Source organism: Taudactylus pleione, unplaced genomic scaffold (assembly GCF_031769625.1).
Source record: "Taudactylus pleione unplaced genomic scaffold, aTauple2 ptg000007l, whole genome shotgun sequence".
NCBI lineage: Eukaryota > Metazoa > Chordata > Amphibia > Anura > Myobatrachidae > Taudactylus > Taudactylus pleione.
Genome location: NW_028284410.1, coordinates 10,893,474 through 11,037,652, shown reverse-complemented (window position 1 = coordinate 11,037,652; position 144,179 = coordinate 10,893,474). Strand labels below are relative to the sequence as shown.

The 144,179-nt window shown below is 42.5% G+C and overlaps 1 protein-coding gene across 1 annotated transcript; it reads left to right on the top strand.

Moving 5' to 3' along the window:
• Positions 1-32,750: 32,750 nt before the first annotated feature.
• LOC148542885 (uncharacterized) lies at positions 32,751-143,176 on the top strand. The gene is made up of 9 exons (XM_088460235.1): positions 32,751-32,825; positions 35,007-35,063; positions 37,367-37,454; positions 60,803-60,978; positions 61,213-61,217; positions 65,170-65,297; positions 96,200-96,326; positions 142,507-142,646; positions 143,082-143,176. Exons 1-9 carry the CDS (start codon positions 32,751-32,753, stop codon positions 143,174-143,176), a joined length of 891 nt encoding a protein of 296 aa, XP_088316361.1.
• The last annotated feature ends 1,003 nt before the right edge of the window (positions 143,177-144,179 follow it).

The following is a 144,179-nucleotide window of genomic DNA, read 5'->3' as shown; positions in this document are numbered from 1 at the left end:
TTTTAACTTAGTTGGCTCCGCTATTCAGCAAAATACTTCACAGGGACAGCGATTACATTAACACGCTGTCGCTGTGAATTCCCCACAGGCAGTCTGTTCGGTTGTCTGAAAAAACACCTGCACTGCGCATGCCTCATTTCTGCGCAGTGCAGGTGGGTTTTTATATCTATATATAGTGTATATTTATATGTTCACAATATATATTTGAAAAAATGGGGTGCACTCACCAGTCTTCTGAATAAAACTCCTTTATTAAATTGTGACATAGCAGGTTTCACATCAAATCAACGTTTCGGTCCCAAGTTTGGACCTTTGTCAAGATATATGACTGAGTGCTACAAACCTCTATAAATACCCTGAGAGCACCTACAGACACCACCCACTCTAATTAATAAATTATTATTAATGTGATGTGAAACCTGCTATGTCATGATTTAATAAAGGAGTTTTATTCAGAAGACTGGTGAGTGCACCCCATTTTTTAAAATTTTTGTCTTTTAAGGGTGGTTCTGTGACTCCCTTTTGGGTAAGCTACCCCAGCAAAATGTTTGTGAAGACGTGAGTGTGGACCTATTTGGAATTATATATATATATATATATATATATTCACCTCTACATGATTTAAGCAAAGTTTTTCTTGTCAAATAGACCACAAAATTAGATAGGATAGGAGGGAGGTCAGAGGACCCTGTGTACAATTGTAATAATTAAAATGTTTTGCTTTTTAAAAAAAAAAAAAACCTATTTAAAAATTGTAAATTCTAGATATTCAGGGCCTAATTTAGACCCACTCGTGAGCGCTCGCAAGCGGGTTGATGGTGCCCTAATGCGCATGCGCACGATGGAGGGAGCTCCATCGTGCGCATGCGCGAGACCCGCATAGCGACAGCCAAACTGTCGCTATGGGTCTCGCACCAAAGGGGGCGTGCTGTCGATGGTGAGTGACAGCATGCCCCCTTTGGTGGGCGTGCCGGAGGCGTTGCTGCCCAGACGGAGGCGTTCCCATGGGAACGCCTACCGTCTGGGTCCGGCCCCACTGACATCACTAGTGATGTCAGTGGGAGTGCTTTTAGCTCTGATAGAGCCAAAAGCACTCCTGGGCTTGATGGTCATGACCATCGTGACCATCTTTTTTGCCGCTCACATAAGCTGTGGGTGGTCACCCACAGCTATGCAAGCGGCCAGGAGGCCGCTACATTTTTAGGTAGGAGGACCCTGATTCAGAGCGAGCGCTCTGGTCAGAGCGTCCGGCTCTGAATCAGGCCCTCAGTTCGATATGTATAATCCAAGGGGCCCCTTAGATAGCAGCAAGTGGGAACACCCTTCAGTGTATTGATCCCATTGTTGCTAAAGATTTAATCACCCCTGTGCTAAGGCCATTTTTTTGGCCTTTTTACTCATCACACTCCAACATCACTATTAATATCCAAAATCAATATCAGTGATGAGCACACAATAATTGTTTTTTGGGGGTTTCTTTTAGCAAAAGACTAAGGTGAAGCATTTTTTTTTCCATAAAATTATGTAGAAACTGTAGTTTCTGTATAATTTTATAAATTGTTGCTATGTACAGTAATAATAGCTTACTGCAGGATATTTGACATAATTCTACTGCAGAAGGCTAATTAGTATTGTAGATATCAGTCCCTATTATTATCAATGGGGACTATGATCTGATACCTATGTACCAAACTCTGAAAAAGAAAAGTTTTTCGGAGTTTGGCCAAGTTAGTTTACACCATCTTCAGAGAGTGTAAACTACAATAAGCCTATGGAGGTTTTACTAGCAGTAGTGAAATCTTCTGATCCCTTTCCTGCAACCTTGGCCAGTTCTAGACACTGACGCTGTGCACATGCACAGTGTCAGATTCCCCCGAAGGAGTCGTGCACAAACTGGAAAGACTCCTTCAAAATACCAGGTAATGACAATGGTTGTCGCTACTGCTGTCCCTGCAGGTTCAGCTTAGTAATAAGTGGAGTTATTTTCATTCGAAATAAAGATATTCGCCACCAGAGCCGGTGCTAGGGTGTTTGGTGCCCTCTGCACACTATAAATATGCGCCCTTCCAGCTTTCTACAAAGGGACAGTGCGCTCCATAGGCACACGGTGCGCAATGGGGCGTGGTCTCGCTAAAAATGGGCGTGATCACAATAGTATCCCCAATTCAAATTACGCCACACAGTAGCACAATCTTATTCACCACACTCAGGGGCATATTCAATTGGGCGTGAGGTTTAGCGAGGAAAAAACCTCGCACCCGATTTTGGATTATCGCGGGTATGCTATCTCCCGATACTCGCGGTATCCAATTTTTAAAAAATTGGTTGCCGGGCTGAAAATCCCGTGCCGCGTAAAACAATATAGGGGCTGCAGGGAAGCACAAGAGCTGCTGGGAGATGTAACTCTCCCAGCGCCCATTACGGGGGGCATACTTATATTGGACACACACACCGGAGGTCACACACATACACACTCATGCACACACTCACTCATAAACACACACACACACACTGACATACTCACTGCTGCTGCAGGAGACCGGGTCCCGACGTTGGATGCAGAAGGCTGCAGGGAAGCACAAGAGCTGCTGGGAGATGTAGCTCTCCCAGTGCCCATTACAGGGGGGGGAATACTTATACTGGACACACACACCGGGGGTCACATACACACACACACTCACTCATAAACACACACACTGACATACCGCTGCTGCAGGAGGTATGCAGTCGGGAAGCCAGCAGACCTAATCCCGATAGCCGGCTTCCCGACTGCTTTATCCCGGCGAGGGTTAAATGACAGGCGTCTAAATCTAGACGCAAGTCATTTTACCGATGCCGGGAGACCGGCGCCCAGCATAACGATCGAAGTGATGCTGGGCGCCCAGCGCGGACAGCCGCAGGGGGGAGGGTTAGGTTTCGGGCTCCCGGGGGGGGGACTTAGGCACCCCCCCGGGAGGTTAGGGTTGGGCTAGGGGGAGGGAGGGTTAGGGTTAGGCACCCCCGGGGGGGACTAGGGGTTAGGCGGCGGGGAAGGGGGGATTAGGCTTAGGCACTTAGAGGGGGGATTAGGGTTAGGCACTGGGTGGAAGGTTAGGGTTAGGCACCCCTAAGGAGGGTTAGGGGAGGGAAATAGATTAGTGAATAATTACCTTAGGGACGATCAGGATTTTCACCCATGTCGGGCAGCCGCTGTCGGGTTTCCAACCGCCGGACTTGCATCCGGCGGTAAATCATACCGATTCCCTGCAGGAGACCGGGTCCCAACGCTGGATGCAGAAGGCAGCACTACGGAAGGTATTACTGACTAAGCTAATTGGAAACTTTCAATTGCTTAATTAGTAATTAGCAGGGCTGCTGCTGGGGTCCCAGAACATTTCCTGACCATTTTTCCTATAATTGTGGATTCTAGGAAAAATTGGTCATGCTCTGGAGGTGCGAAAAAAATCAAAAACCTTGCTTCTAATTGAATAGCACAAATCCTGCACCTGCATGAAAACCCCACGGGTGCGGAATTTTTGCTATTCTCGCCCCCAATTGAATATGCCCATAGTTGCCCTGTTTCACATTACATGTCCCTTATTCCCGCTACAACTCACAGTAGTGTTCCTTATACACAATGGCCACAGTAGTGCCCCTTATACATAATGGCCACAGTAGTAATGGCCCTTATACACATAATGCCCCTAGTAGTAGTGCCATTATACAGTGCCCCCAGCCAGTAGTAGTGCCCCTTACACATAAAGACACACAACACAATGCTACACTTAGCTGAAGCCACGCTACTGCACCCGCTGCTGTCCAACTGCTCGGTCCTTGCACTTAGCATCTCCCTTCACCCACTGCAGGAGCTGGAAGGCGGAGCTCAGGAGTGAGCTCTAGGTTGTGGTTGTCGCTGTAGTGAAGGAGCTGATGGGCGCCCGCTGGTAACTAAATCTCAGCGGGCACCCGGCAAATGGCGTAGGCAACGGCAGCGCCTTTCCAGCTTGGAGCTACCGCAGGGCCGGCTGAACATGTTGCACCATCTCTGCCCCTAATCCTCCCCGCAGCCTAAATTTAACCTCCAGTGCCTAAACCTAACCAGGGGCTGGCTGGCAACTTTCAGGCTGGGGGGCAAACCCAAGTGAGTGGCCCCAGGTTTTCTCTCAAAAAGAAACAAAGTGACAGAAAATTATAGTGGAGCAGCCATAACTTATTTACGAACAACACCTGGCAAGGGCTAATATATATATGTATATTGGGACATTGACAGAATTTTCATATTTTGGCCTCCTTTCACGACCGCAATGGCTTTGAAATTAAACAAACAAGATGTGCTTTAACTGCAGACTTTCAGATTTACGGCCTGATTCAGAGCCGTTCGTTAGAGGCAGTACGCTCGTTGCGTTCCGATGTTGAGTAACCGCGCATGCGTCGGTGTTACACTGCGCATGTGCGTACGGCAGATTGCGAGTTTTTTCGTCTCGTTCGTCAAATAGCGTACAGGAAGTGACATGTCAAATGTGATTGACAGAACAGGCCGTTTTTGGGCGTTGACGGGGGTGGAGATGGAAAAACGCAGGCGTGGCAAGGCGTTTTTGGGGCGTACATACATTAACAAATGCAAACGTCAAATGTGTTTGTACAAACTCATACGTCACTGGATGATCCTCTTTCCCTTCAAAATGCTTGCACAGCTTAGGGGCTGGATAACTCGACCACAGTGGCGTTGGCCTTCTCCTCCGTCCCGGCACTCCACGATGTTGCATCGATTAATCACGGCTTGTCAGAAACTCAATTAGTGTTGGATTGAAAACCGGCTTGGTATGTGTTTGGAAAGCAGTTTTTTTGGATAGCACAAAACCGAACGCAGGTGGAAATCATAGCTGCTAATGTCAGGATTACACAATCAATTAGCGTACATTTGAGGTGGTGTATTTTGCCTGCAATGTGTTCGTTTTTGGACTATTGTAACAATAATGTTATCATGTTTAGGTTTGGTCCCTCATTTTGTGTTTGCAAGGTGTTTTTTACTCCTTAGGTAATGTTTTAAACGTTCCTTAACGAGCACTTTTTTTACAATGTGTAATTTTTTTTTTTGAACGTTGTTGGCTTGTGGGCCCGGATTAAAAGTAACCCATTTTGTCAATAATGTCAGAATACAAAGTCGTACATTTCTGGTAAATTTATTTGTATCCACCCATAAAAAAAACACATATTGAACTACAACATTTTGGGCAGTCTTCCACAATATTTATTAATTGTGCAAACAATAATTTTTGAATAAACGTAAATGTAAAAATTAAAAACAAAAGAAAGGAGAGGGAAGTTTTGGCCAGAAAGGAATATGAGGCAAGCACAGAAGGAGTGTGGGAAAAGTAGCCAATGGTGTCACCGTTTTTTCGCCCGTTTGGCTGGGGGAGGGAGGGCGCCAGACCGGGTCCGGGATGTCATCGGGCTGGCCTGTCCAGAGGCAGATGTTGTGGCCTCTGGACTAGGCACATTTGGAGGATTGGCTAATGTTGTGCCAGAGGTGGAGGATCCTGATGTTCCGGCAGGAAGGGAGGTCGGCTCCACCATGTGCTGGCGAACGAGCTGCTCCAGGGCAGTGGCGATGCGGATGTTGGCCCTGGTATTTTCCGCCAGGGCCTGACCAATGGTCACGTTGGCCGCAGCATTTTGCTCCAGGGCCTCAGCCACCCATACCAGACTGGCGTCCATCCTCTGCAGAATCTCCGTATGGAAATCCGATTTTAAATTGAGTTCTGTGAGGAGGGACACTGCCTGCGAGGGGGATTGCCCTTGACTGGCTTCTGCAGGGTCCTCAGCCGGATGTACTGGTTCCTCCCCTGCAGAGCCAGCAGAAATTCTGCGGCCAAGGCTCCCCTCTGGAGCAGACTCATCCGCCGTTGTCTCTGTTGGAAAAATGAGAAAAGACTCACATTAGAATCTACATATTGGCACAATAACATTTCACAGTTGGTGACATCACAACATTTACCTGGGACAACATGAGGAGCCGCAAAGTCTGGCATGTCCGTATCCATGTTGGACACGCCAAACACCTCCACAGGCTGCACACACCCCTGTGCCAGCTCTTCTAAATCAGTAAACTCCAATGACACAGGGGTGGGACCTCCACCTGTCCCCCTTGCATGCCTAGCCCTGTGTGCCATTTTTTGTTTCCGGCGATATTTGAAGTCTTGCCATCTGTGGGTTAAATTGGAACCATTACTTTTTATTTGATTTGGTTTTAGGGTGGTCAAGTGTTTACTTACCGCCGTTTGACATCCCGGGCTAGACGGACATAATCACCCACCCTATTGACATCCACGGCTACCTCTTCCCACATTCTCCACTTCTGGCTTGCACTCATATTCCTGTCTGCCTGTGGCAGGATGTCCACACACTTCTGAATCAAAACCTCCATCTCCTTTCTTGTGAATTGTGGCTGCCTTTTCTTTTTGGCAGCTTTGCCTGGAATACTGGGCCCAGCAGCCTCTTCCATGTCATCCTCCTCACCTATTTGGGGTAATTTGAAGAAATCTCAACTTCCCAACTTGCACAATAATATGTTTATAATTAATCATTGAGTCAAAATGCATGAAATACTTACCGCGTGACTGTTGTCCATTGTTTTCCTGGTCTGTATCCATGTGTGTTGTTCAAACTAGAAATACACCAGAATTGTGTTTTTGTCTCGTGACGTATTTATACATGCGTCCTTATTTTGCGGCCGCATCATTGATTGTGCGTTCCTCTGATCCTTCCTTAATTTGGGCGGGAAACGAAACACTATTTATGGGTTGTGGCGTCTCGACTCGAGGTGGCGTTTATTGAATGTTGGAGGTTACGTTGGTTGGAGTTGATTGTTGGCTGGTTTAGGAGATTGCGTTTCTTGTGGGTTTTTTTTTTGGTTAGCGGTTTTTCTTGGTTTTCCGTTCCTTTTTTTTTCACTTTTGGTTTTTTGGCTCGTTTCCAGTTTTGGTAAGTTTGGGGAAGTATAACTTCGGGTCATTTTGTCTCTCATTGTGGTGTCGATTTTTCTAATAAGTTTTTTCCGTCATTTCATCTCTCTTAGGTTTTTTTTTGGCTCTGCCCCAAAGACATTTTGGTCCGGTTTCTTAGATATTAGCTCTTGGTAAGTTCATGTGTTAAATTGTTTAGGAAATGTTCTTGTTTGTCTTTGGTTGGCCTTCCACATGTAACGTTGTTTTTTGCCAAATCGAACTGTGTTTTTTGATCTTTTTTTTTGCGGCGTTATTGTGCCCTGTATTTGCGAACTAATTAGCGCATTTTTACTACTTGCTATTGTGCCCTGTATTTGCGAACTAATTAGCGCATTTTTACTACTTGCTATTGTGCCCTGTATTTGCGAACTAATTAGCGCATTTTTACTACTTGCTATTGTGCCTATTTGCGAACTAATTAGCGCATTTTTACTACTTGCTATTGTGCCCTGTATTTGCGAACTAATTAGCGCATTGTGAAATGTGTATTCATCCCTTAATAATGTTTTTTTTCGCCTGGAGCATTGGTTGATTACATTTGGACTCTATTTGACGTAGTGTGCGTAACGTCGTTTTGCTCTTGGGCCAAATGTGTGTGTGTGTCCCCTTTTATGTTTTGTGTTGCTTAAATTTGTGATAATGACATGGCCAGCATAAAATTATGTATATTTTTGATGTTATTATTTGCATTTACAACATATCATGACAATACCCCGGCATGTAAGCATCAATGGATGGTATTTGAAAGCAAAGTTACATGTATTTTTATTGGGTGTTGTAAAAAGGCAGACCTTCCAATGTTGTCATTTCAGGTTGATGTGGGTCGGATTGTTCTGGCCCTGCTCCCGGAAGCCGACCAACCTCAATCTCGTCCCAGGCGTATGCATCGTAGGCGTGCAAGGCCCCAGATATTTCGAACACGTGTCACCCTTTTTGGAATGCCAGATGATGAGGTTTTAAGACGATACCGTCTTCCTCCAAAAATCATCATAGACACTCTCTCATTAATAGAGAGTGATCTTGAGCGGCAAATTGACAGTCCTACAGCAATTCCACCACTTACGCAATTAATGGCGGTGTTACATTTCTGTGCCTCAGGATCGTTCCAAACAACGGTGGGAATAGTGGCGGGCATCTCACAATCCTCCTTTTCCCGGATCCTGAGGGCAGTGATGGAGGCACTTTTCAAGCACCTCCATCATTTTATTCAAATGCCTTTGGATATGGGTGCCCTTAGTGTGGCCAAGGCCAATTTTTACCAAATAGCTGGCTTCCCACACATCATAGGGGTTGTGGATGGTACTCACATACCACTTCAGCCTCCAGCACGGCTGGAGGCAATATTTAGAAACCGTAAACACTATCACTCCCTCAATGTAATGGTGGTATGTGATGCCTCCCTCCAGATCCTGTCCCTGAATGCAAAATTACCAGGAAGTGCACATGACTCCTTCGTCATCCGGCAATCAGGGATATGGCACAAATTAACCAACCTACAAGCTGGTGATGCGTGGCTTCTGGGTAAGTGGAGACCTTTAGTACATAACAATGTTAAGCTTCATACAGAGTGAGCCTGATGTTGTCTTTTCGTTTTCACAGGAGACAGTGGCTACCCTTGCACGCCCTGGCTGCTCACTCCTTATTTGGCTCCCACACCAGGGCCACAAAGTGAGTATAATTCCGCACTTACAGCCACCAGGCAAGTGGTGGAGCGCTGTATCGGCCTTTTAAAAGGCCGATTCAGATGCCTCCACCGCTCTGGTGGCGAACTCATGTATTTGCCGGATATGGTATCGAAAATTGTGGTCCTGTGTGGGATATTTCACAACATCGCCATAAGGAGTGGTGTCCCAATGCAGCCAGAGGATGCCTTACCTGAGGATGGCCCCCCCGAGGTTGGTCGGAGGTCAGTATGTGGGGGGGCCATACGCGATGATGTGGTGGCCAGATTTTTTAGGTAATTTTTTGCAAAAAACCAGTGTTGATACCTAATGTGGTTGGGTTTGTTTGAGAGCATCTAATTTTTTGCTAATTTTTTTCTCCCTCTTCTGTTTTTTGACATAATCTTTTTTCACTCCAACGATGACTACTTCCTGCTACCCTTACAAAACCTGTATGTGGATATTTTGTGGCTATATTCTGGAACACTTATTGCCACGCCATATATGTGGAATCATGTTGGCATGCTCCTTCGTCAACCAGTTCTTGATTGTTTTTTTTTTTATGTTTGTTTTTTGGTATGTGTTGTATTTGAGATTATCACTGTGTGTTTTGTTTGTGAGTGACCACTTTGATTTTTCAGTTATGTTGCTAATAAATGTTTTTAGAGTGAAATGTTGTCCCTTTTTTGTAACGTTACCACCAAGTGTAACCAGGTTCACACACGTAACATTTGACTAAGGGGTAATCCAGTACTGACGCCATTTGAGCAAAAATGATTCCTTTGTTCAGGGTCCAAACCAACACCAAAAGGAAGCCTGTACAATCCTTTTGCTTCGTAATATTGCCCTAAGCTGCTTGCACACCAACTAGGAACCTGGAAAATGTAGAAATATCTAATTGTGACTACACCAAAAAAGGGAAATCAGATTTGTACTGTTAGGTGTTTCTTGTGGCTGTTTGACCAAAAAATACAACACACACTCTTATAGGCCCAAATTTGAAATCCTTGCAGGAACACTCTACTTATGTCAGGGTAAACAATATGTGGTTGGGACAAAACGAATGAGCCAGAACGTAACTTCAAACAAAACAATTTATTTACAGAATGGTGAAAAAAAAAAAACTACTCCCTAAGGAGGACCGACATACGGTCAAGGACCACCAGCACCCCGATGATAGTGCTGTGCATCTGGGCCACACATCCGGCTAAATTTGCCCGAAGCCTCTGTTCCTCTGTGGGTGAGAAAAATTTGGGGATTAATACAACAATAGTGAAACCACATTAAAAAACAATAAAAAATAAAAAAACAAAAAACATTTTAACAAAACTGCATTAAAAATCATCACACTAAAATGGTGTAGGGCAAAAATACAAGGCCTATGTCCAAATTCCGACAGGTGTGCTATGTGTATGTTGAAAACAGCAGTAACAGGTTACGGCAATCGGCCAAAGCCACTTATTTTTTGAAAAAAAACACAAAAAACAAAAAAAACCAAACAAACAGTTTGTGTCGATAAAAAACAGCAAAATAAAACATACCGGAAGACCCAACGCCAGCTACAGAAGGCCCTCCATCGTCCTCCTCGGAGGTGGGTCCATTCCCCAAAGATCGGGGCGGTGTAATGACCGACTCCGGGGAGGGGGTCATTCGAAGAGGGGTGGTTGGCGGAGAGGGGGAATTGGGACGGAGGGGAAGGAGTCCAGAAAAATCTGGCTGAGGGTGTAGGAAGGCTGGGGAGGAGGGGGGAATAGGGGAAGGAGTGGAGTTGGAGTGTTGGCTGGGGGTGGGGGAGAGTGGCCGTGCTCGCCATCTGGCGGGACGCTGATGGCGTAGTCTTCGCTGGGCCCCTAAAAGATGGGAAACAAATTGGGGTTAGTTCCAACACAAATCCGCAAACAAAATCAATTTCAAATGCACCCCCAAAAACAAAAAACAAACAAAATTGAGGAGAATGAATACATCTGAAAGACAGGGAAAACATGGCCATGCAGATAGGAGGAGAATGAATAAATATGAAAGACACGGAAAACATGGCCATGCAGATAGGAGAATGAATAAATCTGAAATACACAGAAAACATGGCCATGCAGATAGGAGGAGAATGAATAAATCTGAAAGACAGGGAAAACATGGCCATGCAGATAGGAGGAGATTGAATAAATATGAAAGACACGGAAAACATGGCCATGCAGATAGGAGGAGAATGAATAAATATGAAAGACACGGAAAACATGGCCATGCAGATAGGAGGAGAATTAATAAATCTGAAAGACACGGAAAACATGGCCATGCAGATAGGAGGAGAATGAATAAATCTGAAAGACAGGGAAAACATGGCCATGCAGATAGGAGGAGAATGAATAAATATGAAAGACACGGAAAACATGGCCATGCAGATAGGAGGAGAATGAATAAATATGAAAGACAGGGAAAACTTGGCCATGCAGATAGGAGGAGAATGAATAAATATGAAAGACACGGAAAACATGGCCATGCAGAAAGGAGGAGAATGAATAAATCTGAAAGACAGGGAAAACATGGCCATGCAGATAGGAGGAGAATGAATAAATATGAAAGACAGGGAAAACATGGCCATGCAGATAGGAGGAGAATGAATAAATATGAAAGACAGGGAAAACATGGCCATGCAGATAGGAGGAGAATGAATAAATATGAAAGACAGGGAAAACATGGCCATGCAGATAGGAGGAGAATTAATAAATCTGAAAGACAGGGAAAACATGGCTATGCAGATAGGAGGAGAATGAATAAATCTGAAAGACAGGGAAAACATGGCCATGCAGATAGGAGGAGAATGAATAAATATGAAAGACACGGAAAACATGGCCATGCAAATAGGAGGAGAATGAATAAATATGAAAGACAGGGAAAACATGGCCATGCAGATAGGAGGAGAATGAATAAATATGAAAGACAGGGAAAACATGGCCATGCAGATAGGAGGAGAATGAATAAATATGAAAGACAGGGAAAACATGGCCATGCAGTTAGGGCCACAAAGACAAACATGAAAACCACAATCCATTAAACTTACTCGCAGCGATCTGCATGCGAAAGCATGCCAGCAAGCGGGGCGTCCGCCGTTGCAGGTCCGACCACCTGTGCTCCAGCTGACCGATATGGCGGCGTGAGCCGAAGGAGCGCAGGCGGGCCCGAACCTCCGCATATGCGGATCGCTTCTCGCGGTTGGTGATGGGTGGAGGCTGGCTGGTTATCCGCCGATCCATCACCTCCGTAAGCACCAGCAGCTCGCGCCTGGTGAATGCGGAGGCTCTCATGATGGCAATGGAGTTTTTCATAAAAATCATTTTTGATAAAGTGCTCAAAAATGTTATGATTGGCTAATGTATTTAGGAAATTAACAGGAGCAATTCTATTGGTTAGTGTATGAGTCATGTGTTCGACAGGGCCAGAAATCTGTGGAGACTTATGATAGGCTTAATGCAGTGACATGCGTAAGCAAATTTACATAAAGAAATGAACTCCATGAAATATGCGGGGCTAAAAACAAATAGACCAATTATTTAATAGGGGTTAACATGTATTTTGACAAATAAAAGCGAATGTTTAAGCCGTACGTATTCTGCGGGTAAACACAAACACGGACATAAATAAAGTTTATTGCATTGTGTAAAAAAAACAATTAAGCTAATTGATATATTGATTGGCATGTTACGATTGAGGGAGGTAGGCAGAATAAACGAGCAGTTAATCGAAATGTCTCAGTCCAACTTCCGGGTAGTACTAGTGCGTGCGTTCCCTTCAAACCACTTCGGGGATGTACGCTCGCTATTTGGCACGCTCGTTAGTTAGAGGAGGGGTCGCCTGAGTTTGGGGAGGATGTTTTGATGCGAACGAAAATACGAGCGTGTGCCTGAATTTAAATATTTTTTTACGTTCGCCCAACGTACGAACGGCCACTTGCGTCCGGGTCTGAATGAGGGCCTTAATTTGAGGATAATTACATCCAAATCAGGTGAACGGTGTAGGAATTACAACGGTTTCTATTACAATATTTATGCACCTAACTGTATATATATTTATATATATATATATATATAATATAATATATACAGTACAATAGAATTTAGATTGCTGATCTCTAACCTGAGAGGTGACACACACAGGGTAATCACTCTACCAGCAGCCTTCTCCGTCCCTAGTTTGTCTCTGCAGCTGCATGCATTCTAATTGGTGGAAATCCCCACCACTGTGACTGGTGGATGAAAGAGCCTACCACCAATCAGCAGCCTATCAGCATGGCCAGACGGAATCATCATGTACATGCTGTGGCCGGAAGAGACAGCAGAAGATGGTGATCAGTTGCTAAAATTGGAGCTGTTTTATGTTTTGGGGGGTCCAGGGCACTTAAGCTGGGTGGGCCCTAGATGGCAACATATGGGACACGGGGATCAAGTCCTTGTGTGCCAGCTTTGGGCACATTAATTTAAAAGCATGTCCCCATTTCATTTCATGCTTGGGGCATGCACATCACTTCCCTATAGGCTAGGCTGCACTCTCTACCTTTCCTCCAGCCTACAGGTGTGACAGCACCCAAAAAACAGGACTGTTGCACCTCAGTCATGATGGTTGGGGGGTATGCACACATGCACTGTATATGTACTGTTTTACACATACGCAGGCATGCACATATACATTTACATACGTACTGTAGTACACATATACACACATATAGTCACATACATTTACATATGTACACACACATATAGTCACATACATTTACATACGTACTGTAGTACACATAGCCACACATATACATATACACATAGGGCCTGATTCAGAGCCGTTCGCTATTTGCGGTCGTTCGTTCAAAAACAAGGGGTGGCTATTCAAATGATCCGTTCGCAAATTGCAGTCTGTTCACACCTCTAAGTCTGAACGAGCGAGCAAAACATACGCTCGTTTATTTGTTACAAACGCCCCCTGGCCGCTCGCACCATACGTCATGTCCGCTATTTATTAGATTAATCGAGAACATCGACCAGCGTATGAACTGCTCGCTATTCTTGTGGTTGGTTTTTGCTACCACAATCTTGCGAGCAGTTCTGGCTATAAAATAACCCAGTGACGTGGTCAATGACGCTGCTGTATTAATTATGCACACCCATAAAACGCCCGTTTTGACCTTTAAGCACGCCTGCGTTCTGATCTCCACTCCCCGTTTTCAAGCACCTTCCCCTGTTACCACCCACATACGCCTCATTCTGTCACTCAAAATAGCAGGCATTCGCTATATTGCGAGCACATGAAATTCGGCCGCACTGACTGGTTCGCGCATGCGTATAACGATCCGTACGCATGCGCAGATGTGCGAACATCGCTCGGAACGAGCGTACTGCCGCTAGCGAGTGGCTCTGAATGAGGGCCTTAGTCACATACATTTACATACATACTTTTGTACACATAGCCACACATACATCAGGCTTGCCGACATTTAGCTCCCTCCTTCAGGGAGGGTGCTTTCGGGCTTACACAGCGGGAGGCATGATGCTGTCAAAGGGGGCGGGGCCCACAACTGACGCATCATTGGAGCAGAGCATGGGGGTGTGACAGCGTGTTCGTGTCATCACGGCTCCGCCCCCTCTTCACAATGCAGACATTGATGGCATTGTGCAGCAGGGGATGGAGCCACAATGACGCGATTCACTGCCTCCCTGCTGCTGGGGTTTACACTTTCAGCTGCGGAGGGAGGGGAGGGTGCAGACACGTCACCGGGGGCCAGGAGGCTTGCCAGCCTTCCCAGGGGGCTGGGAGCGGCACCAGATTTTCGGGAGGCTCCTGGCCAAATTGGGAGGGTAGACAAGTATGAATACATAGGGTGGTATTCAATTGTTTTAGCAGTCCGGATCTCCCATCTAAAGTGCCGGGTGATCGCGGGGCGCTATTCAACTGTTACTACTTTTCGTGCTGATCGCGCTCAAAGTGGTCAGGTTTAGTCGTGTAAATCGGCTTCCCCCGATCAAAGTGCTGGGTGTGATCGCGAAAAGTGCCGTTTGGGTGCCCAAACAGGACACTTTTTGCCCATTTCAGCTGGCACACCCTTGGGGCTGCGAGCTGAAATGGCGCACTGGCAGCTGATCGCTCCCGACAGGAGCAACAATTGAATAGCTCCGTCGGGCACGAAGGGGGCTGGAATCAATTGAATTATGCCCATACTGTCACACACATAAGCAGTAACACACTTATACACATGCATACTGTCACACACATATATGTATACAGTCACATTTATACATACAAAATTATCACACACATATACACATACAAACACATAGTCACACACATGCATAGTCATCACATACATACTGTCATCACTGTCACACACACATACAAACAGGCATCACAGTCACACACACATACAGTCACATATACAGTCAGGTCCATAAATATTGGGACATTGACAGAATTTTCAGATTTTGGCCTCTATTCACCACCACAATGGTTTTGAAATGAAACAAAGATGTGCTTTAACTGCAGACTATCAGATTTAATTTGAGGGTAATTACATCCAAATCGGGTGAACGGTGTAGGAATTATCAGTGAAGCAAGCCATCATTAGGCTGAAAAATCAAAACAAACCCATCAGAGAGATAGCAAAAACATTAGGTGTGGCCAAATCAACTGTTTGGAACATTCTTAAAAAGAAAGAACGCATCAGAGAGCTCAGCAACACCAAAAGACCCGGAAGACCACGGAAAACAACCGTGGTGGATGGCAAAAGAATTATTTCCCTGGTGAAGAAAAACCCCTTCACAACAGTTGGCCAAATCGAGAACACTCTCCAGGAGGTAGATGTATATGTGTCAAAGTCAACAATCAAGGGAAGACTTCACAAGAGTGAATATAGAGGGTTCACCACAAGATGCAAACCATTGGTGAGCCACAAAAACAGGAAGACCAGATTAGAGTTTGCCAAACAACATCTAAAAAAGCCATTACAGTTCTGGAACAACATCCTATTGACAGATGAGACAAAGATCAACTTGTACCAGAGTGATGGGAAGAGAAGGAAAGGAACTGCTCATGATCCAAAACATACCACCTCATCAGTGAAGCATGGTGGTGGTAGTGTCATGGCGTGGGCATGTATGGCTGCCAATGGAACTGGTTCCCTTGTATTTATTGATGATGTGACTGCTGACAAATGCAGCAGAATGAATTCTGAAGTGTTTCGGGCAATATATGCTCATATTCAGTCAAATGCTTCAGAACTCATTGGACGGCGCTTCACAGTGCAGATGGACAATGACCCGAAGCATACTGCAAAAGCAACCAAAGAGTTTTTTAAGGCTAAAAAGTGGAATGTTATGCAATGGCCAAGTCTATCTCCTGACCTGAATCCGATTGAGCATGTATTTCATTTGATGAAGACAAAACTGAAGGGAAAATGCCCCAAGAACAAGCAGGAACTGAAGACATTTGCAGTAGAGGCCTGGCAGAGCATCACCAGGGATGAAACCTAACGTCTGGTGATGTCTATGCGTTCCAGACTTCAGGCTGTAATTGCCTGCAAAGGATTTGCAACAAAGTATTAAAAAGTGAAAGTTAGATTTAGGATTGTTTAGTTTGTCCCATTACTTTTGGCCCCTTAAAAAGTGGGAGGCACATATAGAAACCGTTGTAATTCCTACACCGTTCACCTGATTTGGATGTAATTACCCTCAAATTAAATCTGAAAGTCTGCAGTTAAATCACATCTTGTTTGTTTCATTTCAAAGCCATTGTGGTGGTGAATAGAGGACAAAATATGAAAATTCTGTCAATGTCCCAATATTTATGGACCTGACTGTACATACATACAAACAAGCAGGCATCACATAGTCACATGTATCTACATACATAGTCATACACATACATACATACAGTCATCACATACACATATATGTATAAATACAGGCATCACATAGTCACACATACAAACAGGCATCACAGTCACACACACATACAGTCACATATACATGCATACATACCAACAAGCAGGCATCACATAGTCACACGTAGCTACATACATAGTCACATACACATACATGCATACACGCATACATACAGTCATCACATAGTCACACATACATACAGTCACATACACATATATGCATACATACAGGCATCACATAGTCACACATACACTTACATACAGGCATCACATAGTCACATATACTTGCATAGTTGTATACATACATACATACAGTCATCACATAGTCACATATACATGCATAGATGTATACATACATTCACATACATACAGTCATCACATAGTCACATACATACAGGCATCACATAGTCACATATACATGCATAGATGTATACATACATTCACATACATACAGTCATCACATAGCCACATACATACAGGCATCACATAGTCACATACTGGCATCACATAGTCACATACACATACATGCATACATACAGGCATCATGTAGTCACAAATACATACAGGCATCACATAGTCACATACATGCATACATACAGGCATCACATAGTCACATATACATACAGGCATCATGTAGTCACAAATACATACAATTACACACTTGTCATATATATATATATATATATATACATATAGACATTAGTGTTATCCCTCCCACTTACATTAAACAGACTTTACTGGCTGCAGCTCCTCCATGCTCTCTCCCATCATGCTGCTCCTGGCCCTGCTCCAGTACCGTGTAGCTCTGCCCCCTACTAGGACTCCGCCTCCAGCATTCATTTCTTCAGTTTACCTCAGAATCAGATGATCACTGCGCTTAGCTTTAGTTTAGCTGCGATCAAGGGGGGCTTCTGAGAAAGGCATTGCACGGGGGTGTCACACGCCGGCCTGGAGACCCCAGAATCAGACCCCGTCGCTTACCTGTGCGGGCGCTGACCCGCGCTGTCTTCCAGCTCCCACGCTGTATGCTCCTTCCTCTTCTCCCAAGGCAGTCTCCGCTGTTGTCCTCTGGAGGGTCCCGCTGCTGTGCTGCTCCCACGCCGGCTCCTGCTGACCGCTGGTCCCCGCTGACTACCTCCAGGAAGCGCTGTCCTCCGGTCCATGGGCGTGGCCATCTTGGATTGCCCATGTGACCCCACTACCGCCAATGAGGAGCCTTCTCCTTCTCTCTCAGCCTGTCAGCTCCCAGTGTCCACTATAAAAGGATCCCCAATGCTCACACAAGTTGCCAGTGCAACTAGTTTCTTAGTTTAGCTAAGCAAGCCTTCCCACTGCGCTCCAGCTGCTCCACGTAGCCACTCAGCTACCAACATCTACCCACGGCTATCCAGCCGCTCCACGTAGCCACTCAACTACCAACGTCTACCCACGGCTATCCAGCCACTCCACGTAGCCACTCAGCTACCAACGTCTACCCACGGCTATCCAGCCGCTCCACGTAGCCACTCAGCTACCAACGTCTACCCACGGCTATCCAGCCGCTCCACGTAGCCACTCAGCTACCAACGTCTACCCACGGCTATCCAGCCGCTCCACGTAGCCACTCAGCTACCAACGTCTACCCACGGCTATCCAGCCGCTCCACGTAGCCACTCAGCTACCAACGTCTACCCACGGCTATCCAGCCGCTCCACGTAGCCACTCAGCTACCAGCGTCTACCCACGGCTATCCAGCCGCTCCACGTAGCCACTCAGCTACCAACGTCTACCCACGGCTATCCAGCCGCTCCACGTAGCCACTCAGCTACCAACTTCTACCCACGGATATCCAGCCGCTCCACGTAGCCACTCAGCTACCAACGTCTACCCTCGGCTATCCAGCCGCTCCACGTAGCCACTCAGCTACCAACGTCTACCCACGGCTATCCAGCCGCTCCACGTAGCTTCCTAGCTACCACGTTACTGCCGCATTCCTCAAACTCCTGTCAGTTCGCTGCACCCTCTCATGCAGAGAAACTTCATTAAGCCAAGTCTCCTCCAGCGAGCGTCTGCGCCAAGTAATACAGATCCAAGGCCCAGTCCGGGAACACAGCTCCTAAATTCCACGTTTGTGACAGTTTGCACTGGCCAGATGGACTCGGCAAGTGGTCAAGGATCTGGGGTAGAAGCCTCGCAGGATGTACTATCCCGTCTGGAAAGACAGGAGACCTCTCAGGCTCAGCTGATCCAATTTATCCAAGATATGTCGTCACGCCTGGACAACATTCAGTCCTTACTGGCTCATCCCGCTCCCGCTGGCTCCCAAGCTGCCTCTCCTCCTATGGTGTCACCTGCTCCTCCGGTTCTACCTCTTGCTCGTCTTCAGCTTTCCCCTCCGAGCAAGTTCGATGGCAACCCCAAATTATGCAGGGGTTTTTTAAACCAATGCGAAATCCAATTCGAGCCACAATCCGCCAACTTTCCGACGGCCAGAACCAGGGTGGCATATGTCATCTCTCTACTCTCTGGCCAAGCACTCGATTGGGTCTCGCCCCTTTGGGAGAAGTCGGATCCCCTGCTCTCCAACTACCCCAAATTTGTTGCTACATTTCGCAAAATCTTTGATGAACCCGGAAGAACCACTTCCGCATCAGCTGATATTCTACGCCTCCGTCAGGGCAGCAGGACCGTCGGCCAATACGTAGTCCAGTTCCAGACTCTGGCTTCAGAACTCAATTGGAACGAGGATGCCCTCATCGCTGCCTTCTGGAGTGGCCTTTCTGAAAGGCTCAAAGATGACCTAGCTTCCCGTGACCTTCCAACCAGTTTGGATGGGTTAATCTCTCTCTGCAACAAGGTGGATCTCCGTCTCAGGGAGCGCGCCTTGGAAAGAGGCAGATTTGATCGTGGAAGGCCACGTCCAGTTTCCCGCTTACCCTCTCTTCCTCTGGGTGAAGAACCCATGCAGGTCAACCGCTCTCATTTATCGGCTGAGGAGCGGCAGAAAAGGCAGAGGCAGAACCTCTGTATGTACTGCGGATCTCCTCAACATTTAGTTAAAACTTGTCCCATTTGTCCGGGAAATGCCTCCTCCTAACTTATGAAAGAGAGGTTAAGTTAGGAGTTGCCATTGAATCACAAAGGAAGTCTGATTCCACCATCCAGGCTCATTTAAAGTGTCCTCGAGGTTCCAAAGCTGTATTAGATCTCCTGGATTCCGGAGCTGCAGAGAACTTTGTCACTACTGACTTTGTCCAGAAGCATCAAATCCCCATGGAAGCGTTGCCTCGAGTCATCACTTTAACCGCCATCGATGGTAGTCGCATTTCTAGTGGAACCATCACCCATCGTACAACACCACTTAAACTTACCATTGGGGTGCTCCATTCCGAACAACTATCCTTCCTAGTGATTCCCAAAGCCTCTCATTCTTTAGTCCTCGGATTACCCTGGCTACAGAGACATTCACCACAAATCGATTGGACCACCATGCAAATAACCTCCTGGGGTTCCAATTGCTTCAAAGGCTGCCTTCAGCGGGTAATACCTATCAGATCTTCCATTGTACAGGATTCTACAGACCTGCCCAAAGCCTACGATGGGTTTCAAGACGTCTTTAGCAAACAGAGCGCAGACCTGTTACCTCCCCATCGTGATTGGGACTGTCCCATAGATCTGATTCCCGGGAAGAATCCTCCTAGAGGCCGAACCTACCCTCTATCTCTCCCTGAGACTCAGGCCATGTCGGAGTACATTACGGAAAACTTAAGTAAAGGCTTCATTCGACCTTCCACGTCTCCAGCAGGGGCTGGATTTTTCTTCGTAAAAAAGAAAGATGGTGGCTTGCGCCCATGTATTGACTACCGGGGTCTTAATAAAATAACTATTAAGAATCGCTACCCTCTTCCTCTCATTACAGAGTTATTTGATAGAGTCAAGGGAGCCACAGTTTTTTCCAAACTCGACCTAAGAGGAGCCTATAATTTAATTCGTATCCGTCAAGGCGATGAATGGAAAACGGCCTTCAACACCAGGGATGGGCACTACGAGTATCTCATTATGCCCTTCGGCCTCTGTAATGCTCCGGCCGTCTTCCAGTTTTTCGTCAATGAAATCTTCCGGGACCTCTTGTACAAGTGTGTGGTCGTTTACTTAGACGACATTTTGATTTTTTCTCAAGACCTCCAAACTCATCGAGACCAGGTCAAACAAGTCCTTCTGAGTTTGCGGTCCAATCAACTGTTTTGCAAATTAGAGAAGTGTCTGTTTGAGGTCTCAAGTGTACCATTCCTGGGATACATCATCTCCGGAACAGGCCTTCAAATGGATTCGTCAAAACTACAAGCCATTCTCGATTGGTCTCTTCCTTCTTCCTTAAAATCCATACAAAGATTCCTAGGATTTGCCAACTATTATCGCAAGTTTGTAAAAGGTTTCTCGACTCTGGTAGCTCCGATTACAGCCCTCACCCGCAAGGGAGCAGATCCAACTATATGGCCTGTCGAAGCTACCTCTGCATTTCAACTTAAGCAAGCCTTCATCTCCGCTCCCATCTTAAAGCAACCAGACTCCACCCGGCCCTTTATCCTGGAGGTGGACGCATCCTCTGAAGATGTCGGTGCAGTGCTCTCCCAGCGATTTAAAGATGAAAAACATCATCCCTGTGGTTTCTTTTCCCGGAAGTTTTTGCCTGCAGAAAAGAACTACACCATTGGAGATCAAGAATTACTCGCCATGAAACTAGCCCTCGAAGAATGGCGATATCTTCTAGAAGGAGATCATTACCCCATTACCATTTTTACTGACCATAAGAACCTCCTTTATCTTAAATCTTAAATTAACAGTTGCACACTGGAAAATCTCTAGGTCACTTTTGTCAATCTTAACTAATATTTTAAAACTATGCACTATTTCCTGCATTTTCATATATGAAAAAGGTCAGATTGTTAGCACCTCAAGTAAAATGAAGGAAATTGTATCACTGTGAGGCTAATTTCTAGTGGTATATTTACTAAAGTGCAGGTTTTTAGAAGTGGAGATGTTGCCCATAGCAACCAATCAGATTCTACTTAACATTTATATACATACTTGCCAACTCTCCCTCATTGTCAAGGAGACTAACTGAAATAGCAGTAATCTCCCTGTCTCCCTGAAGAGTCTGTCAATCTCCCTGATTGCACATTACCTCTATTATGAAGCTGTTATATATTTTTTTAATAAACAGAGATATATATACATTCAAATGTGATCATTTACATTAATGTAATTTCCCTGCATTGGTTATAAGGCACAATGATCCATATGGCTACATGCATTTTCTAAAAAGTATTTGGACCAAATGTAATAGGTTGCAAATTTGTAAAAATTGCGAATTTAGCGCTAAACTTGCATTTTTTATTCACTTGCAAATGTAATAGGGTGCGACTATAGTAAAACTCGCATTTTTCGGGTTTTACTATAACTCTCAAAAAAACATCTCGCATCCAGATGTTTTCCCATTCTCTAGGTAGAACTTGGACAATGTAAAAGAGTGCGAGTGCTTCACATGCACATACAGTCAGGTGCATAAATATTGGGACATTGACAGAATTTTCATATTTTGGCCTCTATTCACCACCACAATGGCTTTGAAATGAAACAAACAAGATGTGCTTTAACTGCAGACTTTCAGATTTAATTTGAGGGTAATTACATCCAAATCAGATGAACGGTGTAGGAATTACAATGGTTTCTATATGTGCCTCCCACTTTTTAAGGGGCCAAAAGTAATGGGACTATCAATTCAAAAGCTATTTCATGGACAGGTGTGGGCTATTCCCTCGTTATTTAATTATCAATTAAGCAGGTAAAAGGTCTGGAGTTGATTCTAGGTGTGACATTTGCATTTGGAATCAGTTGCTGTCGACTCTCAATATGAGATCCAAAGAAATCAAAACAAACCCATCAGAGAGATAGCAAAAACATTAGGTGTGGCCAAATCAACTGTTTGGAACATTCTTAAAAAGAAAGAATGCACCGGAGAGCTCAACAACAACAAAAGACCCAGAAGACCACGGAAAACAACTGTGGTGGATGACAGAAGAATTATTTCCCTGGTGAAGAAAAACCCCTTCACAACAGTTGGTCAAATCAAGAACACTCTCCAGGAGGTAGGTGTATATGTGTCAAAGTCAACAATCAAGAGAAGACTTCACAAGAGTGAATATAGAGGGTTCACCACAAGATGTAAACCATTGGTGAGCCACAAAAACAGGAAGACCAGATTAGAGTTTGCCAAACAACATCTAAAAAAGCCATTACAGTTCTGGAACAACATCCTATAGACAGATGAGACAAATATCAACTTGTACCAGAGTGATGGGAAGAGAAGAGTATGGAGAAGGAAAGGAACTGCTCATGATCCAAAATATACCACCTCATCAGTGAAGCATGGTGGTGGTAGTGCCATGGCGTGGGCATGTATGGCTGCCAATGGAACTGTTCCCTTGTATTTATTGATAATGTGACTGCTGACAAAAGCAGCAGAATGAATTCTGAAGTGTTTCGGGCAATATTATATGCTCATATTCAGTCAAATGCTTCAGAACTCATTGGACGGCGCTTCACAGTGCAGATGGACAATGACCCGAAGCATACTGCAAAAGCAACCAAAGAGTTTTTGAAGGCTAAAAAGTGGAATGTTATGCAATGGCCAAGTCAATCCCCTGACCTGAATCTGATTGAGCATGCATTTCACTTGATGAAGACAAAACTGAAGGGAAAATGCCCCAAGAACAAGCAGGAACTGAAGACAGTGCGGTAGAGGCCTGGCAGAGCATCACCAGGGATGAAACCCAGCGTCTGGTGATGTCTATGCGTTCCAGACTTCAGGCAGTAATGGCCTGCAAAGGATTTGCAACAAAGTATTAAAAAGTGAAAGTTAGATTTAGGATTTAGTTTGTCCCATTACTTTTGGCCCCTTAAAAAGTGGGAGGCACATATAGAAACCGCTGTAATTCCTACACTGTTCACCTGATTTGGATGTAATTACCCTCAAATTAAATCTGAAAGTCTGCAGTTAAAGCACATCTTGTTTGTTTCATTTCAAAGCAGTTGTGGTGGTGAATAGAGGCCAAAATATGAAAATTCTGTCAATGTCCCAATATTTATGCACCTGACTGTATTACTGCCTGAGAACTCGCAAAAACAATAGACCAGCTTCAGGATAGCGAGTTTTTCCAGAGCAGGTCAGAGTAACACAGAAACATGCACATATCCATGAGATATGTGCATGTTTCTGTGTGTACATATGAAAATACTTAAAAAAAAGATGTGCACCCTTCCCCAGAAGCATAACCAGCCCCAGGCTCTGTACAGCCTGTAGCTGGTTGTGGAAATACAGGGGACAAAATGAGTAGGGGTCCCCTGTAATTTCCATAACCAGCACCGGACTCTTTCTAGCTGGGGGTGGTAATGCCACAGCCAGGGAAATCCTTTTACCGGTTTCCCCAGCCAAAGCATTACCCCTGACCTCTCCATGGCACCCCAAGCCTAGGCTAGCCGGTGTGTGTCGGGTTGACAGTGTAGTGTGGTGTAAAAATTAGATGTAAAAATATTATCTTTAGCTGGGGAACTACAGGTCCCAGCAAGCCACCCCCACATGCTGGTACTTGGAGAACCACAAGTACCAGCATGCGGGGCATTACGGGCCCGCTGGTACCTGTAGTTCCACAGCAAAATAAATACTTAAAAAAACCACAGAACACACACAACGTGACAGTAAAAGTTTATTATAACATACATGCACACTCACTATCATACATACTCACCTAGAATGCAAAATCCCAAAACCATACCGGACAGGAGGAAGGGTATGTGTTCACACATATTCTTCCTCCACACGAATGACTGGGGCACTCGTGTGCCCAGTCATTGCAGAAGCCGCCAGGCAAACAGCCTGCTGATTGGCTGTGCGCGGTCAGCCTCTCTCCTCCATAGACTTCAGTGGTGTGAATTCTCCATTGAAGTCTATGGTGGGAACCGCTACATTGTATCCAATGATGTACCCGCAAGGTTCACCTCAAGTAACCTTACGGTTACAGCATTGGATACAATGTGGCGGTTCCCACCATAGACTTCAATGGAGAATTCACCAGCACAGGTTGTACAGAGCCCGGGGCTGGTTATGCTTCTAGGGAGGGGGTGCACGTCTTTTTTATTTAAAACACACAGATCTCACTGATCTGTGAAGGCTTCTGTATAACTTGCACCTTTTAATGCTAGTCGCATTCACAGGTGTGAGTTTAGAGAGGGAAATACTCTCACAGATTCGCTTAGTGTAGTAGCCTCGAACTCAAAAGTTCGCAGGCTATTACATTTGCAAGTCCCGGCACCAACTCGCACCTTCAAAAAATGCAAGAAGGTGCGAGTTGGATTTTCACTTTAACTCGAACCCTCTTACATTTGGCCCTTAGTGTGTTTTCATCAACTAGTAAATCTTACTAACTGCTTTTGGGCACATTTACATTTGGATGTAAAGCCGCATACACACTAGACGATTTTTATGAATGATATGGACGATAACGATATCGTTCAACGATATATCGTTCGGTATGTATGCAGTGAACGACCAACGTTGCGCGCTGAAGTAGGTCGTTAACAATGTCTTTTGTCGTTCATACATGCAGGCCATTCTGATGATATTATGAGAAATGGGGAAGGGAGATGGGGGGAGGTGTAGGCACCGCACTGACTCTAGGTGGAACTATATTAGGTTTTAATGAAAAAAGTATCATGGGCAGTGGCCACTGTGGTACTGAATAAAGTGTTATAATCACACTAGTGGTTCAAAGTGGTGGTGCTACTCAGAGTTAAATGTAGAGATATGCAAAAAGGAGGGTATCAGTTCTGTAAAGAAACTGTAACCTAAGAACTCTATAGGAGTGCACTCCTATAGAGTTCTTAGATTACAGTTTCTTTACAGAACTGATACCCTCCTTTTTGCAATCTGATGATATTGTCAATAATTTCCTGTTCAGAGATGTGGCAGGATGGCTTCACTGAAAGATATCTTTCAGTGTGTACACCCAACATCATTTGTCCTGCACTACAGAAAGTTCAAGGGAAATCTTTCACCAATATCATTCAAACAGCACATCGTCTAGTGTGTATAAATCTTGGATGTAGCATTACACGCCCAGTTTACCGCCGCGCTCATAGGTGTTTCTTTCATAATCTCCCTGAAATTCTTTTTAAAAAATAGGCAAGTATGTTTATATAGCCCTTTCTAAAAGATAATAGCTAGAATCTGGTTGCTATGGGCAACATCTCCACTAAAAACCTGCACTTTAGTAAATATACCCCTGAATCAGTGTGACTTCCTTGTAATAACTGTATTTGGTCATTCAGGGCATTGTTCATATGGAGGCAATGGTATGAAAGCTCTCAGTCAAACAGTGCCAATATAGAGATCGATTAGATTGTCAAATAAAATAATTTGAGTCCGTGGTTGAACCACTATGAAATACTGTAACTGTTTTACCTGCAGTTAACCAATGATCTTTATGGTCAGCTGGCTCCTAATTAAAACACTTTTAGACAAACTGTGAGATAAATGTATGTAAAAAGACATTACATTAAGGGACCTCACCTTTGTGCTTTGATACTTTTCTGAAAGATTAGCATTTTGCATTTAATACAAAAAGCTGCAGAGAAAGTGATTTGACATTTTTGGTTTTTAATGCTTCCTCTTGTACCTTTCAAAAATGCTTTGTTTCGTACAAGAGATTATTTAGGACTATTTTTCATAGTACATTTTTCATATTCATGCTGTGAAATGGTAGTTATGTTGTTGTGTTTGTAGTGTGTGGATTAGCTAACAGGGTCATCCTAGCAACAGTGACCAGGCTTGTAAACAGAGTGTAGACTGGAAATAATAGAGAAATTGTCTATACACATTCATACTTTCTCCCAGATAAGATCAGTTTCATGCTACTTCTAAAAACATTGCAACATACTGTAAATGAATAATAATTGGACTGCAAAGAAATTGTCAAAGGTTAGTCACCCTGACACGTGCTGATATGGGATATGATAAGATCTGTCTTATGTCTTAACAAATTTCAGATGGATATTGCAGTACAAATATATAAGAAGAACTTTTTTTATCTATAAGCTATTTTAATCATTCCTTCTGATGATATGCATGCTCTTAAACATCCACTCGTTACCAAGAATCATTGTGCTTTTGGTTTAGCATTTAACCAATGTTCACAGCAAATACTTTTTCCATAATGTAGGTCTCATTAGGAATTCAGTGCAAATCCAACTAAAGGGTACATACGAGGCTGCAATGGAAATGGTGCAATGGAAACTTACAGTGGCAGAACTTACCTAGAGGTTGCGATGCTGCAGCCCCCCAGCAGAGCTGGCGCTACCACTAGGCAGCTGCCTAGGGTGCCGGCTCCTGAGGGGGGGCACTGCTGGGTTTGCCTACAACCAAAATGAAGGGGACATCCTTCATCTACATGAAAATGGATCTTACCAGCCGCAGCCGCGCTGGCCCTGCACTTTGCACCTGCTTCCTGCTCAGGGGAAGGTGGACCACAGCAGTAGCACTGACTGTCACATGACTGACATACCATGTGATGTACTGAAGTCAGCACTGCACTGGCATCCGGACCCTGCTCCCTTTTCTCCTTTCTCGACTGCTGCAGTCCATCGCTGCCCATTTAAACTTTCCCTGACCCTGTCAATTAGATGGACTGCAGGGACACCAGAATGAAGATGCAAAGGGGAACCTCGAGTTGGCTGCTCTGCAGGCTGCACTCAACTAAAGTAAGTCTGGAACTGAGAGAGGGCTAGGGTGCTGTGGTCCTCACTGCTGGGAGAGTGGTGCTCTGCTTTGATAGGGGTGCTGGATGATGGTGGTTGCTGACACCATGCTGGGAGAGGGGGTGTTGTGCTGGGTGAGGGGTGTTGTGCTGGGTGAGGGGGGGTGCTGTGCTGGGATAGGAGTGCTGGGTTAGGTGAAGGGTGCTGACACCATGTTGTGCTGAGAGAGGGGTGATGGGTGCTGTGATCTGTGCTGTACTGGGAGAGTGGTGATGGGTGCTGTGCAGGGAGAGGGGTGTTGTGCTGGGAGAGGGGAGAAGGGTGCTGTGCTTGGAGAGGGGTGCTGTGACCAGGGCTGGGAGAGGCTTACTGTGCTGAGTGAGGGGTGCTGGGATCTGTGTTGTGAGAGGTGCTGGGAGCACAGCACAATGGGTTAAGGGGCCACAGTACAGTGAGACCATGCCTCTTCTGTGAGGCCACCCCCCTTTTCAGGATCCCACCAGGGTGGGGGGGGGCACCACCCAAGATCTTGCCTAGGGCACTAATTTGGCTAGGGCCGGCTCTGCTGCCTAGGCTAGCAGCAGTGGTGGTGACTTCTCATTGGAAGTACTCCCTGCTGGTCACAGCCAGACCCAGGGGGAGGTGTTTTCTCCCCCTGGGGCTGTCAGTCCAGACTGGAGTAGCAGAGAGAAGGCTTCCCATGGGAAGCCACTCCCCTGCTATAATGGCAGCCCTATCTGGCTCATAGCGGCTGCAGCTAATGCAGTCCCTAAAGCTAGCCTAGCAGCAACTGCAGGATTAAGCCACGCCCTGTGATTTAGACTATGCCCCCATGACTTCTGGACTTAAGCCACGCCTCCCGTGACATCAGCTGTCAATCACCGGGATGGCCGGTGCGTGCGTTCTCTCATGTGCGTTCCTTGCTGAATCAAGCCCTAAATGCCAATTAGCAACACTAATTCTGCTTCTAAATATTACAAAATAATACCTGAGGACAGACCCAACCATCGGAGCAAACCATTAGATTTGCGCACATTTCTGAATCGGGCACAGTGTGTATACACAATGTGCCTGATTCAGATTTGGGAAGAGAGTAAAGCTGGGTACACATTAAAGAATATGTGTATCCAGCATTGTGACGGATGACACCCCCCAGCGATGGGCGACATATCAGGCGGCTGGTACACATTAGACGATCCGGTGCTAGACTGCCCAATATGTTGGCCCCTGCTTCATTCCGCTGCATGGGGTCGTCAGCTGCATCGTCATTGCGGCTGACGACTCCATGGGAGTGTGCAATGGCCGACATAGTGGGTACACATTAGACGATTTTGATCGGTCCAAAAATCGACTGAGTACCCAGCTTAAGATAGAGCAAGTAACGGTGCACCTGGACAAACCATGCTGCCATGCAAGGGGTGCAAATACATGCATTTTTTACATGTGGAGTTAATATTGGCTGCTTTGGATGCAGACCACAAATGCTGGACAGATTTATATTTACACTGCAATTTGGCTTTCAGTTTGGACACACCCCTCCCAAAATTAAATTTATCTGCACATTTTAAATCTGCCCCATCTGCAGTGCAACATGCACAGTTGCTTGTTCTTTCTTAAGCTGGGTAAACACTGGGCGATTCGATTGAACGGACTATATATTGCAAGCGCGTCGACGAGTGTGTACCCCCTTTATATGCGATATGTCTGTGAACTACGTCGTTCACAGACATATCGCATCGGCTGTGCAGCCCTGGAGATGGCCGAACTATCTGCAGATCGCACATACACAGGCTGCAGGGACCTGGCGGTGAGTTACAGCTCAACAGGGTGGGCAAATTTAAATGCCCGTTCAGTTATGATATCAGGCCCGACACATCGAGCGCACGATTGGGAAGTGTATATGCACTTACCAATCGTCAAATAGGTTGGCGGGTCGGCCTTGTGTCGACCTAGTGTGTACACAGTATTACTCTATTCCCAAATCTGTTAAAGACATCTTTCAAAGACATATTGCCTGGTCCGTGCTGAACGGCAGATGCAATATATCTAAAAGATATATCAGTAACTTCTGCTTGTGTGTACACATAACCAATTGACCAACCCAAATGCTGGCCACAGGAACCAGGGGTAATGAGATCACAGCTGGTTCTACTGGTGAGACATATCAGGTGGCCAATTGGTAAATGTGCATGCATTCGTTTGTGTGTAAACTTGCCAAATCTTTAGATCTGTTGGCGGGTCAGCCAATCTACCCATTTGTCATTCAAGCATGTACCCAATATAAGACTTGCATACCACTGTTTATTTAGTAATGCCCAAATTGTTCAGTAAAATTATATATTTTTTATTTTTAAAGACTAGGGTCTAAAACATTGATAAAAAGGGAAATTAATAATGTGTCAATGTAGAGTGCCAATGTTCAATGGATCTCCTTTTGCAGCCTGTCTGCATGAAGTCAGGGCCAGTTAAAGGGTTAGGTGAAAAAGGAAGTTGTTTTGCCTAGTAATGCCCCTGGAGCTGTTTATACCTTTTTATTAACCTACACCAAGGGGGGAGGGGATCATGGTATTCCACACTTTTTTTTTCCAATACAATTTTTATTGACAAAAAGAAGAAAATACACATACAGGATATTGTGCCATTCCTCTCAGCATTAACAAATGTATCAAGTTGAGATGAGCAACTTGCAGAAATAACATTATATGATACATCTCATTACAAATATTAATTCACTGAGTTCCGCAAAAAGACAATCAGTGGCACAAAGAAATAAATGTGAAGAAATACTGTAGATATAGATATGAAGTTTGTAAAATAACCACAAGAGAAAGAAAAATAGGGAGAAAGAAAACAAAAGAAAGGGGGGGGGATAAATACATATACTAAAAGATAATCTGGACCCCAGTGCGGCTAGGCCATCCAAATGGAGGCCAGGTTGGTTAGTAATTAAGGTTTTCAAAATATTTTCTGTTATTGAGCTATTTTTGAAGTAGGGTTTTACTTGTCTGATACGTTACTGACTGACTGTGCCTCAATTTGATTAGGTGAAACACTGTACCCCATTTCCAACACAGCCTCACATTGCCGAGCCCATAGAGTCAATTTTAACAGAGCTTTACATATGTGGAGTATATATGTTCTGCTCATGTTTCAATAGATTTCCTCCAGGTGCTCTGGTCAGCCCACAATCCAAAAACATAATGGTATGTTTATTGACTTCTGAAAAAATAAATCCATGTGCTCTGCTGTATTTTCACACTCTATGTACTTCAACTATAACATATCTGAGCCATTAGTTGAAGTGTTGTCCTTCATTTGGAGCTGTAGCACAGCTTAATGTATTCTGGTAGTGGCTTTTTTGTTATCTAGACAGCACACAGGCAACCCAGTTGAACAAGCTAGAACACAGGAGGCCAGCAAACAGGATAATTGTATTCTTCAATGGAATAACGTAATTTGTTGTCATAAAGCTAAAGTTTGTCTGCTGGAATTTTACTTGGGCCAAATTTGGTAAATGTTATACATGCAAGAGACTTGAGCTGTGAGGGACACAGGAGAATGAGAAGCTTCTAGGGCTTAATGAACAGAAGCAGAGGTGTGCTCACAAGCTTTGTATATGTTTGTATTAATTTTTTTTTACAATTGGATAATAAGGGAAAAGAGAAAATGCTTTCCCCTCATGAAGATATAAAGAAAAAAAAAGAAGATTAATAGATCAAAGCCAACTATGGGCCTAATTCAGAGATGTACAGAACGCTGATGTTCAGGTACATCTCTGATGAGTTGAGATCTTCCGACGCAGATTTACTGTCCTCAGCAGCAGGGATGAAGCAGCCATTCTGAGCAGCCTTACAGCCATGGCCAAAAGTTTTGAGAATGACACAAGTATTGGTCTTCACAAATTTTGCTGCTTCAGTATTTCTAGACCTTTTTGTCAAATATTACTATTTGCAATTCGCCCTGGCATGCTGTCAATTAACTTCTGGGCCACATACTGACTGATGGCTACCCATTCTTGCTTAATCAATGCTTGGAGTTTGTCAGAATTTGTGGGGTTTTTTTTGTCCACCTGCCTCTTGAGGATTGACCACAAGTTCTCAATGGGATTAAGGTCTGGCGTTTTTTTTTTCGGAGCGGCCTCCTGGCCGCTCGCATAGCTGTGCGTGACCACCCACAGCTATTGCGAGTGGCCAGGATGATGGTCGCGATGGTCAAGACCATCGTGACCATCGGGCTTGCGATGAGACCCTTGTGGTAGGGTCTCGTGGCCGCAAGCCCCAGAGAGCTTCTGGCTCTAATAGAGCCGGAAGCTCTCCCATTGAGATCACTAGGGATGTCAGTGGGGTCGCCCACAAATGGCAGGCGTTCGCATGGGAACGCCTCCGTTTGTGAAGCCACCCCCACACCACGCCTCCAAAATGGTGCGAGCTGTCGATCAAAATCGACAGCCGCCCCCTTTTGGTGCGAGACCCGGAGCGACGGAGCGTCTGTCACTAGCCGGATCTCACGCATGCGCACGTCGGAGCCGGCTCCAGCGTGCGCATGCGCAGTGGCCTAACATCGACCCGCTCGCGAGTGCTTAGCGCTCGCGAGCGGGACTGAATCAGGCCCACTAAGTACATCCCTTTGTACCATGGAGTAAATTGTGTTTATAATCAACTTAGTACTGTTAGGAAACATATAGTTCTTTTATAGGTATTAAGCTCTATGTTTCTCATTTGCACTAGGGTCCACATTTTATTGAGCCAGTCCTACATTTAGTTTTCATAAATGGTTGCTGTGGAGAGAGCAAAAGACTTTATTGAAACCTATTTGCACAACCCAGCACTGCTTGTGCTGCCACTTTAAGACTTGGGAAACACATTTCCTCATAATTAAAGGTTTCAAAGGATTTGCTGGTGACAGCTTGAGAAGTATTAACAAGACGTACAACATAGACAGGAAAGACCAGTGTGCCAATAATACACAGGTTGGTATGTATATAATTAATGTAACCCATGCTTATATAGTATAAGTCTTGTAACACCTGAATTTAAGCAGTTACTGTACACTACTGTAGGATGTTCTATACTGAAAAATACTTTGTTTATTATGCACTGTAGGTCAAGTGCCATTGTCAAAGATATGTATTTACATGTTGTATCTATGTGCATTTCAAATAGTGATGCACATAAGTACTGTATACTGTATATGGATTGATTGCTTGAAGGTTTCGCCTTCTTTTCTGTAATTCAGCCATGCTAATTTGTTTGGATTTATTTACAACCTGTTGACATTATTTTACTGATTTTTATGTACAGCTCTTACAGACATTATTATGTCATGCAGCACCATGATGAAAAGTAATTGTTGGTTGACTAATGCTCTTATGAAAAACTGATCATTTTTTTTAAGATGGGCATAATTCACTTCCTATTTATTATAAAGGCATCTCTCTTCAAGATCTTCAGTCTGTGTAGCTTGCCATGGGTAATTATTATTATTATTATTATTATTATTATTATTATTATTATTATTATTATGCTTGTATAACTACTCTAACATTACTTGAATCACTATATATTAAAAAAGAATAACTAAGAATGTGGTTTTTATAGACACAGTATATAGCATACTTGCCAACTCTCCCTGATTGTCAGGGAGACTCCCTGAAATAGTACCAATCTACCTGACTCCCTGAAGAGGCTAGCAATCTGCTAAAACTGCTTTGGGGCTCATTTACTTTTGGATGTTAATCAATTTATGGCACGCCTCTCAGATGTAGCATTACATGTCCACTTTACCGCCACGCTCATCGGTGTTGCTTTCACAATCTCCATGAAATGCCTTTTCAAAAGTAGGCAAGTATGGTGTATAGAGAACAATAGGATATAGAGCATACTATCAAAATGTTTCTTCTTCTTTCTAGACGTTCTTGGAGAAGATATTTCTGGGAGCCAGTTTGGGGGGTGGGGCCAGTGGCATTACTAGGGGGGGTGCGGACTGCACTGAGCGTCATCCTCCAATGGGGTGACACCAAAATGCTGCCTCCTCCTCAGTGACAGGGAACCTGGTGCCTGGAGAATCCCTGGGGGCAGCTCTGCATATCCTGGAGTGCTGGGCATGCCCCCAGAGTGATAATGCCAGGGGGAGTGTGCCGCAAGGCCACGCCCCCTCCCCAATGAGGCCACACACCATTTTCGGGTGCCCTTTCACTGGCACATGGAGTTTATTTGCCACACTGGTTGTCACCGACTCCAGTGCCACCACTGGGTAGGGCTAATTGTTGCATTGCACTACAAGGGACCACAGTGATGTTATTTGGTGAGAATCACATCATAACTAATCTCTTGAGAGTCTGTGAGGATTCCCTGAATAAGTCAGACTTATTAAGTAAAATATAAATACATACTGTCATCTATAGCATTACCCAAGCACTTGCAGTGACTTTGTTTTTATCATCTACTGCTATTTCTAGGCAGAACAAATATATAATTCTTATCAAATATATGTAACATTGATAGACAATATACACACAGAGAATAATTACATTTTGATAAAAAACAGATTTGGAATTACCTTCTAAACTCATGTGTTTTCCCTGGCCAAAATACAGACCCTTTCCCTTTTTCACAATATTATGGGTAGCTGAACATGGATTCTCTGAAGATATTTAGCTGCTGGAGCCTTTATTGTTAGGTGGAGTAGCCACCTGTTAGTTTGGCCATATCACAGTACTACCTGTCACTGTCTTCTCTAGCACCCTGTATTAGTTTAATATTCTGCGGCCACCTGGTTCCTGGACATTGAAGTACAGCTAGCAATGACGTTTTCAATCTACAGTTACAAGAGACAGGAACATGTAAAAGTGGAGCTCATGTAAAACATTTTTGTAGTTTACTAAATAAGCAAAATTATTAAAAAAGTAATGAAATACAAACCAGTATTACATTTATTATTTATTTACTTTGAAAACCAATTCAGCATATATTTGTCAAGGTATAGATTTGGGGTATCTTCTTATATTGTCCCATTACATAATAAGCTCAATGTAATAGAGTCCGAGAACATGCATGTTTTTAGACTAAAAAAACTCACGATTTAAACTCTCATCCAGATGATTTCCCATTTTGAAGATAAAACTCGACCAATATGAGAGTTTACTGCTAAACTCTCACATTTTCTAAACTCTCATCCTATTACATTTGGCCCTTTGTGTTCATGTCTGTATTTATTTGGGCTGCCTTGTCCCAGTTTTATACATGCTCTGTTTACCATTCTGTCCGTCACTGTAAAGAACTGTAATAATAATAAGAATCAGTTGGTAATTCCAAAAAACTCTTATAGTTCCCAAGCTGAGGTGAAAGAAAAGTAATCTAAACAATGTTTGAAAATAATAAAAATAGTTCTTACCCTAAGTCTAGATTGATAGTATGATTCTTCATTTTAATGCTTCTCCTGTTCATACTCCGGATGAACAGTCAAATAACAATTTAATTTCACATCTTCCAGAAACCAATGTATGCCATCACCTCTCTTTTGGCTGCAGCTCCACATTATTTTTCACACATTCTAACTTATTTCCTCTCTTTGATCATAACGTGCATATATCTCTATGTTACTTTCCTTTTGTCTTCATTTTTTGTTCTTTATCTTTCACTTGTTTTCTAGAATCCATTCTTTTTGTACAAAATCATCTGTCGTATCTTACTGCAGTTTTTTAAAGAGGTAATAGTTTAATATCTCGCTATTATGTGTCTATGTATATGTATGTGTTTTATATATACTTACAATCAGCATTCAGGAACTTGTAATTTACTATTCAATATATAAATGGATGACGGTGTCTGTATTTAAAGTAAGACTTTGTTATATTTTGTATTCCCTAAAAAAAAAAGTTTTCTATCAAATGGAAATGTTGCAAAATAGGTTGTGATTTTTTTAAATTGAATTGAATAATTCAAGTCCACGAGTGCCACCTACAGACTAGGTTTATGTCTTACATTTTTATGAGGAAGAGACCTGTACACTTTACATGCATCTATTGGAATGACGATTATTTAATCCATGTTTATTTATAAATATATAAGCTCACTGATCCAAAGGAGAAACCAGCATGTGCATCTATTGAAAAGGTTAGATTTATTAGAACTTGGTACATATGCACAAAAAAAACAACATTCCAGTTATGTGAAAAGAAAATAACACATACATGAAATGTGCTCTAAAATATAGTAGCTATATTAACTGATATTTAAACTATCAACAGTATCATTATGCAACTTTAGAGTTATGTCTAATATGTCACCCATTTCTGTGATTTCCCTCTTTACCATATCTGCCTACCCTCCCGATTTGTCCAGGAGCCTCCCGAAAATCGGGTGCTGCTCCCAGCCCCCCGGAAAGGCAGACAAGCCTTTCAGCAGCCGCCGTCCCCTCCCATGATTGTAAGAGAATCCCCCGCAGCGGAGGGGGGGGGGGGCGGTGACGTGATTCAAGCCGAATCACATCATTTTTTTCCCCGCCCCTGCTGCGCAATGCCGGAAATCTCAGCATTGTGTAGCAGGGTTAGGGCAAAATTGACGCGATCACGTGGCCACGCCCCCGCTCTGCCCAAAAATGCCTGGCCACGTCCCCGATTTTTGCCGATTTGGCTGCCCCCTCCCGGAAGGGGCAGCCAGAATGTCGGCATCTATGCTCTGTACATGTTACTCGTATAGAGCAAGGACCAGCTTGTGTAACCCATGAAAAAGCATGGGAAAGCAAGAAAGAACATGTGGAAGAGATACTGTATGAAGAAAATTGCATTTCCTTTTTTATTTGGACCAATTACACTGTCCAAATTAAACAGTAGTGCTGCATAAATGAATTTGCTCAACAGTGGTCATTATATTGCCAACCACAAAATGTAACTCAAATTCCTCCTCAGATCTCTATGAGCCATACATGCTCCTTTCTTATACTCTGATCCTTTTGCTGAACTCTGATATCTCTAATTCTGCTCCCAGTCTTGGAACATCAAACACAATTATGCCACAAACAGCTGTCACACATGCCAGAAACATCCCAAAGCACCAATACATTACACAAAATATTGATTTTTTTTAAAATATTTAAATTACTATTGTTTACCTTACCCAAGCTTCTAGTCACAGTGGTATATATACAGACTGTAACCGAGTTACGATTGTGATGTATAATATTAAACTGCTTTTCATATGATATACCTTCTGTAATCCTGGATATAACAGTCAGCATAACACACTGACATACTGTAAAAGGAGCAGAACAACCAACAGCAATGCTAAGTGATATGAAGCTTCTCATACTGAAGTGGGAAGCTTGTGGTGTCAAACATTCCTCTATATGAAACAAAGGCCCTCATTCAGAGCCATACGATCTGAGCAGAGCGCACGCTCTGAATGAGGGCCGCCCTCCTAAAAAATGGAGCGTCCTCCTGGACGCTCGTATAGTTGTGGGTCACCACCCACAGCCTATACGAGCGTGCAGTTTGATGGTCGCGATGGTCTTGACCATCACGACCATCGAAACTGCGAGCCGGAGCCTGCGGTTGAGGTTTTCAACCGCAAGCTCCGGAGTGATTTTGGCTCTATCAGAGCCAAAATCACTCCCACTGACATCACTAGTGATGTCAGTGGGCCGGCTTCTGACCGGAGGCGTTCCCGTGGGAACGCCCCCATCAGGGAGGCACGCCCCCGGCACGCCCACCAAAGGGGGCGTGCTGTCAGTCAACATCGACAGCATGCCCCCTTTGAAGAGACACTACGAGCGAAGGAAAATCCTTCGCTCGTCGCGTCTGGCGCATGAGCTCCGTCGTGCGCATGCTTAGTGCAGAACATCGACCCACTTGCGAGTGGACAGCCGCTCGTGAGTGGGTCTGAATCAGGCTCAAAGTTCAGACATCCAATTCACTAAAATTATCTTTTCAAATTTTTGCAGACATTTTTTTTTCGTTGTTTGTTTTCACAGTTACATACTTTTTAACTAAGATGTCTATATATTGCTATTAGATAATGTCAGCTATATCATTTGGAAAAGACTCATCTACAGAAGAAAAGAAGCAAAGACCATCTATCAAGCAGGAAAACCTGAATTCTGGTGTGTATCCCGTGATGAGCAACATGTACTTAACATTGGAAACGAAACCTTAGAATTATCTCTTTGATGTGAGCATTGTAGACTTTAACTGAAGCTACCATACAGTAGCTTTATCCAGGGCCACATTAAGGGCCACATGGGCCTGGGCCTGAAAATGTTCAAAGGCCTATGCTAAGAAGGGGAGGAGCTGTGACCAGTGCTGTGTGGGTGTGTCTAGAGCCACATGTACAACTCCTACACTATCAGCCCCAATTTCTCTCTAAACACATAAAAATAAAAAAATGATATCATGTTGTGTAAAAAGTAGAGATACAATTTTAATACTTATGATTCATAGCCGACTGTGTGGCCAGCTGGGCGGCTGTCATGATGATAGGCCTATTTTTATGTGGAGGCCTTGAGTTCCATCCGCCCAATTACTAATCTGGCACTGCCTTTAGCCACTTGGATATGCTATTTTTGCACATTAGCTGCGTATACATTCTTCTGTTTTTCAGTGTTTGGGTGCAAACTGCTGATTGTCATTTGCTCCCATACATTAATTTTTTTTTTTTGATTTTTGTTCCAATCAGACAGATTGGACAGATATATCTGTAAGTGTGTACCCAACTTAATAATTATTGTACCAACAATCTAAATAAATTCTGGTATGAATTTACCGTATGGACGGAATGTCCTTTAATGGTGTTGGTGGTGCTCCCACGAGTACTATGTGTCAGTATTGTATGTATACAAATTTATTTCCCAGGAGAGCATAGAAAAAGAGACAGGGACTCTTTGTGGGGCACACTTTAAATATCTTGTATATTATTGTTTAAAATATAACTTTTATTATACTACCTTAATACAATTGTGCCTAGTCAATGTTACGATCTGTTTTTTATTTGACAATTCATGACACAACAAACAAACAGAAAAGACTCTAAAAGCCTCTATACATGGAATGATATGGCACACGATCCAACGCATTGGAATGATAAAACAGCAATATCGTTCCATGTGTATGCATGATATCGTGCATTGCGCACTCCCATGGGGGCGTCTGTTGCTTCACCTGATCTTTCTGCATGTAGAACAGATCAGGCAAAGTGAATGACGATCCCATGCAGTGCTATGCAGGGGGAGGGGGGCCACCATATCGGGCTGGCAACAGGACCGGTGCTTCCATTAAGCAGCTTTAGGCAGCTGCCTATGCACATCGGGACCTGACAGGCGGCCCACTGAGGCTGCCTTGGAGAGGAGACATGGCCTTGCCTCTCTCCTGGAAGCCACTCCTGCAGGCTAACACCTTTGAAAGCCTGCCTAACCTGGCATCGGGCGCCTCTCTACATCCGCTTCCACGCCCAATGTACACAACACCATGACCGGATACTGGGCTAAGAGCAGAGAAGAGAGGGAGGAACATCAGTGGGTGGAGCCAATAGCTGAGTGCCGGCGCTTCGCTCTCTCCGCCCCGCAGGTGATGTCATCCATTAATACGTCCAAGTTTCAAAGCTACCTGTCCCAGAGAGTTGCCCGTTACCATGGTGAGCGGACTGTGGTATGGTATACGCTGACAGCGCTCCACCTTGCCTGTCCTCCTGGTCACTTTCATACCACAGCTGGATGCGCACCCTACTTCCAGCCCTGCGCAGTGTGCACCGCCCTCAGGCTGCTGCTCCAGGCCATGGCTGGGGTGATGAGCCTGTGTGCAGGGCTGAGCACTGCCCCAGAACCTGTCCCGCTGCTGGCAGTGGCCAGGGTTGAGCCCAGCATGTGTAAGTACTTGTTGCTGTGCCCGGCGTGGGAGAGATGGCAGCGGCTGCACCACGTGGTCTACTGTCTACTTACCAGAAGACGTTCAAGCAAGTGCGAACTCTGGGCGTATTACCAACACTGCCCATACTGTATAGGTGTGTGTGTAAACCAGTATGTACTGTATAATCACCACAGTCTTGCTATCTCCCTTTGTCAGCTGTACACAGTATACACACCTGCTGCAGTACCCTCAAATGTTGCATTTAGATGCAGGCAAACGTTTTGCCTATGGTACCTAGAAGCCTTGCACAGATTATGGCTGGCAGGCACCAGATCATCCCGTGTGTAGAGGCCGCCCGATATGTTGATCCTCAGATCGTCGGTCAAATCGGTGGGTATACATCGTACCATGTTTACCCACCTTAAAACTCTCCGGTCAATTACTTTCTATTCAGTCGACTCTGGCCACTATACTTCCTGTTCCCTCTGGATCTGCTCCAGTACCTCCTCCAGTAGCAGTAACTCAAAGGTCTTGTCTACAGTTGGCCTGAGCACTTTGGTGGAAACCCCAGATGCTGCCAGGGCTTCATCAATCAGTGCGAGATACAGTTCGAGTGCGTACCCCAGAATTACCCCACTCCAAGGTCAAAGGTGGCTTGCACCATCTCCTTACTATCTGAAACTGCTTTTAATTGGGTCTCTTCACTACGGGAGCAAGTTGATCCCCTCAGTCTCCAATTACGAAAATTTTATTTGTTCTTTCAAAAGATTCTTCGATGAGCCAGGCCAGATTACCTCGGCTTCCTCTGATCTCCTACAAGTTCGACAAGGGACACGTACAGTGGGCCAGTACATGTATCAATTCCAGATGATCACTTGCGAATTAAAGTGGAATGATGAGGCGCTTAGGGCAGCATTTCTTCATGGATTGTCCGAGAGAAAGTAGGATGAGTTAGCTTCTCGAGATGTTCCTGAGATGTTATCTGATGTAATATCTTTATGTATTAAGATCGACTTGTGCCACAGAGAATGGCAAGCTAGTAAAGAACATGAAGATTGTTTCAAAAATCGATTTTTGCCAACTGCACCAATTAAAGAGGAACCTATGCAGGTCAACAGGTCTCATTTGACTTTACCTGAGCGAACCCGCCAATTCCAGAACAAGCTTTGCCTCTACTGTGCAGCCCCTGAACATATTCTTAAAGTTTGTCCTCTCCTCTCGGAAAATGAGAGACCCTAACTGGCTCCGGGAGCATCCGGTTGAGGGTGTTAACTAAGCCTTCCCATTCATTGGATAGTCTTCTACCGGTGTCTATTAGTTTCAAGACTTGAATCAAAAATATTAAAGTCTTGATGGACTCAGGAGGTGCCGGAAATTTTATTTCTGAATCTCTGACACATGAACTAGGAATCCCGGTTTTTCCTCTTCCAAGCAAGATGGCACTTTCTGGAGTAGATGGCAATGTTATCCTAGGAGACATCTTCACTAACTATCCGTTTCAATTCGGGTAGAATGCCTACATCAAGAGGAGTTAGAATTCTTGGTTCTACCTAAAACTCCCTATGCTCTACTTCTAGGTCTAACTTAACTTAAACCTCACAATCCCACACTGAACTGGTCCACCATGCATGTACTGGCTTGGGGATCTAATTGTTTTCACCAGTGTCTTTTTCATATTGTTCCAGTATGAACCCAATAAATCTTTACTGAATCTTCCCTGAAGATTCCTACTGCTGACCAATGGACTTTTAAACCAGATCCTCGTCTGTCAAAACCATATCAAGATTTCTCTGATGTTTTTTTGTGAAAATGGTGCAGACAAATTGCCTCCCCATCCATCGCCCTTGGGACTGCAGCATACCCTCTCTTGGTTCCGGAAACATCTGCTATGTCCAACTACATCATAGAAAAAATAAAAACCAGATGCAAAATGCAACCATTAATAATTAATATAATAATAATATGCAATGTTTTGGCATAAATTTGGCCAATGTTATGAGCTTACCCACCATCGTCAAGGTAACCTCATTGGGTAACACTATGGGGGTTCATGTCTGGGGCGTGGGGCACCCCCAAACCACCCCAGCCAAACCACCTCAGGATACCACACACAATAAAATAAAATAGCATTAAAGTGTTAGGTAAGTGAGAGTGGCTTAGTGTTGAAAGTGTTAGATAAAAAAATTTAAATAAATGTGTGAAAATGTAACATAAACAAATAGAGTGATAAAAATTGTTAAAAATAAGTGTTAAGTGGTGATGCCCCAAAGAGGTCCAGCCAGAGCAGTTCAAGGGGCCCCACACCCCAAAATTCAACCCATAACTGACTAGCTCAATAGTACTAAATGCATGTTGGTCTTACCTGTGGCTTTGTTATAAGGAATCTATATTTGAACCTCTATACACTCCTGCCTATACCTTCTAATATCCTGCCTATAAACCTATAAGAATGACACTAATTTTGCGTACATAGTCATACAGTAAATAAAGACTCCAGACCTAGAACCTGTGGTTCCAAAGCACAAAGTATTATTTAAGTAAAAGTACAGTCAGTTACACGCTATGATCTAAGTACAATTTAATGCAAAGAAATTATACAGACCCAAGTACAGTTATACATACGCAGCGCTCTGGACCAGATGTAGGCATCAGCAAGAAACCCCTCATCAATCAGCATTCAGCACGAAGACTCCCAATCCAGGGTCAGAGCACACATATTTATATCCCCCAGAAATAAACAACACAATAGAGAAGTTTGTTGCAAATACCATTGGTCCTAAAGGAGAGGGCATATGTTACAAGGCATTTAACAGGTTGGTTCAAATAGACACAGTCCAGCCTCTAACAACTGGTGGTCTCTGGTTTCCCGCCTCATGCAAATCCTAACAGTTGTTCGTATAATGTACATTTTGTTGCTTGAAGTCTCTGCGGTCCATAAGTTGAGAATGCATGTTGCGATCTCTCCATTGATATTACCGGAATACTGTTGAGAGAGTACGCATCAGTACAATACCAAAAATGGCTTACTTATCACGTATAAAACCTTAGTTACGAAATAATCTTTATTTCATAGCAATTATAATAAATGTGCATACTTGAATCTTATACCTTAAAGCTTATGGAACCTTGTATGTAAATATGTAATGTGTGAGTATGTGGGTTTTGATGTAAAGATGCTAGTTAACTTGGGGCAGATGCGTGTGCATGAAGCTAATATTCAGCATTTTCATACAGGATCTTATGCATTTGCTAATATGCGACTAGTTAACAGCGCAATTGTGCGTATTAATGTATGTATGAGAAATAGTGAAAGATGCAATCGCATGATGCTAATAGTAATATCTCCGCATGTACTAAACTGTGAGTTTATCTAAAATGGCGCTTGGGCGGCCATTCGCAAAGTGGCGTCTTGCGATCTCATTTCCAAGATGGCGTCTTGCGGCCAGTCGCAAGATGGCGTCGCTGCGATCCAATTTTAAACTGATCTTGTCTCAGCCAATTATCCAGCTTCGGCAGTCCACCCTTTGATAGTGAACAACATGCTATCACAATCTGATTTTAAAATTTAATTTATGCTTACATTTATATATTATTTAGTGTTATTATGGGATGGCACAAGGTGGTTCTTAATCCATCAATAATGTGTCTCTGAGTGGGGACATAAAACTACTATTATACACACACCACGGACCTTGGAAGATCATGTGAAAGGTGTGGGGATGCACCAGTCTTATAAAGGCAGTCTTGAAGGGAAATTGAGACATTACATTATCTGAGGTGTTTTAAAAATAACATTTCAATAATACATTTTATGCAGGTCTAAACATAATACATTAAATGATGGTATTTCCTAGTTCAGGGTTGTAATGCAGTTCTATATTTACCTCGGTATTCATATTGTCATTACTGACCACCATCATAATTTCGTTCTTTCGTTTTACTTTATTTTTACATTTTACACACTTCAACACAATAGTAACACACCGGACACATATGCCAATTATTATGATGACAATCAGTATAAGGATTAGGAATTTGCCTATGCTGGCGATCACTTCCTGGACCCATTCCCTAGACCTGAGAACCATTTCACTGGGTTCAGCCATGAAACCCATCCTTCTATCTTCTCCCCTACTTCAGCCACTGAAGCATTATGGTTCTTACAAAATTCCCATTTTAGCTGCAGAATTTCATCCATCTTCCATTCTATCACCTCCTTGGGGTCGCTGGTATCATTGGTGACATAGGTGCAACATTTTACTCCAAATTGGGTGGCCAACGTTACGCAATATCGTCCAGTAACACCAGTTAAATAATTCAACACTAGCCTGTGTTGCACCAGTTCTTTCTTGTACACTTGCAATTCTCTCCCTGTATACCTGAATGTGTCATCGTACATCTCGGTGATATTATCTATCAATTTAGTAAGTTCCTGAATATATCTAAAATTTAATGTACCCCGAGCGATCCTGGCGGGATCCAGTGCGACTAAAACTTGAAAGCCAGTTGTCTCACTAATTAACTGAGTGGCTTTATGCACGTCACCAGGTATCATATTTCGTTTGCCTCTGTGTTCATATTGCGTGTGAAGATATGGTGATGGTGTGTTTTTATGGATACCAAGCATTTCAACATGTGTGAGGGTCATAACTTCTGGGACTACTCTTCCCAGGTAACACAAACTTTCAGAAATCGGGGAGAGCCACTTATACGCTTTTCTTCCACATATAAAATATACATTATCAGGGAGAACATAAGGAATGGTATGCATCATTATCAATAAGCACATTTCCCTTGCAAACAATCCTATTTCTGGGTCTTCCATCTGGTACATGCAAGTTTCTGGCTGTATTATTTTAGCACAATAACCATCTGGCACCTTACCAATAATTTCTTTGGTGGAACTCAATGCATACCGGTGCCTTAAATGTCTCCTACTAGATTTAATTGAGCATAACAGATCATAGTTTATGGTCTCATTATCAGCTCTTTGTGAGAAGGTCATCGTCTGATTATTCCCTGTCACTTCCCAACTCCCGGGTTTATTGGGGTTGGTTATGTTTAAACACAAAAGTGATCTATCTACTTGGAATTGATAGAGTTTGAAATGAGGTGGTTTGGATGAGAGGAATTTTCCATCCAATGTTTTCCCTCTTTGTAATTCTAAAATTTCCATGATATTCAGCGGAAATGGCACCAACCCTACATTATGCTGTCCCTGTGGCACATGTGAACACACCCAGCAATCAGTTTGATTTAACACTTTACCTACCATGCTATGATAATCCTCTAAAGGATACCCACCCCAGTACGGGTTATATTTAGGTTGGCACTGTTGGATACAGTTCTCATCAACTAGGGACCCACAAAGCTCATAAATACAGGAATCTTCAGACGATAAACTTTCACACTGTCCCCAAGTATACGGAATAACAGCTCTCTTAACAATAACAGTACTAAGATTGGTCAGACACTCTCCTGATTGGCATAGCACTCCTCCTGACTCCACTCCATCAGCACTGCCATCAGCTCCCATCTCCTCTATCGGTCCTCCATCACAGAAACTGGGTATCCCCAAACAGATCATCACGACAGAAACTCTGGAAGAAAGAACTAGGATGACCACAGCAGACCACTCCATTGCTGGAAGCACTGATCTACACATTTCTTTAGCTCAGGTATCTCACCGTCACCTTTTTAATCCTTCCGGCACAAGCTCGCAATTGACAGGTCCACATTATTGGCCTCGTCTTCGCCTTGTATCTCCACCGGTTGGTTAACCTCCCTATAGTGAGTGGAATGGACCCACGTATCTTCCCCAGCCACCCTTTGAGGATGTGGTACTTTGTCAACAATCGTCAGATACGGACCTTTCCACCGATCAGTCAAACAACCTGAGCTAAAAAAATTTGGATCATAACAAATTCCCCAGGTTTGACATCATGACAGTTTGCATTAGACATGTTAGTTAATAACACTTTCAATTTCTGTTATTCTTATTCATCTTCGTGGGACCCTGCACAATAACCTCATTATCGTTTTTTTTTTTTTTTTTTCACATGAGGCTGTCTGTTTAAACAGTATCTCAAAGGGGGGACAGATAAAAGAAATGACAGTCTGGAATGATCTTGGTTTTATTACCCATCACCTTACACATGTTCTGGGAAACGTCACCTGTAAAATGAGTCCCCCCTATCACTTTTAATAATTCTAGGGATATAGTATCTGCATACAGGTTCCTGCAATTAAATCTTGTTATTAATAGCTACTGCTCTAAATAATGTCTGGGCCCCTGGGTTGGATAGTATTCCGACTATTTGACCTTAGCCTGGCATGGCTGCCGTTTATCCTTAGCAACCTTGTGTCCTGTGTGTGAGAGATAAAGCACAACAGTTTAATATCATTTAAACATGACCTAAATACAACAATAAATCATACACATTTTACATTAAAACAGATCCATTTGCAAGATGAAAAGATTGTAAACAGTCATATAAGGCCTGGGAGAAGATACTGGGGTTGCTTATGAACCCATGGGAAACCAGTGTTCATGTGTGGTGTTTTTCATTTTGCAGTACTTACTTATGTGTCCCACTTGGTGACAGTTAAAACATCTTTTTGAATGGGGTGAATGAAAGGATTGTTGTGGGAGTTGAGCAAGAGGGAAAGATGGTGGGTATGGGTAGGAATATGGAGGATAAGGGTATGGTGGGAGGTATGAAGTTTGTGGGTAGCATGGGACCTGTGGTTGTGTATGATATGTTGGGTAAGGATGTGTTTGCTGTGGTGTGGGATTGGTGAGGACGTGTAACTGTTCAGGTGCAAGTGTGTGTATAGGTGCAGGTGTGTCTACTGACTGTGATGTTACAGTCATTCCTTCCAGAGCTTGGATACTGACAGCCATTACTTTTTCACTCTGGGTCTCTCTCTTCTTTGAGATGTTTTTATCATGTTCTATGGCAGATTCTATGAGGGTATCTATTGTGACTCCCCTCCAGCCAGGCTGTGAGGTCTGAACCTGGGTCTTTAAGTCTACTTTAACACCATCCATGAGTATGGTGACAATCATTCCCCTGTGGTGAGTGCTATCTTTAATATCTTCTAACCCAGTGTACTGGGTGATAGTCTGCAGAGTCCGGTCGCAATAATCTTCTGCAGATTCACTCTCCTTTTACTTTATGGTGAAAATTTTGTTCCAGTTAACTACTACTGGAAAATATATACCCAATTGAGTTATGATGCAGGAAATATTATCTTGGTTTACTTGGTCTGTTAAGGGAACGTCACCATCCAATACACAATCCGTGATAAATTGTGTCACGTCGGTATTGTGTGGTAGACAGGCCCTTAACACCACACACCAATCTTTATTAGTTGGCTCATGAGAACTACCCAAATTCCTCAAAAATCTTTGACATTTGGCTAGTTCCTTTTTGGGATCGGGGAAATCATTTATGATGGAATTTAGTTCTGCTCATGTCCAAGGACAATGCATTACCACTTCCCTCGTGGGCACTACACTGTTCGCATCTGCATTTCCATTCGGAACAGTTATAGTCCGAATGGGATGCAGACTGGCAGTGCTGCTACCTTTGACCTTGTTACCTGGCTGGGGGTTTAGTCTGCTGCTGCTACATATGATATTAACAACTTCATCTACGGGTGCAGAGGGGGCTAGCACTTCCCTTACTGTTACTGATGGAGATGATGGCACCACTCGTGATTGTTGTGGTGCAGCATCTATCATCTGTACAGCATAGGAAATGGCAGACATTACAATGGGCTCATCATCCACATCATGAACATTTTCTTTATGGTTGCTTAAGAGAGGGTATAAATTGCTTGTTACATTTTTATGGGTATTTTTGATAACTGTACTTGCACCTCCATCCACATAAGGTGGAGGTGGTGTGCGTGAACTGCTGGCAATACCTTCTACAATGCTACCTTGTCACATGTGCGCGCCATTTTGCAGCTCGCTCGTATTGCAATTTAGCATCGCGGATGCATTCTCTGGCAATACGCTCACAATGCTAGTTTGCGTCGCTTGCGTATTTTTAAGCCACGCATCCCCTTCATGCTGCCACAACTTTAAACATTCATAATATTTTACCTTTTTACCTCGAGAGCGCATCAGACTGATGTGGTCTCGGACATTATTCAATACATCTTTATCAAAACTACCAATTCTAGGAAACGGTTTACCACTCTTCCTCGTCATATTAAACCATAAATCACAATACCTGGTTGCATTGGCACCATACTTAATATGCATAATATGCCGTGCCGACCCAAGTGGCGCTTGTAACAGCAGCAAATCATTTAACATCTCTACCGATCGCTTGGCCCTCATCCTGGGAGAAGCCTAAGTTTTTCAATAAAGATTTAAATTGGTGAAAGACAGTCTAGATACTCTCACTTACCTACAGAAGAAATTTCCAGATGCCCCCGCTCACCTACAGAAGAAATTTCTAGATGCCCCCGCTCACCTACGGAAGAAATTTCTAGATTCCCCCGCTCACCTATTATCTCTCAGCTCACAATAACAAGTTTCCTAGTGTGGCTCAACTACAATGCTCAAATAACCCAACCTAATTATTGAACACTGCAATCACACTGAGAGACGGTCCCTACAACCAAGACAACATGTACACCTGCTGATGTGTATAGAACGGTAAGCTACTTACCGAGCTACTAGGCCAACTCCTGGGCCTAGTACTTAAGGGTCATACAATACCCTTAACCTTTAGGTCCCGTATTACACCCTAAACAAATACTCACAATACAACACTCTTTTCCTGCGCAGAAAGCTACACGTTAGCCCAATTATTGGCAACAATTGAAAAGAATGTAAACCTCAATGGCTTTGTTTAAACATGTGGCAGCACAACCAGAAGTACGTATACATTATTGTGCAACCAGTCGCATACACAATAATGCGACTACCACACAACCGTATGACAACCTTTAGCTGCGTACACAAAAGTGCGTCTTTACTGTGCGCAAAACTGCGACTCAGCTGCGTGTTCAATTCTGTGGCACCCCTTTAAACGTAAGGTTCTATCAACAAAGGAAAACAAACTTTTTCCTCTCTTGTCCCTGGATTCTAGTCAGCGTCCTTGGCTCACACGAAAACGGGTAGTGATCTCTCAGCACCGAGCTGTTGCAGGTAAACCCTGCATGTGGCCACTCTACCCTTTGGTGAGATATCGATAACTGTATGTGCCGTGTGAGTAGGTAAGTGACTTCACTACGAGCCCCCAACTAAGGAATCTATATTTGAGCCTCTATACACTCCTGCCTATACCTTCTAATGTGCTGCCTATACCTTCTAATATCCTGCCTATAAAACTCTAAGGATGACGCTAATTTTGCGTATGCAGTTATACAGTAAATAAAGACTCCAGACCTAGAACCTGTGGTTCCAAAGCACAAAGTATTATTCAAGTAAAAGTACAGTCAGTTACACGCTATGATCTAAGTACAATTTAACGCAAAGAAATTATACAGACCCAAGTACAGTATACATATGCAGCGTTCTGGACCAGATGTAGGCATCAGCAAGAAACCCCTCGTCAATCAGCATTCAGCATGAAGACTCCCAACCCAGGGTCAGAGCACACCTATTTATACCCCCACAAATAAACAACACAATAGAGAAGTTTGTTGCTAATACCATTGGTCCTAAAGGAGAGGGCATATGTTACAAGGCATTTAACAGGTTGGTTCAAATAGACACAGTCAAGCCTCTAACAACTGTGGTCTCTGGTTTCCCGCCTCATGCAAATCCTAACAGTTGGTCATATAATGTACATTTTGTTGCTTGAAGTCTCTGCGGTCCATAAGTTGAGAATGCATGTTGCGATCTCTCCATCGATATTACCGGAATACTGTTGAGAGAGTACGCATCAGTACAATACCAAAAATGGCTTACTTATCACGTATAAAACCTTAGTTACGAAATAATCTTTATTTCATAGCAATTATAATAAATGTGCATACTTGAATCTTATACCTTAAAGCTTATGGAACCTTGTATGTAAATATGTAATGTGTGAGTATGTGGGGTTTGATGTAAAGACGCTAGTTAACTTGGGGCAGATGCGTGTGCATGAAGCTAATATTCAGCGTTTTCATACAGGATCTTATGCATTCGCTAATATGCGACTAGTTAACAGCGCAACTGTGCATATTAATGTGTGTATGAGAAATGGTGAAATATGCAATCGCATGATGCTCATAGTAATATCGCCACATGTACTAAACTGTGAGTTTATCTAAGATGGCGCTTGGCGGCCATTCGCAAAATGGCATCTTGCAATCTCATTTCCAAGATGGCGTCTTGCGGCCAGTCACAAGATGGCGTCGCTGTGATCCAATTTTAAACTGATCTTGTCTCAGCCAATTATCCAGCTTCGACAGTTATATAGACTGTGCAGTCAGTAAATGATGGGTCCCTAATTGAAAACATCAGAGGCAGGTGGGCAGGGTGCTAGTCCAGATTGAAGGAGTCTCGGCCTTTATGCATGTGTGTGTGTATGTGTATGTGTATATATATATATATATATATATATATGTGTGTATATATATATATATATATATATACACAATATATTAAATATTTTGGGGAAAGGGGGCCTGGACTGCACACCCTAGCTCTTTCTAATGGGACATGCTACCTAGCTGAGACTTAATATTAAAATTTATAAAAAAGAAGAACCAGATGCAGCATACAACCATTAATAATTATGCATAATATGCAAGGTTTTTGGCATAAATTTGGCCAAAGTTAAGAGCTTACCCACCATCGTCAAGGTAACCTCATTGGGTAAGTCCCTAACACTATGGGAGTTCATGTCTGGGGCGTTGGCCAAGGGTTTTATAAGATCATCTTTCTCTCCTGCTGGGGCCGGATTCTTTTTTGTCAAGAAGAAAGATGGGGGTCTCAGACCCTACATAAACTGCCAAGGGCTGAATAAAATCACCATAAAGAATAGATATCCTTTGCCATCTTATCGGAGCTTTTTGATAAAGTTTGTTGAGCATCCCTTTTCACTAAATTGGATCTCCGTGGAGCCTATAACCGAACACCTTGAAAGCCATCCAATGGTTTCTTGGCTTCTCAAATTATTATAGGAGATTAATGTTAAACTTTTTTACTATTGTTGCCCCCATCACATCTCTCACTAAGAAGGGTGCTAATCCATCTTGTTGGCCTCCTGCAATGGTGGCTGCCTTCCAAGCACTCTAAACAACCTTTTCCACAGCTCCAATTCTTTGTCAACCACAACTTGAGAAACTCTTCACATTAGAAGTCGATGCCTCTTCAGTAGGAGTGGGAGCTGTACTGTCTCAAGTGGCTGAAGATGGGAAGAATCATCCTTAAGGTTTCTTTTCTCATAAATTTTCCTCAGTTGAGAAGAATTATGCCATAGGGGATAAAGAATTGTTGGCTATGAAATTGGCACTGGAGGAATGGAGACACCTTTTGGAAGGTGCTAAATTCCCTATTACATCATCACCGATCATAATAAAGCCATGACAGCCTGTTTTCACCTGACTAACCCTTTACCCAATGGTAGCATTGGTTGTGGTCAGCTGACAATGCCCTCCAATGGACTGCTACCTTATATAACCAGGCTCTGGACAACAGGAAGTTGCCTGTACAACATTGTTAATTCCAACGTCATTAGTGTTGCAGCGTTCCAGGTTCCAAGCTCTATTCCTTCTAGTGACTTGTTCCTAGTGTTTTCTATGCTGTGTGTACAATCTATTAATAGTCATCTTCTGTGCCAGCTCTGCGGATAAATCCTCAGCATGTGTACTGAGTTCATTATTCAAGTACCATCTCATGATACCATTCTCCTGTGCTGTGTCTAAAACCACAGTGTGTACTTAGTACAACATCCTAGTACCCGCTCATTATACCATCACATGTGCCAGCTTTGCGACTGAAACCACTAAGTGTGTTCTCTGTACATCACTTCAGTACAATCCTCCAATATCTTTCTACTGTGCTTGCCCTGTGGTAGTGTTCTTCCATTTTTTCCCACTTGTGCTGGATAACTGACCAAAGGGTCCCGACCTGCCTACTGGGTGCAGCTATAGCCCAAATATCACTTGGAGGGGTCACTGGTGACCACCTCCCAGTAGGTTAGACTTCGCGAATTTGGTCAGGTCTCACCAACATCCAGTACTGGTGGATGAGGAAGACACTAATCCAGACCCCTCGCCTCCTGTTCCACCCTCAACCTGGGTCCATGTCTTCTAATCTCGTGGTGGAGAATCATCTTAGCCAGAGCATGACAGTTTGTACAGGACCTATGGAAGCCGTTGTATTGCAGGGGTGTTGCAAGATCTAGTCTCTCACATCGAGAATCAGGAGGCAGCACAACACCAGGTGGCTCAATATGTCCAGAAACTCTCTGGTCAATTACTCACCATTCAATTGATTCTGGCCAATATACTTTCTCCCCTTTTGGATCTGCTCCTGTAAACCCTCCTGTAGCAGTTTCTCCAAAATCTCATCTGCAGTTGGCCTCTCCTGATGGAAACCCCTTTGATGGAAACCCCTGACGATGCCGGGCTTTCAGCAAGTGTGAGATATAGTTTGAGTGTCTACCCTAGAGCTTTCCCACTCCAATGTCAAAAGTGGCGTACATTATTTCTCTACTATCTGGTATTGTCTTGGACTGGGTCTCTCCATTATGGGAGTGAGCTGATCCTCTCATCTCTAATTATGAAAATTTTATTTGCTCTTTCAAGAGAATTTTCGATGAGCCAGGCTGGACTGCCTCAGTTTCCTCTGATCTCCTTCAATTTTGACAAGGGACACATACAATGGGGCAGAATGTGGTTCAATTCCAGACAATTGCTTCTGAATTAAAGTGGAATGATGAGGCGCTTAAGGCAGCATTTCTTCATGGATTATCTGAAAGAATGAAGGATGAATTGGCCTCTCGAGATGTTCCTGACTCTTTGCAAAAAATATGGTAGTTGCTCAATCAGCTTAATAATATACTACAGGTGCTTGTAAAGGGCGGGGTTTACACTGAACACAGAAAAAAGAAAACTGCCCCCCAGCACACTGCAGATAAATCGAAAATACTTGAATCCTACATGATAATAGAAATTCAGAGGTATTGGTTTACATACATTTGCTAATATATGAATAAGCGCTGGGCCGACGTCAAGGCTCCTCTATACCAGCGTCCCTAACATTAGGGGGTTCACTTCCGAGAAGCAAGGTACCCCAAAAAATTCCAGCCAAGGACCATCCCCAGTGCATCACACGAAAAGGGGAAAAAATGTGATAGTGAAGTGTAAAAGGATAGATGTGTAAAGATAAATCAATAAGTGTTAATGAAATGTAAAAGAATTAAAATGACCTAAATAATATACAAATGAATAGAGAAGTGAAAAAATATTCTATGTGAATTAAGTGGTGATGCCATGAGAAAGGTCCAGCCTGAACAAGCCCGGGGGCCTCACTCCCAAACGCTCACCCCAAAATAATTAATTTTCTTTTTTCTGTGTTCCTGACTCTTTGTCAGAAGTGATATCATTATGTATCAAGATAAACTTGTGCCACAGAGAACAGTAAGTTAGTAAAGGGCGTGAAGATTATTTCAAGGGTTGATTTCTGTCAGCTGTACATTCTTTTCCTGCACCAGCTAAAGAAGAACCTATGCAGATCTACAGGTCTCGGTTAACTTCAGCTAAACAGACCCTCTGATTCCAGAACAAGCTTTGCCTCCACTGTGTAGCCCCTGGTCATCTTCTTAAACTTTGCCCTCTCCACTCGGGAAACGGGAGACCCTAACTGACTCTGGGAGTGTCTTGTTGGGGGTGTTAACCAAGTCTTCCCATTTGATGGATAGTCTTCTACCAGTGTCTATTTGTTTCAAGACTCGGGCAAAAAATATTAAAGCCTTGGTGGACTCAGGAGCTACTGGAAATTTTATTTCTGAAACTCTGACACATGAACAAGGAATCCCAGTTCTCCCTCTTCCAACAAGTTGGTTCTTTTTGGGGTGGATGGCAATGTTATCTTAGGAGATGTTATATTGTCAGTTACTCTACCTGTTTCACTTTGAATAGGTTGCCTCCATCAAGAGGAGTTAGAATTCCTAGTCTAGTTTTAGGTCTGCCTTGGTTGAAAACCCACAACCCTATGCTGGACTGGTCCACCATGTATGTTCTGGCCTGGGGTTCCAATTGTTTTCACAAGTGTCTTCCTCATGTTGTTCCAGTATGAACCCAACAAGTCTCTACTGAATCCTTCTTGTAGCTTTCTACATCTGACCAATTAAATTCTAAACCAGATTCTCATCTACCCAAACCATATCAAGATTTTGCTGACTTTTTTGTGAACAAGCTGCGACAAATTGCCTCCCTATTGCCGTTGGGACTGTGGCATCGATATTATCCCTGGGAAGATGCCACATCATGGCCATATCCTCTTTCAGTTCCTGAAACAGCATCTGTGTCTGACTACATAAAAGAAAACCTAGCCAAGGGTTTCATAAGACTATTTTCCTCTCCTGCTGGGGCTGGATTTTTCTTTGTCAACAAAAATGACAGAGGTCGCATACCCTGCATAGGCTACCATGGGCTGAATCAAATCACCGTAAAGAATAAGTATCCTTTGCCACTTATCTTGGAACTTTTTGACAAGGTTCATGTTATAGAGATAATGACTTTGTCTCAAGTCATTATCTCTATGGGAAAATTTCTAAATTCCTTTTTGAACAGTACCCCGTGCCATGTTTGGGGCACAATACATCAGGGAATTCACTTCAAATGGATGCAGGCAAGCTAAGAGCCATCCAAGACTGTCTTTAACTGCACTCCTTGAAAGCCATTCAATGATTTCTTGGCTTCTCAAATTATTATAGGAGGTTCATTTTAAACTTTGCTCCCATCATGGCTCTCACCAAGACGGGTGATAACACATCCCGTTGGTCTCCTTCAGCAGTGGCGGCTTTCCAAGCCCTCAAAACAGCTTTTTCTTCTGCTTCAATTCTTTGTCAACCACAACTAGAAAACCCTTCAAGTTAGAAGTTGATGTTTCTTCGGTAGGAGTGGGAGCTGTACTGTATCAAGTGCCTGAAGATGGAAAGAATCATCCTTGTGGTTTATTTTCTCGCAAATTCTCTCCAGCTGAAAAGAATTATGCCATAGCGGATCAAGAATTGCTGGCTATAAGATTGGCACTAGAGGAGTGGAGACACCTTTTAGAAGGTACTAAATTTTGTATTACAATCATCACGGATCACAAGAATTGTCTTCAGCTCATCGTTTGAATGCCAGACAGGCTCGCTGGTCTCTTTTCTTTTCCAGGTTTGATTTTAAAGTACAATTTCGGCCTGGCATACAAAATAAAAAGACTGATGCAAACTCCCAGTCCTTTTTCCCTCCATAGGAAGAAGAAGAACAATCTCAAGTTCATCCTATTTTAGATCCTCTTGTCTTCACTCACACCCAGTTGCTTCCTCCTCCTTCTCCTGGCAAGATCTTTGTGGCACCTCAGTTGCATAAGAACCTATTAACTTGCATAAGAACCTATTAACTTGTCTCCTGTGCCAATTGTACCCAGCATAAATTCATTTGCAATAAAGTGGTTGGCCCTTTGCATCCTTTGCCTATTCCTGATGTTCCTTGAACTCACCTGTCGATGGATTTTATCTCTGAGTTACCACCCTCCAAGGGACATAATACCATTTAGGTGGTAGTGGACCGATTTTGAAAATGGCCCATTTTATTCACTTGGTGGGACTTTCTTCTGCTCCACAGTTGGCCAAATGTTTATTCGTGACATCTTCCATCTTCATGAACTACCCAAGGAGATAGTGTCAGACTGAGGTGTGCAATTTGTGGCCAAATTCTGAAGGGCTTTATGTGCCTCTTGTGGAATTAAACAGAAATTTTCCTCCACCCATCACCCGCAGACAAATGGCCAAACTGAGAGGGTGAATCTGGAATTGGAGACATTCCTGAGACTTTTCGTTTCTTCTTCTCAAGATGACCAGGTAGATTTATTGCCTTGGGCAGAGTTTGCCCACAATTTTAGGTACCACTCCTTCAAATTCTACTCCATTCTTTGCAGTATATGGAAGACATCCGCGTGTTCCAGATTTCCAAGATTTATCTCCCATGGAAGTACCTGCCATCACGAATCTTGTGGAATAATTTTCTGATATATGGAAAAACATTCACTCCTCCTTGAATAAAACTTCTAGTAATTACAAGAAGTTCTAATAGAGACGCAGGGGGGTGAGAGTCGCAGCAGACTAGTATTAAAGACCTACACCTGGATCCCCTGGACCGAGGTAGGTACAAATTTGCTTAAACCAACTAAACTAATTTATATACCACTCTGTGGGCTGAAATATTGTATGTTGGTGGTGCTCCCCAGAGTCAGGAAAAGACTCACTGTGAACCAATAAAGATAAAGAAGACTTCTTTTTTGGGGGCACTGCTTCATATGATTAATGATTATTTTAAAAATTAACTTTTAATAAATTGCTTCTAAATAAGAAGACAGACTTTACATACAAACATACATGAAACACATATTCAACCCTTACAATTAAGGGAAAATGCATATAGGAAAAAACAACCTATATGAAATCAATACCCTGATTTGGCATCATAATATTTGCAAAATAATCTCTCTGTGCGAATTAAATGACAGCAAGCATAATAGCAATGATATGTCTGATAAATTTAACACCACACAAAAGACAGCAGACTGTAATAAATAAATAAATAATATCTTGCTCTTATGTCTATTAAATTGGTGGTAATCACCTGTCATAAATCAATTAATCAGCAAAGGATACATATAAATCAATGCATTAACCATATATGTCAAAAAATGTAGCTATCTCAAATCAATCTTTTAGTTATTAATTGGAAAACAGTCTCCTATATAATTGGTAGTAGTCTCCTGCCATTGATACATTGCTGAGCAAAAAATACACATAAATTAACACATGTGTTTTATACATATGAGAAGTAACCCATTCAATCATAGGACAATAAATGTCTCAAATATATCTCTTAATAGCTGATTAGGGAAAACACTCTCTTTATATAACCCAATATGTGATCGGTATATTACCAAATTAACACATATGTTGTAATATTAGTAATAATCTAGGCAATAAGAGTGCCAATTCATAAGCATAGTGTTTAAGGCATATATATATATATATATATATATATATATACACATCACCATACTTGTATGTCTGGGATATTAGAGAGGAGTATATCTAGTTCAAACATATATAGGCTGCTTCTCATCAGAGACTCAGCAACAGCAGTATACTACAAGTGAAGGGCAGGCATACACAGTTATATGTTTCAGACCAAAGGTGTAACTTAGCTTATGCTGAATTCATAACGATATCCCATAGACATGCTGCTGTTTCCTATAGGGAAGTGTGGGTATGTGTGCAAGAAGTTCATGGATCGTAAATGTCTTGCCATTCATGTCTTGCCATTGATCATCTGAAGATTGGAGATAGGGTGTGGCTGTCAACTAAAAACATTCGACTAAAGGTTCCAAGCATGAAATTTGCTTCACACTTCATTGGACCGTATCGTATTTTTAAAGTCATTAATCTGGTGGTGTATAAACTGGTGCTACCTCCTCAGTTGAAGATCTCCAACACATTTCATGTTTTTCTTCTACGATCATTAATTCTTAATCAATTGCAGCGTTCTCCACCCAAGACACCTCAAGTTCATACTCAATTGGGAGTTGAATTTGAGATTGAGAAGATCCTTCATTCTCTACACCAGTTGAATCAGCTTCAGTATCATTGATTGGAAGGGGTACAGACGTGAAGAATGAGCATGGATCAAAACATCTGATGTCTACGCTCCACAGCTTGTTCGAGCTTTTCATAAAAAAATTCCTGACAAGCCTTGTGGGTGCCCGGAGTCCACCCTGAAAGGGGGGGGGTTACTGTCAGGATGCGGCCTAGATTCGGTCGCTACTCACCTCAGCACCAGCTTCCCCTGACTTCTTGAGCTCCCTCCGTTAGTTGGTTTCTGCGGTTACCATCATGGACGCTCCATGACAGTCTACATCACCTGATTGGCCCTTTACCCAAAGGTAGCATTGGTTGCTGTCAACTGACACTATCCTCCAATGGACTGCTACCTTAGGGTATTTAGCCTGGCTCCAGACAACAGGAAGTTGCCTGTACAATGTCATTACTTCCAGTGTATACTAGCTGTTGCAGCATTCCAGGTTCCAAGCTCCTTTCTTCCAGCGATACTCTCTTAGTATTTACCCATGGTGTGGGTGTATACCTAGTACGTTACCCGAGTACAATCTCCTAGTGTCATCCTCTTGTGCCAGTTCTGTGTCTGGGACCACAGTGTATGTACTCAGTACATCATCTGAGCACAATCTCCAAGTGTTATCCTCATGTGCCAGTTCTGCATTTGAAGCTACAGTGTGTGTACTTAGTACATCATCCAAGTACAATCTCCTAGTGCCATTCTCCTGTGCCAGCCCTGCATCTGGATCAACAGGGTGTGTACCCAGTACACCACCCAAATACAAAACTTACAGTATCATTCTCCTGTGCTTTCCCTGTGATAGTGTTATTCCATTTCCCACTTGTGCCGGATACCTGACCAAAGGGCCACCACCATGCTTCCTGGGTGCAGCTTAAACCCAAATCCTGCTTGTAGGGGTCACTGGTGAACATCTCCCAGTAAGTTAGACTCCACGCCTTTGGTCAGGTCTAGCCAACATTTGGTACTTGTGGATGAGGAAGGCATATATCCAGGCCCCTTGCCTCTGATTTTTTTTCTTAACCTGGGTCTACATCTTCCAATACTTTTACAGAGGACCATCATGGCCCGAAAGTGACAGTATGCAAGTTCCGGTTCCTGTCCGGCTCAACTACTGTTACTCTCACCGGTCTCACTCCAGTCCAAACCATGGTCCAATCCAGCTGATTATTGCTATTTTTGTTTCAAACTTGCAGTTCCATTTTGGCTTGCTGCTACTCCCTCTGGTCCCACTCTGGTTCAAGTCTCGGTTCCGCTCCGGCTGGCTGTTGCTCTTTCCGGCTACTCTGTAGTTACCTCCTGTTCTAGCCTGGTTCAAGTCTCCAGTTCCATTCTGGCTACTTTTCAGTCACCTCTTGTACCAGTCTGGTTCAAGCCTCTGTTCCATTCTGGCTACTCTACAGTTGTCTCCTGCCCCAGCCTGATTCAAACATATAGTTCTACTCTGGCTGGCTGCTGCTCCCTCCTTCTTCTGACACAGTGATCTAATCTACTAGAAGTTCTCTGCTCATTGCAGGTTCAAGTGGACTTTAACCTCACTGTACTTCAGTTTACTCCTGACCTGCATTATAATGCTTTTACTCAACATTGCAGCTCCTGACCTATTCTGGAACTCACTACTCACCATACCATCGGTACCTCTACTGATGGTGGTTGATGCCCTGTGGTTCCTCTCTTAGAGAGTTTCTGCTACAGCGTTCATTCTGGTATACTGAGTTCTGGATCTAGGTACCTCTTTGAGGATTTAGGGGCATAATCAATTAAGTTTGAATTTCACAAACCTGCAGGTTTTTTCCCACAGGTGCAAGATTTTTGGTATTCATTTGGATACAGGGTTTGATTTTTTTTTTTTTGCGGTTAAGATTTTTTTTAGCAATTCCAGAGCAGATCCAATTTTCCTACAATCCAGATTTCAAGAAAAAAATATCTGGAACCCTTTGGACACCCCACTAATGACTAATTAAGCAGCTCCCGATCCCCCCTACACAGACTCGGCGACCAAGTGGAAACAAATTTCCCTCCCGCTGAATTTTCCCCACAAAAAACCCTGCAACCAATCTTTTTAAATTGGATACCACGGGTATTGGTAGCACACATAGACACGGTAAATCAAAATTGGTTGTGAGGTCTGCATATTTTTTTGTGGCCAAAACTTTGCAGCCAATTTAATATGCCTTTTAAGCTCCAGTGACTCAATTGGCCTGCAGCAACCCCTCATCCTTATAACCAGGGTAAGGCGTTGAGTTCCACTGAAATGGTTCCAGGGGCAAACTGGGAGCCTTGCAGGTATCACTAACCTCTCTGAAGGCCCCAGGCATTTACCACATGGGTCTCACCCATGAGTAGTCCATTGGTCCTAACTCGGATCTAAAAACCCAAAACGGCAAAGGCCAGTCCTTCTCTGTCTTCTTTCACTTTTCTCCTGCTGCTTTGGTCTTCTGAGGATCTTCACAGCCTATAATCATGTTGCACATGCACAGTTTGAAAACAGCTGTGAAGAGTCTACGAAGATCGAAGCAGCAGGAGAAAAGTCTCTCACCTCTGAAAAGCTGACTCCACAGAAAGAGCAGCTTTTCAGAAGGGATTAGGTAATGAGGCATGATGAATGCCTCAGAAAGATACTATGAACTTGCACCGAGTTCAAAACATATTTAACACTATTGATAATTATGTAATAATGAAAAGTGGTTGTGATTTTGAAAAACTCTATTTTGGGGCACAATTTTATGTACAATATGATGATTAAATTAACACATAACTTTTAAACGTATCCTCTAAAAATAGTATAGGGTCTGCATCACAAGAGAATGAACAAAGTAGTTTGAAATATAATATTGTAAATGCCACTATTAATAACATGCTATTACTATCCCTACTTTTTTTGAAAATGAATACTTTTTGAATAAATGTGTAATTTAGTTGTTAAATATATACGAGCAGCAATTATTTTAATATCCCCTTCCCTGTTCTGGAACAGATCTCCTATTACTAATTATTAAATAATTGAATTATATAATATAATCCCTATTCTACTGAGATCTAATGATTTTAACCATAGACTGCACTGCAGTCTTTTCGAAACCTTCTCACAACGGAGCAGCAAATAGTGTGACTGCTCATTACAGTGAGTTACCTTTACTCAGAGCATTACCTCTTATTTATGGATTTAGCAAAATTTTATTTCAAATTGCTAAGTTCACTCTTATGACACTGCCCCTATGCTATTTATGATTCAAACTTATGTGTTTAGGTCAATCATCATATTGTATATAAAACCAAGGGAGCAGTTGTGTGTGCTGGGTGAGGGCACAAATGTGGCAATGCCCTGGCTGATGAAGGGAGGGGCATTGGCAGTATAGCTGGCCCTGCTGGTAATTTGATTAGTGGTTGCTGCTGTCTACACCAGAACCAGCTGGCAGTTCTTGGCAAAGTGATCCCTGCCCCTACTCCTTCCCCCAAGTCCACTCCTCCTCTACCCTATCTGGCTATTCCTCTCCTCCCAAATAGTTGGCTGGTTTGAACGAAAACCTGGTAATGCATGGAAGCAAATGACAATCGGCAGTTTGCTCCCAAATATCAGAAAATGGACAAAAACAGTCATTTAGACAAGTTGGCTAAATCAAACAGATTTTTTTCTAATGTTTGGGAGCCAATTGTCATTTGATTCCATGCAATTGGTTGGTTGTAATGATAACATTTAGATGTGTGGCTAGTCTTCCTAGGTACTCAAATGAGGAAGTTAAAAATGATCTTATAAATGTGTTGATTTAATTTTTACCTTTTATACCAATAGATGGTGAAGAGCTGTGGAAAGAATTGAGACGGATAAAGGATAGCACCACTTCCTCCCTTAGCAGGAAATATAGATATGAGGAGAAAGTAGAGATACTTGAGTCTGACCTTTTTGGTGAGAAAGAACTGTGGAGAAAAAGATACCAAGAGCTCCTTCTGGATCAGCAAGCACTTAAAGTGCAGGTGATCACAACAGAATTGCATGTGGAAGCTTGATAGTAGAATATACTATCATACATTTCCTTTTGTAGTACTATTTTTAACCAGTCAAAAACTATACAACAGACTGTTCAATCGTCTGCTAATGGATAATTACTGACAGAAATATAATAGAATGAGATCTGGAATTACCCATCACAGGCCAATCTAGTAAGCTACACATTAACCCATCTTTTTTCTTACCTAATACAGGATGAGTCTCCCATATCCAATATGCTTGGGACAAGTGGTATTTTGGATATCGGAATATGCTGTATTTTGGAATATTTGCATACCATAATGAGATATCTTGGGAATTTGACCCAGATCTCAGTCATGCTAAAAAAAATCCATATTTCGAAATACTTGGATATGGAAGACTCAACCTGTTTGACTGTTTTAACTAGAATTTAAGCAGCTCCATAGCAAATATTTTAGTTCCTAGGGAGGGACATCATTGCTCTCCCTTCTTCTCCACTCATTTATCTGAATGGCCGGCAACTTGCTCTTCTTTTGCTGCACACAACTGTTTATGTCACTTACTGCTCAAATAGGAAGAGAACATCAGATATTCCTTCCACTCTTGCAGAATAGAATCCTTAACCAACAGATCGCCAACAGAGATGTCCTCATTTGCTTTCACTGGCTGCATCCTGCACTGTGCGCATGCGGGACGGTGTGTGGCTGCATGACCTGTGAAGTTACAACATTGCATTGCTGACTATAGGTCAAGCCTAGGCTGAGACTGAACCATCTGGAAGAGGACGCAGTGGGTGTAGCGCCCACCAGATCGGTCACAGCCACACTCCATTTGCTCCCATTCGGCTATCTGAGCCTGCCCTGGGGAGCAGGACCACAGTGCAGCAGAAAATTTGGTTTACTTGCTATTGTAAATTCCTGGTACTGTACTGTAACTTAAGGTAACACCTCTGTGCATTCTTAAATAAAGGGTTTATCTTAGATATCTGTATGCACTCTAAAATTAGGAGAATAAGAATATTCTTCTTAGACAATACTTGTAGAGTTCTGTTTGAGATTTCAGTTTCACGCTGAAAATTAATTCTAATTCTTAAGAGTGATCACTGGAGAACTGAGCAGCTAAATGTGCTTCAAGATTGTTAGCTCATAAGGAAAGAGTGTGTGTAAGTACACTTTGGGTTTGGGTAGGCACTCATTGTCAAATCTCTCACAGGTGGGTCCCATAGCATAAAATGTAGCTTTTTTTTTGTAAAATCTAGCTTTCCTTTGGTTTCACTGCTCTAAAATTAACCTGCAGTCTGTAAAAGTAACTGTTAATTTGAGCAAGCATAACCATTTGTGTGCGGCCCTGGTTGTGTGACAAATGTTTAGTTTTTTACATTTATTTTATTTTATTACTAAGTTTGGAGAATGTATAAATATAACTTCTGCAATTTTTTCAATGTATTAGAATATTCTTAAATTCAGATAATTAAGGCAATAATAACTAGAATGACAAATTGATCATTTAACGTGGTAGCATGCATGCAAAAATGGCATGGTCATGTCATGTTCAGGAGAGTTGGTATCTATGCTTTCATTTGGTCTAAATATTATTACCTTACACCAGTTTCTTTACATATGTTATGCCACTATGTCTGTTTATTTACACTTATGAAATATATTGTCCTATCAGCTTCCAATTAGCCTCTACCTGTGAATAATTGAAAAGGTTTGCTTTTATGGCTAAAATACCCCCTATTTCAAATAGCATTGGTCATACTGTGAATCTGAAGGAAAGCAGTGAAAATGAAGACCAAAGAACATTGTAAGAAAACTAAAGATAGAATTATAGCCATTCACAAGACAGGAAAACACAAAAAAAATAATACCACAAATACTTGGATATCCCAGTGAGCACTGTTGGATTAATTGTGAGGAAATGGAAGCTGCATTATAATAGCTAGGCACTGACTAGATAAGCTAACAATGTCCTTTCTGGCGCAAGTTCCCCTAATTGAGTAATCAGTGCCACTTCTATGAAATAAATGGTTTATTGAAGAATTGTAGTATCACATTAATACAAACATGTCTTGATTGTCTGATACAGTACATGAGAATTGCATAAACATTGTTACGCGTTTCACTAGACTGATGCCCGCTTCTTCAGACAGTTTATGCCTATTTCTTACAGAGTGCCAGCTTTTAGCTTGTTCTGTGCTGGGAATTTTTAGCAGAGACACAGTGAAATGCGTAACAAAGTTTGACTGCAGTTTTCTTCTACTTTCAAGGCAGCAGAAACCACCAATTGTTTAGACCTAATTCCCCAAGTGGTTAGGGCACTGGCCTGCATTTTACCCAGGGGCATATCTATAATGGGTGCAGGGTGTGTGGGGCACACTGCCCCCAGGGTCCAGGGGGGCCCCGCACTGCACACCCTGCACCCATATAATTTAAAACTCACCTGTCCATGGTCCCGCGTCAGGTGTCAGCGCTACACAGAACACCGGAAAATGACTGCCACAGCCATTTTTCCGGCGTTCTGCGCATGCACAGTAGACTCTGGGCACACTCTACTGCTTCTGCGGCGGCCGGCCATCCATGTCAGTCGGCTGCCGGTTGCCGGGGAGAGAGGAGGGGTCCCTGCACGGAGAATGCACACGGCCCCTCCTCTCTTAAGACGCCACTGATATTACCACTGCCTAAATAAGGCTGACCCCCAAATCTCAGCATCAGAGCAGGAAGGAAACTTCTGAGGGAAGCCACAAAGCAGCCAACTATCACTTTGAAGCAGCTACAGAGTTCAGTGGCTGAAACTAGAGTGAAGGTGCACCAGCAACTATATCAACAGCTCTGAATACAACTGGCCTGTATGGAAAAGTGGTCAGAAAGAAGCCATTAATTAAGTAAAACCACATAAAAGCACATTTGGAGTTTGCCAGTAAACAGTAGAGCGACCTACTGTAGCTAAAATGTGGGATAAGGTTTTGTTGACGGATGAGACAAAAATGTATCGAATTGAAAATGCTATGTGTGACGCAAATCTAACTTCTCAGCAAAACACTATCCCAACAGTAAAGTATGGAGGTAGCAACATCATGTTAGTGCTTTTGCTCAGCAGGGACTGGAGATCTTGTTAAAATTAAAAGGCAAAATACAAGGAGATTCCTGCTTCAGTCTGCAAAAAAACCCCTGAAGCTTGGGAGAAAGTTCACCTTTCAGCGTATCATTGACCTAAAGCACAAGACCACAGCAACACTGACTTAGTTAAACAACAAAATAGTAATACAATGGCCAAGTCAAAGTCCAGCTTTCAATCCAATTGAGAATTTGTGGCACTATTTGAAATCTTCAGTCCTCAAGCGTTATCTAACAAACCTGAACAACCTGGATCAAGTCTGCAAGGAAAAATAAGCAATAATAACTTTGAATTTGCAAGCCTAGTAGAAACTCACCCCAACAAACTTAGTGGGTCAATACAATTGTACGCGATGTACTCGCGAGTGGGAGTCATTGCGACAACGTCCGCACTTGACGGAACCCCGGATTCTCATAAAAGTGCTCGCAGCCCCATATGGCTCTGAGCAAAATGAAGCAAATTCGGGTTTGGAGGGCGGCCGCGAAGGATGCAATGTGTGTTGTTGTTGCCTGCGTTTTAATACCGTTGCAATGGCAATTTGCACCCTTCCCATGGAATAGGATTGATCCCATACAGCTGTTATTACAGCAAAAGGTGGTTCTACTACTGTAGTCTGTAGTCTACTACTCATGCAAGCAGTATTTTGCAGTTTTTATTTTTTTTTAAGTTATGAAATATAAATTTAAAAATGTATTTTGAGAGCCTACTGGTTTGCAATAAAAATATTGCCTTGAACAATCTATGCAAGTGTAATTTCTAATACAGACCAATCTGTACACTTTTTAGGGGGTTGAATAATGTTGCAAATCATTGTATGCATTAGTTATAGCAGATAAACAATTTCAAGTTGAAACTAATGCATATCTGTATTGCATATCTGTATGATTTCTACATTTGCAGATCTGGAATAAAATTATGCAAATATTGCTTTAAATATAACATTCATACATATTAGAAGCATATTTATAAACCTGGAATTTGGTTTTAATACACATGATTGATGCACAGTTTATTCTGCTTTTAAATACCTATGATATCTTTATAACAGTAAATGTGTTTGTATGTTTCCACAGCAAGAAAAAATGTTTTGTCTTGGAAGAGTCTAAAAAATTAGATCACCTGGTGCTTCCATATGTTGATGATACTAATGGCATTATGGAATCAGACATAGATGTTAGAGATGGGCTACACAGACGGTTGGGTAAGTGGAATTGTATGTCTGCTATAATCTTGAGCCCAAGTTTCATAGTTTATGGTCTACTTTTTAGACCTTATGGCAAAAAAATGGTTAGCACCACCAGGAGACTGGGCAATGTTTTAATGGTAAATAACAACAATAGAAAATATTTTCTATTATCGCTGTTTGTTTATTAGAGTGTCATTTTAGCAGAAATCAATGTACAAACAAGAAGCAAATCTGAAACCCATATCAGGGCCTGATTCTGAGTGGCATGCAATTTCGTATGAGGCCGCATCTAGCGATTTTTCTCATACTGCACATGGGTCCCGAGCTACATACACATCCTTACGAGAGTGCTACGTATCTCAGCTTTTTCTCAGTGGTTGCTAAATGGGCATTTTTTTGCAGCAACTGGGTGGCAACAGAGAGAATGCACGCAAGAGATCTATATCTGTGGGTATGTTGTGATGTGTCATTGTACAGTGTGTTGCCAGAGATGTGTTCTATTCTGAGTTATTCATATGCACAATGGATCCCAAATTCAGATGGTTCTCCTGCACCTAGTAAGAGGTGTAAGTGCCAATGATTATGATGATCGTTACAATGATTATGATGATGGCATCTCTTGTGAACAAGGCCATAGGGGCAGTGTGTTCGCAAATATGTGTACGACTCAGAATACAGGTGCTAAGCCTATCAATTTTGCTTCTATGGCACCTAAAGGGATATAGCTGCAATAGTCCGAAGGGTAGTAGCCACGGAAAACACAGTAGGCACAAATGCTGAAGGTACAGCTGAGTACACTTAGGGCGGGTTGTAATAGAGATCGAGTCTTCTGGAGGTGCGGGATGCAGACTGATCTCAACCGTTTTCTTAAAGTTGCAGTCATTTACAAGGCAAAGCCGAACTGACATTTGGGATGGACAGAATTGCACAGCCGCTTGTGTGCAAGCTCTGCAATTCCATCAATTTCTGAATCAGGCCCAATATACACTAAACCTCCAAAACAGCTATTGGCTTATATAAAAGAAAATATCTACTAATAGCAAACACAAATTATTTGATAAAAGGTCTCTGAGCTTTTCAGTACTTAAGATATTTACTATAAAGTATTTTTATATAATGTGCACAGTAGATTTTCTGTAATCCTATTGAAGGACAGTGCATCAATTTACCATTTTTTTTCCAGAAGTATAGTTTACATTTATCTACACTGCAAAATAAATATCTGCGGTTCTGAAAAGGTAAGGACATTTGTGTACACACATTTGTAAATGTTAACTCTTCAATAGAAGGTAAGTTATATTTTAGGTTTAGGGGTCTATTCATCATCACTTAATTTCTACAAAAGCAGGTGAAAATGAACATTTTCACCTGCAATTGTAGAAATTAAGTATTCGGGCCATTTATCAAGAAGGTAAAGCAGGAGATATCACAGATATCTCCTGCTTACCTTTCTCTCCCTGAATGGCCCGCTGTCCCCATACAACTAGTATGGGGACAGAATTCATTAAGCTCCGAAAATACAATATTTTTGGAGCTTGACTACAGGAGCATTCACCATCTTCAGATCAGGTCACACATGCGCACTTGTCTCACTGCTCTGAAAGGAGCAGTGAAGCCATTCGCAGAGACAGCTGATTTTCTGATTAACTGTCCCGTGCCGGAACAATGATGAATTGCTCCGGTACTCGCGGCGAGTTAGTATATTAATTATTGGGGTCCTTTCGGATCCTGATAATTATCATAATGAATAGACCCCTATGTCACAGTTTATAAATCACATTTTTACCTTTTCATTTATTTATTTACAGTTTAAACCATTGAGATCTTATTGCTCCTGAGTATCTTTCCAGGCCTAAATTTACTAACCAGTAAATGCACATTTTATTATATTATAATATAACAAAGATTGAGGGGTATATTTTCTAAAGTAACTTTTTGAGTCGATTTTTATGTTGCTTTAAATGGACTGAAATCGACTCAAAATTGACTATGTAATGCACTGCTAGCATCTCTCATTTACTAACATTTGATTTTAAAATTGATTTCAAACTCGAATGCGAAATTAGTTGATTTTGGCAGGTATTAACCACTTGCCTGGCATGGTCGCATCAGATGCGACCACACCAGACTGGGCTTTCTCTGACATGGCCACATCTGATGCGACCAGCCAGAAATGCCCACTCGGCGACTGCGGGAGCTATTTTTTCCACAGTCGCCTATATCAGAGGGATCTGCTGGTCCCTCTGCATCCTCAGATTTCCCTCTAGTGTGTCCCGATCACTCTGGCCACAAGAATCGGGCACCCAGCGGGACCCCCTCCCGGCGTGGCTGCAAGCAGCCGTGTTTTCAATAGAAGCAGCAGCTGCCGCTGTATCCTGTTCACTGTGTCCAGCAGGGATCGGGCAGCCTGCTTATTCCCCCTCCCAGTGTGGCTGCCCTGCTGTGCCCCCGGCACAGGCAGCCAGTGGCACACCAACCCCCTTCTCCCCCGGCGCTGTTACTCTTAGAAGCAGCAGCTGTGTCTCCTGGTAACCATGGCTACTGTTCTGTCCCCGGCCCTGGCATCCAGTGGAGTGCCCATCCACTCCTCCCCTGGTGCTGTTACTCTTATAGAAGCAGCAGCAGCAGCTCCTGGTAGCAGTGGCTGCTGCTCTGTCCCCAGCCCAGGCTTCCAGCGGCGCACCCATCCACTCCTCCCCTGGTGCAGCTGCTAGGCCTTGTGACAAATATGGAAGCAGCAGACGTGACTGGCTACTGCTCTATCCCTGGACCGCGCAGCTGACGACACCCCCCCTCGCCCTCTCCTCCTCCGGCGCAGCTACCCTGCTTTGTCCCCGGCACCCTCTTCTGACCACAGCTCCGCCTCTGTCCCTCGTGTCCCAATCACTGCTGGAAACAGTGATCGGGCATTGTATATTGTGAAAAATCACATGTGTATATATATTGTAAGGGCACAGTCGTGCCCTTTTATTAAGGCTGAATCTAAAAAAATTGAATTCTCCCATAGGGAATTCTGGAGGGGGTGGGAATGTTGTTTAAATGGTTACACCTCAAAAGCTTATGGAGGTAATGAGTTGAAATTTGGCATGGATGGGTAGAATTGCCACTCGGTGCTGCATGCCAAATTTCAGGGCAAAAACATAAAAAATTAGGATTTGGGAGTAATCTATAGATTCAACTGTCAGTTTTCTCTGACATTCTCAATTTGGACCACTTTTCTGCTGTTCTCTATGGGGGATTTTTGGGAAGGCATAACTCAGGGTAGTGGGTGAATTTAGACTTTGGGTTTGTTTTATTAGGTAGCTATTGTTCCAGGGTAGGTGCTTTTGGGGTTTAGGTAAATTAGAAAGTTACAGTTTTTAAACTATTACCGGTGGCGGTGCAGGCGTTGGTGGCGGGGCTGGATCCGAGAGAATCCAGTCCTTGCCTGCCATTCTGCAGTGGAGCCCAGAATGGCACTGCAGCCATTCTGCAGTGCCATTCTGCAGTGGAGCCCATTTCAAAAATGGTGCCTCATAGCCATTTTTGAAATTCAATGATGGCCGCTGCAAGCCAATCACGGCTCGCAACGTCATCACCCCACTCCCTCGGCTGTCTTATATAAGCCAGCGCGAGGAGGTGTCATGGCAATCCGATGGCTGAGAGGGAGCAATGAAGAGCTCCTGAAGAAGGAAGATGCTGGAAGTCCTAGTGCGTGGCGGCCATGCAAAAAAGCTGACACAGGCTGCCACCCACTAGGTGAAGAGTACAACAGAAGCCCTGAGGAGGTGGCAGCCATGCAAAAGAGCAAATTTCCTGCCACCCCCAGGTGAAGATGCCAGAAGACCGGGTGGGTTGGTGCCCACCAGGCGTAGATGCCTAAGCCCTCGTCGGTTGGAGCCCACCAGGTGAAGACTCCAAAGCCCTGGGGTGGCAGCAGCCACACAAAAGATTTCAATGGCAGACATCCCACAAGCAAAGACGACAAAGCCCTGGCAGGTTGGCGCTCACCAGGCAAAGGTGCCAAAGCTCTGGTGGGTTGGTGCCCACCAGGCAAACACTCCGAAGCCCTGGGGTGGCGGTGGCCATGCAAAAGAGCTTAAAGGTCACCATCCCCCTGGCAAAGACACTAAAGCCCTGGTTTGTTGGTGCCCACCAGATGAAGACACCAAAGCCCTGGGGTGGCGGCGGCCACACAAAAGAGCTTAAAGGCTGCTGCCCCAAGGTGAATATGCAGTAAAATTAAATATTACAATATTAAAGTGTATTGTGTTTATTTTAATATTTTCTTTACAGGTGGTGTACAGGTGCCAGTGGCCCTAATGCCCTGCATGCTGGTACTTGTGGTTCTCCAAATACCAGCACGTAGGGGGGGCTTACTGGGACCTGTGGTTCACCTACAATATTTACACTATACATAATCAACCTGGCACCCACCGCCCAGAGGTGCCGGGGATAGCTATAAGCCCTAGAGAGGGGGCCCCTTAATTAGGGGAGTCCCCAGCTCCCTAGGGATCCCTGGCCTGGGCTGCCTAGTAGTCAAGTTTAATGCTTCGGCTGGGGGGACCAGTGAAAGGGCTCCCCTGGCTGAAGCATTAGCCCCTTGCTAATAAAAATCTGGTGCTGGTTCTGGATAATACAAGGGGACCCTACTAATTTTATCTCCCTGTACTTCCAGGACCAGATCAGAGCCCAGTGCTGGTTGCCTAAAGTACAGGGGACCCTTATGCTGTTTGTCCCCCATATTTTGGCAACCAGGGCTGGTTCTGACTAGCCTAGTGCTGGGTTGTGCTAGATATGGGGGACCCCTATGCTTTTTGTTCCCTGTATTTTCACAACCAGGACTGGCTGTGAAAAGCCGTGGGCTGGTTGTGCTTAAGGAAAATGGGGATCACTTCACACAATCAACTTTGCACCCACTTCCCAGTGGTGCTGGGGATAGCCCTAGGCCTGGAGTGCCCTGGAGAGGGGGACCCCTTTATTGGAGGGGTCCCCAGCTCCCCAGGGATCCCCAACCTGAGCTGACTAGATGTGAGGTTCAATGCTTTGACTGGGGGGCCCAGTGAAAGGGCTCCCCCGGTTGTGGCATTAGCCCCTGCTAGAAGAAGTGTGGTGCTGGTTCTGGATAATACAGGGGGATCCTACATCATTTGTCCCCCATATTTTGGAAACCAGGGCTGATTCTGACTAGCCCACTGCTGGTTATGCTAGATATGGGGGACTCCTATGCTTTTTGTCTGCTGTATTTTCACAGCCAGAACTGACCATGAAAAGCTTTGGGCTGGTTGTGCTTTAAGGGGATGAGGGGTCACGTCACACAATCAACCCAGCACCCACTGCCCAGGGGTGTTGGGGATAGCCCTGGGCTATCAGCCTGGGGTGCCCTAGAGAGGGGAATCCCTTTTTTGGGGGGTCCCCAGCTCCCCAGGGATCCCTGGCCTGGGCTGACTAGTGGTCAGGGGTAATGCATTGGCTCATTGGCTGGGGGCCCTGGTGAAAGGTTTCCCCTGGCTGTGGCATTACCATCCCCCACTAAAAAGGAGTTGGTGCTGGTATTGGTAAATACAAGGGAACCCTATTAATTTTCTTCCCCTGTATTTCCGAATGATGACAAATTTCTGTGACAACATCCGGGTCACTTCATCAGGAAACTGTGAAGTACCCACAACAATAAATGGTTAGATAAATGCAAGGCATCCAGTACACATTGAACCTGCTAATGATAGTGAGATTAGTTGCAGGAAGGACACAGACATCAGTAATAATCATCAATTGCATCAGCTGAATCAGATATAACAATTCACTTCTGGGGAACGATCATAAACAAATTGTTGATTAGAATAAGCAGGCATAGCTATAACCGTAAGCTTAGACATTAAATCAGCGTCTTCAGAGACAGCAGTCTGTGAGATACAAATCTTGTATTGTTGATTACAACAAGCAGGCATAGATATAGCAATAAGCTCAAGCGTTACATCAGCATTGTCATCATCAGAGACATCAGTCTCTAAGGTTCAAATCTTGAATAAAACAGAATAAAAAGACAAAATAGGGAAATAACATTTCTATAGGAAATAGGTAAGGCGGTTTGGGGTAGGAGGGCAGGGGGAGGAAGAAGGAGGAAAGAGCTGATCTTCAGCTGTGAAGCCAGGGGGTGCTGTTGGCTGACTGCCATGCCACACTGTAGGTCTCATTGTGTAGCTTCTTATTGCAACACTGTAAAAAATTGCAATTGTTTGATTAAATAAATTTGGCCAATTTGGATAAAATAATTGCTGCTTTAAAAGTTTCTCAAAACAGATTAAATGTGCCAGACATTGGTAAAGGTTCTGGTGACATTTAGAAACAAATGTTACACTTTCATCATCATACAAGTCTTTCATAATTGCATACATACATTCCTAATCACATATGCATTTTTTTCTTTTTTTTTTAAATTATTCCTAGATCCCGCATATCTCATTCCCCTTCCTCTACTTCCAAGCTCTAAACATGTAATTTTTTTCAAATTGACTACCCTCGTAACTCTTGGCAACTCACTCGATGGCATACACAAGAAATGTCTTTCTCTTTTCTTTCTGCTGCAAAAAAACAGAACTCCTTTTTCCAAATAGCCAATCTCTTGACTTTGAAATGGGTTCACTGTCTTTCTATCTCACACAAGTTTTACACCTGCAATGAGAAGCTTCCCTAAGCACAAGCTTGTTAGTGGGATCCGATACAATATTCGGTAAACTACCCTGAAATCAGTTTTCTGTTTCAACAAACCAATTCCTTCACCATCTTCAAACAACCATTACCATCCAGGTGCTTCACATGCCATTCTCCCTATACTCTGCAGCACTCTTACAAGTTACAATCAACCTCTGCACATTCAAATCACTTGCGCATACCCTCCATATCACTTACAGGCACTTCCTTCAATTACATACGAGTACTTAGACAATGCTACCCTTTAAAAAAACAAATGAGATTAACTTTTTTTTCCCTCAAGATTGTGACACATCTGTCAAAATAAAACCCTAAAAAAACTACCCTAATCATGTTACCTGCCCTCATTATTAGGTCAAACACATTTCATGTTGTTTCTTACCTCGTTAACAGATTTGTACCTATACTGTGCTTATCTGCCCTTCGTTATCAGATTTAGCACTTTCACATCAATATTATCTGGTTATCAGATATCTGCTGATTGATTTTACATTATCTAGCCACGTGGACTTCTCTTTTTTTTTTTTTTTTGCTATAATATTACCCCTGCAACTTCCACATAAACAAATTCACATCGCTCTACACACACCTTTCAGAAAAGACAATAAAGAAAATCCCCAAAAAAACATTGTCACCAATGCCTATTCCCTCAAACATGTATCTGACACATAACAAATCTTAAACAATATTTCAAATTGTGGAATAAAAACCTCAAGTTTACAATATATCATATCACATCAGCAGAAACTGATCTATATTAATCAAACTGTCTGCTTAATCTAACACGGCAAAATACAACAAGTTCAAGACATTCTATTTTCAAGAAATTATTATAACATAACAGTCTGTCCAATCCAGTAATAATTTCAGAAATCCCGCACCAATAAAAAGAATAATGCAAAGATAATCAATCAACTTGCAAATTTAAGGACTGCCAATATCTTACATCTAACATATTTCAGTGCTCGGGAAGAAAAAAAAAAACCACAGCAGATACTATTTACTTTCCTTCTACTCGGCACACTCCCCAGACTGAGAAGGAGGGGGGAATCTTCTGCTCCCAGCGCCATCTTTTTTTTTTTTTACAGGCTACGAACTGAACTTATCAAACTTCTAACAAAAATAAAACATCCAAACACTAATTTAACAAAGCACAGTTAACTTACCACTATTCAAAGACTGAGGGAGAAAGGGGAGGAAAAAACAATACTGCACATTTAATAATAATAAAAAAAAAAAATTATTTTATGTGCAGACTCTCTCTATCCCTCCCTCCCTCACTCACTCATAGTGGGCGTCAACTGGTGTATACGAGTCACGGCACCAAAAATTAATAACGCGATTTGTTCTATATTTATTTATAAACCTTGCTTGTTATAAAAAGAAATGAAATAATTCACACCAATACAGATTCTAAAATAAATGACAATGCTTTTACTTAAAGACAGCATAATTATACATGTATTTTGCCAGTGCAGACTTACAACAAAAAACATATGTTATATTAGCAGCAGTAAGGAATACTTATAAAATAAATTTGTGACACCTAGTGCAGTATCAGTCAGCCAATTTCATACATACAAACAGCAACGGCCCCAGCACCCCCAGACTCTCATTGTGTGTCAATACTTTATACTATCATCTGTCCATAGCCTCAATACATTCAAAATTGTGAATATTAATTAAATTAATATTCATATGTGCTAGACACTAATTGGTTATATGTCCTAACCATAATATTGACAATATAATATGTTATCTTCTCTTTCTGTTCTCATTTAGCTTCTAGTTCCTGCTTCTTCTAGGCCAAGGCTATCTTGATTAGCCATTTTTATTTATTAAATCTGAGACTGGCTGTCTGCCAGTTTGCTCACGTTAAAACTGAAACACAGATTTAAACCTTCAAGTCTTTCTATTGCTGAACCATTAAATGAAATGGCTGCTTCATCAGTTCTAACTTATCCATATTTCCACAGTTAATCACACCTGCATAGAACTAAACACTAATCTCTATAAACTTATCAATACATCATTTAAGATACCTTTGGATATAATATTAAACAAAATGACTGATGCAACAGGGACTCATCTATTTACTTTGGAGGGGGCCTTAATCCTCTCCAGGGCTGAGACCATTCGACAAATGCGACCCAGCTGCACCTCACACAACTATACTAATACTGAATATCATCTTAAACATTTTTATATATTCTACATTGCAATATAGGGAAAAATAAATGAACATAAACATGCATATATTCGTGAATTGCTGAAGGAATATGCACAACCACATATTCCTGTGTTATCAGAACAACACTGATGCGACTAGGGCGGAATAACAGTTGTTGGAGTGCCAAGATAGATTCTTGGAGCATGGATATCAACAAAGGGATATTGGGCCTGATTCTGACCCGATCGCAAGCGCATAGTGCTCACAAGCGGGTCGATGGATGTGAAATTCACTCGCTCCAGGGCTCGCTACAAATGGGACGGCTGTCGATGTTGATCGGCAGCTTACCCTGTTTTGTAGGCGGGGTGGGGGGGTGGTTGGAGAAACTGAGGCATTCCTGAAGGAACGCCTGCCATTTGTGGGCGGCCCTACTGACACCAGTGATGTCAGTAGAGAGCTTCTGGCTCTATTAGAGCCGGAAGCTCACTGGGGCTTGCGGCAGATGAGACCCTACCACAAGTGTCTTGTGGCAAGCCCAATGGTCGCGACCATAGCGACCATCACCTGGCCGCTCGCAAAAGGTGTGGGTGGTCACCCACAGCTTAGTGAGTGGCCAGGAGGCCAGTTTTTTAAAAAAAAAGCAGCCGCCCTGATTCAGAGCGAGCGCTCGACTTTTGCGAGCGGCTCTGAATCAAGGCCATAGAGAGATGCCTTAAAAGAGCAAAATGGATCGACCTGGATAAACAACATAAAGTGAAGGATATACAGACTTATACTGTGATCCTGAATATCTTTTGTGATACCAATCTGAGATATACCAAGTCAATCAAGAAAAATTGGCCATTGATTTCCACTGATTCAGTCTTTAAATGGTTGTCTGAGAATCCTCCTCTTCTAAGCATAAGACGAGGTTGGAATTTGAAGGATTTTTTGTTAAGACCTGACATGCTGCCAGTGCCCAGAAATGAAAAACAGGTTATCACAGGGGCATGGATGTTTTAAATACCTGGGATGTACGACCTGTAGATCGCTACTCACTGGTAAAAAATGTTGTTATCCACATATCGGCCATAAGATCTATTTGAGACACAGGCTCACTTGTCAACTTGATCACATTATTTACTTCCTCACATGCCCTTGTGGGCTTATGTATGTGGGGAAGATGATCAGGACATTTAAAGAGCGCATGGCCCAGCACCGGTCTTCTATTCATCTTGCATATAATACAGGGTCAACTGATAAACCTGTGGCCCTGCATTTCTTGAGAGCATGTCACCAGGTCTCAACTTTGAGATATATGTTAATAGATTGGATTCCTTCCTTGATGAGAGGGGGTGATTGGGATCTATTTATGTTGAACAGACAGGCCAGATGGATTCACCAATTGAACACTGTGGTCCCACAGGGCCTGAATGAGATGAACTGTCTTAATATCATCATTTAATGGCCTGCATATCTACCCCAAGTTTATTTTGGCATTTTTTTATTGTCTGGAAGGGACACTAATAGAAAATGCTTAATTTCTTATTTTTCATTTTTATTTTTTTTCATTTTACATATTATTTTATATATACGGTGTGTATATATATATATATATATATATATATATATTTTATTTTTTTTTTTTGATTGATTTGGTTCATTTTTTTTTCAGATGGTCCTCGGTCTTTGTCTATATGTATTTATATTATTGAGTTATTTAAGTTTGTTTTCTTTGTTCGATATATAGCAAGCGCTGAATGAGCAAGAGGATCAAGAGGTAATGCAGCAGTAAGAAAAGGTGATTTGCCAACCTCACTTGTAGAACAAAAATTTTGTAAAAGTAGTCTGCGCTCTATCTCTAATGCTGGGACATGAGTAAACCAAGACAATTTAGCTGTATAAAATGTTTTATTGAAAATAAGTATTATTATAGAGACCTTATATCACAAAGGAATATACCATAACAAGCTGCACATGAATTCCCATAAACATGAAAGGGTATAATAACAGCTATACATACAACATACTGTATATTCCTTTACATAAAAAAAAATCAAAAATGTAATAAAAGAGTTGATCAGACTAATTATTGGATGTAAAAAAACAAATATCAAATACGATATAACCACAATATATCCAAAAGTAACAGCTAGGAAATGTAAAAGTCAGATGTTGCTGTTAAGAATAGCAATTTCCAGATTGTGGTTTACTTGTATCCACATACTGTAACTGATACTTTTGCAATTAGTATCTGTTTGGTGATTTCCTGGGGATTCTTCCTTATACAAATGTATGATTGGCATTTTATAGAATCAGTTCTCCCCTGAGTGTTTAAATGAAGGGAGAAAAAAAAGGGGAAATTAACCCGTCATAACGAATATTAAAGTTGCTGTTAGACTGACCAGGTCTAATTGATATATAACACAGTTCTGCCATTTAAATAGCCCAAGTTTTAGACCAATAACACCCCAATTAGTCTGCCGTTAGATGGTCCCATATGTATGCAGACAAGTGAAGGGAGGCTTGTTAGTGCCTAACGCTGGCTAATCGTCCCAGTGCTGTACCTGTATGATGACTTCAAACACAGTGCTGGAGGGTGGCTGGCTAGATGGGACTCCACAGCCACAGGCAGCACCCATCTCGATGTTGTCAATGAGAGACACAGCGGGTGTTAGCCAGCAGTCAGTAACCACATGTTTTTGTGTGGTTATCGTGGTCAACTCACATTTCTGCAGAGGCCTGGCTGTATGTTTTCTTTGTTATTTGTGTGTGAATATCTATTATATGTGTGCTTGATGTAATGTCCTGACATACAGCCCACCCATTGAATGTAGTGTTACTATGGCTACCTTTTGTTTAACTAGGACGCTCGTGTGGAGTGCGAGTTCATTATATCTGGGACATTTGGACACTAGAAGATTAATTGTAGCCCTAGTACCTGGCACATGTTTCCATAGTGATGTGTGTAGTTGCGTTCCATTGCTGTGGAGCGCAGCAATGACTGCTGGTGTGCCCTCCAGTGGCTGGGGGCTCACGTCATAGCGGGTAAGCCTTTGACTCTGTGGGGAACCTATGGTTCTGTAATTAGCTGATGATTCAGCACCTGTCATGTGTTCTACTGAGTTGGAATGCACGCTGGTTTACCTGCCTGTTTATGTACCTTTCATTAAGGTGAGATTTTTCATCTCCTATTGGGGATATGGATATTGGTTATTGCTGTAGTTTTTATGCTTATAGTAATGCTGAGTGCTTTTCATAGTAATAGTATGCTCTTAATGTAGTTAATTATGATTGTTGTTCAATTGTTCAATGTGGGTTGATGGGTGTGTCTTAGGATTACACATTGGGTATATATGGGCTCATATGAGCTGAGGTGTTGGTATCTGCTCTGGACAAATCTTGTGGTCCCTGTGTCTTGACAAAGGGGCCAGCATGGCCCAAAACATCGACCAAATGGACTTGTGATATTATATTAGTTATTAAAAAATGTTCTTAATTTTTCTACATTAAGAAGACTGGTGAGAGCTCTCTTTATTTCAAAATATATTGTCTCTTGGATTGTCCCTGCAACATAGCCTGAGTCTATGCACCCCAGCAAGATTGGATGGATATTATTTGTGGGTGCCACTTGGACTCTCTGCTCTATATATATATATATATATATATATATATATATATATATTTGTTTCTTCACTTTTAAGGAGTATTGGCCCCACACCCATCTGCTTCTTTTATATATATATATATATATATATATATATATACACGTTCACTTTAGACAGGCAGTACACACCTACAGCTCTATCGTGGGGAGTGCCTGGCACATACATTGGGTAGATATGTATACACAAAAGAGCCAGCACATCCAAATTAATGAAAAATAGAAAACGTTTTTATGTTCACAAGACATCCATGAAGTGCACAAGCATAAAGTGCGTCATAGTATACACTGCATCAAGGCAGAAATAAGGCAGGCTTTAAGCATCATAAAATATGAGAAAGTACTCATCATGTCCATATGTAAATGCACGCCATCCCAGTAGTAGCCAGCCTAACAGCCGTTTCGGGGGTAACAACCACCTTCATCATTAGCACAGCCAGTAATGGGACTGGAACATACCTATATACCCTTAACATAAATCAAGCTCACCTGAAATCACATTAGCACAAATGCAGCCTTCCAGCATAGTGCAGCAAGCACCGGAAGTGATGCGACGGCAACCTTGTGTACCCGAAAGTTGATGCGCATCACCACGGATACCAGCAGCGCTACCCGGCCGGCACATGTGAGTCACAGAGGATCCAGACACAACCGCCAATCAGCGGCCGTTCATCGTCACCAAAGCAACCACACGCAAACAGCTGGAGAAGTTCAATAGATACTATATAAACAGACAAATAAATCACTGGGACCAATGCTAAGCTAATCAATAATAACGACAATTTGACCGATCATATAATAAGTTGAGTGAGAAGGAACATTATATAGATAACTAAGGAAGATATATAGGTATCGCTACCCCCAAGAAAGAAAAAAACAACAAAAGTAGGATAGATACCCGTACCCATAAGGATACATAGCAACCATTAGATATAACAAACCATCAGACTCACAGCTTCACATATAGTTACAAAAAACAATTTTAGGAAAGTTCTTCATTGAGTCCATTAGGAGTCACTGAATTTAAATGGTATATCCAGTAGCATTCTTTTTGTAAGAGCAACTTCCCATGATCACCACCCCTTCTTAGTGGTGGAATGTGGTCTATTGGGAGAAAACTAAAACCAATCACAGTATGTTTGTGTGATACAAAATGTCTTGCGACTGGAGGAGTGTTTGAGTCAATAAAAGACAGTGCCTTCTTTATAGAAGATCGATGTAAGGAAATCCGTTCCTTAAGGGGGCGTATAGTCTTGCCCACATAAATAAGTTGACATGGACATATTATAAGATGTACTACATATTGGCTGTCACAATTTAAGTGATGCTTGATCTCATGCTTAAATCCACTCTTGGGTTATAAAAAATAAGTCCCCGTTATTAGATATTTACAATTGATGAAACCATTGCATTTAAAATTAAATTTTTGCCTTTCAACCAGCGGGAGACATGAATAGATCCGATGTCTGATTTAGCCATGATGTCTTTTATGTTGCTACTTTTTTTGTAGCAAAACATTGGTTTCTCCTGACATAAGTGTCCAATACTAGTGTCTGAATGAATAATATGCCAGTGCTTCAAAATTCCATCACTGATATGTTTGAACGCAATCAAGTAAATAAAGGTGTCCCCCTCCTCAGGGCACCCCAGGCCTAGGCTGATAGCCCAGGGCTATCCCCAGCAACCCCGGGCGGTGGGTGCCAGGTTGATTGTGTGATGCGGTGCATTTTAAAGAATATTTTCTTTTGCAGGTGAACTATAGGTCTCAGCACACCTCCCTGAATGCTGGTACTTGGAAAACTACAAGTACCAGCATGCTGGGCATTAGGGCCACCTGTAGTCCAAAAAAATATTAAAATAACACAACACACTTTAATATTGTAATATTTTACTGTATAGGTTTTCACATGGGGGACAGATGCCTTTAAGCTCTTTTACATGGCCACCACCACCCCAGGGCTTAGGCCTCTCCACCTGGTGGGCACCAACCCAAGAGGGCTTCGGCAACTTCACCTGGTGGGCGCCAACCCACCAGGGCTTTGGTGTTTTCGCCTGGCAGATGCCAACCCACCAGGGCTTTGGCATATTCACCTGGCGGGCACCAACCCACCAGGGCTTTGGCATCTTCACCTAGTGGGTGGCAGCCTGTGTTAGCTCTTTTTTTGCGGCTGCCTCCCATTAGGATTTATGGTGTCTTCGTGTGCAGGGTGCCCACCCACCAGGGCTTCTGGCGTCTTCACCTGGGGGTTGGCTGCCACCTCCCCAGGGCTTCTGTGGACCTCTTCAGGTGCCTCCTCCTCCAATGACATCACGAGTCGTGATTGGCTCATGGCGGCCATCTTTGAAAATCAAAGATGGCCGCCGCGAGCCAATAATGGCTTGTGATGACATCGGCGGCAGCACCCGGTAGCTACGGGACTGGCACCTGTTCGTGTGTCGGCAGTGGGCCTGGATCCGAGAGGATCTAGTCCCCGCCAGCCATTCTGCCGAGTACGGCAGCGGCGCCCATTTAAAAATGGCACCTCAGCGCCATTTTTTAAATTCAAAGATGGCTTTTTAAATGGGTGCTGCTGCGGTACTCAGCAGAATGGCTGGCGTGGACTGGATCCTCTCAGATCCAGGCCAACCACCAATGCCCGCACCGCCGCAGGACCCTCTATTGCCGCTGGGTCCTGCTGTCACCCGTGACCCACCGCCGACAACGCCGACACCCATGCAACCGCCGCTGCTGATGTACCCGCCGCCGCTGATGTCACCAAAGCCGCATCCGTATCCCCGCCGATGCTACCATTGTTTTTTTCCAGCGCCATTATCGCCCACAAATGATGCCCATCTTGCTGCACCCAAGTGAAACCACTTTGACTACACCTGCTGGAGGCTCCTACTGAGGCTGCGCAACAGGTTGAAAAGTCCTTACTCTACAATGGCACATTCTTGACGTAACAGTTTAAATACTGTAACTTTCTAATTTACCTGAACCACAAAAGCACGTACCCTGGCACAATAGCTACCTAATAAAACAAACCTCAAGTCTAAATTCCACCCCTACCCAGAGTTATACCTTTCCAAAAATCCCCATAGACTATTGACCTCATTCAGAGCTGCTCGCTATTTGCGGTCGTTCGTTCAAAAACCAGGGGTGTGGATATTCAAATGAACCATTCGCTCATTGCGGTCTGTTCACGCCTCTAAGTCTGAACGAGCGAGCAAAACTTGCGGTCGAAATTTTGAAAAAGACGCCCCCTTGCCGCTCGCACCATACGTCATGTCCGCTATTTAATAGATTAATCGAGTACATCGAACAGCGTATGAACTGCTCGCTATTCTTGTGGTTGGTTTTTGCTACCACTATATTGCGAGCAGTTCTGACTATAAAACAACCAAGTGACGTGGTCAATGACGCTGCTGTATTAATTATGCACACCCTTAAAACGCCCATTTGACCTTTAAGCTCGCCTGCGTTCTGATCTCCACTCCCCGTTTTCAAGCACCTTCCCCTGTTACCACCCACATACGCCTCCTCCTGTCACTCAAAGTAGCAGGCATTCGCTATTTAGCAAACAAATGATTTTTGGCCGCACTGACTGGTTCGCGCATGCGTATTACAAACCATATGCATGCGCAGTTGTGCGAACATCGCTCAGTGCGAACGAGCGGCCGCTTACGAGCGGCTCTGAATCAGGCCCTATATCAGAAAAGGGTTCCTAATTGAGAAAGTCAGAAAAAAGTGACAGTTGGAGCTTTAGATTACTCCCATGTCCTCAATTTTTATGTTTTTGCCCCCCCTTCAGAATTCTCTATGGAGAAATCCATTTTTTTTAGATGCAGCCTTAATATAAGGGCACAACTGTGCCTTTATAATATTTGTGTTTCAGATATGGGATTTTTTCAGTATTTAGAATACCTGGGGGTCTGGCTGGGGTGCGTGGGGGTCTAGCTTGCATACCTGGATGTAGAGCGATGACCATGGTGGGTTCTGGGGTCCAGCGGCATCCACGGCAGGGTGCAAAGAGGTCCGGTGGGGGGGGTCCAGCAGGGGTGTGGGAGGGTCTAGTGGCATCCGCAGGGAGCTCCAGCACTGTGGAAGAGAAGTAGCTAGTAAGAGACTGGCTACAAAGTCACTCCCACGCTGGCAATCAGTCACATCATGAGGTCACGACATATCCAAAATATTCCTAATTTATTTATTTTTAACATTGATGTTATAGGTCATTTTATTTTTATTATGGTGGTCCTGTACAATCAAGACTCGATACGGGGCCTCTGATTAGGTATGGTATACTATACAGTTGTCAGGTTGTGGCCTAGGATCGGTCATTTCTCACCTCAGCGCCAGCTTTCTCTGACCTCCCGAGTGGTCAGACGTAAGGCGCGGCGGTGGGTGATGCACTGAGGATTATACCTGTGGTAGGCTTGAACATCCATGTGCTCGCTCCGTGATGTGGTTTCTGTGGTTACCATCATGGATAGCCATGACAGTCTATATCCTGATTAGCCCTTTACCCAATGGTAGCATTGGTTGCTGTCAGCTGACACTATTCTCCAATGGACTGCTGGCTCTGGACAACATCGTTACTTCCAGTGTTTACTTGCTGTTGCAACATTCCAGGACCCAAGCTCCGTTGCTTTAAGTGACTTGTTACTAGTGTTTATCCACGGTGTGTGTACTCAGTACATCTACTGAGTACAATCTCCTAGAGTCATCTCCTGTGCCAGTTCTGTATCTGAAGCCACAGTGTGTGTACTTAGGCCCTGATTCAGAGCTGGACGCTCTGTCAGAGTGCTTGCTCTGAATCAGGGTGGTGTTTTGTTTTTTTTTGAGCCGGCCTTCTGGACGCTCCACGGTAGGTTTCTGTCCTCCCTGAGATCGACCACCCACAGCTTTAGCAAGCGACTAGGTGATGGTCGCGATGGTCCCGACCATCGCAACCATAGGGGCTTGCGACGAGACCCTTGTGGTAGGGTCTCATCTGCCGCAAGCCCCAGTGAGCTTCCGGCTCTGATAGCATTGGAAGCTCACCACTGACATCACTTGTGATGTCAGTGGGGCTGCCCACAAATGGCAGGCGTTCCTTCGGCAATGCCTCCGTTTGTGTAGCCACCCCCTGCCCCGCCTACAAAATGGGGCGAGCTGTCGATCAACATCGACAGCCGCCCCTTTTCTCTCTCGCTTCGGGGCTCGCGCATGCACAGTGGGGGATCATCGACCTGCTTGCGAGCGCTGTTCGCTCATGAGCGGGTCTGAATCAGGCCCTTAGTACATTATCCAAGTACCATTTCATCATACCATTCTACTGTGCCAGTTTTGAGTCTGAAGCCACAGTGTGTGTACTTAGTACATCATCCAAGTACAATCTCATAATATCATTCTCCTGTGCCAGTTCTGCATCTGAAGCCACAGCATATGTACTTTGTACATCATCCAAGTACAATCTCCTAGTGCCATTCTCCTGTGTCAGCCTTGCATCTCTATCTACAGAGTGTGTACTCATTGCATTACCCCAGTACAAAGTTCCAGTATCTTTTTCCTTTGTTTTCCCTGTGATAAGTGTTCTTCCATTTTTCACTTGTGCCAGACACCTGACCATAGGGCCACGACCTGCCTGCTGGGTGCAGCTTAAGTCCAAATCCTGCTTGGAGCGGTCACTGGTGAACACCTCCCAGTAAGTTAGACTCTGCGCCTTTGGTCAGGTTTAGCCAACATCTGGTACTGGTGGATGAGGAAGTCATTTATCCAGGCACCTCATCTCCTGTTCCTTTCCCAACCTAAGTCCATGTCTTCCAATACCTCGGCAGAGGGTGAGCATAGCCTGAGTGTGACAGTAGTATACTAGGGATGGCCACCGACCATCGATGGCTTGCAAACCAATGTTAATGAAACATCGGTAGCTGTGATCTCAAACAATCGATGGTTTCTGTTGCTGGTTGAACCCATCGGCCATTGATGCTACAGCTGTCAATGGTTTTTGGAAAAAAAATCATCAGTTAAGGGATTAATGCATTCATTTTTGAACCTTCTATGGGCCTGATTCAGAGCCACTCACTATTTGCGAGTGCACGCTCTGAATCAGGGTGGGGAGTATTTTTTTTTTCCTGTCTGCTCGCTAAGCTGGGGGTGCCCACCCACAGCTAGTGTGAGCGGGCAGGAGATGGTCGCGATTACCGTGACCATCAGCATTGCGAGGAGACCCTAAGGTAGGGTCTCAGCACTTGCAATGCTGAGTGGACTTCCAGCTCTAATAGAGCCAGAAGTCCACTACTAACATCATGAGTGATGTCAGTAGGGATGCCCACAAACAGCAGGCGTTCCTTCGGGAACGCCTCCATTTGTTCAGCCACCCCCCAACCCGCCTACAAAATGGGGCGAGCTGTTGATCAACATCGACAGCCGCCCTGTTTTGCTGCAAGCTCCAGAGTGAGTGAAGGTCTCACTTACTACGGAGCTTGCGCATGCTTCGTGCACACTGGTCCACCATCGACCTGCTTGCGAGCAGGTCTGAATCAGGCCCTATGTCCTGAGAAAGTGGGGACTCCCTCAAAAAATGGGGTCCCTCCTCCTGAGCATTATTCAGCCCTGAGCTGAAACCCCAGGGCTCTTCCCTGCATCCCTGCTGGTTGTGGATGCAGGGGTAATGGGTAAATAAGAAGTAATATTGTTTTTCACAGTGGGACTACATGTACCAGCAAGTCTGCCATAGATGGCATCTGTGTACAAACAGCAGACAAAGGACATGCTTATTGCACAATGTGTGAATAAAGGAATTGCCAGCAATTGCAAGACCAACTAATCCACGTACTCTTGTGGGCAAATTAGATCCTAGATACAGTAGGGAGCCAGTCAGACTCCAGCTCTGCTCTTGAGAATCATCGGCATTAGTACAAATACCCATCAGCTCTCGGAAGCCTCTAATAGCACCAGTTAGGTTAGTGCCTTGGGCACGTACAATCTCCCCTCAAAATGAAGGGATGTATACAATGTGACAAAGAGGCAAGTAATACAGCAGTTTCAAGCTGAACTCCAAGATGAACGTGAGGATTCTGAATGCCAAGCAGCTGCAGAAAGAGTGGCTGCAGAATGGCAAGTTAAATAGAGAGGCTGAACACAGGTACCAGCTAGAGATGGCTAAAATTGACAGCCTACAGCCAGAGGGGATCGGTATGAATGACCGCCAGACCTATGTCCGATAGTTGAAATCCCAATGCCAGAAGACCGGCAGCAGTGAAGATCCTGACATAGTAAGTAACTAACTATCCCTAAACTTTATCCCTCCTAACCCACCTTTAGGGGTGCCCAACCCTAACCTACCATCTAGTGTCTAACCCTAAACCCCCCCGTAAGTGCCTAAACCTAACCTTCCCCTCCCCACAGCCTAATCCTAACCCTCCCAGTGGGGGTGCCTAACTCTAACCTCCCCCTGGGGATGCCTAAACCTAACCCCCCTTCCTCTAGCCTATCCCTAATCCTCCCAGTGGAGTGCCTAACCCTGTCCCCCCCTGGGAGCCCCTAACCTAACCCTCCCCCCCACATCTGTCCCTGCCCACTGCCCGGCTTACCTTCGCTCGGTATGCCGGGCATCGGGCTCCCATTGTAGGGATAATGATAGGCGTCGGGATTTCAACACCTATCATTAGTCCCCTGTCGGGATTACACAGTCAGGAAGCCGGCGGTCGGCATTTTGACCATCGGCTTCCTGAATGCATCCTAGCCAGTGACCCAAATATCAGCATAACCTGCCCAGAGCATTTTTCCTGTACTGGAGAAAGATGGTGATATCAATAATTTTTTCAGGGGATTTGAAAAATAACCTGCAGACAGTATGCACCAGCCCCTATTCAGTGGGCACTCCATTTAACCCCTGGACTGAAAGGTAAAGCCCTGGAGGCCTTTGCAGACTTTCCCCTTGAGAGGGATGAAGATGATGCAGCTATCAAGAAGACCCGGCAGCATTTTAAGTTCACCCGTGAGGCTCACAGGCAAAAATTCAGAGTTAAAGTGCAATGCCTCTGATACCTATTCTGGACTTGTTGCCCAATTCTCTATTGTTTTCTATCAGTGGATTGATGGGTTTAAAGTTACCAACTATGATGGTCTTAAAGACTTAATTATTCAAGAGCAGTTTCTGATGTTGTGCCCAGCTGATGTGAAAGAGTAGGTCTTGGATCATGACCCTAAATCATCACAGGAGGCAACCATTTTGACAGACAAGTATACAATTCCCAGGGCTCCTGCAGTGAAAAGGGTGTGGCTGCCAGTACACTGCAGCCTGAAGGAACACCTACATTTCCCCCTGCAACTGCATCTGCTGTTTCTTCACCTTTTAGCAGGGTTGGCTCAAAGCCAGTTTTGGGAGATACATGCAGGTGTGAAAATTGCAACAAAGTGTGGCACATCATTATCACTTTTTTAAAGAAGAATATACTCCTGTGGGGGTACCAGCCATCAGACTTTCTTCTGCTTTCCGGTGTGTTGAAAGATTTCAGGGACAATCTGCAATCAGTCACTGTCAGTGACCAGGTAACTGTGGGTTTGAGAGACACAGGGGCAGATGTTAATATTGTGCATTCAATGCAATGATGGGTTCTCAGATCATTATCCAGGGAAAGACTATTTATGTATAAGGAATGGTAGGTTGCATCCTGCTGTGCCCATGACAATTGTTTACCTGGACTTTGGATCAGGGAGAGGTGTGTGAGAAGTTGGTATTTTGAATAGTTTCCCTACAAATGTGTTATTGGGAAGTGATTTAAGATGGCCATACACCAGACCAACTTTCCTCCAAACATCCAACTAGTTGGTTGTTTGGAATGAAAATCCAGTAATACATGGGAGTAAATAACAATCAGCAATTTTTCCTAGACGCCAGAAAACATGAAAACAGTAATTCAGGCAAGTTGGTTATGTCTGCTGTAAAAAAACTCGCCTGAACAACAGCTTTTTTCCATTTTCTGGTATTTGGGGCTGATTGTTATTTGCTCCAATGCATTACCAGATTTTCATTCCTACCAACCAACTAGTTGGATGGTTGGAGGAAAGTTGGTCTGGTGTATGACCAGCTTTAGGCAGAATGCGTACTGAGTATATAACTAATTATGATGTAATTGATTTATGCTGTGAGGCAAACTCATCCTGTTTCTTCACATGTACCCTAAGATAATCAGGGAAAATGTGTTCAACTGTATCTAATGATGATGTTATTCACTCTGTTGTTTTGGAGAATAATCGTGTTGGGTTACAAGTTCCAGGAACTGATAAAAAAAGTGTAAATGTATCTGATGTAGAAATGTCTAGGATGTCTGTGGCTGCTACTGACAGCCATAGCCTCCTTGTGCTCAATGTGGTTACCCAACAAAATATACATATATGTGTAAATATTATAGATGTTATTTGAATAATCTCACTCTAAAAGAAAAGGAAGAGGAAAGGAAGAGGGTCAATGAATCATAAAAATGGTGTAATCTCGTAACTCTCATTCATCCCATGTGGTGCCATAGTGTTAAGGGTGAATATCCAAAACACTTCCCTCTGCAATAATTTCTTCTCCCTATCACCACCTCTATCACCAAGTTGTACTATTTCAATGGCTTTAAACCTTAGCCCTGGTGGATCCGCATTATGATATTTAGAAAAATGCTTTGGTACAGAATGATTATCAACTCCCACATATTTCAGATGGCATGGGCATTCTATAATGTAAATGACCCCAGAAGTTATACAATTCATTAGACAGTTAATTTTATATGATACTGTATTATTAAAATTAAAGAATTGATTGTTCATATTGTAAACAAATTTACATATATTACAACTGTTACATTTAAAAAAACCTTTGCTTTTCTGGATCCATTGTTTTGTTATAGTTTCTACTGAATTTAAGTACCAATTGTTTTTTTATATTCCTTGCCTTTCTAAAGGCTATGATCGGTTTCTTAGGCAAGATTACATTCAGAATTGTATCGGTTTTAAGGATATCCCAATGCTTGTTAATAATCCATTTGATCTCCTTTTCTTTATGGTTGAATTGGGTCACAAAAACTATTTTATTTCACTAGGAGCCTTTATTTTATATTGCAATAATGTAATTCTTTCCAAATTGCTTGCTATATCCACTGCTTTTTGTATCATCTCCCCCAAATATTGTCTCACACGGAATCTCTCAAAAAGCACTTCTACCTTGCATTTAAACATGGTGTTAGAACTACAATTTCTATGTATCCAACAGAACTGTGAAAATGGTATATTACTTTTCCACTTTGTAGCATTTCCACTATTGTAATGTACATAGCTATTGGTGTCAACCGCCTTAATGTGATTCTGACTGACAATCCCGTGGATGTCACTTCCAATCACCAAATACAGATATTCAATCTCCACATTCCTAAATTTATGCGTGAACTGTAAATTATACTCATTAAGCTTTAAATGATCCATAAAATCCAAAAATTCAATTTCCATACCATTCCATATAATTAAAATATCATCTATGTATCTTGGATACAATATTAGATGATTTTTAAAAGTGTGTTCTCCATAAATATATTTGCACTCCCAGCTTCCCATGTGTAGATTGGTGAAGCTGGGAGCAAACACAGTGCCCATTGCTGTACCCTCTATCTGAATAAAAAAGGCATCTAAAAATAATTATGTGTTAAAATGAAATTCATCAAACAGCAAATTAAATCTTTGTTTTATTCTTAACTCCTCATGTTTGTCCAAAAATTCTCCACAGTTTGAGATTCCTTTCTCATGTGAAATGGATGTGTACAATAACTGCACATCTATAGTCTCCCATTTGTATGAATCTCTCCATTGGATTTCTTTTAGGATTTGAAGAATGGAAGTTGTGTCCTTAACAAACGATTTTAAAGCATATACATATTTATCAAGAAATCTCTCCACATATTCTGCACAACCCGATGTCTGAATCTATGCCAGCCACTATGGGGCAGCTGGGCAGATTGTCAAAACTTTTATGGACTTTAGGCAGATAATAGAATGTGGGAATCACTGGATTATTCTTTATTAAAAATTGATATTCATTTTTAGTTATGATTCCTTTATGTAAGGCCTCCACTAATATAATACGCAATTCATCAATGAAATTTGAGGTGGGATCCTTCTCCAGTTTTTTTATAGGATACCTGATCACATAATAATCTACTTGCTTCCTTGATATAATCTTCACGATTCAGTATGACAAGGCCTCCTCCCTTATCTGCCTGTTTAAAGATAAATTGGTCATTCTTAATTCTTCAAAGCTTCTTTTTCAAAATTGGTCAGATTGTATTGTTTAGGTTCTTTATCATCTAATGTGTGGATATCTTTTTTAACCAGATCATAGAATGTTTCAATTTGAGTGCTTCTTGACTTCAATGGATAGTACTTGGAAGGGGGTCTAAGTCCCAATTTTGATTGATCTTCATAATTCCTAGTGAATTTGTTCAAATCTATGAACATTTGGAATTTATTAATCTTAGCTGTTGGAGCAAAAGAGAATCCCTTATTGAGGAGTGATACTAATATTTCCGACAGCTTATACTCTGACAAGTTGAAGATTCCCCATTCATGTAGTTCCTGGTCTGTAGCTAATATTTCAGAGTCCTTCTTTTTTTATTCCTTCCATCCTCCTCTGACCCCCCTTCTTTTTAAGGGGGATGCTCTTGTAGTTTCTTCTTTGAAAATATATTTGTTGTAACGCTCCCAAGGGTGTGGAGTGAACACTGGTGTATGACAATCACTTTCCTCCTCAGATTCTATCCTATTAAGAATTCCAAATCTATTATTGTGTGGATAATTTGATGATTTCTGTATATGTTGATGCTCTGGTTTCTGGTACCTGGGTCTCTGAGGGATATGTACCCACTCATTCACCCCTTTGGTAGCATATGGTTTTTTATTATTATTTTTACTTTTACTTCTATGGATTTCTTGTCCATTTCTACCCCAATCATGTATTTTATTATGGAGATAGTCTGTTTTATCCCTTATAATTTTTTTCTCTTTGGTGTGCGTGACCTCTGTTTCTAATCAAGTTTTTTATTTAATACTGCAAGATTAGGATTAAAATTATCATCATTATTTTTAGGTTCTAGGATCGCTTCCCTGTTTTTCATTTCTTTCTCTATAGCATCTAGTTCACTCTTTTTCTCCGTAATAATCAAGTGCATGAATCTAAGTGAGCTATCATGTAGGGTACTTTCCCATTCCTTCTGGAATTTTTCATTATTCAGATCAAAAGTTGGTCTTTTTGTGATACTTAGACCTCTTGGGATACGTCCTACTGCAATTTATTGTTCTAAAATAGTGATATCCCACCAGGTTCGAATCTCCTTACTTTATAGTTTCTCCACCTCCAACAATAGATCATCCAACCCTTGATTTGTATTAGAAAGCTCTATACTCGGATCTTCGCAGAAAATAATTTTACAATGTCTGATATTTATTGTAACCCTTTCTACCTGTTTGAAACATGGTTAGACAAAGTGGTGAGATCTCAATAGACATGGAAGCAGCTAACTAGTCAAACAACAATGAATTACAATTTCCACAACACAGATACTTGTCGCAGTGCTTAACCATTCAGATGTTCTCTCCAACTATTAGTCCAAAATGAATAGTTCAATATGGTTATCCACTTTGATCCCGATATCGACAGTGGCAGCTCGTATTTTTCCGAATGGACCTTTGTAAGGTTCCTGATGTTCATAATATACAAAAGGTGAAAAACAAGCGCCTCATAGTGTAATATGCTTATTGATTTTGTGCACGCACCAAAAACACTTAATATGTGTACTGTAATGTACTAGAAGACAGGCATGTAGTATATGATCCTTGAAGTCTCTGTGTCTCCCTTTTGGAATTTTTAGATAAAGCTTTTAGTCCAAGCTCATTAATATATATATATATATATATATATATAATGTGTGGAGAGAGGAAACACTCTCATAGTGTATTATTCATAGACAATTTATTAGGACACACACTAAAAACACACAGATAAATGTGTAATTACATTAAAAGAGTTCAAAATAGGCTTATCTGAAAAAGTAACCGCATCAGCTGACAGAGGTCCCTGCTTCCTCAACGTGTTTCATCTCTTACACCACTCTGGTAGGACTTTGTCAGGAGTATAACACCTAGAAGGGTACCCCACTGCTTAATATACCCTACCCATTAATTGTACATGCCCATACAAGGCCACAACTGGATTTCCGGCAGCGGGCACCATTTTGACCATTACCGCGCATGCGCGAGAATTCTCAGACCTCTAATTGTTAAGAAGGGCTCTCACCACATTTGGCGCTGTATTCTCCCATATATACTTCATATGTACACTGTGTGTGTGTATGTATGTATATAAGTATATATATATATATATATATATACCCATTAAGGTGTTGTGAGGGGTCAATAATAGATTATTCCTTTTTCAGGTTGATGATAGCTGATATTTTGTATCTACACTTGTGATAATTTTGAAGCTAATATTGTGAATTATGACTGAATATTGTGAACTACAAATTATGTTTACTTTGATATTATGGTGAACTTAACCTAGGGAGAGATTATCTAAGACTTGTGAGATGCTATATATATATAATAGTTTCATTCCATTCTGTTCAACATAATACCTAGCTGGTGACAATTATATATCCTCTTTATGATACTATTTAATATTTTATTTAAACTCTTTTTGATGTCAGAATGTGTTTTAATGCATTCTTTAATAAAGGTTTAGTCTTTTGACACATAAGAATGCTCCAAAAAGAGTCTACTTTCTATCTCCCTCAAAAAAAAAATCTGAGGGCTGCTCAGGCAAAATTGAAACAATGGTATGACCACAGTGCTTGGAAGCCCATATTTGAGGTGGGATAGAAAGTTCTGGTGTTGGTCCCTATGTGGAAGTACAAGTTACAGGCTGCCTGGAAGGGCTCCTATACTATAATGCAGTACAATAATGATGGTAAGTATGTGGTAGCCACGGAGGGACGAAAGAAATACAGGGTATATCACATTAACATGTCTAAGGCTTATCATGAAAGGGGAACCTGTGTGTTAACTGTACATGGCTTACTGGAGTACAAACAGGAATCAGACCCCTTGTTGGATTTAACAGCTGCTGCAAAGAACAGCGGTTCCCTAGCAAACACTTGCATAGTGAGGAGCTTTCAGAAGTGCAGCTGGGTCAGCTAAGTGTGACATGAAAGCTCTACCAGCCCAATTTTTACAGAGAAGCCATTGAAAATACTTATAGTTATACATCATGTGGATACAGGTAAACAGACACCCCTCAGAAAACCAGCATTTTGTGTTTCCCTGGAAGTACTGGAATATATAAAGTGAGAAATTGAGGAAATGCTACTGTTAGGGTTAACTCACAAGTCCCGCAGCTCCTTGTCTGCCCCAGTAATGCTGATCTCAAAGAAATGTGGAGGCATCCTGTTCTGTGTGGACTATAGATTGTTAAAGAATGCCACTATCTTTGATGCCTATCCTTTGCCCAGAATACATAAACTGTTGGCTCAGATTACCCAAGCACACTATTTCACTATTATAGATCTCATTAGGGGTTACTGGCAGATCCCATTGACACCTGACCCTCGAGAGTGGCCTGTCTTTTGCCCTTATCATCCCATTTGGATGATAAAAGTTTCTGGTCATGCCCTTTGAGATTAAAAATTACCCTGATTTTTTCCAGCGCCTGATCTGTGACCTGCTAGAAGGCCAGGAGAGACTTGTAATGTTGCCTATCTGGATGACATTGCAGTGTTCAATCAGATCCATCTAGTCAGTGTGCCAGTCCAAATAACCAGGGCAGGCCTTAGCATCAAACCTGAGAAATTCCAAATCAGCATATGTGAGGTGCAGTACTTTGTGCAATGAGTTGGAGGAGGTACCCTTTAAACTAGAAAAGGTAAAGACTAGACTGTTACTACATGGCCTACTCCTAAGACTTTAACAAGTCATTTCTGGAACTGCTGGGTACTACCAAAAGTTTGATCTTCACTACAGCATACTAGCCAAACCCCTAACTGACTTAACAAAAAAAAAGTTACCCAGATGGTGACTTGGACAGAGGATTGTGAAAAAGCATTTATTGCTTTGAAATCTGCTCCTGTACTGTAGGCCCCTGATTTCAAAAGGAGGTTTATATTGCAGACAGATGCCTCTTACTATGGGTTGGGAGCTGTGCGCAGCCATATAACTAAACATGGGGAAGAACACCCTCAAATATTCTTAAGTAGAAAACTGCTCCCCAGAGAGGTGGCCTATGCCATAGTGGCGAAAGAGTGCTTAGCCATAGTGTTGGCCCTGCAAAAATTACAATCATACAGTAGAGGACAATCATACAGATGTGTCCTCATACACCTAGCATATGTAGGCCATATGGTTCAAGAAGCCTGGCACAACTGATACACTCTGAGAGTTATGGCTTCTTATATGAAGAAAATGCACATTTTGAGCGAGAAAGATGCTCGGCCAAGTTGCAGCAGGCCCTTGATGTCCAGGAATGCTGGCACTTCTGGTTCAACAAGTGCCATCATGCCTGGTTAGCCATTGCTGGGACCTGTAGTTAACCTGTAAAGAACAATATTATTTAAGTATTTATTTAAACTATTACCTCTGCACCCAAAGCCAGGTGGTGCTGAGAATGCTAGTTGTCTTTGGAAAGGCAGGACTTCATTTTTGGGTGGGTTCCCCAGTTCCCTAGGGATTCCAACCCTGGTCTGACCAGTTTGGGGCTGTTGCCATAATGGCAGGGGGATCCCACACTGTGTGTCCCCTTACTATAGTGTCAGTTGCATTGGCTGGTTCAGCCTAGTGCTGGTTATTGGAAAATAGGGGGGTACCCACACTGTTTCCCCTTTTTTTTCCAATACCAGCCTAGACTAAGAGGCCCATGGCTAGTTACCAATTGGGGGCACCATTTTTTATTTTGCTACTTTTAAAGGTTTATTATAAAACATAGTCTGAACAGATCTTAATAATCTGTGCAGGCTTCAGAATCTGCCACAGATTGACAGTGGATTATATCAGAATCAATAAATCCAACATGGTTTTAGACAGAAAATATTCACTGGACATCACCTTCAGACTTCTATTGATGCTCAAATCTGATGTTTAGTAAATAGAGCATTTTTAGACAGCAATCTGATGGCAATGTCCATTGCATTGTAATGGATGGCACAACTGGTCCATGCTAAATTTGCCCCTCTTTCTCATACCTTCAGGTTTGGAGAAGCTTGCTGTCACTTGTCAACAAAGTAACTATAATAAGAAGATGTCTTCTTGAGGTTCTCCTTGAATTTTAACCATGTTTGAGAAAATAATGTGGGCAAAGTCGGCACAGGGGAGCAGATCCACTCAGCCAAATTTAGAACCAGAAATGAAGGTCTGAAGAAAAGATTAGCGATATTGATTGACTCTCTCAGTTATCTCATTGGTTTGAGGGTGGTATGCGAAGGAAAAGTTGAATGTGTAAGCTTTTACATCAAGCTTTCCAGAACTTAGACATGAATTGAAGTCCACAGTCTGAAAAAGAGGGAGGAACCATCTTGCCGGCACCCAGCAATACACACAATAGCAGCAACCCTTTTGAGTAAACAGGGCGGTTGCCAAGGAATGCTGGCAGGGCCCCCGAGACCATCAAAAAGCTACCTTCCCTGGTGGTGAGTGATACAGTACCCCGGCGGTGAATGGCATCTATACACTGGAATCTGAGTCCATTCCTCTTGACTAAGCTACTCAGGCTTCATCAGTTTGGATGGTGACCATTGGTGAAGAGAAATTTTATGCCACAGATGCTCAATTGGATTGAGATCTGAGATTTTATTAGGCCTCTTTAGGACATTCACATGTTAGGTCATACACTCCAGTGTGGCTTTTTGCTATATGCTTTGGGCCATTGTCATTTTGGAAGATAAATATTCTTCGAGTTTCTTTCTGTACTTTTCTACACTTATTTTTATAAGCTTTCTATCCCTTGCCACAGGCAAGTATCCCAATAACATGATGCTACCAGCACCATGCTTTGTTGTAGGTATGGTGTTTTCACTGTGATGTACAGTGTTAGGTTTGCGCCAAGTGTAGCACTTACAGTAGCATTGTGGCTAAAGTGTTCAATTTTGTCCTCTTTAGATCATATAGTCTTCCAGTACATGGCTGTGCCTCCCACATGTCTTTGGGAAAACTATAGCTGGGCTTTGATGTGAGTTTGTTTCAACAAGGGCTTTCTTCTTTCTACCATCTCATACAACCCAGATTATTGAAGAATGCATACTTTAATTGTTCCATGAACTCCTATCTCTGTCAAGGTAGACTGTAAATCCTTTAGAGTTGCCAATGACCTCTTGTTGGTCTCTCTTACTGCAACTCTTATCTCTTCCAGACACTCAGGTTTGGAGATTGGCTTGTTATAGGCAAATTTTCAGTTCCATATTTTCTTATTTTTTTTTATTTTATGATTGACTTAACTGTGCTTTGGGATATATTCAGTGCCTTGGAAATATTCTTGTACTCTTTGACTAATTGGTACAGCTCTATGACCTTATCGTAGATTTGCTTGGGATGTTTTTTTGTCTTTGTTTGGTAGTTTTTGCTTGTGAATGCACTAACTCACAGAGACAGGTGAATTTATGCTACAATCCTTTGACACACCTTAACTCCACACCGGTGGACTCTCATAAACTTATTATGTGATATTTGGTAACTTCAGAGAAAATCTAGTATGGTTATAGCAAGGGAATAAACATTAATTCAATCACTGATTTTAATTTTGACAAAATGGCTGGATTAAACAATTTTTACATATTATTGAGATCTTTGTGATGATTAGTGGGAAGAAATTTAAATTAAATCCATTATGTTTCCACATTGTAACACAAAAAAATAAAATTTAAAAACCCAAGGGTGGTGAACACTGTACCGTTTGTAGCCACTGTTTACATTTATGAATAATACACATATTAAATACATCCATTATGTGTATTTCTTTCTGCAAATACATTTTGTTTTAATAGTGTATAGGGAGGTGTGTTTTTTTACTGGGTTTTAAGGCAAGATAGCTTATACTGGCAGTGTTTTGAGCCCTCACATCTGTCCCAACTGCCTCTTTTTTTCTGGAAGTTTTCCTTAGTAAATCTGGCAGGCTCTATTTTTTACTAATAAAAAATCAGGATGATTTATGTGTTTCTAAGCTTTTAGATTTACTGTGGGGTTTTCAGTGATTTAGGCATTAGTAAATCCAGCAGTTTATAAAGCTAAAAAAAATAAATCTGTATTATCACAATAATAAATACATATTGTTGAACCTTGTAAAAGTAATCATGATTTTTTTTGTACCTGTAACAATAACTATTTCTCAATATACTGTATCTCTCTCATATATCTGATATTTTACTTTTAAATTAATTTAGCCAATAAGAAAAAACCTTCTACACATGACTACAGCAACCTGACGTTAATAGATGGATGTAACAGTCTAGAAGGACCTCTCAATAGCAATAGACCTATTCCAAGTTCTCCTGTCCTCTATCCTTGCCGGTAGGTGAAACTGAATATACAGTATGTGTAAATGTGATTATAAGCTAATTATTTTGAAGGTATGAAATTTAGGAATGCAAGATTTAAAAAAAAAAAAAAACCTAAAATAATTGCTGGATTTTCATCAAAAAGGACAGTCAGACCTTTATAGGCAGCTCCCAGTTGGGGTAAGATCGACTGACCATTTTATGAAAATGTACTGAAAAATATGCACTAATGCAATAGTTCCCAAATTTACTTGAATCATGGCACCCTAGAGTATCAACAATTTTTTCACAGCACTCCTAGGCCAAAAATTTAATTTAAAAATGATTCAATTTAGTAAAATTGTGCTTACATGTCATCCTTAGGGTCAGTTATGTGGTCATGGATACATATTTTATGATCACCAGCCACCATCACTGGGTTTGCCTATCGCCTTGACCATATATACCTTTTTTGGTCCTGGACCATCAACCCATGGCACCCCTACTAGTGTCCCATGGACTAATGGTTTTATACTGTTTCACTTGTAGAATCAACAAATTACAACAGCAGCCTCACTTAATTCCACTTTAGGTGGTATCCAATTAGCGCCGAACATTGTTCGAGCACTAATGGGTCCCCCTGGGTTATCCAATTAGCACCAAAGTGCTGCCCGACTCCGGCACTTTTAGTAATTTTTTGGGGGGGGACCTGATTGTCCTGAGAAAAAAATACACGAAAAGTGCAGTTTTTTCACTGCCGCAAAGCGGAAAACACATAGTTTCGTGAACATCGCAAAAAAATACCTGTTTTTCGCCATTCACAGCTAATTGGATACCCCCCTGAATCTTTTTACTTATATATTTTAACTCTACTAAAAATAATGAAAACAATATTTTGGGGACAAACTGCGGATTGAACTATTTCTGTGGTTACAGATATTTTTAAGGAGTATCGATATTAACAGCATGTCTGTCTCAAACACCAGGAATGAAATGTCTGGAGGGCCTGATTCAGCAGGGATCGCTATTCTGCTAGAACGCACGCATACATCACAGTTGCTAATATTAGCGGTGAAATGCAAATGTTTGCAACCGTATTGCGAACACAACCTTACATAAGGACGCCCACTTCCCCTTACACACATCTGTATACTTGGGCAACATAGCAAAATAATCGGTAACATCAGACCCATACGCACAGTTAAGGCAGGTCAGACCTCACTCAGGAGTTGCTAACTTCAGCACATGCTATGAGCCCTCAGGTTGCGTATAGTATTGCAGTGGATAATTTAACTGAAACAGGCGAAAAGTCCTATAAAAAATGGGGAACTCAGCCTGACACCCCCCAAAAGGTGCACTAACATTGGGGATCACTATAGATGCCCCTGATTAGCCCTAATGAAGGTATTTGGGGTAGTTAAGTTGTGACGATTGGTGCCGATTAGCGCATTTACACAAGTGGTGAAGAATAGCATTAAGCAGTATTTTTTTGAGTAAATAACTACTCCCAGCAAATTTGGGGTACTTGAAAATGGATGCTAGCATATTTTCAAGTTGCTAAAGTGAAGTTTTAAATAACATAAAAAATACACCTGCCGCAAACACCTGCAAACAAAAAAAAACACCTGCCCCATACTTGGGGACCCCTCTGAATTCTTTTTCACTAGTTTTTAAGTTTGTCCCCCAACTTTGCACTTTTCTGCCCCCAAAATGAAAGTACTTTTTTGGGGTGTTCTAAAGTCTTTTTTTAAATTTTCTAACACAGTTTATCTTTGGGGGACTGTCCCAAGGGTTCAGGATGGTTTCCCAAAGTTTGCACCCCAAAACTGCAATTCTGCACTTTTTTCCGCCTGCTATTCATAGGCAAAACTTTTCCGCCGATTACATTGCATTGACTTTTCACGTACACGAAAAGTCTTTGGGATTGAATGCAGGGATAAGTTTTCATCTGGCGAAATGACGTCATCCGCGATACTTTTCCGCGGATTCTGACTTTTTGCCTCTAATTGAATACGGGCCTAAATAGGAACTATGAATTTGTGAATGGAATTTCCCTTTAAGAGTGGAGCAACCAATTTAGGCTGGACAATCCTATGAGGTGCATGCAACATTTCATTGATGATTTAATATGCGTTGTCACAATTTTGTATAAGATATAATTTCCTCACAGATTTTATTCCTAAACTTAATGATAAAATCTATAATGAAAATGTAATAAAAAATCTTTAGAACTGGATAATTGCATACAAGCAATGTTTTATTCACATACTGGAATAATCCATTTTACTGAGGAATGTTTGAGAATGTTATTGAACCTTTTTGAAATGTCTGTACTATATGATATAGAGATCTGTGTGAAAGGGCTGCAGAATCAACATAAAAGAGCTGTGTGGTCTGTGCAAAGCATTGTGTCATAAGTTGTCTGCCCCATTTTAGCATATGCTCTGAGAATAGTATACTTAAAAAAGACAATTTAAATAATAAATAAAAAAAGAAATTGATTAACAAATAGTTATAGCCCTATAGGAAGTGATTATAATATAGTTATATAATACATTCTCAATGACCACCTCAAATTCTTGTTATAGAGTAAATAATATATTTTTCAACCCAAAATTCCAAGTTATGCTTGTAATAAAATTTCTGTTTGTAAGTCACGGAATAAAACACAGAAAATCTTTTTCTTTTTTTTTTTAAAATGATGCTTCATAAAACAGGCCCTAGTGATCATTATTTAAACAAGGAGGTCCTTGGGAAAGCAACAATATTTTCAACCTTTACCCTATGGACCACACATAACTATACATATTTTCTCTTTCTTCACTTTACATCCTCCTGACCCTTGGCTAACATTAGTGTGTCATACAGCCCACCAAGAATCTCTGCAATCTGGCTGGACCATTATGATATAGGAGGCACCTATCCTTCTGTATTAATACCTATTTCCCTATACATTGTACGATATTGCCCAGTCTTGTTTTATTACTGTTTGTTCCCAATTGTAAAGCGCAAAAGAATATGAAAAAGTCAAAACATAAGCATAAGTCCTAGCCTGTCCAACACTAACTAAACAAAATGTTTCCCTCTCTATTACCCCTTTCACATCGCAAACACGGGTCGGACCCAGGTTTTGAACCCGGGTCTGACCCAGGTCAGACCTGGGTCAGGACCTTTCACATCGCCTTAATAACCCAGGTTATTCCCGGCTTATTGCAGATTTGGTGCCTTTTAACTCAACCCGGGTTGCCCATGTTAAAACAGTGTGATGTAATTTTTAAAGGATTTTATTGGCTCACAATTATGATAACGTTTTCAGTAAAGAAAAAGGAGGGGCTGAGGAATGCTTGCAGTGCAGCAATCATGACCGACAGAGCACATGTCACAGATGCAGCCTACATTTTGCTGACAGTGCCAGTTATCTGTTTATATATTTCTTCCTCATGCCTGATCCGCAGCAACTCTATTAATTCTTCATCACTCCAGTTTGCCATGATTCCTCCAGTGAAAGTAAATTACAGTATAGTACACTGTGCTGTCTGTATATAGCTTATTATTAGCTGCCTTTTCCCCAAAGTGTGCAGTACAGGACAGCAATGTAAATACAGAGACATGTGCTCTGTGTGCAGGCTGGTCAGCTGACTGGAAAAAGCCAATCAGCACTATTTTCTCAGACCCGGGTCGAATATCCCGGGTCTGTACCATTTAAGAGCCAAATAACTCGGGTCCGACCCGTGTTTAACCCGAGTTGAAATACCGGGTCTGCCGACCAAGGTTATTCATTTTGGTGCATTTAAAAATTACGTCGACCCGGGTCGACCAGGCAACAACCCGGGAATAACCCGGGTTATTTTGGTGATGTGAAAGGGGTATATGAGTGAAATGACCTACTGTCCAACTCACAAAACATCAAGTTATCACAGCTTTCACTTTCAGTAGTAATGGTGTCCCTCTGCAAGCTGCCATCTTGCTCCCCAGGCATGGAGACACTGATTGGAAAAACTGCCACACCTTTTTTAGCTTCTCACAGGTGGTCTGTCAATCAAGAATGCTGACTAACCTGATTACCACCAGACAAAACCTAGAAACCATGGACAAACATAGCTCCCAACCACAACACGAATGCACGCATACACCAAATTTACCATAATAAACAGCAGGTGACACTCACTGGGTTTAGTATCAAACTGGCATGCATTGTCATATACAGCTTGTTAGTACATACTTACCTGGCACAGGTCCGGCATACAAATAATCAGGCACTTTGTTGTTGCTGCAGAATTATTTGTATGCCGGAGATGTACCCGATAATTATGTACTGACAAGCTGTTATATATATAACAGCTTGTCAGTACTTAATTACCAGTACAAATATATATATATATATTAGGGGTGTGCACCGGCCACTTTTCGTGTTTTGTGTTTTGGTTTTGGATCTGGATCTTTCTTCGTGTTTTGGATCTGGATTGGTTTTGCCAAAACCACCCTTCCGTGTTTTGGGTTCTGGGTTTTGTGTTTTGGATCTGTATTTTTTTTTAAAAAAGCATAAAAACAGCTAAAATCACAGAATTTGTAGGTTTTTCTGCTCCTATGCTATTATTAACCTCAATAACCTTAATTTCCACTCATTTCCAGTCTATTCTGAACACCTCACACCTCACAATAGTGTTTTTATGTCCAAAACGTTGCACCGAGGTAGCTGGATGACTATGCTAAGCGACACGAGTGGGCGGCACAAACACGTGACCCATCTAGGCGTGAAACTGCAGTGGCAGACAGGATGGCAGTTTGAAAAACTAGGCCCCAAACTGTACATAATGCAAAGAAAAAAAAGAGGTGCAAGATGGAATTGTCCTTGGGCCCTCCCACCCACCCTTATGTTGTATAAACAGGACATGCACACTTTAACAAACCAATCATTTCAGCGCCAGGGTCTGCCACACAACTGTGGCTGAAATGATTGGTTCGTTTGGGCCCCCACAAAACAAGCTGGCAATTAATGTGTCCCTGCACAAACTGGCTCTATGGAGGCAAGATGTCATCCTCATCCTCCTCATCCACCGATTCCTCACCCTCTTCAGTGTGTACATCCTCATCCTCACAAAGTATTAACTCGTCCCCACTTGAATCCACCACCACAGGTCCCTCTGTACCTTCTGGAGGCTGGTCTCCCTGGAAGAGCTGATAATTCATTTTGATGAACATCATCTTCTCCACATTCTGTGGAAGCAACCTCCTACGCCTTTCGCTGACAAGGTTCCCGGCTGCACTAAACACTCTTTCGGAGTACACACTGGAGGGGGGGCAACTCAGGTAAAATAGAGCCAGTTTGTACAGGGGCCTCCAAATTGCCTCTTTTTCCTGCCAGTACAGGTATGGACTGTCTGCCATGCCTACTTGGATGCTGTCACCGATGTAATCCTCCACCATTCTGTCAATGGTGACAGTATCATATGCAGTGACAGTAGACATGTCAGAAATTGTTGCCAGGTCCTTCAGTCCGGACCAGATGTCCAAACTTGGTCCTGCCTGCCCTGCATCACCGCCAGCGGGTTGCTTAGGATACCTAAGTTTTTTCCTGGCAGCCCCAGTTGCAGGAGAAAATGAAGAAGGAGCCGTTGACGTGTCACGTTCCGCTTCAGCTGACAGTGTGTTCACCAGCAGGTCTTTGCACCTCTGCAGGCTTGTGTCGGCCAGAAAGAGAGACACCACATAGGCTTTAAACCTAGGATCGAGCACGGTGGCCAAAACGTAGTGGTCTGATTTCAACAGATTGACCACCCTGGAATCCTGGCAAAGCGAATGAAGGGCTTCATCCACAAGTCCCACATGCCGAGCGGAATCGCTCCGTCTTAGCTCCTCCTTCACTTTCTCCAGCTGCTTCTGCAAAAGCCTGATGAGGGGAATGACCTGACTCAAGCTGGCAGTGTCTGAACTGACTTCACGTGTGGCAAGTTCGAAGGGCTGGAGAACCTTGCACAACACGGAAATCATTCTCCACTGCGCTTGAGTCAGGTGCATACCCCCTCCTTTGCCTATGTCATAGGTGGATGTATAGGCTTGTATGGCCTTTTGCTGCTCCTCCATCCTCTGAAGCATATAGAGGGTTGAGTTCCACCGCGTCACAACCTCTTGCTTCAGGTGATGGCGGGGCAGGTTCAAGAGTGTTTGCTGGCGCTCCAGTCTTCGGCACGCAGTCGCTGAATGGCGAAAGTGGCCAGAAATTTTTCGGGCCACCCAAAGCGTCTCCTGCACGCCCCTGTCGCTTTTCAGAAAATTCTGCACCACCAAGTTTATTGTGTGAGCAAAACATGGGACGTGCTGGAATTTGCCCAGATGTAATGCCCGCACAATATTGGTGGCGTTGTCAGATATCACAAATCCCCAGGAGAGTCTAAGTGGGGTAAGCCACTGGGCGATGATTTCCCTCAGTTTCTCTAAGAGGTTGTCGGCGGTGTGCCTCTTACTGAAACCGGTGATACACAGCGTAGCCTGCCTTGTAACGAGCTGGCATTTCTGAGATGCTGCTACTGGTGACGCTGCTGCTGTTGCTGCGTAAGGTGATACATCTACCCAGTGGGCTGTCACAGTCATATAGTCCTTAGTCTGCCCTGTTCCACTTGTCCACATGTCCGTGGTTAAGTGGACATTGTGTACAACGGCATTTTTCAGGACACTGAGGACACTTTTTCTGACGTTTCTGTACAGTCTCGGTATCGCCTGCCTAGTGAAGTGGAATCTAGATGGGATTTGGAACCGGGGACACACTACCTCTATCAATTGTCTAAATCCCACTGCACTAATGGCGGATACCGGACGCACGTCTAACACCAACATAGCAGTCAAGGCCTCAGTTATACGTTTTGCTTCAGGATGACTGCTGTCGTACTTCATCCTCCTCGCTAAGGACTGTTGGAGGGTCAATTGTTTAGTAAAAGTAGTGGTGTTCCTACTTCCTCTCTGGGATGATGAACGACTCCCAGCAGCAGCAACAGCAGCAGCGGCAGCAGTAGGCGTAGCAATGCAGGATCCTCCGGAGGAATCCCGGATAGGAGAGTCAGTCATGCCAGTGACATGGCCTGCAGGACTACTTCCGATCCTAACTAAGGAGGAAATTGACGAGGAGGGAGTTGACGGTGTGGTTTGCAGGCGCTTGGATACAACAGGACAACGGGATTTAGGTGTCCCTGGACTGCTTACGGTCTTAGCCAAAGTTTCTGAACTTGACAGTAACTTTTTATGAACGCGCTGCAGGTGCCGTATAAGGGAGGATGTTCCTAGGTGGTTGACGTCCCTACCCCTACTTATTTCACCTTTACATATGGTACATATGGCAAGACAGTTGTTGTCCGGATTTGGATAGAAATATTGCCAGACCAAAGAGGTGGAATGTTTGGTCTTCTGCCCAGGCATGACCGTGATGGGCTTTTTCATCCCACGGACAACAACTGTCTCCCCCGGAGCCTGATTTAAACAAACCACATCACCATCAGAATCCTCCTCGCCAACTTCCTCCTCAGCGCCAGCTACACCAGTATCCTCATCCTGTTGTACTTCAACAGTGACATCTTCAATTTGCATATCAGCAAGTGGACTGTGGGTGCTCCTTTCAGCACTTGCAGGGGGCGTGCAAATGGTGGAAAGAGCCACCTCTTCCCGTCCAGTGCTGGGAAGGTCAGGCATCGCAACCACCACCACACTTGGACTCTCCTTGGGGATTTGTGATATCTTCTTAGAAAGCACAGTTCTTCGCTGTGCTTTTGCCAGCTTAACTCTTTTGATTTTTTTAGTGGGAGGAGGGCTTCCATCGTCATGTGAAGCTGAACCACTAGTCATGAACATACTAGGGATCGACCTTAGCCGTTCCTTGCCACTCCGTGTCATAAATGGCATATTGGCAAGTTTACGTTTCTCTTCAGCTGATTTAAATGTCTTTTTCAAGGTCATTTTCCTGAACTTTGCCATTTGGGATTGTATGTGCCCTCTACTATGACATTGGGCATCGGCCTTGGCAGACGACGTTGATGGCATGTTATCGTCTATGTCATGACTAGTGGCAGCAGCTTCAGCACTAGGAGGAAGTGGTTCTTGATCTTTCTCTATTTTATTTTTATCGGAGAAAGTTTGGTCCTCCATTTATGTTATATCGATTTGATATATACGTGCGGCTAAACACAGAAAATAATTTTTTTTTGGGTTTGGACTGGAGTGTACTTTGTGGGTTACAGCACCCTTTAACGGTCAAGCCAGCCGGCCCTTTACTTATGACACAGGCGCACGCTTGGCACTACTTTGTTGATGCACGTGCGGCTACTGCGCACACAATTCACAAACACAGAAAATAATTTTTTTTTGGTTTGGACTGGAGTGTACTTTCGGGGGTTACAGCACCCTTTAACGGTCAAGCCAGCCGGCCCTTTACTTATGACACAGGCGCACGCTTGGCACTACTTTGTTGATGCACGTGCGGCTACTGCGCACACAATTCACAAACACAGAAAATAATTTTTTTTTTGGTTTGGACTGGAGTGTACTTTCGGGGGTTACAGCACCCTTAACGGTCAAGCCAGCCGGCCCTTTACTTATGACACAGGCGCACGCTTGGCACTACTTTGTTGATGCACGTGCGGCTACTGCGCACACAATTCACAAACACAGAAAATAATTTTTTTTTTGGTTTGGACTGGAGTGTACTTTCGGGGGTTACAGCACCCTTAACGGTCAAGCCAGCCGGCCCTTTACTTATGACACAGGCGCACGCTTGGCACTACTTTGTTGATGCACGTGCGGCTACTGCGCACACAATTCACAAACACAGAAAATAATTTTTTTTTTGGTTTGGACTGGAGTGTACTTTCGGGGGTTACAGCACCCTTAACGGTCAAGCCAGCCGGCCCTTTACTTATGACACAGGTGCACGCTTGGCACTACTTTGTTGATGCACATGCGGCTACTGCGCACACAATTCACAAACACAGAAAATAATTTTTTTTTTGGTTTGGACTGGAGTGTACTTTCGGGGGTTACAGCACCCTTAACGGTCAAGCCAGCCGGCCCTTTACTTATGACACAGGCGCACGCTTGGCACTACTTTGTTGATGCACGTGCGGCTACTGCGCACACAATTCACAAACACAGAAAATAATTTTTTTTTGGTTTGGACTGGAGTGTACTTTCGGGGGTTACAGCACCCTTAACGGTCAAGCCAGCCGGCCCTTTACTTATGACACAGGCGTACGCTTGGCACTACTTTGTTGATGCACGTGCGGCTACTGCGCACACAATTCACAAACACAGAAAATAATTTTTTTTTTGGTTTGGACTGGAGTGTACTTTCGGGGGTTACAGCACCCTTAACGGTCAAGCCAGCCGGCCCTTTACTTATGACACAGGTGCACGCTTGGCACTACTTTGTTGATGCACGTGCGGCTACTGCGCACACAATTCACAAACACAGAAAATAATTTTTTTTTTGGTTTGGACTGGAGTGTACTTTCGGGGGTTACAGCACCCTTAACGGTCAAGCCAGTCGGCCCTTTACTTATGACACAGGCGCACGCTTGGCACTACTTTGTTGATGCACGTGCGGCTACTGCGCACACAATTCACAAACACAGAAAATAATTTTTTTTTTGGTTTGGACTGGAGTGTACTTTCGGGGGTTACAGCACCCTTAACGGTCAAGCCAGCCGGCCCTTTACTTATGGCACAGGCGCACGCTTGGCACTACTTTGTTGATACACGTGCGGCTACTGCGCACACAATTCACAAACACAGAAAATAATTTTTTTTTGGTTTGGACTGGAGTGTACTTTCGGGGGTTACAGCACCCTTTAACGGTCAAGCCAGCCGGCCCTTTACTTATGACACAGGCGCACGCTTGGCACTACTTTGTTGATGCACGTGCGGCTACTGCGCACACAATTCACAAACACAGAAAATATATTATTTTTTTAGCACTTGGGGGGAGCACCCCTGATGGACAGAGCACCCCCTGGACAACACTACAGCACTCCTTTAGGACTGGGACACTGCACAGGACTTTGGAGTGGACACAGCCCCTATGGAGAACTGACTGCACAACACAGTCCAGCCAGCCCCTATGGACTTTGAAGTAGTGGACACAGCCCCTATTAACAACAGCAGCACAGCACAACACAGCCAGCCCCTATGGACTTTGAAGTAGTGGACAACAGCAGCACTACACTACACTACACTACACTACACAGCCCTAACTCCCACCCTCCCTCTTCACTGTCCACAGCCGAGTGAGAAAATGGCGCCGACGCGGGTACCTTATATAGGATCCAAAACCCGCGAGACTCGGAAGGCGGGATGATGACGTTTTGCCTCGATTTCAGATCCGAGTCAGGCGGGAAAAGTCGAGCCTGACTCGGATCGGACTCGGATCGGGGGGGCTCGGGGGGGTTCGGATTTCAGAAATCCGAACCCGCTCACCCCTAATATATATTTATATATATATATATATGTATATATATATAGCTCCCAATATGACCTATTCCAGGAGGGACAAAATGATCTATTTCTAGTCACCTGTGTTGAGACTCTTTTGTTATCAATTAACTAGTTCAACACAGGTGATGACAATCATAACTTAAGAGGGAGCATTTTGTCCCTCCTGGAATGGGTCATGTTTGGAGGTATGTAGACAATTATGTATTGTTTATGTGTATATAGGCATACCTTCTAAACATCCCATTGTCAGTGGGACAGTCCCGCTATTTTGGCACTGTCTCACCATTCCACCCACAGGCTGCAGTGTCCTGTTGAGAAGGTGGAAAGTTGGGAGATCTCCCTCTCATCTGCTGCTCATTGAATAAATGCCATCAAGCAAGGGAAGTGCTGGGCAAGCCTCCAGTGTGAAAAAAACAGGGCTTTCCTTATGGCCATTCCCTCGGACAGAGAGGATACCCCCTAGACAAAAAGAACATGCCCCTATTTCATATATGTGCACAGTGTCCCATTCCCAAATTCCCCAATGTTGGGAGGTATGACATGACAAGTCAGTGGCAAACGTAGGATTTCTAGAGGGGGTTTCCAAATGCTTGATTTTAGAGTGAGTCTGGCCAGTCCATGAAGAGGGCAGAATTAGCATGTAACCAGCTTTAATTATGCTTCATACAAAGTGTATATATCATAATTCCAGCATATACAGGACCAGTGATCACAGTAATCCTGTCTGAATTTTTATATTTTAGATGTGTGCACCATTCCAGAGTATTAGAGCATGTCCAGGAGTCTGTGGGAGCAGCAGAATAACCTAGCACTGTCCTGGACAGGATGTATTCCGGAAGCCGACAGGTCTAAATGCCGACCGCCGGCTTCCAGACACTGTAATCCTGACTAGGGACGAATGTCAGGCGTATAAATCTAGACGCCTGTCATTCGACCGACGTCGGGAGACCGGCGCCCGGCACCCCGCTCGAGAAGATGCCGGGCTCCGCAGCGTACAGCAACGCGGGGGGGAGGGTTAGGTTTAGGGCTCCTGGGAGGGATTTAGGGCTAGGCACCCCCCCGGGAGGTTAGGGTTAGGCTTGGGGGAGGGAGGGTTAGGGTTAGGCACCCCCAGGGGGAGGTTAGGGTTAGGCACCCTCCCGGGGGACTTAGGTTTAGGCAGCAGGGAAGGGGGGGTTAGGTTTAGGCTTTTAGAGGGGGGGTTAGGGTTAGGCACCCTAAAGGAGGGTTAGGGGGTAGAATTAGATTAGTTTATACTTACCTTTAGGACAATCGGGATTTCCTCCTTTGACGGGCAGCCGCTGTCGGGATTTGCGGCCAGCGGTAATACATATCACACCCCCCTGGACATATATGTACATATTGGGCTCTATAGCAGCACATCCCTAACAGTGAATGTTTTCCAGATCTCCTAGTTGGTGCACAGATTATTTAGTACTGGCTGATAAATGTTAAAAGATCCACAGGTGGTGCTAATTATTTCATTTGTGATACTGAGAATAACAAGCAGCACTTGTAAAATTCTACTATATTACTATTTCTATTGTGGCCATGGTGTGTGCTGGGGAGGGGGGTTTCCAGGCAGACAGAAACCCCCCCTGCATTTGCCTATACAAGTGGTGCTGCTGCCAAGTGCACAAGTTCAGGTCACTGCCCCATTGGCACCTGCATTCAGGCCTAGTGACAGGGGGGACTAAGGGGACACACATACCGGGCCCCGAGGTACAGAGGGGCCCCAAGGACCGGATGGGCCAAACCGGGGCTGCGTGCTGTGGATGCTGTTCCAGCCGGCAGGCTCCATAGCAGCTGCCCAGCCCCAGCTCCAAGTCCCCTGTAGCCTGGCCTGGGCAGCACTGGGCTCTTCCAGTTGACTCAGCTGCGGCCCGGGCCTGACCTTTAAGCAATGCGGTGGCATGACATCATAGGTCACATCAGGCAAGCTGCTGTGGAGGGCTGCAAATGGGAAAGATGATGGAATGGAACCTGGATACGGCAGAGGATGAAGAGGGCATAGGAAACAGATAGGGGCTGGAGGAAGAAGGTGACATGGGCTGGGGCAGAGGAAGGTGACGGGGGCTGGAGGAAGAAGGTGACGTGGGCTGGGGCAAAGGAAGGTGATTGGGCTGAGGATAGAGGAAGATGAAGGGGCAGAGGAGGGTGATGGGGGCTGGGGACGGAGGATGGTGATGGGGCTGGGGATGGAGGAAGGTGATGGGGGCTTCTGGGCTAAGGATGGTGATGAGAGGCTGAATTTGAGGAATATGATGAGTACCGTGGATGGCTGGCTGCAGACACCATCCTTCCTTTCCCTGAGGCATCAACAGCGAGGTCATCAAGAAGACCTTGCAAGAGATGGCAGACAAGAAATACAGCCTGCATCATCAGTGACAGAGACAGTGTGGTAAGTCATAGTGTATTATTACTTTATATAAAGGCTGGCATATCTTTCAGTTAACATTCTCATGTTTTGCATATCACACATGCAGGGGAGGGATATGCAGGATCGGGGGTGGTGTTGAGAAGGTGGGGCCCCTAGAGACATCAGTGTACCGGGCCCTGAGATTTCTGTTGCCGGCCCTGCCTGCATTTGGCTGCATATTGGAAATCCACCTGAGAGCATCCTTAGAACACATCCAACTCTCAGTTTTAGGTCTTTATGATTCTTTGAAAAAAATTAGGTTTGAGTATAATGATCCTAATCTCAATTAATTAGCATTGAGCTACAGGGCATCCTTGGGAACGCCCCCTTCAGGGAGGCACGCCCCTGGCACGCCCACCAAAGGGGGCGTGCTGTCAATCAACATCGACAGCACGCCCCCTTTGATCAGACACAACGCGCGAAGGACTTTCCTTCGCTCGTCGCGTCTGGTGCATGCGCACGACGGAGCTCCCTCCGTCGTGCGCATGATCAGTGCAGACCATCGACCCCCTTGCGAGCGGACAGCCGCTTGCGAGTGGGTCTGAATCAGGGCCATAGCCTTTCACAGAAAACAGAATATATCTCATTATTTTATACTGCCACCTGCTGACTTAGGGCAAGATTCAGAGATGATGCAGTGTTGATGTTTCCACAGTTGAGCGATTATTTGCTACTGCACATGCACAAAAAGTTCTGGACTCTCCTACGGCACATTCATAGCACTGAGTGTAAGCAGACACATACTGCATATGTAATCATTCCCATTTGAGCTGGCAATGGAAGCAATGGGCATTCCTGGGAGGTGACTATAAGGCGGCTTGAAGTAATTACTAAAAAAGGGCTATGTTATGGGAGTGTCAAAGGTTTGTAATTTAACTCATCTGCATTCTCAATTGTTCAGGAGACACTGCGCCAGCTATAGGGCCTCATAAGTGCCAATGGTGATCACGATGGTGGGCCAATGTGGAATGTTTGAGTCCACCAGTAGATTTGCCCTTTCAATGGACATAGAAAGTGGGCGTCTCAGGGCTTGCAATGTTCAGTGCTTGTAAGTACACAAGAGGAAGGCTAAAACCAGAATTTGCATATTATTGCTGCTGTGAATCCAAAATAAATAAGCTGCACATGCATTAGCATTACCCACCTCTGAATTAGACCCTTACATTACAAGAATCTTAGTAGCGGGAAGTAAAGTGTGAGATGCAGGACGATAATAAGTCTGTATGCAAATGAGAACAAAATGAGCAATTATTGTAAAATACTTAGGGTTCCAGAACTGCCAGAGAACACCTTTTGACTATAAAAAAATAAGATAGCAATGTTTTTATATAAACTATATTGGTAACTTACAGTAACTAATATTTACGAAGATGCTGCAGTTTCTCAGTCATTAATATACTAGTACAGAACTAATATACTAGTGCAGAACTAAGATTGATTAGCTATAGGAACACATTTTATTGATAAATTGCCAAAACGCTTTTGGCTTGATTGAAAGTTGGAGGCGTTTCCATTTGCTCCACATCAAATGCGATTAAGGTAAAATTTGTCACACTTCACATGCCCACATCTTTAATTTAAGTACCAGGTTGTGCTTTTAGAAGGGGGACTGCAGTAACCCTGTGTAAGTCCTCCTCCTTTGAGGTACATTGTATTCGCCTTTTATTCCCATGCCATCTACTTCCCCAGGCTCCTCTACCCACTTCCTCCATAACTTTGTGGCCTTGCTCCTTCACTTCCTTTCCTATGACATTCTCTCCCTCATCCTTGGCAAATTCAACATACCCATGGATAAGCCCTCTGATACCGCCTCAAAACTTCTCTCTCTCTTATCTTCCTTTGGACTGTCCCAAATGTCATCGTCTCCTGCCCATAGCCCAGGTCACTCCCCAACCTCATCTTCTCCCACACCTGCAACATTTTGGATTTTTTGAACTTTCTTCTCCAACTTTCCAAACACCATCTTCTCTTTTTCTCCCTCTTCAAACCCCTGGCTCACTCCATGCCCCCAAAACCTCCTTCATGAAACACAGTCTCGAGAATCTTACCCCAGACGTCATCTTCTCCTCACTCAAATCTCTCCCATCACTGACCTGACCTGTCTAAACCAGGTTTTTAACCTATACAACCAATCCTTTGCTTCGGTCCACAACTCATCTCCTTCTGCCACTTCAGTCACCCCTGCTCTCCAAACTGACCAGATTTCTACAAAAATACTCCTGCACTGCCGACTGTCTGTGGAAAAAGTTGCAATCTGTTGCTGTCTTTCTTTATGAAAAGAATAAATCTGAATTATATATCTGCTTTCACCCTAGCCAAACAGTCTTTCTTCAACACAGTGATTAAAAGAATAGTCACACTGATGCATAAAACAATAATAGAGCATAAATGTTAAAACAATATTATTACATAAGAGTCTTAGAGGCCTATTCATCAACACTAAAATAACGGTTTTAAGGACATTTTCCTTAATTACCGTTATTTTAGTATTCATTAACACACTTAACAAAGGAGATATCACTGATATCTCCTGGTTAAGTCCATCTGCGTTAATTTCCACACTCCCCATACATTAGTATGTGGATGTAGAAATTAGGCCATTCATCAAATTCTGAAAATTATGTATTGTCGGAATTTGATGGTGTTACTATATGCCACTCTCAAGTGGCGTATAGCGGGTTATACTTACATACATTCAACGTCAGCAGGTCCTCCTTGGCTCCCTCCATCACTCCCTGGTCCCTCCTCCAGCTCCAGCAGAACACAGTAAAGTTTAAATAAATAAAATTACAGCAGAATTACCGCAGCTGTAATCAGTGCTGCACATGTGCCGGTTTTCTGAACATAACGGCGCATGCACAGCACCGATTCCAGCTGCGGTAAGTTAGAGCAGATAGGGAAAAGTATCTATCTTTCTATGCAAAAATTACAACTTTTCGGAATAGATACTTATGGAGAGGAGGAATGATGAATTCCTCCAGTAATTAGGTAGAACTCCATGCGAGTTCTAAACCTAATTACCTCCATCAATTTTTTAGTGTTGATAAGCACTTAATTAAATAGCCAGACCAGAGACTAATGTCCAGAACTCCAGATGTTATTAATCATGCAGGAAGCAGCCTTTTCTTAAAGCAATATCTTTATAACTCTTTTAGAGAATAAGGGGTACATTTACTAAAAATCGTGTTTGGTCATGAAGAAACCCATTGGGCATCGCTCAGACTTGTGTGTGTTTTTCATGCTCAAACACACGGACTTACTAAGAATTGTGTTTGCCTTTCTATTTTGATTCGATGGTGATATTGATTGTATTTATTGTGTGCAAGTTCAGTCATATTTGTCGCTTCTAAATAGACTCCACTGAGCACTGCACAGATCAGTGTATTATAGTTGTACTAAAGGATTAAAAACAAAAAAAAAACAGCTTGGGGTTACCCCCCAAAGCATAACCAGCTCCGGACCTCTGAGCATATTCTGGTACAGAAAAATCATGGGAAACACCGGCATGGGCTTCCCCCTATTTTACTATAACCAGCACAGAGCTAAATCAGCCGGAGTAGTAATGCCATAGCATGGGGACACACAGTGTGGGGTCACCCTTCCAAAGTATTATCCAGACCCAAAGCACATTGTTTAGGCAGACATCCTGAGTAACCTGATGGTTACTCAGGTGTCCAATGGGCCAGTGATGTTTAGGTAGTGGATCCAATACTGTGTCTTAAAACGCAGGCATCGGATCACAGAAGCCTACAATGATCATCTTTTAACACAAGATGTCTCCTTCATATTATACATATTTTTGCTAAGCCACTCCATACAAAGATGCATGTCAAGCAAGAAAACAGTTAAAGGATATCACAGCAATTGTAGGTTCATTCAAAGTTCATGCATGTTAAAGTAGAAAGTATCCATAGCACTCACCTGAATCTCATAAATATGCCACAACAACTAAATTTAAAAGCTTAATTGTCCCAGAAATCTCAGTTGCTGGATTTCTGGTTCCGCAGTTTCCACAATATAACTGGATCTAGTGAAATGTTACCTCTAGGACACAATCAAGAGTACTTATGCATAATCAAGCCTCCAATGTAAATAAAAATCACTTCCACAGGGTTGCCACGACTCCCTTTTCTTCACCTTAGTTATAGCCTTTATGGTTTCCACAGATGGCAACTCCTCTTAAAATTCATCCACCAATCTGAATGGATGACTATCCTCTAACCAGTCCAATTTGCACATGCACCACAGCATCACACATCTCAAACCCCTTTGTGGATTACTGAAGCTTAAAACTCAAGCATGAGGTTTAATGTCAATGTAATGTCAATTAAAGACTCTCTTACAGTTAATTTTATAGAATAGACACCTTCTAATTATTACACACAGTACATAAGTGCTATGTGTTTCAACTCAGTTTTATAATTTTAGGCATCTTTCTTCAAGACCCTTGTCTCCAAGTCCTCCAACACTTGGCAGCTCTTCACCACCTTCATCTCCCTTTTCTGCCCCACTAACCCCACTCTCTCCTATCCCCTCGTCTTTTTTTCTCCTGTGGTATTTTCCCCTTTTACATCAAACATGTCCTTACGTTCCCTGTCCTCAAAGCCTTCTTTTGACCCCACCTCACGGTTACATTACCTTCCAAACTCTCTCCTTACCTTCAACTCAAAAACTCTTAAAAGGCTTATATAACCCTACCTCCCCCTAATTCTGCTTTTGCCATTTTGCTCACTTAGGCCTTCATTCAGAGGCGGCCGTACGGTCTATGACCGCATGGCCGCCTCGATGTTTGTCAACTGCACATGCGCACGAGGGAGCCGGCTCCTTTGTGCGCATGCGTGAGACCCGCTATGACCGACAGCACCGGTCGTAGCGGGTCTCTTTCCAAAGGGGGCGAGCTGTCGATGGTGATTGACAGCTCGCCCTGTTTGGAAGGCGGGCCGGGGGGGTGGCAGCCCAAATGGAGGCATTCCCATGGGAACGCCTACCGTTTGGGGGAGGCCCCACTGGCTCTGACAGAGCCAGAAGCTCTCCGGGGCTTACGACAAGTGAGACCCTACCCTAGGGTCTCGTTGTAAGCCCCAATGGTCGCGATGGTCTCTGACCATCGCTCCATCACCCTAGTGGTCATTAGAGCTGTGGGTGTAAACCCACAGCCTAACGACCGAAACAGAGGCGGGCGGTCAGGATGCAAGCGGCCGCCCAGTTTCTGAGTGACCACTTGAATCCTCCGGCCACCTCTGAATGAGGCCCTTAGTCTTATGTGAATTACACACCAGTATAGTGGCAAGCCGACCACCCTGCCAACCGAGCGCCTGAGTTGGTAAGTTACCAATCACCGCTCAATATAGATGATATAGCCAAACTTTACATCTAAGCAGCCATTTAAATTTGACCATCCAGTTGTGATGACATTGTTGCTGGTTTCTGCAGCCATCATAATGGGTCGGTCGTCTGTTGGTCGAGCCATACACACAGGCAGATGTGCATGATATATCTTTCAGAGATACCGCATCTGCTGTGCTGCACAGCCTACATGATGTATCTGTGAACTACATAATTCACTGATATATTGTGCGTCTCCCCATCTCTCTAATCAGTTCTTCACCATCACATCTCCCACCTCTTCCTTCAGCTCCATGTAGGAGTCCCTTAAGTCTAATTTCTAGGCCCCCTACTCTTCACACTTTACACATCCTCACTTTGTGAAATTGTCAGCTCTTTAGGTCTTTAGATTAATTTTTAAGCATAGGACACTCAAATCTAACTGTCCTCTTGTAACCTTTCCTCTTCCCTCCTCCCTCAGATTTTAAACTGTCTATCTGCTATTTACTTTTTGATGTCTCAATTCTTTCTTAAGCAGCTGCCAGTGGATCACCCTTCTGTTCTCTCATTCACTAACCACACCCAGTTATTTACCCACTCCTGTTGGTTCCATTTCCAGAACACTCCAGAAATCACACCCCTCCTCTGCCTTAACACTACCAAAACACTTGACCATTCCCTCTTCATTTCTCCTCTGTTATGAGCTGCCACGGCAGATCATTCCCGTCGCGGGTCCTGGCTGTCACTAGGCAGCTGGGATACTGTGTCTCCTCAACCGCAACGATGGATGGTCCTGTTGGTTGCTTGGCAACCAGGGCACACCGGTTGGCCACAGGGTATTGTAGTCCTGGTCAGTACTAGCAGCCGGGATGCCAGTTCTGTGTGTAGCTCGGCAACTTCACAGAATTGTTAATCATGGGGGTTGGTGTTACAGGCTGCCTTCTATTGGTGCAGGTTCTTCTAAAAAGGCAGCCAGTTTGTAAACATATGCTGGATATGGCTTATGCTCCTTTGTAAGCCTCTGGTCTGGATCTTGATTCCTGTGGTGTCTTTCCAGCCTGTGGTTTTCCTGGTCTATGTGCCTATCCCATAGCTAATTCCTGAGGGGGGGGCATGGTGTTTAAGGGGCTACAGCTCAAAAGCTATTGGAAATTTGGCATGGATGGGTGCTGCATGACAAATTGAGGATTTGGAAGTAATCTAAAGTTCCAACTGTCAGTTTTTTTGGCCACTTTCAATTAGGAACACTTTTCTGCTGTAGTCTAATGGGGAATTTTCAGGAAGGCATAAGTCAAGGTAGAGGGCGAATTTATACTTTGGGTTTGTTTTATTAGGTAGCTCTTGTTCCAGGGTAGGTGCTTTTGGGGTTCAGGTAATTGTTACAGGTACAGATTTAAACTATTACCTCACAAATGCCCAATTATATAGCTAGGGAGCCTTATTAGGTGCCTCCAGCAGGGGGCTGTACTCATCGTGGCTTCACTTGGGTGCAAAAAGATGGCTGTCCTTTGTGGGTGGTAGCGGCGGTGGTACTCAGGGGAAGGAAGTGGGCTTTAGCTGTGGCTGAGACCAGGGGGAGATAGTGGGCATTAGCTGGGGCTAGGTAACGTGCGTTAGCAGCAGTGCAGGCATTAGCGGCATCGGTGGTGTTGGGCTGTGGGACGGCAGTTGTGCAGGCAGTGGTGCTGTGTTGGCAGCAGGCCTGGACTTAAAAGGATCCAGTACTTGCCAGCCATTCTGCAGTCGGCAGGCCTCATCGCCATTTTTGAAATGCACACAAGAACTATTGAGCACGATCTAATGATTTGCATATTCAGTAGATCATGTGCAATAGCATACAGATTAGGGAGATCCGTGATGCCTACATCTGTGTGTAAATAAACACAGAAGCATGGAAAGGATCAGTGAGACCCATCTGTGCTGTTGTGTTAAAAAAAAAAAAACCTGTATAAAAATAGAAAAAAAAAATTACATGATCCCCACCCCACAAAAGAACAACCAGCACCGGGCTTTGGAGACCCAGTACTGGTTGTGCTAAATACAGGGGACAAACGACTTGGAGGTCCCCTGTATTGAGCACAACCAGCAACGGGCTGTTCAGAACCTGTCCTGGTTGCCAAAATACAGGGGACAAATGATGTAGCACAACCAGCACTGGGCTCTGAGATGGTCCTGGATTTGGAAATACCGGGGCAAATGAGTAGGGTTCCCCTGTATTTACCAGAACCAGCACCGGACCTTTTCTAGCAGGGGCAGTGTTAATGCAACAGCCAGGGGAGCCCTTAAAAATAATAAAGGGTTCCCCCTCTCCAGGCCACCCCAGGCCTAGGCTTACACTATCTCACATACTCACCTATTTATCCCTAAAGCCCATCATGTCCACTTCTCCAAGTGGAATCCATAAGGTTCCTGTAAAAAGAAAATCCATACTCACCTCCTCCTATGCTTGGATCACATCCTCTTCGTTCCGCATCCAGGGTCTTGGCAAAACCAAAAAAATGCAAACATGCGGACCACCGAACTTAGTCCCGAATGATGGCTCAGCAACAGGATTTCACTACAGAAATCTCGGTACTAAGCATTCATTCACTGAGAGGGGTCGAGCCTTCCAAACGGGTCCCACCATTGACTTCAAAGATGGCCGCAGTGAGCCAATCACGGCTTGTGACATCATCGCCCCACCCGCTCACCTGGCTTATATAAGCCAACGCAAGGCAGTGGTATGGCAGCCCATTGGCTGGAAGGGAGTGTGCAAGAGCTCTCAAAGAAAGAAGATGCCTGGAAGTTCTAGTGGGCAGGGCCATGTAAAAGAGATTAAAGGCTGCTGCCCATTAGGTGAAAAAGACACCATAAGCCCTGGGGTGGAGGAAAAGAGCTAATTGGCTGCCACCCCCAGGTGAAGACACCAAAAGCCCTGGCAGGTTGTCGCCCGCCAGGCTGAGACGCCGGAAGTCCTGGGGTGGTGGCGGCCCCATAAAAGAGCTCAAAGGCCGCTGCTCCCCAGGTGAAGATAGAGCTGCACAGATGGGATCGATGTGAGAAGAGACAGAGTGGTGTGGATGGGGTACACAAAAAGGCATGGAGAAGGGGGAGGGAGATTAAGTAGCACAGATAAGATATCCAAAATGATGCAGATGGGTGGAAAACAGTGGTGCGGATGGGGGAGACAAAGTGATTTAAAAGATTCACATTAATTAGAAAGTAAAAAATAATTAATTCAATATGTGTCCAATCTAAAAGATGTAATTTACAATCACAAAGCCATAGAATTCAATAAAAGACCAGAATAGATATGTTTTAAAAACTTAATGCTTATCTGAGTTCAAAGAAACACACCAATAGTTCATGTGGCAAGGATCATTTCTTCCATCTGGGACTTTATCAAGGGCATAATGCTCTAGTGGGGTATCTCCATATTTATACCCCATTGATAGGGACTGATGGAATACAGCCTTATTTCCAGTTCCTGCCTCTATTAGACTTGCCCCCCCATTATGGAGTTAAAGAACCATCTAATAGAGCTACATAATTAATAGACTAGCTATATATAGAGTTTATCGCTATAAAAAGATGCTATTATTTATATAGATAACCCTGTTATTTCCAGTTTGAGCCCTGGCATCCGGAACCCGACATTACTTCCACCCAAAGATGTGAGCTGGGTTCATGTCACCTCTGCCCAATCTTCATAGTACATCTCCAGCACAACTTCTGCCCTCGCCAGTAGTACGGATTCATCTGGGTAATTTAAAGAAAAAATCATTAGTCACCATATAAATAAATCCCAACTATGTTTCAGTTATATATTTTATAAATGTAATACATTTGATAACATTAAAATATTTTTTTTGGGTGTATTATGTGATACTTCATTAATTAGAAACATAGATCCATATAGAAATACATTGTTTCACTTCTTCTAGCCAGAATAGCAGTATTGTTAATTTATGAAATAATAATCCTCAGGAAAATCTCAGTTTATTCAGACATAATAGCAATTCTTTTTAGAAAAAAGCCTAGTTATAAGAGAGTAGCAATTTCAAAAATTTTATTCATATTAGTTCCTACCACTTAAAGGAGTTCAACATTTATTTAATTTAGTATAGAATGGAGTTGCAGTTCCTTCAATTTAAAAATTTTACAAGCTTGGATAGATACTGATGCTTCTTCAGGAAGTTAGTTCTGTTTTTCTCCAGATGATTTCACTCACATGCTGGTTATTACATCTACTGCACCTGGTATTCCCAGGAGGTCTCCCATCCAAGTACTAGCCAGGCTCAAACATGCTTCCAAGATCACAAGAGTTTGGGCATTAACACAGTGGTATGGTTGTAGATGTTTTTCTCCACTCATGCTGCCACTATCCTTGCCATCCATCATTGACAGAAGTTACAAAAAGGGAGCTATTTCATAACTTTCATTAAATCCGAAGGGGGCCAAAGTGTTTAATTTGAAAAATTCAATATATTTCGTGTCTGTACGATAAGTTGCTTAGATCCCCTCTTCTTTCTCCCAGGGTGACATGTTCAATTGCCTCCAATTATCCTCAATTAAGTTCTATAATAAAATGTTTTTAAATGGCATGTCCTTCCACTCGACTCTTGATGTTCCTAATGTGTTCTTGTATTTTTAATTTCAAAATGTTTAACCCACATGTGCATTCCAGAAGGTAAATAGTGGAGGTGGAATTACAGTTCATATACTCAATGTTGTATTCCTTCAAGTCGTTAAAATTTGTAGAGGTCTTTCTCTGTACATTTATGAATTTTCAGATGTTACAACGTCCACACATAGCATCCCGTGCATTTTGGTATTAAGTATTTTCATGGTGGTTTGACACTTTTTAGCATACTAGGGGCCAGTAAATCCTTGAGGTTTTTAGACTCCTAAAAACTATCTGAGGTTGTGGTGGTAGCACTTCTTTCAATATGGGATCCATCAGAAGAACATTCCAATGTTTGTTAATAGTTTTCTTAATCTTGTTCTCATGTCGATTATATGCTGTAGTGAAAGGAATCAATTATCTTTTCCAGTTGTCATTCACTTTATAATTCAACAGTTCTTCACGATTAAGTTCTTTTGTTTTATTAACTGATTCACTTAAAAGAGACGTTCAGGATAGTCCTTTTCCCAGAATCTGTTTGCATATACTGTAGTTGTATTTGTTCCTCACATACTGTATGTCTATATTGCTGCCGATACATTTTATGCTGTGGAATTGGGAGTATGGGATATTCTATGTATTTCCACCTTTTTAAATGACAACTTTTAAAGTGTAGGTAGCTGTTGGTGTCCACTCCTTTAAAACATTTTTTTATTAAGATTCTATCACCATCACCTATTAAAATAAGATCTAAAAATAGAATAGTCACAGCATAAAAATTGGATGTGAACTTGAGGTTCTTTTTATTATTTGCAATATGTAGTAAAAACTGATTAAAACTCTGTTCTGATTCTTCCCATATAATTGAAATGTTATATATATATATATATATATCTTATACAGTATATGTTTTCATTAAATAGGTTGTTACTGTATACATATTTTTTCTCCCAGCACCCCATAAAAAGGTTTGCAAAACTAGGTGCGAAGGTAGTGCCCATTGCAGTCCTTCAAATTTGACGGTAAAACTGGTCCAGAAATGTAAAATAATTATGGTTCAATATAAAAAACATAAGATCATATAAAAACTCTTTATGCATTGTACTACTTGAACCATCTTTTTTCAAGAATTCTCTGGATGCATTAACTTCTTTTGTGTGTTCAATACATGTGTAAAGTGATTGCACATCAATTGTAACCCAACTATATGACTCCTTCCATTGTATCTCTTGTATGCACTGTAAAATGCTTCTTGTACAGTATCTTAATTAAGATCCTTCACATACTTCTGTAAAAAAATGTCCACATATTCTGAGAGGTGGGAATTTAGTGATTCAATATCTGCCACAATCGGTCTTCCTGGTGGTTCAGTCATGGATTTATTGATCTTAGGTAAAAAAGTAGAAAATGGGGGTGGTGGGGCTGGTTTTCATAAGGTATTGGAAATCCTCTTTATTTGAAATCCCATTATGTAATCCAAATACAAGTAATGTCCTTAATTCATCCATGTATTCTTCCATAGGATCCTTATCTAGAATCATTATCACTGAGAAGTCTATTTGCTTCCTTCATGTAGTATGATTTACCCTTAGTAACAATCCCCCCCTTTGTCAGCTTGTTCAAAACTATGTCTGTGTTAATTTGTAATTTCTTAAGAGCGTTCTTTTCTTTTAGGATCTATTGGAGATTCCTCTTTTTTCTTTTTCCAGGTGCTTATTACCTGATAGCCCTGGGTGTGGTCCTGTCTCTTTAAGGTAGGACCCAGTTTCATGTTTAAAATGTATGCAGCTTGAGCCAAAGGTGGCAGATCAAGTTCATTTATCTGAGAATCAGTGTAGGGACTGGCCAGATGGGAATGACCATGAAGCGGTGGTCAGCTTAACAAATTATTGCAATATTTTGGAACCAACATTCCCTATGTTCAAAGGAGTTGCAGTTTGAAAAGCATGTGAGTGCCGAGTTTGTATGATATTTTTTATGTAGATGGTGTGGTCACATGCCAAGGACACCCCAGATGGTTGAGTGCCGTGGATTAAGACTGTTGTGTATGTATGTATGCATGTGTGTGTATATGTATATATATATATATATATTCGATAGACATAAAAACCTTATGGTTTTACATGTCCCATTAAGACTTCTTAGACAGGATCTACAATTTCACAAGACCTATTGAATTTCTGCCACTCAAAAGCAATGAAATTCTGATCATTAATGAACGTGTTCCTTGTGCAATACAGATATGGTATGCCATCACACCCTGTGGTTAACTTCAGATTTAAACTCTCACAGACTGAGATTGCTGTCACTCACAAAATGGTGGAGCTGCTAATTCATAAAATTGTGTGCTCATGAAATACATACATGTAGTCTATACAACTGAGGTCTGAGCAGTTATGTGGAATTGTGTGCTCATTGGAATACACACATGCAGTCTATGCAAATGAGGTCTGAGCAGTTATACGGCTCCCTAGTGCCCATAAACAACCCATTGTATCACCACAACAATTTCACTGGGACCCATCATCCTTCGCACTCCATACATCCATCTTATTCAGAATACACATTCAGCTCCCTAATTGCTAAAACTATCATACACTGTCTATGCATGTACACTTCCCCTATACATTGAAAAAATATTACCAACAATAATCCTCAGGCGCTTAAAGATAAACTAGACCTCAAAAAAAAAAAAAAAACAGAAGAAATTTCATAGTGCAATACATTTAAGATCTCTTTTATATCACAATGACCCCCTTCTTTTTTCAGACTCGTACCATTAGGGATGGTCTACTATAAAAAGTAGACAGAACAGCATGTATTAAAACTTGTAGTTCTCTTCCGAATAAATGGTTTTCCTTTCTTTTAATAAACACAATCTCCAACGTTGTATATGTAAAGAGAGAAATAATTCCAAAAATAGTGTAATACAGATGAATTGGTCTACCCAATCAGTAGACAACAAAGCATAAGTCCGAAATCTCAGGCGTCCCCGGTAGTTGTTAAACGGACCAACTGGGAAGTGTCCAAAAAAGTCCTCACTCAGCTCCTCCACCAACGTGTTTCGATACTATTGTATCTTTTTCAAGGTATGAGGAGACATGCAAAGCCTTCCGATATATATACCCCGCCTAATAAGCATAAGCTAAACCTATTGCCAGACATGGATCAACTTGCCAGACTAAAGGTATGGTTTCCCTGTTAAGAGAGCCGCTCCCTCGACTCCATCTCTGTCCACAGTTAAAGCCGGTTGATGTAACCTCAGGTGATGTAAATCGGCACCCATCTTGACCACAGGTCTGTGTTCCGAGCCTCTCTTTCATGCTCATCGTGTCACTTCCGGTCACCTGTTCCCGGACTTCCTGTGTTACTGACTGTGCATTAGAGATTCAATGGACTTAATTCAATAGGGAGTCAGCGTACTTCTTATTAGCGGTGGCCATTTTTGCAGAGATTTTTATCGGAAGACCCATTTAAAATACAAAATGAAACAAGAAATATAAAATTAATAACTTTTAAAAACAACATATAAAAGAATAAATCCTGTGCAAATATGCAGAAATGTAATAAAATCCTATGAGTAGCAGCTGTTTTAACAAGATATATCAAAAGAACACCATTTAATAAAACCATGTGGACAAAAATAATAATAACATATAGAATGATGAATCGAATAAAAACCTGTGCAGATATGCAAAAATATAATAAAATCTTATAAAAACCATTTAACCTCAAAATCCTTATTGAGTCCTATGGGTTTAAGAGTTTTAAAATTATGTATCATTTGCATTTCTTTTCTAGCTAGTTTTTGTGCTATATCACTCCCTCTTATATCCGCTTTCACTTTCTTAAGCCCATAAAAATTCTTTATGTGGCTTGTATCACAATTATGCATTTCCCTAAAGTGATTAGAAAGGGCATGGGTCTCAATGCCCTTCCGTATATTCCGCAGATGTTCCCCAATTCTGGTTTTTAAAGGTCTACTTGTACGACCTATATAGAATTTGTTACATGTACATTCTATGCAGTAGATAACATTAAAAGAATGACAGCTCAGGAAATCCTTAATCTTGTGTTCCTTATTATTAATTATCACCTCAGTTTTTTTATTACCAAATGTATTTTTAATATTCTTACAACCAATACAAGTCCCACATCTAAAAAAACCTTCTGAAATAACATTGGTATGTCTTGGTGATGTGGGATGTAAACTCCTAACCAATTTAGACTTTAAATTTGGGGCCCTCCTGAAGATGCATATTGGATTATCCGGAAGTTCTTCTTCGATTATAGGGTCCTTTTTTAATATTGGCCAGTGTTTTCTCATTATTTTTCTTACTTGTTGATATTGGGAAGAATAGTTGGTTATGAAAGACCACTTAATTCTTTCATCATTCCTTTTCTCTTTTTCAATCTTTTTCATACATGTTTCTCTTTCTAGATTTGTTACTATTTCAAGTGAGGCATTGATTTTTTACTCATTATAACCACAGGCCTTAAAACACTTTTTCATCTCTGTGGCTTGTGATAAAAATGTACTTTGATCAGAACAATTCTTTTTTAACCTTTTAAACTGTCCCATTGGTATAGTGTCTAACCAATTCTCATGGTGACAACTATTTCTATTTATATAATTTCTTGAATCAGTAGGTTTGATAAATTTCCTTGTTTTCAATTGTTCACCATCAATAAAAATAGTAAGATCTAAAAATCTAAAATGGTTCGATCACCCTTCCATATAAAAAATACATCATCTATATATCTATGCCAGGACACCAGGTTCGCCCGGAACGGGTTCTCATTCCATATATAGTCCCGTTCCCATGCCCCCATGAAAATGTTGGCATAGCTTGGGGCGAACCTGGTGCCCATGGCTGTGCCTCTCTTCTGTATATAAAATTCATCCTTAAATATAAAAAAATTATTAAAAAGGATAAAACCTATACTTTCAATAAGAAATTCCTGTAAAACTGTATTCATCGATGAATTCGCTAAAACACTTTTTACTGCCTCCATACCTTGATAATGGTCAATAATAGTGTAAAGCGAATTCACATCGGCAGTTACTAGAAAATAATCTTCCTCCCATTTTATAGTTTTTAATATCTCTAACACATCCCCCGTATCTTTCAAATGGGAAATGTTTAAAGAGACATAAGGCTGTAGATTGAAATCTATGTATTGAGACAGATTGGAGGTTAATGACTCCACACCTGAAATAATGGGTCTCCCTGGTGGTCTTTCTTTACACTTATGTATTTTTGGTAAAATATATAAGGTTGGAATGATGGGATGTTCAACCCACAGAAATTTGAACTCCGCCTCTGTTAAAATATTTTTTAATTTATATTTCTCCAGAAGTTCTTTCAACAATGCCATAGTTCTTTTTGTTGGATCGGCCCGTAATTTTTTGTATGTGTTGTTATCTTCTAATTTACGATAAATTTAAATTTCATAATCTTTTCTGTTAAGTAGGACAACCCCCCCCCTTATCGGTGGGTTTAATAACTAAATTTTTATCTTCCACCAAGGTTTTCAAAACTTCCCTTTCTTTTCTAGTGATATTTTGTTTGAACTTTTTTGAATCTAATTTCTCTAAATCCACTCTCACAAGGCCACTAAAAGTTTCAATGAAACAGCCCTTCAAATGAGAGGGAAAAAAGGTTGATTTCAGTTTAAAGGGAGTCAAAGCCTGAACTTCCTCATTAGTTTTTCTTTCTTTTTGTAATTTGAAAAACTTTTTTAAGGTAAGTTTTCTCAGAAATTTCTCGACATCAATAAAAATTTCAAACTGGTTGATTCGAGTTGAAGGTGCGAATTTTAACCCTTTTTCCAATACTGACCTTTCCTCTTCCAACAGAACATGAGTACTTAAATTAAAGATTTTAGTTTTCTCAAGTTCTTCTGCTTTTTCACAAGGAATTCCTTCTTTTTCTGACTGTCGTACAAGTAGACCTTTAAAAACCAGAATTGGGGAACATCTGCGGAATATACGGAAGGGCATTGAGACCCATGCCCTTTCTAATCACTTTAGGGAAATGCTTAATTGTGATACAAGCCACATAAAGAATTTTTATAGGCTTAAGAAAGTGAAAGCGGATATAAGAGGGAGTGATATAGCACAAAAACTAGCTAGAAAAGAAATGCAAATGATACATAAATTTAAAACTCTTAAACCCATAGGACTCAATAAGGATTTTGAGGTTAAATGGTTTTTATAAGATTTTATTATATTTTTGCATATCTGCACAGGTTTTTATTCGATTCATCATTCTATATGTTATTATTATTTTTGTCCACATGGTTTTATTAAATGGTGTCCTTTTGATATATCTTGTTAAAACAGCTGCTACTCATAGGATTTTATTACATTTCTGCATATTTGCACAGGATTTATTCTTTTATATGTTGTTTTTAAAAGTTATTAATTTTATATTTCTTGTTTCATTTTGTATTTTAAATGGGTCTTCTGATAAAAATCTCTGCAAAAATGGCTGCCACTAATAAGAAGGATGCTGACTCCCTATTGAATTAAGTCCATTGAATCTCTAATGCACAGTCAGTAACACAGGAAGTCCGGGAACAGGTGACCGGAAGTGACACGATGAGCATGAAAGAGAGGCTCGGAACACAGACCTGTGGTCAAGATGGGTGCCGATTTACATCACCTGAGGTTACATCAACCAGCTTTAACTGTGGACAGAGATGGAGTGGAGGGAGCAGCTCTCTTAACAGGGAAACCATACCTTTAGTCTGGCAAGTTGATCCATGTCTGGCAATAGGTTTAGCTTATGCTTATTAGGCGGGGTATATATATCGGAAGGCTTTGCATGTCTCCTCATACCTTGAAAAAGATACAATAGTATCGAAACGCGTTGGTGGAGGAGCTGAGTGAGGACTTTTTTGGACACTTCCCAGTTGGTCCGTCTAACAACTACCAGGGACGCCTGAGATTTCGGACTTATGCTTTGTTGTCTACTGATTGGGTAGACCAATTCATCTGTATTACACTATTTTTGGAATTATTTCTCTCTTTACATATACAACGTTGGAGATTGTGTTTATTAAAAGAAAGGAAAACCATTTATTCGGAAGAGAACTACAAGTTTTAATACATGCTGTTCTGTCTACTTTTTATAGTAGACCATCCCTAATGGTACGAGTCTGAAAAAAGAAGGGGGTCATTGTGATATAAAAGAGATCTTAAATGTATTGCACTATGAAATTTCTTCTGTTTTTTTTTTTTTTTTGAGGTCTAGTTTATCTTTAAGCACCTGAGGATTATTGTTGGTAATATTTTTTCAATATATTTCTGGTGGAGTGTGAGTGACACTTTTTTACCTTCAACCACGGGTTGCTTTAGGGCGCACGGAATATTTTCCACTATCTTCTGATCAACTTCCCCTATACACCTGACTGCTGCTCTTCCCCAATCCCTACTGCTTTGTGGTCTCCCAACTGTGCTAGTCTGTGTTTCCTCATCCACACCAATCTGTCTTTCCCCAGCTGCACCACCCTGCATCCATGCCACTCTGTTTCCTTCTGCACAACTGCCTTCCCCCCAGCCATGCTGCTCAGTCTTCCTCTCAACTGTGGCACTCTTTCTTCCTCCATCTGCACCACTCTGTCTCCACCTGCACCACTCTGTCTTCCTCCCCATCCACACCCATCTGTCTTTCCCAATCCCTACTGTTGTGTTCTCCAATTTCTGCTAGTCTGTTTTCCCTCATCCGCACCAATCTGTCTTTACCCATCTGCCTTCCCATGTTCATTCCACTCTGTACCCCCATCAACATTGTTCTGTTCATCCAAACCGTGCCACTCTGTTCCCCCCCCATCCGCACCACTGTTTTCCACCCATCTGCATCACTTTGTTCTCCCCCCCTATCCGCACCACTGTTTTCCACCCATCTCCATCACTTTGGTCCCCCCCTGTACTGCTTAATCTTCCACCCTCTACACGCCTATCTGTCTCACCCATCCATGCCACTCTGTCTCCTCCCCCATCCACACCACTCCCATCTGTGCAGCTCTATGTTCTGCTCAGACCTCAGTTGCATAGACTGCATGTGTGTATTCCAATGAGCAATTCTGTGAATTAGCAGCTCCACCATTTTGTGATTATGGCATACCATATCTGTATTGTGCAAAGAACACATCCATTTAGGTGTCAGCCTTAATGATCAGAATTTCTTTGCTTTTTTAAGTTTGAATGGCAAAAATTCAATCGGTTTTGTGAAATTTTAGATGATGTCTAAGAAGCCTTAATGGGACATGTGAAACCGTAAGGTTTTTTGTCTATGGAATGTCATTGCTTTTTTATAATTTATTAACCTTCAGGGATGGGAGCAGCAAATTGGTCCACCTGCAGGGGAGAAGGGACACAAAATGGTACACTAATGCTGGTGGTGGAGGAGACAGCACACCGGAAGTGTTCCGGGGGTGCAGAGATAGGGATGGCTGAGGGGGCAGGCTGCAGGCATGTGGGGCAGTTGCAGCTGTGGGGCAGTGCACAGGGCCAGCAGCAGGGGTGCAGACCAGGGGCAGCACCACGTCAGTGCACAGGTTCAGCAGTGGGGGACATAAAAGCTCACTAATGCTGATAGTCCCTGCCCTGAACTGCTTTATAAGACCCCTACACATGGAACGATGTGCTAACAATTCAATATCGTGAATGATTTCCCTTGAACACTCCTCCACACTCCAGGACACAATATGGTACTTAAGCAGCACATTTTGACTTATGAACTATTGTGCAAGATCTAAAGATAGCTTACTATATACACAGATCAGTGCGATCCATGATGCAGGCATCTGTATAAAATAAATGATTCAGAGATGCATGCACAGATCAGAGCAATCCGTGTGGCTTGCATCTGAAAAAAAATCAATAAGACACAGATGCATGGACAGATCAGTGATATCTGTCCATGCATCTATGTTTAAAAAAGGAATAAAAGTATATTTAAAAAAAGAAAATGTGTGCCCCCTTAAAAAAAAGAAACAACCAGCTCCGGGCTCTGGAGACCCAGTACTGGTTGTGCTACATACAGGGGACAAATGACATAGAGGTCCCCCCTATGAGGCACAACAAGCACCAGGCTTTTCAGAACCAGTCCTGGTTGCCAATATACAGGCGACAAGCGACATAGGGGTCTCCTGTACTAAGCGCAACCAGCACTGGGCTCTGAGCCGGTCCTGATTCTGGAAATACAGGGGAAATAAATGTGTAGGGTCTCCCTGTATTAAACAGAACCAGCACCTGACTTTTTCTAGCGGGGGGCTAATGCCACAGCCAGGGAAGCCTTTTCACTGGGTCCCCTAGCTGAAGCATCACCACTGACTGCTAGTCAGCCCAGGCCAGGGATCCTTGTGGAGTTGGGGACCCCCCATAAAGGGATTCCCCTCTCCAGGGCAACCCAGGCCTGGACTGTCAGCACGGTCCTATCCCTGGCACCCCTGGCCTGTGGGTGCCGGGTTGATAGTGTACTGTGGTGCATTAAAATATTGTCTTTTGCAGTTGGACTGCAGGTCCCAGCAAGCCTCCCTTGCATGCAGGTACTTGGTGAATCAAAAGTACCAGCAAGTGGGTGATTAAGGGCCTGCTGGTGCCTATAGTACCCCTGTAAAATAAATATTAAAATAAAACAAGAACACTGATTGTTTTAATATTTTATTTTCCTGCACCTTCACCTGGGGCGTGGCAGACTTTAAGCTCTTTTTCTTGGCTGCTGCCTCCCCCAGGACTTCCACAGCATCTTCACCTGGAGGACGCCACCTATCCAGAACTTCCATGGTGTCTTCTTTCTCTCACAGCTCTTCTCTGCTGCTGCCCGGCCGACAGACTGCTGTGCCATGTCCTCACGCTAGCTTATATCAGCCAGCCAAGGGGGTGGGCCAATGACATTGTGAGCCATGATTGGCTTATGGCTGCCAGCTTTAAATTTAAAAAATGGTGCTGAGACACCATTTTTGAAATGGGCACAAAAGTAACCTCAAGTTACTTTTGCTGTTCTCACCATTGAAGTCAATGGTGAGAACCGCTCATTGGCTGAGGTGCGGAAGGCTCGCCTCTCTCAGCCAATGAGCGCTAGTCATCATTTGGGTAGTACTGTCCTTAGAGGAGAGTCCTAAAGTCCACTGGTCTGCGTACTTTGTGTTTTTTTTTTTGCCAAGCTCAGGGATGCCTACATGGAACAAAGAGGACCTAATACACCTATAGGAGGAGAGTTTGGAATTTTTATTACAGGTATGCTATGGATTATCTTCTTGGACAAGTGGATGTGATTGGCTTCAGTGATACATAGGTGAGTATGAGAGATAGTGTGTGCATGTATGTGTTTATTAAAATTTTACTTTCAACAGTGTGTGTGTCTTGTGTTTATTTTAATATTTATTTTGCTATGGAACTACAGGTACCAGTGGGCCAATAATGCCCCACATGCTGGTACTTGTGGTTCTCCAAGTAGAAGGCTTGCTGGTTTCCACAGCAAAATAAAATATTTTAACTATCAACAAATGCACAACACTATTCACAATCAACCCGGTGCCCACTGGCCAGGGGTGCCAGGGATAGCCCTGGGCTATTGGGCTGGGCCTGGGGTGCCCTGGAGAGGGAGACCCCTTTATTGGGCTGTCCCCAGCTCCCCAGGGATCCCCAGCCCTGGCTGACTAGCGCTGGGGGACTTGGTGAAAGGGCTCCTCTGGCTGTGGCATTAGCCCCCCCGCTAGGAAAAGTATAGTGCTGGTTTTGGATAATACAGGGTAACCCAATACATTTTTTTCCCCTGTATTTCTAGAACCAGGACCAGCTTAGAGCCTAGTGCTGGTTACACTAAATTCTTTGGATCCTTATGTCATTTGTCCCACAAATTTTGGCAATTAGGACTGGTTCTGAATAGCCCAGTGCTGGTTGTACTTAATACATCATTTGTCCCCTGTATTTAGCACCACCAGGACTCTGTCTGCAAAGCCCAGAGCTGGTTGTTCATTTTGGCGGGTGGGCACGCCGTTTTTTTTTTCCATTTTATACTTTCATTTTTTTAAACACAGCAGCACAGACGGGTCTCATCCCATCCATGCATCTGTGTTAATTTAAATCACACACAGATGCAGGCATCATGGATCTCCCAGATCCGTGCATGCTGCATCTGTCTGCCACTGCTGCCTGGTTCTGCAGCCTTCACTGTCACCCGCAACCACCCAAGGTCCTGGCTGCAGCTAACGGCCTCTTCTTTCCCCCAGGTCCCACCGCCGCTACCACCCACACTGGCCAGCCACCTTGGTGCACCCAAGTGAAGCCACAGTGAGTACACCTGCTGAATGTACTTACTGAGGCTGCATAACAAGTAGAAGTTTCCTATCTCTATAATGGCGCAATTGTGAGGTAATAGTTTAAAAACTGTAACTTTCTCAATTACCTAAACCCCAAAAGCTCCTACCCTAGAACAATAGCTACCTAATAAAACAAAACCCAAGTATAAATTCACCCTGCACCCTGACTTATGCCTTCCCAAAAATCCCTCATAGAGAACAGCAGAAAAGTGGTACTAATTGAGAGTCAGAAAAAACTGACGGTTGGAAATTTAGATTACTCCCAAATCCTCATCATTTATTTTTTTACCCTGAAATTTGTCTTTCAGCACTGAGAGACAGTTCTACCCGTCCATGCCAAATTTCACCCTGGTACCTCTAAAAACTTTCGAGGTGAAGCCCCTTAAACACCATACCCCCCTCTAGAATTTTCTATGTTGCACAGGAAAATAAATCGCAATTTTTCTAATATCAAAAAAGACATTAAGAGAAATAATATTTTTATTTTAATCACTTTTTCTAGTTTATTCATACACCATTCTTTCTATATTTGAACCCAATATTTTGCGTTGCTTTATACATTGTTTAGATATTTTAAATAAAGGAATAAAAGTAAATTTTTAAATATAGTGCACCAGGTACAGATTTCTTTGCTTCTCTTTTTTCTACACAAAGTGACAAACCAAACAATAGTGATTTAAATACTCACATACCAGAACCCTCCCTCACAAGCTGGCTGCGTGTCCCCGGTGTCCGTGCTCCCACTTCCGATCTCGAATGAGCCATTGCACCGGAAGTGACACACAGCCGGGACCACAGCCAATTGAAAACAGCATGCACAGACTACGTACCGGTTCCCATATAAACCATTATATTGGGTCACAGACTGGGTACTAATACAAACCTTATACCAATCTAACATATATATACATAGAACAATAATAAATTGCATAGTTTTCTAGAATACATATACAAATAGATATAAAACCTTGCATATGATAAATAGTGATAAAATAAATGACGATCCACCCAAATTCTAGGTGCTCGCATATTAAACACGTAAAAACATATATAGTGAATATATATCATAGATAAAAAATACTGAATCAACACCGTATTTTAAAAGCAACCTTAAGCATATAACAGGTCCTTGAAAACCATGTGTATAACATGTACCAATAATGGGACATCATTATAAAGTCAATCACCTTAAAAACACCACTACCTAGTTGACTAACCATATACTGTACTTTCCTTTAATCTTAATATAAGGCAAAGGTCTTGTGTATACTGAAACATAGCTCAACAAAACTGCAGAGTGCGCCCCCCATGCACCTCCTGCACATATAAAGTGTATATACTGGACCCTAATTCATATTCAGATTATAAATAGCAATATAAGTTATTGAAAAAGTATTGAACTCAGCTATTGAAATTTATTTAATACTTTGTACAAAAGCCTTTGTTGGTAATGACAACTTTAAGACGTCTCCTTTATGGAGAAACTAGTCGCATGCATTGCTCAGGTCTGATTTTGGCCCATTCTTCCAACCAAACAGTCTTCAAATCTTCAAGGTTTCGTGGGCCTCTTCTATGAAATCTGATCATAACATAACATAAATTAATTTCATGTATGTGCACAAACTTTGTTTGAGCCACAAAATTATTGAAAATATTGTATAAAATTACCTGCAGGCTGTGTGTATAAGGTGTATATAACACATAAATGCATTCTGTGTTTAGATTTGGGTCCCAGTCCCAAAATATTTCATTATGGTATGCAATTATTCCAAAATACACAATATTCCGATATCCAAAATATCCCTGGTCCCAAGCATTTTGGATATGGGAGACTCGACCTGTAGTAAAAATTAATTAACATTTATTATAGAAAAACCACATCTCAAAACACCTAAACATGTGTCACATAAAAATACCATTAAGTGCAATAAAAATTGCAGATGGACCCAAATAACTAAATAGAGGTAGATATGTCCTCAATAACTTGCATAGATGGTATCTCTTTCATGTCCATAAATCCCAAATATGCAGCATGATATTACCAGTTCCAGAATCACAGAGTTCATGCAGTCCTTTAGCAGCCGTTGCTTGCAAATAATCAGGCTGATGTAGATCCCCCGGATATTCCTTGTAGCCGCCAATGGTATAGGGCATATGAATCAAATCCACAGGAGAAGAAACCAGATAAAATAGAAACTAAATAATGGGTCCAAGTGCAGTGTATAGCGTCAATTCGTTTCACTAGGTATAATTATGTCCAGCTTCCTCAGGAGCATGCAAGTATATGGTCTCAAATGGTCTATATATACCCAGTTGTTAATTATTTGATAAGTCACATGTGTGTCACATTAGGAATAAACATTAGAAAACCATCCATTAAAACTAAAAATCTTTACATTAAGGCAATCCTATTTAATTCTGCATCATTCATAATCATAAGAATCAATAATTTTAAACAGTATTACCTTATACAAGTAACTATATGAATCCCAATATCCAGGATCCGTTCACATGATCATTACCCTTCATGTGACCCAGAACTATCTCTCTTAGGATGAATGAACAGACTAGTTTGTTGTTTCTTGACGTAATCTCGTGACTGCATGTCACATGTCCCAAGCAGACCAATAGAGTCCAAGATTTCAATACCCAATCAGAACTTGGTACTTGTACTAGCCCCTAGCAAGTCATCCAGCTGAAACAGGCTTTTGTACTCCATATGCATGACTAGCATGGAACTCAAGCTACACACTCACGATACTCCCAAGACTCCCACAAGTCAGAACAATTCCATGCAATCATATTGTCTCTGCCTACCTCATAGAAAGATGGATTCTAGAAAGATCCATCCGAATGAATATATATGCAAATATGCGTAAATCCGTCAGATTTAGAATCAGCCCCATTATAACAGTATTCTGTTGCCTTTATTAGGATTCCCATAGGAGACCTGAAGCTCAAAAAATTGTTTTAATCAGCCCCTAACTCCACAATTTTATTTTAATTGGATTTTAGTGGACTATAAAAATGCAAATCATATGGTATATATGGAATTTCCCAAATGTCAGCCCAAGTACTGCTATATCATGAATAATAATTTTCAATGCCACCTCTATTTCCTCTCGATATTGCACTTTCACCATGTAATTTTGCGCAGGTGCCAGAAAAAAAGAGCATGCACAATCAAGCAAAGAACAAACACATTTCCACAGTAAAAAGCAATATGAAATTCTTTAAAAAAGCCAAAGCGCTGTCTAAGAGCAGCTTATAAAGGGGGCGTCAGCCCCTAATATTATAAAAGAATAATGAAAAAGGGGATACCAGAGCTAATTAGTACTTAAACTAAATAAATAGTAAAATGGACGGTTATTAGTAAAAATTAATTAACATTTATTATAGAAAAATTACATCTCAAAACACCTAAACATGTGTCACATAAAAAGACAAGTGCAATAAAAAATTGCAGATGGACCCAAATAACTAAATAGAGGTAGATATGTCCTCAATAACTTGCATCAGTAGTTAGTCTTTTATGACCATAAATCCCAAATATGCAGCATGATATTACCAGTTCCAAAATCACAGAGTTCATGCAGTCCTTTAGCAGCCGTTGCTTGCAAATAATCAGGCTGATGTAGATCCCCCGGATATTCCTTGTAGCCGCCAATGGTATAGGGCATATGAATCAGATCCACGGGAGAAGAAACCAGATAATTTAAAAAATAAATAATGGGTCCAAGTGCAGTGTATAGCGTCAAAGCGTTTCACTAGGTATAATTATGTCCAGCTTCCTCAGGAGCATGCAAGTATATGGTCTCAAATGGTCTATATATACCCATTTGTTAATTATTTGATAAGCCACATGTGTGTCACATTAGGAATAAACATTACCAAACCATCCATTTTAACTAAAATTTTTTACATTAAGACAATCCTACTTAATTCCGCATCATTCGTAATCATAAGAATCGATCATTTTAAACAGTATTACCTTATACAAGTAACTGTATGAATCCCAATATCCAGGATCCATTTGTTATGTTCTGGGTTGTTTGTGGACCCGGGGTGGTAGCAGGAGCGATCACAGAAGCGGGTTTGAATATAAAACTAGGTTTTTTAATATGTGCTTGAGTAGACATAAAATATGGCAGTAAATAAAAGTCCAGGTGTATATATAAACGTGCACTAGAGTTCTGTGGTGGGAGTAATGGGTTAATGTCCAAGTAGAAACATTTAGAACTGTCCAGGTGTGCAGGTAGTGAGACTGGAATAATCAACCAGGTATGCAGGTAGTGATGCAGGAAAATAATAAGCCAAGTATGCAGGTAGTGAACTAAGGCAAATGAGCAGGATGTCAGCAGGCTCAGGCACTCAAGTATGGGCAAGGGTGGTGGAGGAAGCGGGGTAGTCCAGCGGAAGCTAGGAGCTGACAGGCAGACTGGCAGACAGCGAATTTCACAGGAACAGGATAAGCACAGAGAACTCCCTCTCAGCTAGGCTGAGATACACGTTGCACTGGCAAAGGAGGAAAGCACTGAACCTTCCTAAATACCCCATGCCATGCTGTTACTGGCCGGAGGGAACATTTGACTCACCAGGATTGGCCAGCCGCATCACATGCCAAAAGGCAAAATGGCGGCGCCAAGCCAAACGGAATGGAGACGCCGCCAGTCCTTACCAGTGCAGAGTGACAACAGGCCAGCACAACAAGGCGTGCAGCCAAAGCCCCCCGCCAGACACCAGCTCCACCACCAGACAGCCCGCGCCACAACGACCTCACAGGTAACACCCGCCTAGCGCCATGCTGAAGTACCCTGGCCGTGACAGTACCCCCCCTATTGGGGTGGCCTCAGGACACTCACCAGGCTTCTCTGGATGGGCAGAATGAAATCTCCTGATGAGTGTGGGAGCATGGACATCACAAGCATCGGTCCAGCAACGTTCCTCTGGACCGTAACCTTTCCAGTCTAGCAAATACTGTAGATGACCTCTACGTAAACGAGAGTCCAAGACCTGGGCGACCTCAAACTCAACTCCTCTCTCCATCTGGACTCGAGGAGAAGCAGGTAGAGCACTGTGGAACCTATTCAGAACTAGGGGCTTTAATAAGGAAACATGGAAGGAATTAGGGATTTTTAGGTATGGGGTAACTGTAGATGATAGGCCACTGGATTAATGACTTCTGTTATGGTGAAGGGACCAATGAAGCGTGGTGTAAATTTCATTGAAGGAACTCTCAGACGAAGATTCCGGGTGGACAACCAAACCTGGTTTCCAACTTGCATGTGTGGAACTATTCTACACTTCTTATCTTCCTGAGTCTTATAGCGAGAGGAAGCCTTCAGCAAATCAGACCGTACTTGAGTCCAGATGGCAGCAAAATTCCGCACCGTGTCCTCCACAGCTGGAACATCAAAAACAGGCAGGTTTCGGAATTCGGGAACATGAGGATGAAGACCATAAACAACCTGAAATGGCATTTGGTTAGTTGACGAGTGGTAGGAAGCATTATGTGCAAACTCTGCCAATGGCAGCAAGGCAGCCCAATTGTCCTGGGAAGATGTCATAAAGATTCTTAAGAAAGTCTCTAGATCTTGATTAACTCTCTCGTTGGAGCTGTTGCTTTGCGGATGGTAGGCCGTGGAAAAGTTTAACTTCACTTGAAGAACAGAACACAATGCCCTCCAGAATTTTGCAGTAAACTGCACACCACGGCCAGAGACAATTTCAGCATGAAGGCCATGAAGATGAAATATGTGTTGAATGAACAACTGTGCCAGGTCAGGAGCAGAAGGTAACTTCTTCAAAGGTATATAGTGGACCATCTTAGAGAATCGATCTATTACAACCCAGATAGTATTAAAGCCTAGAGAGACTGGCAGGTCTGTGATGAAATCCATGGAGAGATGCGTCCATGGACCTGATGGAGTAGGTAGTGGAAGCAATTCCCCAGCTTGAGCTTGTCATGATGATTTATGCTGGGCACAGGAGGAGCAGGAAAAGATGAACTCCATTATATCTGCCTTCATAGAAGGCCACTGATAGTGTCTTTTCAGGAACTCCAAGGTCTTCCGAGTGCCTGAGTGCCCTGCGAAGCGCGTGGAATGTGCCAAAGGGAGAAGCCGCTTCCTTAATTCCGGGGCCAGAAACTATTTTCCTGTAGGGGGCTGAACCTGTAATGCGGTGAAAACTCTTGATTCCAAGACAGGGGTATTGCTTTAATTTTCAGATTGATCATCACAGAGGAGAGACCTCGATAGGGCATCAGCCTTCTGATTAAATGCTCCAGACCGGAAGGTCAGGGTGAACTGAAACCTGGCAAAGAATATTGCCCAGCGGGCCAAACGAGGACTCACACATTGAAGGTTTTTGAGAAATAGGAGATTTCTATGGTCCGTAAATACAGTAAATGGAAACTTAGCACCTTCTAGCAAATATCTCCATTCCTTCAACGCCAACTTTACAGCTAGTAGTTCTTGTTCACCTATGGCATAGTTCCTTTCGGCAGGTGAGAATTTTTTAGAAAAGAACCCACAAGGATGGACTCGATTGTCCTCATAACGTTGAGACAGGACTGCTCCCACAGCTTCAGATGATGTGTCTACTTCCAAGAAAAAAGGCCTATCCAGATCTGGTTGTCGAAGAACAGGTGCTGAGATAAAGGCCTGTTTTAGAAGATGAAAAGCAGACTCTGCCTCAGGTGACCATTGGGCAGGATTAGCACCTTTGCGGGTCAAGGCTGTAATGGGAGCCAGCAATATAGAAAAACCCTTAATGAAGCATCTATAATAATTGGCAAAGCCCAACAATCTCTGGATGGCTTTCAGTGTCTGAGGTCGGGTCCAATCCAGAATTGCTTGTACCTTCTTGGGGTCCATTTCCAAACTGGAGCCAGAATTGACATAGCTGAGAAAAGGTACACTAGGCACTCCAAAGACACACTTCTCCAGTTTGCAGTAAAGGTGGTTCTCTCTCAAACGGGTCAAAACTTCTTTAACATTTTCATGATGTTTAGCTACAGAGGATGAAAAAATCAGTATATCGTCCAGTTAGACAACAACTGAAACATATAACAGATGCGGGAAAATCTCATTAACGAAACTCTGAAAGACAGCAGGGGCATTGCACAATCCAAAAGGCATTACTAAATATTCGAAATGTCCATCTCTGGTATTAAAAGCAGTCTTCCATTCATCGCCAGCTCAAATACGAATGAGATTGTAATCCCCTCTCAGATCTAATTTAGAAAAAATTACAGAGCCCTTGACCCTATCAAACAACTCAGTAATCAGGGGAAGAGGGTATCAATTCTTTAGAGACATGTCATTAAGGCCTCGATAATCAATACATGGTCTTAAACCACCGTCCTTCTTGCCAACAAAGTAAAAACCCAGCTCCGGCAGGTGAAGTAGAGGGGCGAATGAACCCCTTTGCCAGGTTGTCCTGGATGTACTCGGTCATGGCTTGAGTCTCAGCCAAGGACAAAAGATAGGTACGACCACGGGGTGGTATCTTATCAGGTATCAAATCAATTGGACAGTCCCATTCCCTATGAGGAGGTAAGATATTTGCTTGCTGCTCAGAGAACACGTCGGTGAACATCTGATATTCCTTGTGAATGGCAGAAGAAACTAATGGAACTGTCTTTCTTACAGGTCGAATTTTTGGAAGACAGGATTTCTGACAGTCCATACCCCATTACAGAATCTGCATAGAACTCCAATCTATCCTGGGATTATGTTGACGCAACCAGGGTAGACCAAGAACAATTTCTTGAGAGGCCTCTGATATCACCAGGAATTTTAAGGACTCAGAATGAAGTGCCCCAATTCGGACCAATACTGGTTGAGTCTCCTTGGTGACTATCCCGTTAGTTAGAGGGCGTCCGTCTATAGAGGTCAGAGAGATGGCATGGTTGAGAGACAAACAAGGAATCTGAAATTTATCTATGAAACTAGACGCTATGAAATTTCCTGCTGCTCCCGAGTCAAGTAGAGCAATAGCAAAGACAGGCTTTTTTTAAGATCCAGAGCTAGGGTAATCGTGAAATCTTTCATTTTTGGAGACGGGTTCATAACTCCTAACTTGATGTCTCCAGGGTCAGTTTGGATTTGGCATTTCCTGGTTTACGAGGGCAGGAGATCAGCAGGTGACTGGACTCTCTGCAGTACAGACAGAGGTTCTTTTGCATTCTTCTCTGACATTCTTCTTTGGAGAGGTGTGTATGATTCTCCTGCATAGGCTCCTCTTCAGTAGGAGAAGGAATGGGATGGGTAGAAGTGGACGGGGCAAATTACCTTTGCCGGTCAGTTCTGTGTTTTTCAGCCTGACATTCCCTGAAGCGTAGGTCAACTTTAATACACAACAAAATCATGTCGTTCAGATTAGTAGGAAGCTCTCGAGTGACTAGATCATCCTTTAGTCGGTCTGACAACCCATGCCAAAAGGCCGAGGTGAGGGCTTCCTCATTCCATTTTGAGCTCTGATGCTAAAATTTTAAATTGCACAGCTTATTGACTGACAGGACGGACCTCTTGTCTCAGTGTCATGTTTGATGATGCTGATACAGTACGCCCAGGTTCATCGAAAATCCTCCTGAAGGATGACACAAAGCCTGCATAATTATCCAGCAGCGGATCTGAGCGCTCCCAGAGTGGGGAAGCCCATTCCAAGGCCTGGCCGGATAACAGAGAGACTATATAAGCCACTTTAGTTCTTGCAGTTACAAAGTTGTCAGGCTGCAGGGTAAAATGCATGTCACACTGATTTAGGAATCCTCGGCAGAGTTTAAGGTTGCCATCAAATTTACTTGGTAAAGGAAGATGTAAGCGGGGAGATGATCTGCTTCCTGTATTCCCAGACTCTGATGCAGATGTAGTTGCTGGTACTCCAGTGGTAGAAAAGGAAGTTTGCAAACTATCCTGTCACTTAGACATTTCTTGCAGGAATTGAGCCATCTTATGCTGCATGTTTTCCAGATTTTTTTAAACGACCAGAAATGCACTGGAACAAATCCACTCCTGATTCCTGATCCGTGGCCGGCTCCATGGGGCCAGTGCAAACTGTTATGTTCTGGGTTGTTTGTGGACCCGGGGTGGTAGCAGGAGCAATCACAGAAGCGGGTTTGAATATAAAATTAGGTTTTTTAATACGTGCTTGAGTAGACATAAAATATGGCAGTAAATAAAAGTCCAGGAATATATAAACGTGCACTAGAGTTCTGTGGTGGGAGTAATAGGTTAATGTCCAAGTAGAAATAATTAGAACTGTCCAGGTGTGCAGGTAGTGAGACTGGAATAATCAACCAGGTATGCTGGTAGTGATGCAGGAAAATAATAAGCCAGGTATGCAGGTAGTGAACTAAGGCAAATGAGCAGGATGTCAGCAGGCTCAGGCACTCAGGTATGGGCAAGGATGGTAGAGGAAGCGGGGTAGTCCAGCAAAAGCTAGGAGCTGACAGGCAGACTGGCAGACAGCGAATTTCACAGGAACAGGATAAGCACAGAGAACTCCCTCTCAGCTAGGCTGAGATACACGTTGCACTGGCAAGAAGGAAGGCACTGAACCTTCCTAAATACCCCATGCCGTGCTGTTACTGGCCGGAGGGAACATGTGATTCACCAGGATTGGCCAGCCGCATCACATGGCCAGAAGGCAAAATGGCGGCGCCCATGCCAAACTGAACGGAGACGCCGCCAGTCCTTACCAGCACAGAGTGACAACAGGCCCGCACAACAACGCGCGTAGCCAAAGCCCCCCGCCAGACACCAGCTCCACCACCAGGCAGCCCGCACCACAATGACCTCACAGGTAACATCCGCCTAGCACCATGCTGAAATACCCTGGCCGTGACACCGTTCACATGATCATTCCCATTCATGTGACCCAGAACTACCCTCTCTCTCTTAGGATGAATGAACAGACTAGTTTGTTGTTTCTTGATGGAATCACGTGACTGCTTGTCACATATCCAAAGCAGACCAATAGAGTCTGAGATTTCAATATTCAATCGGGAGCCATGGAATACAATGTCCTCGGAGAATATCACATCGGTTCCTATTGGTATGTGATCGTTGTCAAGGGAAACATGAATAAACAAAAACACAATGCAAACAATGGAGACCGGTCAAGTTATTCTAAATGGAAGTTTATAGTGTATATAAACTAAAACTGAAACAATGGTATATGTATTCAAAATCTACTACTCCATGGTGTTAAATATTTATTATTATTTACAACAATATAGAAAAGGGATAAACCTTTCTAATTAGTCACAGCATCATTACTCCCACTCAATAATCTATCTAGAGCATTCAATGACCAAAGTAAAATGGTAATAAGGGTAAAGGTCAATACCCCACAGTCATATCCATAAAAGAAAAAAACATTATATAAGGATAGTCAGTATCAATTTTTCCTATAACCACAATATAGTGTTAAATGGTGGAAATTCTCTCCCAATCACATTCAAAATTAACACACTGTAGTCATATATGTATAGAAGCCTAGCTATATCTATGTTAATTACTCAAGATATAATGATCCCATTTATGTCTGACAAACTACATTAATACAGTAATGAGATATAACGTGGTCTAATGTTGAATAACTGTGTTCAATTCTATTGTTTTATTTAAACCATCTGGGTGAAGGGAGTTGAATTTTATCATCCAAAATACCTCTCTGCAACATAACCTGTTTAAACCTATTGCCTCCACATTCCATATGGGGGAATTAGTTCCAGGCCTATAATCAATAGACTCACAAGGTTACTATCGTTATTATCCAAAAAATGTTGTGAAACGCTATGTAATCTATTCTGATTAATGGTATTCCTGTGATGCTCCATAAATCTAACCCATAGGGACCTCGTTGTTCTACCTACATAAAATAGGTTGCATTCGCAGCTTAATACACACACTACAAATTTTGAGTCACAATTTATGAATGTAGCTATCCTGTGTGTTTCGACCATGTATAGGAATATAAACCTAATTTGTTCTCCTTTTCATGTGTGAACACATGGTAGAACGGGATTTTCCACATCTAAAGAGGCCAGAAGGTTTCTCCATCAGTCAACCTGAGGCTCTTCGATCCTCATTTTTACTGATACTTTTCAGATGGCTGGGTGCCAAAATTGTTTTCAAATATTTATTTCTCCAAAAGGTAACTTGTGGTTTAATTGAAAGAATATTTTGTAACACATTATCTTGCCTCGATAGCCTATAGTTCCTAGTAATATCTATAATTTTACAGGAGCTATTATTGTATTTGCACACAGAAGCCATCTCTATCTTCTCCCCTTTCCTATTATTTTTATTATTAAGTCCCTGTTGTTTATCATGTTTTTGTTTTCAAGTAAGGTTTGTCTGTTCATAGAATACACTTCTTTGTATGTATCGTCTGATAAATTCTCTGGATGGCATCATTCTTCAAAGGCACTCAACATCTCCTTAGCCTCTAGAGAGAAAGTCTACAAATTGGTACAATTCCTTAGGATTTGCATCAGTTGCCCCTTGGGTATGTTTTGTTTCCAAGGGGCAGAGTGTGTGCTCCTATTGTGCAGGTATGCATTGGTTTTAACCGGTTTAACAAAGTTGGAGGTAGTAATGTCTTTTCCGTGTGTCCCAAGGGTCACACCCAGGAAGTCCACCTGACTCCTGCTATAAGTGAAGGTTAATTAAATACATTTGAATTGAGAAAATCAAGAAAAGAAGTGGCAGACTGAAGATCCCCATCCCAAATAATAAAAAGATCATCTATATAACGGCCATAGAAGACTGTGGGGTGTTAACCTTTCCCTTTCTTGCTATTTTACTGTGGTCATTGGATGCTCTAGATAGATTATTGAGTGGTAGTAATGATGCTGTGACTAATTAGAAAGGTTTATCCCTTTTCTATATTGTTGTAAATAATAATAAATATTTAACACCATGGAGTAGTAGATTTTGAATACATATACCATTGTTTTGGTTTTAGTTTATATACATTATAAACCCATTTAGACTAACACAACCTGATCTCTAGGGTCTTCATTGTTTACTTTGTGTTTTTGTTTAGTCATGTTTCTCTTGACAATGATCACATACCAATAGGAACCGATGTGATATTCTCCATGGACATCGTATTCTGTGGCTCCCATTTGGATATTGAAATCTCGGACTCTATTGGTCTGCTTGGGACATGTGACATGCAGTCACGTGATTCTGTCAAGAAACAACAAACTAGTCTGTTCATTCATCCTAAGAGAGATAGGGTAGTTCCGGATAATGAGATTGGGAATGATCTTGCGAACGGATCCTGGATATTGGGATTTATACAGTTACTTGTATAAGGTAATACTGTTTAAAATGATTGATTCTTATAATTTTGAATGATGTGGAATTAAGTAGGATTGCCTTAGTATAAACATTTTTAGTTTTAATGGACAATTTGGTAATGTTTATTCCTAATGTGATGCACATGTGGCTTATCAAATAATTAACAACTGGGTATATATAGACCATTTGAGACCATATACTTGCATGCTCCTGAGGAAGCTGGACACAATTATAGCCAACAAAATGCATTGACCTTATATACTGCACTTGGACCCATTATTTATTTTTCAACTTATATGATTTCTTCTCCTGTAGATTTGATTCATATGCACTATACCACTGGTGGCTGCAAGGAATATGCGGTGGATCTACATCAGCTTGATTATTTGCAAGCAACGGCTGCTAAATGACTACATGAACTCTGTGATATTAATAAATATTGCCCTAGTTGAACAAGTTATAAAATTCCATACTTCTAATAAATGAAAAACTTACAAGTTATACAGTATGCCATGTGTCTACTATTATTTTAAAGTATACATTATTTAGATTTTGCATTACCAATAATTTAGGATTACAATTACTTAATTAAAATATATCAAATATTGTGGATCTATTTAGCTAAACATGGAAAATAATTAATAATTATTAAATATTTAATTGAAGTGAACTGTGATGAAGGCTCCTGCTTACTAGTAACAATTAGGCCAAGGAAAAGGAGGAGCTGAACTACGTGGGAGGCCTTCTCAAACATGGGAGGGCTCTCAGATCCCCCTATCCTACCTTTATCTTATGATAAAGCTATTTCTATGCCATCTGAGGCAAACCATAAATAGGAGCAAGAAAGTCCAATAAATATTTGCAATTTCTGAATTATACATATGAAAATATAGCATTTCTACTATTTTTTAATTTCAATAGAGAAGTCTTGTGATCTTCACTACATAGATATTTATTGCAATCATTTTCTGTGAACAAAATCTGAATTTCTTGCTTAATCCATCTGATTTACTGTATATTACATATTTGCATTTATCATGTAAAAATTAATTTAATCACTGTTTTTTAAAACAATCCATCTTGCCATCTTTTTACTTTGGCCTCTAAAATACATGTAAGATGTACTGAAATAAATAAAAAAATGAATAAGATGGTCTATGTATCTGGGAATAGAACATCTGTGTGCCCTTTGGGAAACATAAATAATTTTGTTATTTTTTTTATTCTATTGTTATGATGTTCTCTGTTTTTTTTTATAACCTGCAGATGTCACTGTTGCTAATGGTATTCTTTATGAGGTTATTGTAATAAAAAAACCTCTACAGGTTGCTACTGTACATACCATGTCAAAACTATACTGTTTTTGCTAATTAAATATATAGTTAATTTCAATTATACTTAATTTAACACAAT

Excerpts from the sequence above, each read along its gene's own strand:
- LOC148542885 (XM_088460235.1), top strand. The coding sequence starts at position 32,751 with ATGGGCATAATTCACTTCCTATTTATTATAAAGGCATCTCTCTTCAAG. Across the intron at positions 32,826-35,006 it reads GTCTGTGTAGCTTGCCATGG|AATCCATTCTTTTTGTACAA; the intron begins GTAATTATTATT and ends CTTGTTTTCTAG. Across the intron at positions 142,647-143,081 it reads GACATGTGACATGCAGTCAC|ATTTGATTCATATGCACTAT; the intron begins GTGATTCTGTCA and ends CTTCTCCTGTAG.